The following is a 144,179-nucleotide window of genomic DNA, read 5'->3' as shown; positions in this document are numbered from 1 at the left end:
AATTAATTTTAAAATTAATAATTTAAATTATTTTCTTGGATTTTAATTTTGAATATTGTAATTATAATAAATTTTATTTATTCTAATTATTTTACTAAAATTAAAATCATGAATTAATTTAAATACGACTGAAATTAAATTAAACTTTTGGATTCAATTATAAATTTATATGAGCTTTAAATTTTAATTAAATTTGAATGTTTCCGGTTAGACTAGAAATACATTTTTATGTTTAAAATTAGTAAAGCATATGAATTTATTGGTTTAAGTGGGAGCCCTTTTAGTCATAAACTCTTGATTAGGTCTACAAATCCTTAAGGTTAAAACAACTTGATTAGAATTAATAAGGACTGAATAATTGGTAGATTATTGGTGCCCTTGATTAATTGCTGCAAATGTTTACGTGATGCATAATGTGTTTTACTAACCAGCTATGTGGGCCATTCATGATAATGAATGGGTGAATGGTATATATTGTATATGTACTGTTTTGCAAGTTATGAAGTGACTAGTATGGTCCAAATAGGATAGAAAATATGGTCTGCGTACCATTAATTTGAATGTAATTGGTCTAAAGTACCAAAGTTGTTTTTCAATTCAAATATGGTCTGCGTACCATCAAATAGTTGTAATTAGTTTTAATTATAGCTTATCCTATTTGAAGAAAATGGTGCCTCCCACGGAGATTTTCAAGACGGACTTTGAAGTTAAAGCTTCAAGATGAAGTCGGGCCATACTAGATCACATTTATCTTATGCATGTTTTAAGTTATTTATTGCTTTTAAATATGTCTTAAAATGCATGAGATCAAAAGCTTGATTATGTTGCATGATTAAGGATTTTAGTTCACTTAAAATCTAACCAACATAGTAAGAGCCTTAAGTTCCAAACTTAAAAATTGAGTTAAAAGGTGCCATGCCAAAATATACACTTGCTTGGATATCCTTTACATCAATCTAGTAATAGTTTTCGCTCAGCGAGGTGTTACTTATTGGTCCTAAAGGGGCAAGGTACACAAATAATTGTGAGTACATGTTAGTTTTGGTGAAACTCAACGATATAAGTAAGGAGTCCTTTTATGTCGTGCAAAATCGATAGGTTTACCTAATAAGTTCTTAGACGTACCTATCAACCAAGAATAGTTTCTAGACTATTAGCAAAAGGCTTTTGCTTACCTAAGATGTTTTAGGATTAAGTCGACAAACTGTGCTTAGTTCCTCAATGATTTTAGGATCTTGGAATCATTTTATTCACACCTGCCGGAACAATAAATTCGAATAAAATGCTAATAACTTGTTGAAATTGCATGATTGCTTTAATTTTCAAGTTATTACTCATGATAAATGTTTAGACTTTGCATGCTTCAATGTATGTTTTAATTATTGTTTATAATTAAATATCTTGCACTGCTGTAAATCCTTTTAGAAAGGTAACAGTAAATTTCCTCGATTGGTAGTGAATCCAAGAACGATTCACGGAAATGAGAGAAAGTGAGCAATTTAAAATGTACGTTTCTTATAGCAACTTTTATGGTTGTTTTCGAACATCAAAGTCGAATGGCAAACCAATTGGTGCTTGTGAATTCAAAATACACTGTAGTTTTGAGATCATAAAGCATTGAGTTTAAACGCTCAGCTTTACCAATGGTTAACAACCTAAAATCCTTTTTCCATTTAATTCTCGAATGAGTCTAGTTCCTAGACATTCGAATAGATCGATGCTTAGAGAACTTTAGAAGCTTCTGGTAAGATCATCTAGTTGAAACAAAATATTCAACATAAAATGGTAAAGAACCTTGTTGGTGACATTGGACATGTCTAACAAAGTATAAAAGTCAACACTAAAGAATTCAATTCTTAAGACTATAAGAAAGGGTACAAGAAATAGGAAAACAAGGAACAAATGAAAGGAGTTTACGATTCCGTTTCTACCTATAAGTTTATGTTTAAAGAAAAGTGACCTAGCAATCAAACTTCCTTGGTATCATATACCGCTTGAGGTTCTTACTTCGGTAATAACTCAAACAATGGAAGCTAGGCTACACTAATGACCTACAAGTGGGAAATGAAGCATGGCAATGCTACATTAGTTGTAGGGTCATCTAGTTTGTTTTAAGTCCTTTCAAGGCTGGAACTAAATGGCTATTTTGTTCCATAATCAGCATACCTAAATTTCTGCTTCAAACACAGAAAGACTCACATTCAAGAAAAACAAAAACAATGTTTGTTTGTTTATTTGAATGAAATGGTCATTTACGGTTTGAGTCAATATGCTTGATTAAAACAAACAACTCTTTAAATAAAAACTTTACTAGGTTCAAATCAACCCCTTGATTTGAGTTCCACTAATCTTTGGCATTGTTGCTTAGACCATATCAACAAGTTAACATTCAAAAGCTCTATTTTGATGGACTTTTGAAAGTTGATTGATTTCTGGATCATTTTAAGACAACAAGTCTTACTTGTTGAAAGTAACAAAAGATATGAACTATTGTTAGAACGCCTAGACAATAGAGTTCAAAGCTAAAGAAAGATTTTATGACTTTATTATTTCACATGGATTTGAGTGAATATAGGTTTATTTACTCAAATGTGATATAAGTTAAATCTATTTGGCTAGTTCAAAGATTCAGAAGTATAAAATCCACTTGGCAAGAAATCATAAAGATCTAGGTTAGATCATGTTGATGATTACTTGATACCAAATATGATCATCAATGATTGTGTGTTGTAATTTCACAATCTAGGTCCATAAGATATGACATATCTTAGTTGGAATAATCGAAGTCAATTAGTACTTGATTCGATCAATGATGAATCATAAAGACTTTTCCTATAATTTCTAAAACAAAATGCTCAACTACCACCAAACTAAACCAAATTCGTCAAAGCTATTGAAAAGTAATTTCAGGATATCTTTTCAATTATATATATCTAAAGAGTTGCTAAACTCAGTGGGAGCTTAGTGTTTGTTACTCAACAAACTAAGGCCCAAGTCTAGATATATGTTTCATTGTGATTTATTCAAATGAGACACAAGGGTATTGTTTCTACCACGAATTTTTGAGAACATAATGTTTGTTTGCTCGAAATAATGTCCTTTTGGAGATTCGTTTCCAAAATGACAAGTGGGAGAAAATAGACCTCGAAAGTCTTCGAGGCGAACAACAAACATAAATGGACATTCCGAAGGCTTTTCGAAGTGCTTCAGAAAATCCGAACTTATTCTGTAAGGACTTTACAATTGGCTTTAAAGAATAGACATCTCTTAGAGGACTTTACAAGTGCTTCAAGGAGAACAGAATATTCAAAGGACTTTCAAGTGGCTATTGATATTCTATTGTTTGATGTTCTATACCCAAGTAGGCATAGAATTCAAGTCACTGAAACTATGAGATTCTTCTATTAGATAGTGAAGAAACATAGAGATCAGGTCAATGAAACTATGAGATTCTTCTATTAAATAATGAAGAAACCTACAACTTGCAGTCAAACTATTATCATATAAATTAATGAGTTTGTGACTTGTAAGAAAGCTATGACGAAATATAGATTCCCTAAAATGGTTAGAGGCCATATATAGACTCAAATGTTTTAGATGGTTAAAGGCCTTAAAACATAACCAATGTTTTGATGACAAAATTGAAATTTTGTTGATTTGCAAGAATAGTTTCACACCTATTGGTTGCAAGTTTGTTTTAAGGATAAAAACCATCAAACATGGAATTGTGTTCACACACAAAGCTAGATTAGTTGCTAAAGGTTACAAGCAAATTCATGGCATGGATTGTGTTGAAACCTCATGCATAATCGTAATGCTCAAGTCTATAACTCAAGCAATGATTGCATATTGGTACATATGACAATTGGATGACAGAACGTATTCCTCAATCAAATGTTGGAAGAAAACTATGTACATGGCATGTCATAGGATTTGTGGATCCAAATAAATGCTTAAAAACGAATGCTAACTTATGAAATCTAAGTACAGATTTAAGCAAGCAATTGGGAATTGGAACTGTATTTTAGTGAAGCTAATAAGCATTTTAGTTTCATAAAATATACATGATTCTTATAGATATATAAGAAGTTTAGTGGGAGTACGTAAAACTTAATTGGTCCTATGTGTATCACACACATATCTCTCTATTGTAAAATAACATTCAAATGCTAATGACTTAGATTTGAGATTATTCATCAATGATGGACCATGGCGAAACTTAGTACATACTGGGTATTAAGATCTATTTACAAAGATCTTATGATATTGTTTTGGATTAAGTAATGGCATTTACTAAATCAAAACGAAAGACTCCATTGGAGATATTCGACCCATATGAATAAATCTAAGTAAAGAATGTTTGAACTATGTATAAGCATTTACTAAGCTAAACATCAAAGAATCTAAGTAAGATTCTTAAACCTATATTATATGTCAAAGAATTTAGCTGGATTTAGTATCTACTGAAACTAGATGAGCTAAAGTTACATGAATAGAATTCAATTGGGAATTATTCTGCAAAAGAATTTATCATGTATGATATAATATGAGGATCGCCAAAAACGTATCGTATGACTTTAGCCATGACGAACATATACCAATCTCTATTGATCTAAGTAAAGATCAACTAGATTGAGATCAAGAATACTTATGGTACTTGAAAAGGTACATAGGAATTGTTCTTGATTCAAGGAAATAAAGATATGCTAAATATTGATGCTACACGCATAAACACTGGCAAAGGATCAAGCAAGACCCTTTGGAGTTAACCATTGATAAGGACGAGCTATAGAGCATCGTGTTTTGAAATGGCAACATGGATTGAAGACCATGAGTTGTTGCGTGGGAAATTAAAATAATAATTTCTATGTTCTAAGATATAGTTGGAGAGTCTTCCACATATTTGTGAACTGCTTGGATAAGTAGATCCAAACAAAGCATCACTAGCAACCTAAACAGTTGAAGTAAAAGTACTTATTGCCTAAGAAGCAATAAAACAAAGTTGTTTATATTAATGAGTTCTTCATTGAACTTGGGTGGATCACATGTCTGCTAACTTGATGGTTCTTCATTGCAAAATGCGTAGAACCACTATCGAAGTAAGAAAGACTAGATCACATAATAAACAAACTCAAAAGATCTTATCATCATATCTCGAAAAACATTCGATGAAAAGGATATTAAGATTGGCAAAGCATGATAACTAAACCTATGCAACAAGTGAGAAGCAACACTCACGTTGTAGCACTGGAAATCAAGCATAGCTTTGAATTCCATGAACTGTTTTAAAGATGGGTTTGAGGCCCATGGTTGTAAAACAATGGGGTTGAATATTTATCATATATGAAATGTATTTTCATATTCCATTTAATCTTGGTTTAGTATTAAATGATGAGTCCCTTCAATTTGACGATATATTCAAGATAGACTGTCAGGACCAGTCCTGTGACTAAGAAATTTCTATCAAGTGAACTTGAATGTCAAAGGTTGAAAATGGTCCCTAGTCGGAGTTTTCTATAAAATTGGACGCATAGAAAACGTTAGACGATTAGAATGCAAGATGACTAGTAGTTCTGTTTCTTGAACTATGTGGACATGGCAATGTCATAATCATTTGCATAGATACTTACTTTGGGAAGACTAGTATCGGACAAGACCTATGAAACTTTACTGTAAGAGATGAAAATCTGTCATAAGTAAATTTCATTAAAATTATTAGACACTAAATCCTCAATACCTGAGTGATTTGAGATTACTTGTTTGAGAACTGGTTGCTTTGACGTTGACCAACCGTCGCACCGTAAAAGGAGGCTATAAAGGCAACGCTCAGGTAATCACCTATCAAACGAAGTCTAATCTCAAGATCGCAAGATTGGGATTGTCCTCCCATAAATCGGGATGAGATGCTTAAAAGTTGTACAAGGCCACTCGGAGAGCTAGAAACTGTGAAATGCATGGCCGTGCTCGGATGAATCATAGGCTATGATTATCTGTTTATTTGATCAGTTGAACTCTGAAACCGATAAAGACCTCTGGACATAATAAGGATGACAACTCTTACCTTATGTTCAAGAGCAAGCATCGAGCGACAAAGGAATTAGGAAATGCACACTTGTCCCTAAAGACAAGTGGGAGACTGAAGGAAATAATGCCCTTGGTCCAAGTATGCATTCAATGTTAAGTCTAATAAATGCGGTTCAGTATTAATTAACAAGTTAATATTTCAGTGAGATCAAGTGAGCTGAATGCCTAGCTAGAGGCCGCTTCAGTTCAAGTGGAATTAATGATATTAATCCACAGCTTACTCTTGACTGAACCCGTAGGGTCACACAAATAGTACGTAAACGGATCAAGTATTTAATGGCATTAAATACTCCATCTATGGATATTCGGAATCGACGGATCTTGGTTTCAGTGGGAGCTGAGATCGTCACAGGCAAGAAATGAATACTCCGGAAACGATGATATTGCCGGAAACGGAAATATGGATCGTATCGGAAATATAAATATTATCCAAGTCGTAGATGTTGCCGGAAACGGAAACATGGTACGTATCGGAAAATATTATCGGAAATGGAAATATTGCCAGAATCGGAAATATTGCCGGAAACGGAAATATTGTCAGAATCGGAAATATTATCGGAATCGGAAAATAATTCCGGAAACGGAAATATTAAATATTTGTTCGAAACGGAAATTGATTCCGGAATCGGAAATATTGAATATTGTTCGTATCGGAAATGAATTCCGGAATCGGGAAATTAATCGGAAGCGTATCGTACGAATTAGCATCGGACGAGGCCTGCCAGACGAAGGCCCAGCACGAAGCCGGGCCATCGCCCAACAAGCCAGCGCGCCACAAACGCACCAGCCAAGGCTGCGCCAGGCCCACCGCAAGGCAGGCCCAGCGCGCCCAAGGCTACGGCAGCGTGTGGGCTTGCGGCAGTGGGCTGCGAGCTAGCGGGCTGCGCGCGCGCGCATGGCGCCCCTCGTGGGCTGCTGTGCGTGCGTGTGTGTTTGTGTGCTACTCGAATCCTAAAGCTACCGGGATTTGTCATATGATTAAATCTAATCCTAAAAGATTTAGTTTATTTAATTAGAGTCCTAGTAGGATTATAATTAAATAAATTAGTATCCTAATAGGATTCCAAATCCTTTTCCATAACTCTATAAATAGGTGCCTAGGGTCACATATTTACATAGATTATTCAAGTATTCAAAGTGAGTTTTTGAGAGCAAAATTCAGTCATACAATTGCCTATAAAGTGCCGAACATTCAGAGTACCTTAAGGGCGATTCTAGTTGGTCAATCTTAAGGCGGATCCGGACGTGCTGTGGACTATCTACGGAGGGACAACACTTGGAGTCCTAAAGACTTGTTCTTGTTCGGTTCGGGCGCAGCTAGGGAGGGCACGCAACAAAGAGTATGCATCTAAACTATGCTAAATGATTATGTGTAAATAATATGTTTTCCTGGCTTTATGGTTTTTCCGCATGATTTATGAATTGTCATATGTATCATAACCTAACACTATCAGCAGAATGGGAATTGAAATGCCAATGGAAATGCCAATGGAGGTGGCTATAACAAGGGAGTTTCCCAAGGAAAGCTGAATGTGATCACTAGGCAGGAAGCCGAAAACTCGTCTGACGTCATAGCTGGTACTTTTTCTATTAACTCCATTTTAGTTAAAGTACTATTTGATTCTGGTGTGACTTATTCGTTTATATCAAAGGGTATCTTAGAGAAGTTAGGATTGAAAGAACCTGAAGAGATTGAAGTACCCATAGTGATACCAACCGGTGAAATTGTGAAATGCACTAAGATCCATAGGAATGTACCGTTAGCCATAGCCAAGACCATATTCTTGTCTAGCCTAATTGAGTTTGAGTTAGGAGATTTAGATGTGATTTTGGGAATGGACTGGTTGTCCATGTTCAAAGCTAAGATCGACTGTGAGAAGCAGAAGATTCATTTGAAGTCTAGTCTAGGAAAGGTTGTATCATATCGACGTTTTGGGAAGCCTAGGGGTGTAGGAATCGTCACGGCAATGGAACTCGTGAAGTTAATACACAAAGGGAACCTTGTTTTCTTATGCAACGTAAGAGACCTAGACCATGTGATGAAAGAGCAACCAGGGGATATTGCAGTGGTGAGTGAATTCCTGGACGTGTTTCCGGAAGAGATCCCGGGAATGCCGCCCAATCGACCAGTCGATTTTACCATCGATTTAGCACCCGGAACTGCACCTATCTCAAAAGCCCCATACCGGATGGCTCCAGCAGAAATGAGTGAGTTAAAAGGTCAACTTGAGGAATTGCTAGAGAAAGGTTATATCAGACCCAGTGCATCGCCTTGGGGAGCACCAGTCTTGTTTGTGAAGAAGAAGGACGGAAGTATGAGACTCTGTATAGACTACAGGGAGCTCAATAAGGTCACAATCAAGAATAAGTATCCTTTGCCTAGGATAGATGATTTATTCGACCAATTTAAAGAAGAAGGAATTTTCTTGAAGATCGAATTATGATCAGGTTATCATCAATTGAGAATTGCGGATAACGATATACCAAAGACTGCATTTAGGACTAGATACGGTCATTATGAGTTCACAGTTATGCCTTTTGGGTTAACCAATGCACCTGCAATCTTTATGGACTTAATGAACCGAGTATTCCATGCATTCTTGGTCAAGTTTGTAGTGGTTTTCATAGATGATATTCTGGTCAACTCTAAGAATGAGGAGGATCATGCGGAACAATTAAGGTCAGTGTTGAGTACCCTGAGAGACAACCAGTTGTATGCCGAATTCTCGAAGTGTGAATTCAGGCTGGAAAGAGTTGCATTCTTAGGACATTTTGTATCCAAGGAAGGAGTTGCAGTGGATCCTACAAAGATAAAAGCCGTTAGTGAGTGGCCTACACCTAAGAGTGTCACCGATATTCGGAGTTTTCTTGGTTTAGCGGGTTATTATAGACGCTTTGTGCAAGACTTTTCTAGAATCGCCAAACCAATGACAACCTTGATGAAGAAAGAGGCAAAGTTTGAGTGGAATGACCAGTGTGAGGAGGTGTTCCAAGCCTTAAAGGCCCGATTGACAACCGCGCCGGTGTTAACTTTGCCAGATGAGAGCGGTACTTATGATGTATATAATGATGCCTCTAAGAATGGTTTAGGGTGTGTGTTGATACAGAACGGGAAAGTGATTGCGTATGCATCGAGGCAGTTGAAGCCATACGAATCCAATTACCCTACCCATGATTTAGAGTTAGCCGCCATAGTGTTTGCATTAAAGATATGGAGACACTATCTTTATGGTGTGAAATGTAGGATATTCACGGATCATAAGAGTTTGAAGTACATTTTCACACAGAAGGACTTAAATATGCGCCAACGAAGGTGGTTGGAGTTAATCAAGGACTATGATCTGGATATTCAATACCATGAGGGAAAAGCCAATGTAGTCACAGATGCCTTGAGTAGGAAATCAAGTCATGGTGTGAATGCGTTAGTAGTTGCTAGCGAGCTGTGTAAGGACATGCAGCGATTGAATCTAGAAATAGTGAGTGGAGAATGCCTTGAGGGTATGATGAGTGCCTTAACCATCCAGTCGTCGATATTTGATGAAATCAGGGAGAATCAGGCTGGTGATGTTAAGTTAGAGCGGATCAAGGAAAATATTTCGCAAGGAAAGGAGATTGATTTTAAGATCCACGAGGATGGAAGTTTGAGGTATAAAGGACGATGGTGCGTACCTCAAAAGTGTGGTGAACTAAAGGAGAAGTTGATGAGAGAAGGTCACAATACGCCATATTCTGTTCACCCGGGAGGTGACAAGCTGTATAAGGATTTGAAGAAGGTCTATTGGTGGCCAAGGATGAAAGTCGAAGTGGCTGAATTCGTGGCAAGGTGCTTGACTTGTCAGAAAGTTAAGATTGAGCATGGGAGACCTCAGGGAAAGGTCCAACCTTTAGAGATTCCGAGTTGGAAGTGGGACTGTATCTCAATGGACTTTGTCACTTGTTTACCCAAGTCGAAAAGTGGAAAGGACACCATTTGGGTGGTGGTGGATAGGTTGACTAAGTCGGCAATGTTCATACCAATGAAAGAAACCTGGAAAATGGAACAACTTGCCAAAGCTTACATCAAGCATGTAGTAAGATTACATGGAGTTCCTAAGGATATCGTATCAGATAGAGATTCTAGGTTCCTTTCGAATTTCTGGAAGAGTGTGCAGAAGAACTTTGGTACAACATTGAAAATGAGTACAGCGTTCCACCCAGCCACAGATGGACAAACCGAAAGAACTATTCAAACCTTAGAGGATATGCTAAGAGCTTGTGTGATTGATTTTCAAGGTGGATGGGAAGATAGCCTAGATCTAATTGAATTCTCATACAACAATAGCTATCATGCCAGTATTGGAATGGCACCATTCGAAGCCCTGTATGGACGAAAATGCAGAAGTCCACTATGTTGGAGTGACATTAGTGAAACCGTTGTATTAGGTCCCCAGTTGATAGAGGACACTCTGAATCAGGTTAGGACTATTCAATCCAAAATCCAAGCCGCGCAAGATCGCCAAAAGAGCTACGCAGATTTAAAGCGTAGGGATGAAGAGTTCCAAATAGGTGACAAAGTGTTGCTTAAGGTTTCACCAATGAAAGGTGTGATGAGATTTGGGAAGAAAGGAAAACTTAGCCCAAAGTATATAGGCCCATATGAGATCCTAGAACGGATAGGGAAGGTAGCATATAGATTAGCCTTGCCCATGGACTTGCATAGAGTGCATAATGTGTTTCATGTATCTCAATTGAGAAAGTATGTCCCGGATAAGTCTCATGTACTGCAACTGGAGACCATAGAGTTAGACCAAAGTTTGACATTTGAGGAAAGACCTGTCAAAATACTCGATAGCAAAGTGCGTAGTACACGAACTAAGGATGTTAAGATCGTTAAAGTGTTGTGGTCTAAGCAAGAGTCTGAGAAAGCTACATGGGAAGCGGAGGAGGAAATGAGAAAGAAATATCCCGAGCTTTTTCCCGAGGTTAGTTGAGTTACGGGGCCGTAACTCGTTTTCTTTAAGGGGGGTAGAGTGCGGTAGAATTTCGCGCTTTTTACCTTATTTACCCAATTTATCCTTTAAGATATGCTTGAATCGTTGTTTCCAGTGAAGTTTCATTGTTTATTGTCATGTTGAATTACTTAAAGAGTACATCAACTAAAATTTTTGCAAAGAAAACACACTAAAGTCTCAAAATAGTCTCAAGTCTAGTTTTAAAGTTGTGATTTCCGTGCCCAAGTTTCGGGACGAAACTTCTTTTAAGGAAGGTAGACTGTAATACCTCGTATTTTTCTATAATTATAAATATATTTTATTATATTTATAAAGCATTTCGTCGTATTTATAAAGTATTTTTATAAATTAATTTCATTTAATGAGAATTAAATGCTTTTATTTTTAATTAATTTAATTATTAATTAGTTATGAAAACCGAATTTTATTAAATAAATTCAACGAATTTATTTAATCGGGAATTGTTGGGTCGTATTTCAAAAACGAAATTAATATACTTAAAGCCCGGTTTTTTTGTCTTAATCAAACCCAACAAAGCTTGCAAGGAGTAAACTTAAATGAGCCTGGTAATAAGCCCAACTCAAACTACCATAACCTAGCCCACATGGGAGAGAAAAACTATAAGTAGACTCTCTCATTAAACCCTCACAAAATTTTCAGCACTCCCTCTCTCTCCTTTCTTTCTCTCTCCTTGCGGCACCCTCTCCTCTCCTCTCATCCAACCAGCCTTGCTTGCAGCCCAAGGCACTCGTGCCCAGCCCCGTGCACGCAAGCCCTCGCTGCCCCTCTCTCTTCGTGCCTCGCCCCGTAGCGCAACACTATAGCTGCTGCTTTGTGTCCCGTGCCCTCGTCCCTCCCCGTAGCCCCGCAGCGCTGAGCCTCGTGATCGCTGCTGCTCGTGTGTCGAGTGCCCCGCGCCAGCGCCCCTCCTCTCTCCCCCTTGTTGCGCGCTGCCGCGCTGCTTGCGTGCTGCGGTGCGTGCTGTTGTGTAGTTGCTCGACGCCCCACACACACAACACATCAATTGTTGTGTGTGGGTGTGTGTTGTTGATTGGTGATAATCAATTGTATACTTTTTAAACTTTAATTTCAGTTTTTAAATTGTTTTAATTATTATGATTGTTTAATAATTTGGGTTGTTTAAATTAATTAGAACGGTTATGAACACCGCATTGGGTTAGTATTGTGTTTTAATTAAAGAGATTGGTTTTGATGGTTGAAACTATAAATTTCAGATTTAATAAGTTTATAAAGTGTTGATTTTTGAAGTCAAAACATGTTTTTGGAATAAACTATTGTTAGGGTTTTGGTTTTAAATTAATTAAGCGATTGATTCACATAATTTAATGACAATTTAAATTATGGGAATCAACTTAAATTTTCAGATTGTTTATAAGCTTTAAAAAGTTGGTTTTTAAGGGTTTTAAAGCTAAAAAGTCAATGTTTTTATGCTAGGACTTGAGTTGACTATTTGAGACTATTAAATTTACGATTAACGATTGATTTCTAATTAAACTAAGAGTTTTAGAATCTTGAATAGTTGCTGGAAATTTAGTAAACATGGATAAAAATATAGTTATCTTATTTTGTTTATAGGAGTTGATTTCTAGTGAGTTGTGATTCGCACAGTGGCCCCCGTACTTAGGTATTACAGGTACGTACAAGACTAGGGTGGCCACCTGTAGACACCTACTTTTGTCCCCATTCCCGAAAGGGAAAGGTTCGATGATGAAAACATAAATCTCCACTTGACAACGCATCTCCTATAAAGTAAACGAATCTCGATTCCCCATTTCATTTCACCCGAAACCTGCTATTTATGGAAACCTGCTAAAAATAGTAACTGCCGTAAAAGGTAGCTTCTAAAAGTGGCAAATCATAAAGGATAGAAACCTGTCAGAATTAGGTGTTGCATTCCAACATAAATCCTAAATGAGATAGAAAACCGCGAGAATCCTATTCCTAATAGGATTCGGAAATAAGAGTTACGTATTAATTAAAATCCTAACGAGCCTAGAGTTAGTAACGGGCCCAGACGCATTCCGTCATAAAATTGATACGCGCTAAAAGACTCGATTAAATCTCAAACTCTACGGATTTCAGGAATCCGAATCTGACTAAAGAAAACAGCCCAGACCCTATTTTCAACGCCTGGCTCTGGGCGCCGAAATCTTCGGCGCCCAGGCCTGGGCGCTTAAAATACCTGGGTACGTGTTTTTTCCTAATTCATTGTGGATTAGAACTCTGCAATTCTATCTTTCCACGAACTCTTCCCTATAAATAGACCCCTAGATTCGACGTGAAAGGAACACACACACACACAACACATAATTATATTCTGAGTATTGACTCCAACCCTTAGCCTAAGCCTCTCGCTGCGAAATTGTTCACGCATTCTGTCGCAATCGATCCATAAATCGAACAGAACGTATCCTGTCCCATAATTGAGATTCGTTAAATAAAAAGGAGAAATAGCAAAGTCAAAGTGGTTAGTTTTCTGAGAACCGTGACGCACCTCTCAAGGGTGCGTCATAATGTGTCCCTTTTCGATGATTTAACTGCTTTCCTCGCCCTTTTTATGAACTGTTAAACTAACCTAATATGATTGTTCTATCACGCCTAACAAATATAATATTTTTGGGAAATCGGATTATCATGCTAGGTCCCTTAATGCTATTTAAATCAGATAATCATGATCGAATTAGTATTATATGTTGCATATTGCTAAAATCAATTCAGATTAGTTTAATAGTTAACGCATGTCCCTTCAATTATTTATGCTGAGCTAGTAAGGATATCCTGCCTCTGGAGTTATCGACGAGCGAATTACTCCTCTCGGTAGTTACAGTCCCCCGAACCCTCAATCTCTACCTTGCGGGTGTATGTCACCAGGGATCACAAGGGAACCTACGGCCGTCGTGGTCAAACATAATTACACTCCCTTTATGTCACGATAAATGGGTTTTGTCAGTTTTTCTCCTTGTCGTTAAAAACTGAATGGCGACTCCTATATTACTAGTCAATTGGGTGTAAACTCACAGGAAATCCAATTACACTTGATTGAATAAAAAGAATCGTCACACCCACAAGGGACGAGGTCACGCATTAGCCTCGTGCTTTTTCGACCCCCTCACAGTGGCGACTCCACTGGGGATAGTGAAGTAAATACTCGTGCTTGTAGGTAATCAAAATAGCCGAAGGGTGAAACGATCCTACCCCGCGTTTATTTCCCCATCAAGTTGGGACGACCTGAAAATCAGCATATTAATGTGAACGGGCAGAACCGCATAACGAATCTCGGCTCCCTCGGGAGTTGGGAATAAGGATACCTTTTTTTCGCCAATAGGGGGGTGCATACGCCGCGCATGTTTCCCACTCGGTACTTGTGCAGGTAGTACACCTATCCCGAACCCAATCGCTCGCTCATTAGGTCCCTCTCGCCTGCATGCCCCCTTGGCTTGCACTTGCGGGTTGTCCTCTTGAGCGAAATTCGTCTGTTGAAGACACTACCTCGATCGGGGCATGTGTTGGATGTACGATAGAAGCGGTACCAAGCCAGACGCAGATAAACTACCCATAGAAGCCTATCATAAACTACGTGGCATATTTAATTTTCAAATCCATGTTTGTATTGTAGTTATGTGTAGCGAAATATGTGATTGTGTGTGACAAACTATCCTAGAAAACCAACGACCTTAAAAATTGCCCAAACATTCATAGACTAATTTGCCAAAGTGTTATACCGAAACACGTGTTCCGCAAACCCGAATGATCGCCACAAAAATAAGCGATGCTCGGGATGGCCTGTAACGAATCCCACAAACGCTGCTACGCGTAAAGGAAGTTATTAGGCAAGCACGCAAGTCGAAGTCGCATAAACAGAAGACAGAAAACGAGAACCAGCCATTGACGCATTTTCAACGCCCCTGGCTGGGCGCCAGAATTTCTCACGCCCCTAGCTGGGCGCTGAAGTTGCTGCTTGGCCTTCTGGTCAGGCGCAGCAGCCTCGGTGCCCGAGCGAAAAGAAAATACGTAGCGCAAAAAAAATGTTCATCAAAAGAATTGCTACGAGGGCGTAAGAAAAGCACTCGATTTCAAAAAGCGACTCGTGAAAAAATTAATAACTCTTTGTGTCGTTGTTGGGCCTCCTACGACGGCAATGCTCGGCACCAAAACCGAACATGCTAACAACTATGAATGTCACACGGGCAAGTGTTTCGAAAATCCAAAGAATGGCCAAAAAAAAAAAAACCAAAAAGTGTACCGACAAAAGAAAGAGTGAAAAACCAATTTAGAGAGTCGAAGTCTAGACTAAGTAATGCTTGAAACTTTGGGAACCTAAACTTTAGCTTATCTTATGCCTAGGACTGGTCCTGCCACTTGGTGCCGATCAGGGAATCAACGGTTAGTGTGTCTCGAAGATACATCGCCAACATCAGGTTTAGTGACTCCAAGCTCCGTCCGTCATCCCTCATTTCAAGGATCTCCGCTTCCCCAACCTCGATTCACACCTTCAAACATGTCCATCGAAGATTTGCGAGACCAGATGGTCCAAATGACCCAACTTATGGGCCAATTGAAAATGGAAAATGAAGCTTTAGCGGCTGCACAAGCCAAAAATGACCTCGATAACGAGAAGAGGATTGAAAAAATGGTCCTACAGCAAACCATGGGGAGCAAATACTTCTCCCTCGATCCTGAACCTTTTCCTGGCAAACTACCAGAAAAGTTCAGTTCATCTGACTTACCAAAGTTCAAGACCACGGACAACCCCCGTGATCATCTACTGAGCTTTGTGAATACCATGAACTTGAAAGGCGTGGACAAGTCCATGTACTTACCTGCCTTTCCTTTGTCCTTGGAACCTGTGCCGCTCAAATGGTACTATCACCAGGATCCTAAGCTCTTCCCCACTTGGGAAGACTTTGTCAATGTCTTCATCAAGCAATACTCGTCGAACATGGATTTCCAAGTCACCATGCGCGAGCTGGAAGTTCTCTTCCAAAAGAAAAATGAGGGTTTCACAACCTACTTTGCTAGATGGAGGGACCAGGTGGCCCAGCTAATCAATAGGCCTCCCGAAACAGAACTGGTCCAAAAATTTATTGACAACCTGGACCCGGCTTACAGACAACACCTTAGGTACCTAGGACTTGACACTTTCAAAAGAGTTTATGATGTGGGAATAAAGATCGAGGACGACCTCGCCAAAACCATACAGAGCAAACCCACATATAAGACCAACACCTATAATCGGGGTAACACATCCCAAGCCCAAGAAGTCCATGCTGTAGAAAAGACTCCCGCCCGAAGAAACCCTGGAAGATGGGTCCGAGACCGAAAGTTTGCCCCACTCGGGTCGACTTTGGTACAAGCCTTTGAAAGACTAACCAATCAAGGAAAGTTGAGACCTATAGGCCCCACCCGTGACCCTCCTGTCAAAAGCAAATATTGGGTCGAAGGTACTTACTGCAAATTCCATCAAGGAAATGGGCATGACACTGAAAACTGCTGGAATCTAAAACATACGATCCAGGACATGATAGAGGATGAAGTGATACCTCTCCCTAACGTTGGAAAACCCAACAACAACAAGAGCCCACTCGGCTCTTGTCACATCTCTCTCGACCAACCAGAGAATTTCGACCCCACGGTGTATATTACACCTCAAGGTGCACCACTCGTTGTGGTCCCTATGGATCGAATCGAGAGGGAAGTGTGCGGTGTGTGGAATGATGATGCTGAAGATATTTACCTATCTCAAGTCTCGGGCCAGGACCTCTTCACTGAAACTTGGCCCGGGTATGCTCTCATTGACACCACCCCTCAGGAGCCCGAGGTCGACAACCTCACCCGATCCGGAAGGATATACCAACCGGATATTCACCCACCTCCTATGGACGACATCCCGGTTAGGCAAACTCCTGAGAATGGACGGCACGCCACCGTCGCGGAAGTCATTGAAAATCCTCTCCTGAAACAACTAAAAAGAACCAAGGCCGAGATTACCATCTGGGATCTTATGTGTACTTCAAAGGAACATCGCGAAAAGCTTATTCGCTCACTTGACCTCATCTCAGTACCTACAGATATCACACCTGACTCATTGGTTAGCCATGTCACGAGAGATGCCGGAGAAAAGGCCATAGTTTTCACTGATAAAGACTTACCCAAAGAGGGGGGTGCTCACAATAAAGCCCTTTACCTAGTGGTTGGATGCAAAGGACAAAACATCCCCCTAGCGTTGTAGATAATGGTTCGGCGGTTAATGTCTGCCCATTGCGAACCGCCCATTGCTTGGGGCTAGGAAACGATGACTTCCAAACCTCCACGCAAGGGATACGAGCTTATGATAACTCCCGAAGGCCTGTATTGGGAAAAATCAACCTTACCATACAAACCAGGCATGTGGCACGCACCACGGAGTTTCAAATAATCGACATCAAGCCCACTTTCAACCTCCTCTTGGGGCGACCTTGGCTCCATGACTTAGGAGGTATGGCTTCTACCTTGCACCAAATGGTTAAAATTAACCATAACGGGGTAATACTAGAAATCCGCGCCCCTCCTCTCGACGTCAGTTGTACTATGGTCGGAAAGGACGAAACTGCAGACGACCTTTATGGGTTTCAAATGGAAGAAACAATCCAGTTCATCGAAGATTATGATCCAGCATTCCCAGACCCGCATGCATCCCGAGTCATCCCTAGAATGTTGTTAGCTCAAGGTTATTTCCCATGAACCCCATTGGGCATAAGGAAGAAGGAATACACATTCCATCCTTTTCCCGACAAATCTACTCCCTTTGGCTTAGGTTATGAACCAACGGAGGAAGATATTGCTGACCGCCTATCTAGGCTACGCCTTAACAAAGCCAAACAAACCACCCTCCTTCCCCCATATCAAAGGACCCTTAACGGGATGTTCGTTCGGGAAGGAGAAGAACACCCATGCTGTGATTTCCCCGAACCCTTCGTTCAGGATGGCTTGCTAAAACCCGGATTTGAAATTTTCCATGACTGCCACACCTTGGATGAGGCACCCCACCTCACCAAGACTAAAACAGCTGAAATATTGGACAACCAGGCTCTATGGATATTGTTTAACGAATCGAGGCCTATGGAGAACGAGACTATGATGACTACCCTAGCTTTACAAGATGAAGGTTTCGATCCAACCCGGTTAATCTCTCCTGCATCAACAATAGAAGAGGTCGAGAACGGATGGGTGAAGACATATCAGTGGGTCAATGCAAAAGGAATGGAATTCAAGATGAGTACCGGTGAAGGACCGAATTTTTATGAGACTAAACCCCAGGCTTGAGCCACATAGAGCACCATTAGTAAAAAGCGCCTAGTAGTTCTTTAGATTGATAGAAAAAATAATAGAGACTTTAGATGGTCCTAAGGCCGCTTAGAATATAGGTCAGTTTTATTTCAGTGTGTTTTCCTTACTTTCCGAATCAATAAAGGCGTAATATTTCTCCTAAAAATTTTATTCTAACACTAAATAAACACCAAATGTACTTGCAAATATACAAAAATAATGAGGCGGCCCACTCTAGGCCCAACAAACAAAGCCCACTCGGTTTTGAAATAGTGCCATGGGAACCAATTCCCGAAACCCACAAAATAAATCACACTATCCCATTCATATCCCCAAAACCTAAAAAGCCAACCAGTGTCATCATAAGAGCCAATCCATGCAACCCAAAATCAAAGGAAATAAAAAATAATGCAAATGTTACCAAAAACCAGATTCATAAAACATAGACTCCATCATACCCTTCACTAACAACACCTCAAAAACCTACACAAAGATCTTCATAACTTCCGCACCCTAACCCCATTTTCAAAACTGTTTCGAATCACGAATAGAAAAAAATTGATTCAGACAAAAATGCATTTCATGCTAACAGTCAAAAAAGCCTCCAAAGTAGCCTCAAAATTAACTTTAAATACGAGCAAAATATCAAGGCACAAAAAAAAAAGAGAATAGAAATAAACGCAAGAACATGTGAAGCAAAGCGTCAAAAATTGACCGCCCAAGTCATTTTCAGCGCCCAGGGCTGGGCGCCGAAATTTCTGACGCCCCAGCCTGGGCGTTGAAACTCTCTGCCTGCCAAAAGTTTTTCGAAAGTGCTCGTCATTTTATCCGCACACAACGGAAAAATAACGAACACTTGGGGGGTACAGTACGTATCCAAATAGGTTTATCAAGAATATAACTATACAAATTAATCGAATTTTACGCGACCTATGGCAAAAAAAAAACGGCAGATGAAAATAAAGATAATACTTCACTCATTTGACCGATCAAGTAATATGTTTCCACCTCAGGGCATACCTATCAAAATCCGGCATACTAGAACTTATTCTAAAAGCTAGAACTACGCGCGACCTGATTCTGACAAGATTTGTAGGCAATCCTTACCAAGGATTCGGTCCAAATAAAAAAATATATATTCTTTGTGCAAAAAGTGTTAGACATATAAAATACATAAAAAAGAGGAGAAACAAAAATAAATGAAAATGAAAAATAAAAATACGCCTTTATTGAGAAATAATAAGAAGGAAAACAAAGTGCTAGGAATAAAAACAAACACAACTGAAATAAATAAAGGGCACCTACACCCTAGCAAGAACAACACTACTCTAGTTCTTCCGGATCATCAAATAAAGTCTTGTAGAGGGCAATGTTCGCAGGATCCACCCCCACAGTCTTCTGCGCTGCCCCAATATCAATCTCCATAAGAACCGGCTCCTGGACACTAACTTCCAAAGATGTCAAGGCTTCAGAAACATTCTCAGTTATAGCCCGCTCAGCCTCGAGGGCACAGGCAATGGTGGGAGAAGGATTATTATCATCAACTAGACTAGCCACTGTTTCTACAGGCGGCTGAGCCTTCCTAACCCATACATTGTTCCGGCGACGATCTCCGCGAGAGCTTGCATTTCTTTTAACAACAGCAGGCCCCTTCGTGTTAGGCATCTTTTTAGGCCTGAAACTGGAACGGGGAGGAACTTCCTTTCGCTTTCGGTCAGGACGAGCTTTCACAGTCTTAATACTATAGGTACGAGGTCTGGCAGAATCAGGACCCTCATACTTAACACGAATACGAGGTATCAAAAGCTCAGCCGGCTCCCCATTTCGAGCCTCGGTCCTCACATCTTTGTCATCGGAGCTCATCCACAACTTGTAGTTTTCAGAAAGACCCACAAAGCCATTTGTAGCTACGGCCCAACGCGGGAGACCATCATAATACTTAGCCCACGCTAAGACCCGTGTTTGTGAAAAGGCCGCTACCTTAGGTGGTACCGTATCAGAAAAGGGGATAGTTTGCCTTAAACCATATTGACGCATGACTCGGTAAGGGAAAATATAAATGGGACTAGATAGCCCCAACAAAGAAACATAAACCGATACATCAAAACCCCCCGTCATAGTGGTCAAACCCCACCATGGTACCACCCACTTAATAGAACAAATGCCATAAGTAAAAAAGGAGGTCCATTCGGCCTCGTCCTGGCCTTGGTGCAAGTATTTTCGGTTACCCAAAGCTATAGGGCGATAATGTTTAGGATCGGCAGGAGCTTCCAAAAGTCTAAGCCGTCCCGCAAACCAAATCTGCAAAAACAGGTACGATCGAATCAAAAGAATGAAAAGAAAGAAAAAACGGTTCCTGGGGCGCAGTTTCAACGCCCAGGACCAGGCGCCGAAAATTCCAGCGCCCAGCCCTGGGCGCTGAAACTCAGCCCCAGGCGAAAAGAAATATATGCAAAAGGGACGTGTACGCGCGCAAAGAAAAATCGATTACCTGCAGTAATAGGGGGCTTCCCTTAAAATGTTCAGATTCGGCATCCTTCTTCAGCTCATCCGCACTCAGCAAAGTCTCGGCAACAACCAACGACATAATAGAATAGCAACTTTCCATCTGGCTGATCAAGGGGATCAACCTTATGTCACCGAACTCACCATTGTTATTCGATAGCAAATAATGATTCAACAAGCAAAATACAAGGGCTCGAATATTCAATTTCTGTTCGGTCATATTCATACTAGGCCTAAAGTGATGTTTTACAAGTTTTGCCAAGTTAACCTTGTCATCTACAACAATTTCAGCAAACATGTTATCATCTAGCCCTAGGAAAACCCTTATGGTTGTTTTACCCTCTTCAATAGTGCCAGGAGTAACAGGAGTAGCATTAGTAGGATAACCAAGGATCGCAGCAAATTCATCGGGCAAAGGACATATTTCGTTGCCCCGAAAGGCAAAAACATGATGATCGGAGTCCCAAAAGCTTAGGGTAGCATGCAGAAAGTTATAATCAATATTAATTTGTTGTAAGCCTAAGAGTGCCTCTAAGTGGTATTCTTTTAACAAAGCTTTTTCTGTGGGAGTAAGGGCCCGTAGCCAACGCCTAACAGTCCGCTGGAGTGAGAAAGTAGGGATCGACATGGCAAAAGCAATGAATAATTAAAGCACAACAAAAAGAAAAGAAAGAATTTGAGAGTAGTAGAAAATAGGGACGTATCTAGCCCCTATATATAGCTGAACGCACCCAATGACATCCTGATCCCATTCGGAAACGTGTTAGGAAATCCGAAAGTCAAATATTACCAGGAAAGGACTTTCAGCGCCCACGGCTGGGCGCCGAAATGTTTAACGCCTGGCCTTGGGCGCTGAAAATGCAGCCCAAGGCCCAGATTTCACAAAACACGGAACAGGAAAGGACTTAAGACCGTGTTGCTAAACACGAGGCCCTATTGCAAGTAGGATCAAGCCCAAAGCACCTTTAGCTCCCAAATAAGCAAGAAAAAAATATAACATTAAAACTTGGTCGAAACTTAGACTCGTCTCAGAAAACGCTTATGTACACTTTTCAAAAAAAACACAAGTTAAATATCATAGTCATTCTTCGAAACACCAAAAAATTGTGTCGTCAAGTCATTGATTTTCCAAATAAAAAATGTTTGTCTGTCAAAGGGTTAATCCGGGTCAAGCTAAAACCGGATGTCGCCTGAAAACTAAAGTCGCACTCCACGGCTTCGCTAAAGTAGCACACTACTATAAAAGGTCGCTCGCACATACGAGCATAACCCCAAACATGATTACAAGATGCGAAAAACAACCAACAAGCCCCAGTGCTTGGGGGCTCGCAAAAAAATAGACTCCAACAAGAAGCGCGCGATCAAAATCACATTCCCGGACTACGCCATACACCATATCATGTTTGGATATCTCAAAAAAGAACAACAACAGGTTCGACCTCATCGAAAGGACGTCACTGACACTTGTGCACGGTCCTCTGATCAAAGACCAAGTCGAGCCGTAAAGACTAGCTCAAAATCACGAAAGCAGACGGTCGCAAGACAAAGATCCGTCTGAACACGTTGTCAGCCCACGTTCAGGTTACAACTAAATTCGAGCATCCCTCGAAAGAATTCGCTCTTGCAAGAATGAATAAAAAGAAATTCTCAAAAGAAATCACAAAGAAATAGGGACTTGCCCATCTTCAGTCGGCAAGATCGCGACACCAACCGCGCGAGTTCCCAAATCGAAAAAACGAATTCAGGGACGTCCACCCTTAGCGGACAGGGCTCGCCCACCCTCAGCGGGCGGGGTCTGCGTCACTAGCCGCGCAGGTCCTCAGTTTTCGAAAAAATAAATTCTTCAAAATTAAAACGGGCTCGCCATCTTCAGCCGGCGGGGTCTACGTCACAAACCGCGTAGGTCCTTATTTTCAAAAAAGCAAAACAAATTTCAAAATAGATTCGTCCACTTCTATCGGATGGGGTGTCCACCCTTAGCGGACAAGGTTCGCCATCTTTAGCCGGCGGGGTCTACGTCACAAACCGTGTAGGTCCTTATTTTCAAATTTCAAAAACAGATTCGTCCACTTCTATCGGACGGGGTGTCCACCCTTAGCGGACAGGCTCGCCATCTTTAGCCGGCGGGGTCTGCGCCATTAAACCGCGCAGGTCCTTAGTCGCTGCAGCGATAACTTTTGATGGATTTTCCTTCGTTTTACGTCCTATAAAAACAAGGGTGCTGGATTTTCCTTCGTTTTACGTCCTATAAAAACAAGGGTGCTGGATTTTCCTTCGTTTTACGTCCTATAAAAACAAGGGGGTTTTCTCGTTTAACTAGCCTTGAAAATGAGAATCTTTAAAAACACTTTTACCTCGTGATTGGGCTTGGCCAGGCCCAATTACACTTTATAGCTTTGATTTCGAAAACATCTGTAGCTACTCCCAATGACAAAGTGAGGGAGTTTCTACGCACCTTTAGATCCTTCCAATGACAAAGTGAGGAAGTTTCTATACTATCAGTTGACAAATCCCAATGACACGTGAGGGATATATCGACACTTCAAGTGATGACCCTTAAGTCAAATGTTATCACTCGGGGGCTCGTGAGACCCTCGCAAAACAGGTCACGTATACCATGGCTTGTGTGACGCACTCCGTCTAATACTTTGACCATCGTCTTACTCCAAGACTCAGTCAAAGTGGGGGCTAACGGTAGACACCTACTTTTGTCCCCATTCCCGAAAGGAAAAGGTTCGATGATGAAAACATAAATCTCCACTTGACAACGCATCTCCTATAAAATAAACGAATCTCGATTCCCCATTTCATTTCACCGAAACCTGCTATTTATGGAAACCTGCTAAAAATAGTAACTGCCGTAAAAGGTAGCTTCTAAAAGTGGCAAATCATAAAGGATAGAAACCTGTCAGAATTAGATGTTGCATTCCAACATAAATCCTAAATGAGATAGAAAACCGCGAGAATCCTATTCCTAATAGGATTCGGAAATAAGAGTTACGTATTAATTAAAATCCTAACGAGCCTAGAGTTCGTAACGGGCCCAGACGCATTCCGTCATAAAATTGATACGCGCTAAAAGACTCGATTAAATCTCAAACTCTACGGATTTCAGGAATCCGAATCTGACTAAAGAAAACCGCCCAGACCCTATTTTCAACGCCTGGCTCTGGGCGCCGAAATCTTCGGCGCCCAGGCCTGGGCGCTGAAAATACCTGGGTACGTGTTTTTTCCTAATTCTTTGTGGATTAGAACTCTGCAATTCTATCTTTCCACGAACTCTTCCCTATAAATAGACCCCTAGATTCGACGTGAAAGGAACACACACACACACAACACATAATGATATTCTGAGTATTGACTCCAACCCTTAGCCTAAGCCTCTCGCTGCGAAATTGTTCACGCGTTCTGTCGCAATCGATCCATAAATCGAACAGAACGTATCCTGTCCCATAATTGAGATTCGTTAAATAAAAAGGAGAAATAGCAAAGTCAAAGTGGTTAGTTTTCTGAGAACCGTGACGCACCTCTCAAGGGTGCGTCGTAATGTGTCCTTTTTCGATGATTTAACTACTTTCCTCGCCCTTTTTATGAACTGTTAAACTAACCTAATCTGATTGTTCTATCACGCCTAACAAATATAATATTTTTGGGAAATCGGATTATCATGCTAGGTCCCTTAATGCTATTTAAATCAGATAATCATGATCGAATTAGTATTATATGTTGCATATTGCTAAAATCAATTCAGATTAGTTTAATAGTTAACGCATGTCCCTTCAATTATTTATGCTGAGCTAGTAAGGATATCCTGCCTCTGGAGTTATCGACGAGCGAATTACTCCTCTCGGTAGTTACAGTCCCCCGAACCCTCAATCTCTACCTTGCAGGTGTATGTTGAGAGATCCCCACACCAGGGATCACAAGGGAACCTACGGCCGTCGTGGTCAAACATAATTGCACTCCCTTTATGTCACGATAACCGGGTTTTGTCAGTTTTTCTCATTGTCATTAAAAACTGAATGGCGACTCCTATATTACTAGTCAATTGGGTGTAAACTCACAGGAAATCCAATTACACTTGATTGAATAAAAAGAATCGTCACACCCACGAGGGACGAGGTCACGCATTAGCCTCGTGCTTTTTCGACCCCCTCACACCACCCATCCCTTGAGGACTTTATTAAGTGTATTGAATGCGAATCATGTGAACTTATATGTTATTATGAATTTATGTTTGATGATTGGGAATGATTATGTTATTATGAATTCATGTTTAATGTTGAGAACGAGCATGTTATTATTATTATTGAATCTATGTGAATGAGCATGTTATGAATTGAATTATGCTTTATAGATTCTGTTGAACTATCATGTTATGGACTTTTATAATCGTTGAATTATGTCAAGCATGTTGTTCAAGTTGGTTTGCATGTATGAGTATTGCGCATGCAAGTTGTTATTATTATTATTATGCTATAGTTAGGGATGTCAGTGGGGCGGGTGTTATGGGAGACCCGCCCCGCATCCGCCCCAAGTAGGCGGGGATGGAGGGAGGTTTGGCGGTTGATGGGGCGGGGATGGTTATAAAAATCATACCCTCCATGGGTGATGGGGCGGGTGTGGATTTTATGTTGGACCCGCCCCAATTGGTAAAAGGTACACCCGGTTGTACGTAGCTCTACATGCAACCGGGTAGTTTTGGTTTTTAACCCCTCAAAAAGCACAATTTTATAGTTTAAAGCACATTTTTACAGGTTAAAGTACATTTTTATAGCTTAAAAGCAGAAACATTTCAAAAGAACACATTGTTAGTACAAAAAAACATACGAGCGCGAAGAATTTGAGATGATATGTAAACTGATGTTGGTTGCTCACCTTTTAAGTTTAGGCCTTTTCCCAATTAGAAGAAGATATTCAATATCATAATATTTGAAAAACATATGTGCATTAAAATTTTAAAAATGTGCTTTTAAACTGAAAAATGTGCTTTTAAACTGAAAATGTGCTTTTAAACTGAAAAATGTGCTTTTTTTGAGGGATTAAAAAATACAAAACGATCCGGTTGCATGTAGATCTACGTACAACCGGGTGTACCTAATAATTTGTGGACCCGCCCCATCCCCGCCCCGCCCCATCCCCACCCGGCCCGCTTGATACTCGTAAAATCTATCCGAGTATCATTTCTTACATGAATTAAAAATTTAAAGAAGATAAAAAGTTGATTGTTTTTTATGCGTTTGTTTTTGTTTGTAATATGTGATAATATGAATTAAGGCGAGACTTTTAATTTTGTTTGTTTGATTATTTTTATGGAAGTTACTTTTTTCCATAATGTTTGCTAAAGAAAAACTAGGTGGGTATTGGCGCGTATTTGGGGTGGGGATGAGACGGGGATGGATCCCCAGGCGGGTGGTGGGGCGGGAATGAATTTTAGTTTGCACCCGTTGGGGCGGGGATGGGTATGCATTTTGTACCCGCCATGGGTGATGGGGCGGGGATGGGGATGAAAATTTTAGGTGGGGATGGGGATGGAGGGACCTACATCCGCATCCGCCCCGCCCCATTGACATCCCTAGCTATAGTACGGGATGTCTAGCATAATTATTGAGCCAGTCGAATATTGCCAGTGAGCAATATATATTCTACCAAAGGGGTAGAATATGTTAGAGAGTCTGTGTGAATTGAATTAAGGACAATTCGTGCTAAGGGCACACCCCGCTTGTTAATAGGCAATGTCGCGTTATCTCAAACAGTGTTTTTGAGAAGGAACATTTGGAGTAATTTCACTTGAGTCTACGTTTGATCACAAGTCCTAAAGAAGTAAAATAATGAAGAATCATTGTTGAATTGTTGAATTGTTTGTATGTTGTGTCTTGAGTAGAGTCTTGAGTCGGCTTGAACATAATATACTAATTAACGTAAAGTGTAACCCAAAGAGCTTCAAAACTCTTGGAACGTATATACCTTGAGTATGAACAATGGGGGGAGTCTTGCCGGAAAACTTGCACTCCTAGAATGATACAAGACGTTGTTTCATTCTCTTTTATGCCGTCGTGCAATGGAATTCCTGTCGGTATGGCCCGACTGTCGGTAGTAGCCCGACTTATTTTGGTGTATGGTTGGCTCCCATCACCCTTTCTTTCCTTTTGAGGATACTTTACTTTACCCGTTCGAAACTGCTTTTTATTAATCTGTGGGTCAAGAGTCGCGTCAAGTGTCGAGTCTTGTCTCCATGATTGTTTGTTTATTATATGGCTTTTGCATGTGGTTATTTAATTTGTCGAGTGAAGCATGTTAGGATAGAATGTTATTCTAGCTTGTTCGTACTCAGCTTTTGCTGACTTCGTGCTTCATGTCTTCTGGTCATGACCTTTGTCTTAATGACCCTATGATGATCCATCAATTGCATTTGCGTTGTTGGGGAGTAGATTTTTAATAAAGCAGGTTTGTAGAGATAACTTGCGGGAGAAGTTATCATGGGATTCGAGTTGAGAGTTTAATTCTTCCGTATTTTATAAACTCTATTTTTATTTAAAGTTATGACTACTATTTTCAGTTAATGGATTTCAAATGGTTTAATACTTTGGATTTGGGCCTCAACGGTTCCAACTTGTTTTAATGACCATTAACTATTTATTTAATGTGTTTTGAAAGTTAGTTAATTCCGCTGCGTAATTATGGTAAATAGCCTTAGCCGTTATCACGGTGGCGGTAATATCTTAGTAATTCCTGTGTTTTAAGTCGGAAAATGTTTTATGAAAAGCAAGGAATTATTAGGGTGTTATAGCTATAATATTGGATTAGAATTTGATTTTGGATATAATTTTATTTTTAGATCAATGTTTGATTTTGGATTAAATTTTATTTTCGATTTATTTTTTTAATTATTAATTAGAGTATTTGATTTTGGATAGAGTTGTACATATTATTAATTAATTATAATATCTACGTGGCACTTAATTATTTATCTATATGGCACTCGAATTTTTTAATTCAAAAATAAATTAGAAATCTTATTTTTCATTGGACGGAATCATTAGATTTCCTACATGGCACTCTAATAATTCAACAAATGTGCCTTATTAAGTGCAATATATATTAGATTAATAGAATTATATAAATATATAAATTGATAGATTAGTACTTCATACAAAGTAAGACTTTCAGCGAAGTATTGGTTTATCAGGCTTTTAATTAATGCGTACTATTTTTGCAACAAAAAGAAAATACTTCGTATATATATATATATCCTACTATTTTACTTGAAGTTGGATAAAACTTATAAATTTTTTTTTTGAACTTGTATATATTAATACAATTTATACAATAGTGTTTTAGACTATTTTAGAATGTAGATGTATCCAAATTTAATCTAATTTCCACCATATTCGCAAATATTAATTTATATTTGTATTATAGAAAAGTCAAAGATGCGTTAAATTTCATCGCTAATCACCTTATTCATCCGTGGATGATGGATGGATCGGATGTGGATGGTGGATGAAACGAGTACGTGATGGATGGGTCAGATGACGGATGGACCGTTTGCTGATGGAGGCGGATGAAGCTCCACCTGATCCATCCCCGATCCATTACCAACCCTAGCTTTTAGTTGCCACACCTTAGCTTGTAATTTTTAAAAATAAAAATAAAATGTTTAAATTTACATCACATATCCGTGACACACTATTAAGAGCAACTCTAATGGTGAGCTATAAGGTGGTGTGGCTAAGTTGGACACATCAAATTTCTAGCTACAAATTTCCACATTGGTGGGCTACAATACCTTGTAGCTCCATATAATATTCAATTTAACTAATTTATTGAGTTACCTTTTTTTGAGTTGCCTGCCCAAAATAGCTACAAGGTTTTAGCAGCGGTTATGTCATTGTTGTACCAATAGTGGGATACCTGCTCACATGTTCTTTTTTTTTTAGTGATCATGTCTCTTTTTTAACCATCGAAGTTGCTCTAATGGAGCTTTATTTTCTTTTAAACAACCAAGCATGTAGCGTGTTTCAGCTACAAAACCTTAAAGTCGCTTGTCCCCCCGTATATGTAGGCGTATAAAATAAATGGTTTTCTAGAGAGAAGGGAGAATCCCTTTTCTCTAGAAACCCTGGCCCCGATTAGAAATCCTCAGCCATCTTCCCAAAGAATTTAATCAGATATATTTCTTTGTTCTCCTTCTTCAATTCGTCCTTTCATCAAAATCTGAAATTCTATAATTTTGCTCAATCGAAGCGGTGGTGATTCGTCGCTTTCCTCACAAGGTAGGTTTAAAACTCTCTGGTGGGCAGCGTTGGGCATGGTCGGCCCCCTACGACACTACACATGCCCATGACATTCAAGAGATGACTATTCGACAGATTGAAAATTGTGGGGGATGACGGTGGTGGATCGGGCACCCGAGATATGGCCCGAGTCCCGACTTGACCCGGATTTTTTAAAAAAAAAATTCCCACAATGCATTGACGGATTTTGTTGGCTCTAAGAATTTGGGGGATGATGTGTTCGTCGTCGTCGCTTTCCCCAACCCTGTTCGTCGCCGTCGCTTAGCAACATGCCTCCGATCTTCTTCCTTGACCTTGTTCGACACCATCTCATTACAAAATTGTTGGATCTTCCTTGCCGAAGGTGGTTTTTTTCCACTGTCTCGCCGCCTCGTTTGTTTGACCGATCTCTCTTCATTGGTGGTTTGCCGTGAAGACTAGATCTTTGACCCAGTCGGTGGTTCATCGCCGCCGCTGCTGCCCCGTCTCCGACGGATTGTTCCGTTGGGTTGTCATTGTTTTCTGACACCTCTTCGTTTTAGCTTCCTTGGTAAGCTTTTTGGCTTGGCTTCCTTGAGAAGCTTGTACTCTTTTTGTTTGTTTTCTTTTCCTTTTATTTTATTGTATTTTCCTTTTATTTTATTTAGCTTATCTATTAATCTATTCTTGAGATAGAGTGACCATAAATCATGTGTACCTTTCTTTTCTAACAAATAAATAAATATGTAGGCTGGTAAAGTTGTAATTATATACTTGGTGTACATCTAAGTTTTAATAATGACATCCAAGCATGAAACATATCTCTAAGTGTTATTTTTGCAAAAGCTATATTAAAGCACTGTTTAACTAACAATAAAATAATCTCTCTTATTCCTATAATTTTGGCTCGATGAGCTAAACCTAACTTACCTGAACCTATACAAACTTATTGAAAACACGTTAAAACTTATTCGTCTCAAATTATGTCAAAACAAATTAAATAAAAGTTCCTCTAAAAACCATTTAGCAGTTAGTGATCTCTCATACAACATATCAACTCACTCACCTCCTACCCAACTAACAGACTATTGAATATGAGCTGACACTTAAGTGTCAAATAGTCTAATAGGAGACAAGTGGTAAATTAAAACAACAACCGGCCACCTTTAAGAAGAAGATATTATTACCTAACATGGCCGTATAGTGAGGAAATGCAACAATAATTAAGCACTTGTACCTTAATCCTTATCATAAGAATATACTAAAAAATATACCATATCGATGATTATGCCCTCCTTTTACAACTTTCATATGCATAGCCGCATATGAGATACGCATAATCTGGGAAACAGCCCAAATTTGCTAATCCCCAATTTTGATTCCATCCTTTATTTAGTTTACACCTTTTTATTTTTTTGTTGTTTTCTTAATTATTTTAATTAAGTACATAACTTTAATTTTATTGATTAGCATCACTATCTTTTCTAAGTGCAAGTACAAAGTATATTGTTTATCAGGAATGCCCATGTGTTAGTATTATCTTCAACATTAAGGATTAGGTGTACTTGTTCCTCTAACCTTTTAAAAAAAAATTAATGGAGAAATTAAATATTATAATTTTCAATTATATAAAGATATATATTTCGATATATGTGTAAGTGTCTTTAAATATATATGTGCTTTGTGTACGTGCATCTTAATTTGGAATAGGTGAGAAAATGATTTTAGTCATTTAGGTCTATCTAGTTAGGTACTTAATTAGGTGAAAGATGATGTATAAGTAATTGTTTTAGCAATGCTAAATTCAACAATAATAAGCTTATTTCAGTCTCATTTTTTAATTTGAGTTTCTAATTTGTTGTATTCAATTTGTCAAATTTATGTGATTGACTTTGTCATCTAAAGACGAATATCATGTATAATGTATTAACTAGTTTTTTTGCCCGTGTTACGCACGGTATATATTTTTTAATCAAATTAAAAAATAATGTTAGATATAAACATTGAAGGCCGGGCAATTAACTAAATAATAAAGTATTGATTAATTGGGAGTTTTAAGAATATTAAAAGTTTTTCTATTATATATTTAGAGAGAGTTGTACAAAATAAGTTAAAGTTTATAAAAATAAAAGAGATTTTAAGGTGGTGACAAGTGGGCACACAAATATTTCTGTTTTAAAATATTAAGATAGATTATGGAATATGAAAGAGGGAAGAAAGAAAATATGAGAGTTGTTAATTATCTTTTGCTTCATGAAATACATGAAATGACACTTTGAAAAATGTTAGTTACTAAGATTATTGAGGAGTTTTTTCAAAGAAAATAATATTAAATTAGAAAAAAATAAGGAGATGACAAGTGGCACTCCAAACTCCCTGCTATTAAAGAGTAGTATAGATGTGTACGTACTCTAATTCTTTTCTTTCTAAAGATGAATATGATGTATAATGTATTAATGTGTACTCTAATTCTTATTATGGCAATGCACTTGTACTCCGTATAATCTTTCTTTTATAGATTTTGTTTACTAGAAATGTATCAATTCAGATAAGTGAAAATCGGGTGTAATAGAACATAAACAATAAGAGGGCAAGCATTTAGGATCTGGCCTCTTTCTCTTTCAAAAGAAATTAGAGTTGTACTAGTTGGGGAAGTTTTTCCTGTGTAAACACATTTTTAAGGAAGTATTAGAAAATGTTGTTTGGTTGAATGTTGAATATAATTTATCTAGGAAACGAGCCTAATACAATAATCTTTCACTAACTCATAAGTTTTATTTCCTATTTATATATATATTCTTTTTATGTCAATCAGACAAATACTTAGAATATCTATGTATAACTAAGGAGTATCAATGACAAATATTGAATGGACGATTTGGATAGGACGCCACAAAAAAAACCTAGTATAGCGACCGATGATGAGTATTCCGTCTCTAAATTTATTTAGAGACGGATATTGTAAATCCGTCGTTACTTTACTTTTACTGAGGGATTTATAAATATGTCTTTAAGATAGGGACGGATTTCAAAATTCGTCTCTAAATTAGGGACAGAATTCAAAATCCGTCTCTAAATTAGGGACGGATTTTAGGGACGGATTATAAAATCCCTCTCTGATGTGTGTTTAGCAATTCTCCAATTTAGAAACGTAAAGTCCACGAGCAATTTCTCATAGACTCTTTGTAGAAAGTTAGATCTAAATTAGAGACGGGATTTTAAAATCTGTCCCTAATGTGTTTTTAATAATTTCTCTAATTTAGAGACGGAATTTAAAATCCGTCCCTATTTTAAATATGAATTTTCTAGATCCGTTTCTAATATTTCTTTTAATTATTATCAATTTCACACATAGAAGTATACAAGTTATACTTGGTGTAGTTGGTTGGAGTTTCTCCTTATGACTTTGAGGTCACAAGTTCGTCCCTAAATATTTGCTACGGATTTTATGGAATCAGTCCCTAACTTGAATTAGCGACAAGGTTTTTAATAATGGATGTAATCAGTTCCTAAATCCGTCTCTAAACACATATAGCGACAAATTTGATCAATTTAGAGACGGATTTAATCCGTGACTATATGAGTTTCTTTGTAGTGGTACTTTGGGATTAGGGAAAAAAATTATTTTCTCAAATGAATCTAAAGTATAAGATAATAAGAATATACTACACTACCACAATAAATTAAGAGATTTATGTCGTTCATTCATTATTACACTTGTATTTTGTATTGCCATACATGTTAGTCCATTAGGGTATAATGATTATCACTAAAGGAAATAGTAGTGGTATAATAGTGGTATTATTGTTTTTTTCACTTTCTTAAAAAGGGTATACTGCCACGTGGAAGTAGTAAGTGGTGGGTTTGGATCCGACGAGCTGAGGTTAAAAAAAAAAACAACTATTTTACTTAAGTGAAGACCAGGTAAATAGTACACGTACACTTAAGAAGGCAAGAAGTGTTTCCCAGGTATACACATTGTTAAGGAAGTAGAAGTGTTATATACTTATATGGTTGAACACGAGAAGTAAAATTTCCCATGAAAAGTATAACTTATTTAGGGACGGGCAACTTTTGTGTAAGACCGCCTTACTAAAAAGACCACTTTGATTGTTTAACTAATTGGTTTGATTGCTTAACTAATTCGTTCTAGTGCTTAACTAGTTAGTTCCATTGTTTAACTAATTGGTTATAATATTTAACTAATTAGTTTCAGTGCTTAACTAATTAGTTCCATTGCTAACTTATATGACCCAATGTGGTCTTTTACGTAAGACCGACTCATATAAAAGTTTGTATTTAGGGACAGACATTAAATAAGCAACTATCTACTTAATATAGGGAAATAAAAACTATAAAAAATATGGTTTTTCATGTTTTTTCCAACCAAATAATATCACAATCTTTTACTTTCTCAAAATTATTTCCTGTAATTTTGTTTTCGTGTCAATCAAATAGGCATTATAGAGTAGGTAGATAAGGTGTATCAATTACAATCGGAAATATCGAAATGAAAATTTGGATAGAACATTGGGATTGGTGAAAACATTTTTTTTCCACAAATGGATCTAAAGTGACATTACATAAGAGTATATACCACATTACCCCAATAATGTAGGAGATTTGTGTCTTCCATTCATTATTACACTTGTATTTTGTGTTGTGATACATGTTAATCCTTTAGGGTATAATGAATGCCACTAGAAGAAATAGTAATGGTATAATAGTGGTATTATTATTATTTCCATTTTCGTAAGGTATATTGCCACGTGTAATTCTGAAGTGGTGGGTTTGGATCCCAAGAGGTTAAAAAAATGGATTGACTCTATTTGACGAATAACTAGTGTGTAGCCCGGGCGATGCCCCGGTTGCTACTTTGAATAATTAAAATTAGAAATTCTTTTCCAACTCAATATTTGACTAAAATACATGTAGACCATAAAAGTGAAAAAGTTCATTAAGTTCATCAATTACACATGTACATTACCTTTATAATGCCAAGTAATTTTCTTAATGTTTTAATTGTTTAATTAATGGTTTTTCTAATATTTTAATTATTATTTTTATTCCAATATAGTCCATACGAAATAAGAGGTAACATAGAAATTTAGTTGTTTTAGAATTCATGTTAACATGTATTTATAAATTAACGTGCATTGATAAACAACAATTAGAGGTTGGTTAATATGGTAATGAGAGTTATTCTCCAAACTTGAGGTCTTGTGTTTGAACCTTATTGTATTGATTTTAAATTGTCAACAACATCCCATAACCTTGATGAGTGAATGATGTGGCATAAACAGGAGAGTTCTACGTGGCATATAAACATTTTTCACAACGCCTTTTAATATATTAGTATAGATTACCGCTACTCAAGAAGATAAGTGAAGATATTGTGAATAGAACGCACCTAATTCGAAAACAAGAAGTTTTTTTTTTCGTAAATACACATTAATTAGAAGTAGAAAATATTGTTGGTTGAACATAAGGAGTAAATTTTCTCATGAGAAGTAAAGCTTATCTAGAGGCGGGACTTAAATAAACAACTTCCTACATATTGTGGCAAATAAAAACCACAAGAAATGTGATTTTCCATAATTTTTTTGCTAACCATACAATACCTATTAAAGTCTTTCATGATCTCAAAAACTTTACTTGTTATAATTTCCTTTTTAATGTCAATTAAACAAGTATTTTAGACTTTAGAGTATATACTCCCTCCGTCCCGGAATACTCGACCCGGTTTGACCGGCACAGAGTTTAAGGAACTTAAATTGACTTATTTAATTTAATAGGTAGTAGTTGATAGTGGGGTATTATTTTAATGTAGTTAGTGGGAGGTGGGTTAAAAGGTTGGGTTGGGGGAGAGTAGGGTTGAATTTTTAATTATTTTTTGTATGGAGTAGGGGGTAGGTGGGTTAATAGGGGTGGAGTGAGAAATAATATAATATTGTTAGAATATTTCCATTTTTAGAAACAGGTCAAGTATTAAGGGACGGCCCGATAAGGAAAACAGGTCAAGTATTCCGGGACGGAGGGAGTATATAAGATGTATCAATCACAATCTCAAATATCGAAATGAACTATTTGGATAGGACATTGGGATTGGGGAAAATAATTTTTTCACAAATGGATCTAAATTAAGTAACATAATATAAGAGTATAGTTCGTATACTATATTCCACATTAGCACAATAATGTAGGAGATTTGTGTCTTTCATTCATAATTACACAAATGTATTTTGTATTGTGTTACATGTTAGACTGTTAGTCCACTAGGGTATAATGATTACCATTTAAAGGAAATAGTAATGGTACAATAGTGGTATTATTTATTTTTTCCATTTTCTAAAACATATATCGCCATGTGGCAAGTGTTAAGTGGTGGGTTCGAATCCGATTTTGGATTAAAAAAATGGGTTGACTCAATATGAAAGCTTAACATTATTTGACTCAAACAGGAATCAATGACTTTGATGTAGTGGAAAAAGGCGGCTGTTGGTTTGGATTTTTGGAAGCAAAGAACAAAACGAAGTTGAAATGGGAATGGTGGGGTGTAAAGGGTCAATCACGCGTCAAATTGAATAACAACTGTTCCGGTGTTGTAAAGATGGAAACAATGGGCTTCGAATGAAGGCCCTTTCGTATGTGTTGAAGATCTTGCTTGTTTGAATGAGTAGAGTCCGAATTCACCTGCACAAGAACAAAGTCACTAGCCTCGGGGGTGTTTCCGAGGAAAGCCCCTCCGATGCCTAAGTAAGAACGATGCTCGGATTCTAGAGAGAAGTTCTCTAGAAGAGTAGTCTTAAGGCGATAAATTGGACGTACCTTGAGGTGTGAGCCTTGGCGGCCTATTTATAGTGTTTGCATAATAAATGCCCATAGGTCATTTATTGCTTTTGGGCCTTGGGCCTTGATGGATGGCTGACTAGCCATTGGTAGGTTTGATGCTGTTTGTTTAGAGCCATTGGGCTTTGGACTTAGTGGCCCAATTGAGAATCAATTGGGAGCCCAAACAACATGCCCCCCCAGACCCGGTCCATTTAGAATTAAATGGGTGGGTTTCCAGTTGTCAGAAGTCCGAAAGTTCCCTCTCTTTTTTGAAAAGGGATGATTTGCATTGATGACAAGTGTTGGGAGTTGTATTGTGTCGTGGAGATCGTGGGTTGAGGAAGTTGATGCGCCCCTTTTCTTTTCTATAAATACTGGGTGCTTTGCTCTTTTCGAACTTTTTACTCCTTCTTTCAAACCCATTCTCTCTCTAAATTCCGGCGATCGCAGTGCAATTTGTTTCTTCAGATCTACGAAATTCGGCCAACTTTAGACTTCGGGAACTTGTGTTGTTCGTTTTATCGGCGAATTCCGCTTCGGAAAAAGGTAATTTGTTTCTGAGTTCTCCTTTTTTCTTCGTTCTTCCTTCTACCCCTCAATCTAAACCCTAGATCGAGATTTCGCGACCATGGCAAAGAATAGGGGCAAAAGCAAGTTCGTCGTTGGCTCCTCTAGTGAGAGGGAGAACGTGCCTTCGGGGAGGTTACCGAAAACTTCAAGGGGTCGGCCTTCGGCGAGGCCGTTGGAGAAGCGTTCGATTGGTTGGGATGCTTCCGAAGACGATGTAGTTGGTGGGTCTGGCGTGTCTGAACGCGCAACCTCTGGTGAGAGAGCTGGCTTTTCGGGTGCTCGTCGTCGTTACCCCGAGTTTCCAGTTCACTGGACGGAAGCTGATCCGAAGGGCAGGTATGCCTCAATTTTGCACGAGACCACCAAGATCGATGGTCCGTTGGAGAAATCGGTCAGCGGTGACTGGTTGGTGGAAGCGAAGTTGGGTAATTATCATCGGAAGGCCGAGGAGCTATACGGAATTCAGCATGCCTTGGGGTACTGGTGCGAGCTTCCTGAACAAGAGCGCCCTCGGGTGACTCATCCACCGAGGGGGTTCATTTCTGTGTACACTCATCATTTGGAGAATGGTCTCCGCTTTCCTTTGGATCCGTTCGTATCCGAGCTTTTGGTGTCGTACAACATTAGTTTGGCCCAGCTCACACCCAAATCTATGAGGCACATAATCGGATTTAGATGGGTGTGTGACTTCGTCAATTTCCCTTGCTCTGTCGCTATTTTTCGGGATCTTCACGATCTGGTTCTCAACCATGCTTCCAAGGGTGATGGGTATGGTTGGTGGACCATTGTCAACAAGAAGTCCCGAAAGAGGGGGGAGCCGAACTACATCACGGCGTACCCTTACCTTAGCTCTGACCACAATTGGAAGACGGAGTGGTTGCTCGCTCGTGTGCCGACGGATCCGAAGCATCCCAACTTTTATCGTCCTCCGAAGTGGTTCGTGGCTCCTGATCCTGATATGAGGGGTGTGGCAGCTCCAGATCGGAATCATCGCCACTATGTGGACCTCCTCCAGTGGTTCTTGGCTCAAGAGGATAACTATCGACTGCCGTCTAGCTGGCTCCCGAATCTCAATTACATTTTGCGGGAGGACATTCTTGCTGTTGCCGGTCTCAGCAGGATTTTTGACAGGGGTAGGTGTCTTTCGGCTGAGACCGTTTTTTCAGTGAGTTTGTCCTTCTCTTTCCTGCTTCGTTTTGCTGACATATTTTGTGCTTTGTTTTTGCAGAGTACGGCTTTAGCTGCATTGATCCTAAGAAGTTGGGCATTTCTTTGGATTTGAAGACTATTCACGACCCGGCTCCCGAGTACAAGTTCGGAAAAGATAACCCTCGTAATCCTCGCCTGAAGGATTACGTGTTGTCTCTTTCGGGGGTTGCTCGGATATCCGAAGTTCGAGCTGATCCGTGGGATTCTGCCTCCTCTGTTGAAGCTGTTCCTGTGAAGGTTGTGCTTCCTGTGTTGAAGACAACTTCGGACCCGGTGAGTGTTCATTTATAGGCTCGATTTTCTGTTTGTCTTCTTCTTTTCGGTTGGCCGTCGGCTAACGTCTTGGTCCTGGACCATCTTTTTAGGGTCCTGGGACTGACGCTGTGCCGCGTGCCGTTCCTTCGGTTTCATCTCCGGCTCGGATAGATATCTCTTTATCTAGGAACCGGGTACTTCACGCTTTTTTTCTCTGTTTCTTCCTTCTACTTCTTTTATATTTGTTGACCCTTGGTCTCCCCTTTTTAGGATCAACGCAAAAGGAAGGGTAACACTCTTTTGAGGCCTTCCACGCATCCGAAGAAAGCAAAGGCTTCTCAGCCCTCGGAGAAGGTATTTGTTCTGACTTGGAGTTTTTTTTTTTTGTAACCCGTTCTCCCTTTTTCCGAAACTGATCTTTGAACGCTTGCTGTGTAGGAAGCGGTTTCGGAAGTCATGCCTCCTCCTAAGAATCTTCTTCACTTCATGCCCTTGCCAGGGCAGAAGTTAAAGAGTGTGGTGGTTGCTGAACCGCCGCCCGTGGACCAGCCGCTGGTCGAGGAAGATATCATCCCCTCTCCTCTGAAGCCGTCTGCTGCTTTGGGGATCGAAATCCAGGATATCACCGAGGTGATGGAGGCGATTGAAGCCGATTTTGTTCCTGGTTCGGATGTCCCTGAGGTAGCTGAGGAGAAGAAGGAGTCTGCTGATCTTCCCTTCGAGAGAGAGAAGAGTCCAGACAAGGAGATGATAGATCTCTCGGGCCCCGAAGCTGCGGTTCCCGAGGTTCAGAAGGAGGTTCCCTCTGCTGGAGAGGAGGAGCAGCCCGAGCAAGGTCTGACGAGGAAGAGGCGCCACTCAACTTTGGGCTCTACTTCTACCTCGGCCCTGGATAGGCTGATCCATGCTGATCCCTGTTCGGATGTTCCACTAAAACGGATCCCCGAAGAAGTAAGGGAGGCGATGGCTCGGTATGCCAGGGCTCCGATTTTGGGAGAGGACCCCTTGGCTCACGTGGGATCCTTGGTGGGCCCCGAAGCTGCTCGGGAGAATCTGCTTCGGGCTAACCCGCAGTGGAGGGTTCCTGGGGCTGAAGAGAGGAATCCGGCTATGATGGCCCAGTATTATCTGAACGAGGTAATTGCTAGATTTTTCTCTTTGAGTTGTGTTTTTTGTTTTATGCTTTTCCTATTTTTGCTCATCTCTCTCTCGTTCCCAGGCTGTTTTCTGGTCCTCGTTCGCTTCCGAGTGTAGCTCGGTTGAGGAGAAACAATTGAGGAAATATCGTGAGGCTTATGCTCGCGATATTCCCATTTTGGACCAGAAGGCTGGGCAACTCCTCTCCGAGCTTACGGAAGTCAAGCAGCTATACCTTCAGTATAGTCGCGAGGCTAGAGAGTCTGCTGAGAAGATTGGGGCCGAGGTTGGCCAGCTCATCTTCCGCGTTGAAGAGGATGCTGAGAAGATCGCTTCCTTTGCTGAGGAAAAGAAGGATATGGCCGCTAAGTTCGCTAGCGAACTTGAGGAAAAAGATAGACTCTTCCAGGAGATGAAGTCTAAATTTGAAGCGGCCGATAAGGAGCATAAAGAGGCAGAGTTGAGGCTTTGCCATTTTGTCCAGCATCGGGAGCTGATCCAGCAGCAAGCTGATAAGGTGCCTGTCCTTCGGCTGAAGCTTCGGGAAAAGGATGACTATATTCGGAAGCTGGAGCAGGAGCGAGTCGACCTCTACACTGCTGATCAGTGTAGAGAGCAGTACTGGAACGGCATCCTGGGTGCTCGGCGCATGTTTGCGAAGCACATGCCTCACTTCCCTTGGAACGAGAAAGTTCCCCTATGGATGCAGGCCGAGGACCACTTGGTGGAATGCCAAGCTGATCGAGATGAAGCTGAAGCTGAACGCCAAGCTGCTCTTGCAGAGGCTCGGGCCCAGAAGGCAACTTCCGAGGGTGATACTACTGCTGGGGGTTCTTCGAAGGATGCTCCCCTAGGGGCCGCTCCTGAGACTCCCAAGAGTTAGGGATTCGGGCAGTCGTCTTCTTCAGAGTCGGTCGGTTCCAGTTGAGGACTTCCGAATATGTGCTTGCCGTTCCCCCTTTTGCCTCGGCGCTGCGTTGTACTCATTTCTTTTTGTTTTCTTAGTACTTCGGTAGGCCGGTATTGTCTGTTGATGGCTGCCGATTTTAACTGTTTTCATTTTGTTTTCAATTTTTGAGGTTTTCAATGTATTTGTACTTCCCCCGAATATTGAATGAAAAATGAATGTTTGTTACTTGGCTGCTTCTTTTCAATTTGTACTTTCGCAATTTTAAGTCTTTGAATCCGTAGACTCTCCGAGCTTTTCTTTCTGTAGACTTGCTGAAAACCTTTTGATCTTGCGAGCTCTTTAAATCCGTAGATTTGATAAGAGACTTTTTAACTTTGCGAGCTTTTCAAATCCGTAGATCTGCTAAGGGACTCTTTAGTTTTGCGAGTTCTTCAAATCCGTAGATCTGCTAAGAGACTCTTTAGTTTTGCGAGTTCTTCAAATCCGTAGATCTGCTAAGAGACTATTTTAGTTTTGCGAGTTCTTCAAATCCGTAGATCTGCTAAGAGACTCTTTAGTTTCCAGACTCTTCAAATCCGTCGATCTGCTCAGAGGTCTGGATTGTTCTTCCGATCTCTTGTGGTTCGGAAACCTGGGCAAGAGATCGCTAGTCTGCCTCTTAGTTATGTCTTTGGCGATCCGTGGATCTGAGCCGAAGTTTTATAACTTGATTCGAGCGACTGTTTGTTGCGAACAAGTTTTATCAGGGTATCGCGAATCCGAGGATTCTGGACGATTCCCTGAAGTGTATGATTTGGTCATTTCTTGTATTTTATCAAGGAATGGGCAAAGTCAACCTGTTTTTAGTCTCGGATTGATCAGATCCGAGGCTGCATATATATAAGGGGACAATAAATATAGAGATAAGTTTAATGAAACACATGGTGCCAATGGCTTTCCTCTTTTCATTAAACAACTTACTTGGTTTACAGACAGAGATCATACAAAATATTTCTTGAGAACATCGGTGTTCCAATGGTTCTTCAAAATTGTTCCATCTAACTGTTTTAGCATAAACGTGCCTGGCCTTTTTTCGGAATGGATGATGTATGGTCCTTCCCAAGTGGCTGAGAGTTTGCCATGGATCCGTCCTTTCTGAACCGAGGCGGCGTTTCTGAGCACTAGATCACCGACTTTTAGGGGTCTGGCGTTGACTCTTCGGTTATAATGCTTGTTGGCCCTCTGCAAGTAGGCTGCGTTGAGTGTCCTTGCATCGTTCCGAGCTTCGTCCAGTAGATCGAGAGCTTCAGACAGAAGTTGGTTGTTGCTTTCTCCTTGGAGCCCATCATACCTGTTGTATGCCTGGATCCTTAGGCTTTCTGTTCCGATTTCGACAGGGATTACAGCTTCGGATCCATATACAAGGTGGAACGGTGTTTGCCCGGTAGCTTCTTTCTCAGTGGTCCGAAGGGACCATAGCGTTCCGGGTAGCTCTTCTAACCACTTGTTTTTGTCATCCTCGACTCTTTTCTTGAGTGCATTGAGGATGAGTTTGTTAGCCGCTTCGGCTTGCCCGTTGCTTTGTGGGTGGCAGACTGCCGAGTAAGCTAGGTGTATGCCGAACTGTTTGCACCACTTTTGCAACAGGGTGTTGTCGAACTGTTTCCCGTGGTCGAAGACCATCAGTCTTGGTATGCCGAACCTTGTGAGGATGTTCTGCCATATGAACTTGCGGACCTGAGGTTCGGTGATGGAGGAGACAGCTTCGGCTTCGATCCATTTGCTAAAATAGTCGACTCCTACAATCAACCACATCTTCTGGTTCGTCGCTGAGGGGAAGGGACCAATGATGTCTAACCCCCACTGTGCGAATGGTAAGGGATACAGTGTTGATTGTAGGGTTTGAGCTGGTTGATGGATGGCTGGTGCGAACTTTTGGAATTTCTCGCATTTCCTTGCCATCTGCTTTGCCTCGGCAACCATAGTGGGCCACCAGTACCCAGCCCGAAGGGCTTTATGTGCCAATGTCCTGCCTCCGATGTGGTTTCCGCATATCCCGAGGTGGATTTCCCTTAGGATGTAGTCAGCGTCTGTTGGACCCACACATTTTAGCAGCGGAGCAGAGAATGATTTCCTCATGAGTTCTCCTTCGGCGCTGATGATGAACCATTTGTTGAATCTTTTCAGCTTTCTCGCCTGCAGCTTATCTTCGGGAAGTTCTCCCCTTTCTTTGTATGCAACTACTGCGTCCATCCAGCTGGATTCGGTACGTAAACTGCATACTGTGGTGGGTAGCAAGTCAATGCTTCTCTCTTGGTGAACTTCCACGTGGACCGACCTGTTTAGGTCGATGAGTGTTGAGCTTGCGAGCTTTGACAGCGCGTCTGCTTGCGTGTTTTGTCCTCGGGGGATGAGGATGACTTCAAAGGACCTTAACTTTGACGTTAGGGATTTAATTTTTGCCAAGTAGGCTGTCATGCTGGGCCATTTGGCCTCATACTCCCCTCGGATCTGGTTGGCTACAAGCTGGGAATCAGTTTTGAGGCAAACATGCTCGGCCTCCAGGGATAAACAAAGCTCTATCCCTGCGATTGCGGCCTCATATTCGGCCTCGTTGTTAGTTGCTTTGAAGCCGAACTTCAATGCATACTCTATGCTTTTCCCCGTCGGGGGGATTAGTACAACTCCTGCTCCTGAGCCGTTTATTGTGGAAGATCCGTCAGTGAAGACCTCCCAAGTGCTTTTCGTATCATCCAGCATTTCCTGGTATGAGCACTCGGCCAAGAAGTCTGCCAATGCTTGTGCTTTGATTGCTGTCCTCGGCTGATATTTGATGCCGAACTCTGATAGTTCGAAGGCCCAGGCAGCCAATCTTCCTGACCTCTCTATTTTGTCGAGTACTTTCTCGAGCGGTTGGTCAGTTAGTACTGTGATCTGGTGGGAGTCGAAGTATGGCCTTAGTTTTCGTGCAGCTACCACTACTGCATATGCGACTTTCTCGATGAGTGGGTACCGGGTTTCGGCCCCTGTGAGTGTTCGGCTGGTGAAGTAGATTGGCTGTTGCTTCTTTTCTTCTTCCCGAAGAAGCACTGCGCTGACGGTTCCAGGGCTAACTGCGACATATAGGTACAGGGTTTCCCCCTCCTTTGGTCTGGCCAGTGTCGGCAGTTGAGCTAGGTGGGCTCTGAGTTGCTGAAAAGCTTCTTTTTGCTCCTGTTCCCATATCAGTTCGGGATCCACTTTCCTCGGGACCCCCTTTTTCTTGACTGGCTCTGCTTCTCCTCCGGGGAGGTTCTTTGGTTTCAGTGCTTTGAAGAAGGGGGCTCCCTTGTCCGAGGCTTTTGATATGAACCTTGTTAGTGCGGCTAACCTGCCGGTTAGCCTCTGCACATCTCTCTTGGTCTTCGGCTCGGGTAAATCCAATGCCGCTTGGACTTTGTCTGGGTTCGCATCAATTCCTCTTTCGCTTACCATGAATCCGAGGAATTTCCCTGACTTCACCCCGAAGACGCATTTTTTTGGGTTCAGCTTCATGCTGTATTTCCTCAGATTTCCGAAGGTCTCTGCCAAGTCTTTGACATGGTCTTCCTCCTTGATGCTTTTTACGATGGAGTCATCCACATAGACCTCCACATTCCTCCCTTTCTGGTCGGCGAAGACGTGATCAACTAGCCTCTGGTAGGTGGCTCCGGCATTTTTCAAGCCGAAAGGCATCATTTTGTAGTTGAACACTCCTGCGCTTGTGATGAACGCTGTCTTTGCTCTGTCATCGGGGTGCATGAATACTTGGTGGTAGCCTGAAAAGGCATCCATGAAGCTGAGCAGTGCATGGCCGCTGGTGGAGTCAACCAATTGATCTATCCTTGGCAGGGGATAGCAGTCTTTGGGGCAGGCTCGGTTCAGGTCTGTGAAATCCACGCACATTCGCCAAGAGCCGTTCGCTTTTTTGACCATCACCACGTTGGCCAGCCATTTCGGATACATGCATGGTTCAATGAATCCGGCCTCCTGCAATTTTTTCACCTCCTCGGCGATGGCTTTGTTTTTCTCCGAGGAGTAGTTTCTCTTTTTTTGCTTGACTGGCCGAGCTTCAGCGTTGACGTCCAGCTTGTGACAAATCAGCTTCGGATTTATCCCTGGCATATCTGCTGCTGACCATGCAAAGATGTCTTTGTGATCCCTGAGTAATCGGATCAAATCGATTCGGAGCCCCGAGCTTAGGCCCTTGCCTATTCGGACGCTCCTGTCTGAATCCTCTTCGAGGAAGATATCCTCCATTTCTTGATCTGGTTCGGGAGATAGGGTTTCGGGGCGGGCATCAACTTCTGCGGGAGACAAGCTGCTCGTGCTTGCTCTTCTCCTTTTTGCCTCGCTTTCCTCTCCCGTAGCTCCTTTTTCTTCCTCGGGGCCGTCCCCTAGTTTGGGCTTTCGGACAGCAGTGTGGCAGGTTCTTCTCGCCACTTCTTGATCACCTCTGATTCGTTCGGCGAATCCTGCATCCGAGACGTATATCATCAGCTGATGGTATGTGGAGGGGACTGCTTGCATCTTGTGAATCATGGTTCTTCCCATGATTACGTTGTATACGGAGTCGCAGTCCATCACCAGAAATTCGTCCCGAAGGGTTTTTGCTGCTTGGCCTTCACCCACCGTGACTGGCAGGGTGATCTTTCCTCGAGGGATAGCTGCGGATCCGTTGAATCCGATCAGAGGATAACTGACTTTCGTCAGTGCTTCCTCTGGTTCTTCGAGGATCAGCTGCTCGAAGCAGTTTCTGAAGATGATATTGACGGCACTTCCTCCGTCGACTAATACTCGATGTACGTTGTGGTTATTGAGGTCCATGGAAATGACTAGTGGATCGTCATGTTTGTACTGGACTCCGAAGCAATCACCAGCAGTGAAGGTCATGTTCGGGGGATGTGGCTGGTTGTCTCCCACCGCGCTGAAGTTGACCCGATGGGAGAGGGCTCTTAGGTGTTTCTTGCTGGCCTGGCCAGACTTCTGTCCCCCGAACACCACTAGGATGTCGTTTTTCTTGTGTCCCGTTGCTTCGTAGACCCTCTTCTGGGGTTGCTCATGTTGTTTGCCACTGGCGGCCTTTTCTTTTTCCTCCCTTCGGTCTAACAAGTACTGTTTCAGGTAGCCTCGGCGAACGAGGTCCTCAATGTTGTCTTTCAGCGAGTTGCATTCTTCGGTGTGGTGACCGAAGTCATCATGAAACTCGCACCACTTGTTCTTGTTTCTCCGAGCTGGGTTGGACTTGAGCTTCCCCGGTAGTTTCCACTTTTCATCATTTCTGTTGAGGCTAAAGATCTCTTTTCGGGCCAGAGCTAGTGGAGTGTAGTTAGTGTATTTGGGTTGAAGTTCACCCCTTCTCCCGTCTTTCTTCGGGCTCATCTCTCTAGCTCCTACTTTCTCCTTCCCTTTCCTTGAGCCGCCCTCGGGCTTGCTCTGGGTATTCTTTGTGTCTCTCGGATCCGACGATCCCTTCAATCTTGCAGCGGCCTTGTTGAACTCTTCGGTTCTGATGAACGCATCAGCCATTTGGAGCACGTCAGCTATTCTGGAGGGGTTCTTCATTGAGAGTTCGTCACGGAACTTCCCTTCCTGGAGCGCGTGCTTCAAGGCGAAGATGGCCACGTCTGGCTGCAAGTTTGGTATGTTTGTTGATTCCTTCATGAATCTGGCCATGAATTCTCTCAGACTTTCGTCTCTTTCTTGTTGGATTGAGGTCAGTTCTGCTGTGGTTCGCTCGGGGCGATTGTTGCTCACGAACTGTGTGCAGAATCTCCTTTTCAGCTTTTTCCAGCTCTTGATCGATCCCTTCGGCAGCGATCTAAACCACTCTCCCGCCACTCCGGTTAGCGTGGTTGGGAAATATTTACACCAACATGCTTCGGAGTAGGGACTCAAGAACATTTGCTGCTCGTAGGAGATGACATGATCCCTCGGATCTGTGATTCCGCTGTAGGTTAGATGCGCTGGCAGTCTTACCTTCGGTATTTCTTCCATGATCAGCTCGTCCGAGAAAGGGGATGACGTGGGAGTCATGATTCTTTTCCCGAGTCTAGCCCTGATGCCTTCGTTTGCCGAGGTTCTGTGATTAGAACGTTCGGGCGTACGATGGGGGCTAGGGGTTCAATCATGCCTCCTGTCTCTTCTTCTCTCTCGGCTACTGACCTCGGGTCGTTCTCCAGATCTGCTTGGCTCGCCCACCCCGAGTCTCGTATGGATCGAGGGTCTTAACCTTGAGTGGACCGAGGGCCTCAACCTGCTGAGCACCGAGCTTCGGACCCGAGTGTTACGAGTAGTCGATTCGCTTTGGAGAGCTGTTGGAGTAGGCGATGGTCTCGCAAACCAATCTGGTTGCTGTTGTGCCCTTTTTTGGGTGTCCCACGTGCTTTCCATCCACCTCGACGTCAAGTGTGTACCTGTCAAGGGAAGGAGTTCTCGCTCGGGTCTGGACACTTCTGCACTGGGTGGCTCGTTCAGCCTTCGCCTGGTCCTCCTCTCTTCTCTGCGGTCATTTGCCAGTCCTTGCTGCTTCTCATTGAAGAGGAAGTTTTGCATGATGGTCATGGCCGCAGTGAGCTCTTCCCTAGTTGGAATCGGAGGTCCTGCATTTGTGGCGGTCGTAGCTCTGCTTGGCTGTGACCTCGCCATCGATTGAGGGTGCTCCTCTTGGTCAGATTCTGAATCTGACCGCACCATCATATCGTCATCATTGTTGTTAATAACATCATTTACCATTTTCGCGGAAAGAGGTGATTGATGTCTTTCAAAGGCTTTGAAGTGTTCTTCCCCACAGACGGCGCCAAATTGTTCCGGTGTTGTAAAGATGGAAACAATGGGCTTCGAATGAAGGCCCTTTCGTATGTGTTGAAGATCTTGCTTGTTTGAATGAGTAGAGTCCGAATTCACCTGCACAAGAACAAAGTCACTAGCCTCGGGGGTGTTTCCGAGGAAAGCCCCTCCGATGCCTAAGTAAGAACGATGCTCGGATTCTAGAGAGAAGTTCTCTAGAAGAGTAGTCTTAAGGCGATAAATTGGACGTACCTTGAGGTGTGAGCCTTGGCGGCCTATTTATAGTGTTTGCATAATAAATGCCCATAGGTCATTTATTGCTTTTGGGCCTTGGGCCTTGATGGATGGCTGACTAGCCATTGGTAGGTTTGATGCTGTTTGTTTAGAGCCATTGGGCTTTGGACTTAGTGGCCCAATTGAGAATCAATTGGGAGCCCAAACAACAACCATTAATTTTCACTATTTATTTCTATACAATTTTTTTTGGGTAAATATTAAATTTAATTTCTAAAGATTTTGTGGCATTGGTGTACTTCGTTGTTAAAGTTTTGTTGTGGGAGTAATTAGTGGCGTCCTGCGTACAAAAGTTCTATGAGGAAAATGGGTTAGGGATTTCCTTATTTAGAGGAACTTTTAGGATTGGATACATGAGGAAGTTTGTTGTCCGATTATCTAATTATACGTATCTATGTATATTGTATATACTGTTACTAACTCACTACGTACAGATTTGAAGGCTAATTATTACTCCCTCCGTTCCTAAATACGTGTTCACTTTGGATATTTACACGGTAATTAATAAAATTGAATGGTGTGTAAGAGGTAATAATTGTGAATGTTTTTTTTTTGGGAAAGGAAAAAGTAGATAATTGTTTATTAATAAAGTATATATTAAAGTGGATGTGGTGATTGAAAAGTGGTAAAAGTGTAGAATATGTAAGAAAAAGTAATAATGATTTGCAGAAAAGTGGGAAAATTGTGTGGAAAAGTGGGAAAATTGTATGGAAAAGTGGGAAAGGTGTATGTCCAAAAATGGAAACTGGACACTTATAAGGGAACGCTATTAATGGGAACTGGACACGTATTTAAGAACGGAGGGAGTACTAAGTTTTGAGCATGTTTTGCGGTCGGGTTTAAGATGTCAGATAACATTTTGACTACCTCAAAGTCTAAAACCGCTGGTATAGATTAATTTGGACGTATTTACCTATACAGTTTAAGGTAGTGGGTAACAAATACGAAGTAACAATTTGATTAGCTCAAAACTCTACTTCTAAAATCCGAGCTTGTTCGGCGATAGAGTTTAATGCATTGCTATTGAATATAACACAATTATCCTATATGATAAAATATTGTATGTAGTAGAGTTATGTTATAACTGAGCTATATGATATAAGATACAAAGAGTAAGATATATAGCTTGTATTATAAATAGAGGCGTATGCCCACGTATAACACACAACACAACATTATATTTTTCCAACAATAATATATTTTATCATGGTATCAAGAGCGGGTTAGATCATGGGATCGTTTACACAAAATTTACCCCTGCCGGCGGGTTAGAAAATTAAACTCGCCGGCGGGATTTATAAGTCTCTATCCAAAAACAAGAATTTTTTAAGTTATTATTCCGCTACGCATGTTTACATTATATTTTCCCAACAATAATATATTTTATCATATACGATAACTGCGTTATCCTCAATAATTGTATTGGATAGCTACTACCCCCTCTCCGCCGCCCCTGCTCTCTCTCTCCTCCAAACCCTAGCCTCCATTGGTAATTTTTGAGGGGCTTCAATCGGTTTTTACCGGTGGAAAGCCTCAATTGCTTTGTTTTCTTGTGTTCTTTCCTTTAGTTTTTGTTTTTGTAGGTCTAATAATGTGTCCTCCTCTAGAGAGGAACGATTCTCCCTTGAAAGACAGGGTTTTTTCTCCTTTCTTTTCGAAAGGTTTTCTGCTTTTGTGTAGGTATCGAGTCGAGGGGTGTTGTTTGTGTATTTCATGGTGGAAATTGTGTTGTTTCTATGATGTATTCACTTTGAAGATCAAGATCAATCCGGAATATGAAGCAGATTCAATTTTGAAGATGACTATAACGTTTATAACGAGGTCCTCCATACAACAAAAAGATGCTTTGACATCGAAGTTATTTCATGGCTACACATATACCATGATTCCGGAGCCGTTCTTCAGTATTTGCTCATTTAGTTATTTGGAAAAAAGAATTTGTTATTGTATTTTAGCTTTGTTCTTGTTCTTGTTTAGGGAAAATTTTGATTGTAGATGCCGTATGGCTTTATTTTGATGAAATTTTCCCTTACCCGTCAAAAAAAATAAAAAAATAAAATATTGGATAGCTACTATTTATATTGAATGTAAAAACAAATACTTCTACTATTTTATTGCTAATTGTTACCTAAACCGTTACCTAGCTTGTCAAGCAATCATAAAGTTAATTATGCTTTTTGGATACTTAAATTTAGGTTATTGGTTACTCCATATTTTATAACCGAAGCAAGTAATCCGGGGTAAATATGGAAGGGTCCTTGGGTAAGTGAGAAATTGATATAATATTAATAAAAGCTTCCATTTTTAGAAACGTTGCAAGTATTCCGGGGCGGCCTTATAAGGAAAACATTTCGAGTATTCCGGGACGGATGGAGAAATATCTAACAACAAAAGGTCTTGCGCGCATAGATGCACAATAAATTTATTGTACACCAAGATAACTTTTATGCAGTTTTTTGTAACTTTAACCTAGTTTTTTTATAACTTTTATATTATAAAAAAAAAAGTTGATAGATAAACATTTTAAAGGGTTAAATGATTAATTTTATACATTATTAGTGATTTTGAAGAAATATTTTTTATTGAAATAAAATAATTTATCACTAAAAAATAGATAACTTTTAAGCATTTTGAGTCAACTTTTACTCCGGTGTACAATATTTATTGTACAATGTAAACCACTTGTAGAATTTGTGACCTAACAATCCCTCCATATCTACCAAATACTTTTACACAAACAGCTAAATACAACCAACTAATCAAATCAATTAATGTAATCAGCTACTCTAATTAACTAGCTAATATAACCGGTTAACAACTCATAACCAAACTAGTGCGTCTCCTGTGTGACCGGTCACACCATCAACTTGATGGTGTGACGAGCGCGAAACCAACGTCGTCAAATCTGGTCCTTTTCTCGCATATGTTGGTCACCTTCTTCGAAACAACAACCTCATCTTTCTCCTTCCTCTCCTCAACCGCGACGCTCGACGACAATGACAACATGCTTAAGGACTTCTCGATGATGGCTGTGACGAAGCATAGATTCATGGCGTTGATTTCTGGAAACTTGCTTCACTGTTCATCATCTTCTCTACACAACAACCAAAGAAATGTTTCCAAAGAAGATAAACAAACAAATGATTGTTCATAATCTACGTACCCTGTTAATCACGTGTTTTGATTTCGATCACGTCTAAGCAACCTTTTCTTTAGAGATGATGAAGGAATGTATGAGTTGTTTAATGACAGGCCTAAACTATAAAAGTACTCCCCCTAAAACTATAAAAGTAACAGGCTTAAACTATAAAACTACTCCCTCTATAACTATAAAGTAACGTTTAAACTATAAGCGTACCTCCCCTAAAACTATATAAAAAAAAAGTAACCTTTTCTTTAGAGATGATGAAGGAATGTATGAGTTGTTTAATGACAGGCCTAAACTATAAAAGTACTCCCCCTAAAACTATAAAAGTAACAGGCTTAAACTATAAAAGTACTCCCTCTATAACTATAAAGTAACGTTTAAACTATAAGCGTACCTCCCCTAAAACTATATAAAAAAAAAGTAACATATCTAAACTATAGAAGTAACATACCTAAACCAAAAAATTACCTCCTCTAAAATTATAAAAAAAAGTAACATGTCTAAACTATAGAAGTAACACATACCTAAACTAAAAAAGTATCTCCTCTAAAATTATTAAAAAAAAAGTAACATGTCTAAACTGTAGAAGTAACACATACCCAAACTAAAAAAATACCTCCTCTAAATTATATAAAAAAAGTAACATGTCTAAACTATAGAAGTAACATACCTAAACTAAAAAGGTACCTCCCCTAAAACTACTCCGTATTAAAAAAGTAATATGTCTAAACTATAGAAGTAACATACCTAAACTAAAAAAGTATCTCTCCTAAAACCATAAAAATAACAAGCTTAAACTATAAAAATACAGTAGCTTTTCGGTAAGACCGCCTTACGGCGCGTGTAGGAAAGACCGGGTGAACAAACCACGCGCGCGTGGACTCACGCGCTATATAAAAAGAAAATATTTCTCTCTCCTCTCATTTTCTGCAAACACGGACTTATTCTTTGCTTCTCTCATCCTTCTCTCTGAAACCCTAATCTTTGGCTTCTCCTCAAAATCTCCTCCACCAAGAAGATCGAATCTCCAAACCACCTACACCATGGCCGTCAACTGGAGCAGCCGAAACGCCGTCGATCTCTCTCCTCTCTTCTCAGTGTTCTAAGCTTCCTTTCTCGACGGAGAAGACAACCATCACCACCATCATACTCGTCGTTGCCGCCTACCTTTCTCCCTCTTCGAATAGTCAAACTCACCGGTGATCTCCATCGTCCAAGTATCTGAATAAGTATTTTAATTTGGATTATGATTTTGTAATTTAGGTTTTTGATTTAGGTTATTTTAATAATTTGTATTTTGGATAGATCGTGTTCTTGGATCTACCAATTGTGCTGAATTTAGGTTTTTTATTTCCCTCTGATTCGTTGCGGTGGTTGTGGTTTTTAATTTAGTTGAATTTACTCTCGCCACCCATCACCGGTGGATTCGCTGATGGTGAATTAGGCGGCGGCAAGGAAGTCGGAGGGAGGAATGGAGTCACAAGCCTCTAGTAGATGTAGTTTAGAAATTTGAAATACTCTTGTAGTTTTTTTGTATAAATTTTTGTTTTAGTTATAAATTTTTTATATTCAGTTATGAAATTAAAGTGCTTTAGTTATCTTTTTGCATTTTATTTTTGGTTATAAGCAACAAATTATCAATGTCTTTTGATGTCAGATTTCTGAATATGTGAGATTTGATTTAATAGATGAAGTTATACATTTATATTCAAAAAATCTTAAATAAAACTTCGAAAATATTAACTAACTAAAACTCAAAACAATTTAACTAAAACGCAAAACAAAGAAACTAATACCGCTGAAACCTTGACTAAAGCTCAAAAAAATTTAACTAATACTTTTTTAAAAAAAAACTAAAAATATGTAACTAGAACTCTTTTTTTTTTTTTTTTTTTTGAAATCCTAACTAAAACGTCAAAAACCATAACTAAAACTTGAAAAATCCTAACTAAAAACTCAGAAAATCGTAATTGGTTTCATTGCTTTAACTAAATCGTTCCATTGCTTAATCAATTGGTTCTATTGCTTTAACTAAATCGTTTCATTATTTAACTAATTGAATTTCAAACTTAACTAATTGGTTCAATTGTTTAACTAATTGAATTTCAGGATTAACTAATTGGTTTCATTGCTTTAACTAAATCGTTTCATTGCTTAACTAATTGGTTTTATTGCTTAACTAATTGGTTTTATTGCTTAACTAATTGGTTCAATTGCTTAACTAATTGAATTTCAGGATTAACTAATTGGTTTCATTGCTTTAACTAAATCGTTTCGTTGCTTAACTAATTGGTTTTATTGCTTAATTAACTAATTGAATTTCAAACTTAACTAATTGGTTCGATTGCTTAACTAATTGAATTTCAGGCTTAACTATTTGGTTTCTTTGCTTTAACTAAATCGTTCCATTGCTTAACCAATTGGTTTCATTGCTTAACTATTATGTTACATTACTTGACTAATTGAATTTCATGTTTAACTAATTAGTTTCGTGCTTAACTGATTGATTTCATTGCTTCACTAATTAGTTTCATTGCATAACTAATTGATTCAATTGTGTAACTAATGGTTTCATTGATTAACTAATTGAATTTCAAACTTAACTAATTGGTCCAATTGGTTAACTAATTGAATTTCTTGCTTAACTAATTGGTTTCATTGCTTAACTAATAGGTTACATTGTTTGACTTATTGAATTTCAAGGTTCACTAATTAGTTACATTGCTTAACTAATTGGTTTCATTGCTTCACTAATTAGTTCCATTGCTTAACTAAGTGGTTCTGTTGCTTAACTAATTGAATTTCAAGCCCAACTAAATGGTTTCATTGCTTAACTAAATGGTTTCATTGCTTAACTAATTGGTTTTATTTCTTAACTAATTAAATTCCAGAGTTAACAAATATACTTATTGATTTCGTTGCTTAACTATGAGTGTCGTTGCCTAACTAATTGGTTTCAGTGCTTAACTAATTGGTTTCATTGCGTAACTAAATAATCATATTGCTTAACTTATTAATGCCATTGCTTAACTACTTGGTTTTATTGCTTAACTAATTGATTTTATTGTTTAACTAATTAATTTTATTGTTTAACTAATTATTTCAAGTGTTTAACTAATTCAATTTCAGGCTCTCTATTGGTTAACTAATTGGTTCTATTGCGTAATTAATTAATTCAATTATTTAACTAATTTCTTTGCATTTTGTAACTTAAATAAAGCCCTGAAATTGATTGTCTGAACCTCAAAAATACATAAATAAAACTCAAAAGTTATAACTAAAACCAAGAAAGTCATAACTAAAAGTACAAAAATCTTAACTAAAACTCAGAAAACCAACAAAATATTTATTAACTAAAATAAAATTATTCTAAACTAATTTTTTTTAAACTTTAACTAAAAGGAAATACAGCATGACTAAAACATAGTTATCTAAAACAATAAATAACTAAAACGATTTATTTCTTAACTAAATACAACAAAAAATATACCTAAAACAATAACCGAGATAACCGTAACTAAACCATTTAATTTATTAACTAAATACAACTAAAATATAACTAAAACAATAGAATTCTTGACTAAAACGAAAATAAATCTGACAACACCACCAACCAAAACTAAAACCTAGATCGCTGCCTCACTTAGCAGAGCTGCAATCGGAGATACGAGGAGCGACATTTTCGAAGTTGGCGTTGCCAGAGAGAATGTCATCGCGAACACATTGCAGATTCTAGGATGCAGGAAGCCTTTAACTTGCTGATTTGTAGACATTTTCTTAGATTTCTTGAGCTGCTATTGACGATGATGATTGCGCTTCTCTTTCTATCTGTTTCTATCTCCTCCGCCTTGATCGTCGTCGTTCGAACCAATTTCAGCTACATCAATCAAATTCAATTTCTAAGTAATTAACATTTTATCGGATAAATTGAGCAAGGAAAATCAAGAGAAGAGAGAAAATCCTTGAGAGAACAACAGACCTCTGGTCCTTTCTTTCACATCCCGTCGGCCATCGTCGCTTTCGAACACCTACGGCAGGAGCACCACCAAAACTTGTCGTTGCTCAACGCCGCTTGCCTTGCCGATTCACCGATCTAGCTCTTTTTCGCGTCCGCATCCACCACAACGACGAATAACATGCCACCATGCCACCACAAGCCACCACTACGCCATCGCCGAATCTTCAGCGCCGCCATACCAGGCATCGGAGGAGAGAGGAGGCGGCGGTTTGGAAGAGATCGGCGTAGCAAATCGTGACCTACCTATCCGTGGTTGTGCCTCACAGCCGGGAAATTAGGGTTTGAGGAGAGAGAAAGAAGAAGGTTGTTTAGGAGAGAGAGAGGGGGAGGCAGACACTCGTTGGGGAGAGAGAGAAACGAATGGGTTTTCAAATGTGGTGAAAAGCAGCTTCTTTATTAGATCCGAAAATTAAAACCCATGACCCGTACCCGCGTGTGTTAACCCGCGAAAATTTGAAACCCAATTCAATAATAAGGTGGTCTTTCCTGTAAGACCGTCTTTTATAAAAGTTTGTAATAAAAATAACAGGATTAAACTATAAGAATAACTCCCCTAAAACTTTTTTTTTTAATAGTAATTAGTTTTTTTTTTTTTTAATATTATTTTGAGTTGCTTATTATTCTGTATGTTATTATTGAAATACTTAACATTATATTGAGGATTGTTAATAATTGCAGAAATGGAAAAGAAAGAAACAAAAAAGCAATGAAAAAGTAAAAAATGTCTTGGCCAGTATTCAAACCCATGACCTATCTAGTTGAAAATAGCTATTCTATATGAAAGTCTAACCATTGAGCCAACAAGCTTGCTTTTGATCTATGTCTTCCTGTTAAATTATAAAAAAACTACTTTCCTGTTAAAAGCGCTCAAATATCAAGTGTAAACGCGTCACACGTACCATCAATTGATGGTGACTGGTCTCATGTGAGAATTTGGGTAACCGAACAGGGACGTATACTTCAAGAGTTCAAGAGAACAAAACTATTAAGATGGAGAGATCTTGTTTCCCCCAAGAAATTGCAAATAATCCAAAGCCAAGTTCTGAAAAATACAGAGCCTCCGCATTTGTTGTATTAATTGATTGCATCAATGCACATTATCTCTCATCTCTTCCCTGCCCTGGCAAGCTAGATATTTGATTCATTAACAGTATGCTTCTCCACGTTTGACTTTTCATATTGATGATGTCTTAGTCAACATTACTTTATAATGTTTTATGACACTTAGGTGAATACATCGATGCTTAAATAATAATGAAAGAAGTATTGGTGCTCCTTACGTCTCATTTTACTTTCATCATTATAACAAAGAAAGAAACTCTCTAAAATGTTGGCAGGACAATTAAAATGAGATAGATCTCTTCATATCTATATGGAAGTCTTTATTATTATGCTAAGTAAAGGTAGTGCTAGATCGAACACTTGTATTGGGTTCAAAATTGCGCCACAAACTCAAAAAATCCCTTGTCTTATGTTTGCAGATGATAGTCTACTGCTTTAGTCTACTGCTTTGTAAAGCTACTAACTCGGCATGCAATAACTTGCTAAATATTATCACAGATCGAATTTTGCAAAGGGAAGCTTGTAAATTTCCATAAATCGGCAATGATATTTTCTAAAACCACCATCTATCAGAAACGGTACATGCTAGCTAGCATTTTTAATATGCCTAAATCCTCATCTTTAGGCCGATACCTTGGAGCGCACTTCTCAAGGTTTGTCCCCAATAAGACTAACTATGCGCTCATAATGCAGAAAAACGAAAATCGTATCAATGCTTGGCATGCAAACTTCCTCTCCAAAGCAGGAATACCGACTCTTATTCAAAACAATCTCGAGGCCCTCCGATCCCTGCTTATATTTGCTCTTCCTTCCTCCTTCCCCGAAAAACTTGTGCCCAGTTAGATGGAGTTCATCGCCAATTCTTTTGGAACCAATCGAGACAAGGTAAGTCGATCCCCTTATTGCGTGGAACAAAATTTGTCAACCAAAAGATCAAGGTGGACTAGGGTTAAGACGCACTTACCCCATAAATAGAGCCTTCATTGCAAAGCTGGGCTAAAAAATCTTGACTGACAAAAATAATTTATGGGAAAAAATAATGAGAAAAAAGTATCTACAAAATAATGACACTTTCTTTGCTATCAAAGATAAACGTCGTGATTCCTTAATATGGAGACAAATCCTTAGCTAGAGAGAAATACTAAGGAAAGGTATTAGGTGTAAATTAGGAAATGATACTCTCATCAATTTTTGGCTAGATAATTGGGTAGGGCAAAACTCTAAAGTGTTCATATCCAACCTGTCTTCAGAGAAGTAAATAGAGCAGAAAATTGGGTAGCAAATGTTGATCATCTCATTATAAATCTTATGTATATCAATCCTAGTAACAACCCACATTTAGAGTCTATTTTAACAGTGACTACTTAGGTGTTTACCCTTGTGTGCAAGGGCTCCTAAGTTTTTCTCCTTACCTTTTTTTAAAAAAAATAAAATAAATTAAAATGAGATAGACGGAGTATCAGTTTCGATAAAATCAGAGTTAAGCAGAAAATATATAAACTAAATACGGATTACGGAGTGTACTTCTTAGAACATCTCTAATGGTTGTAGCTAGGGACTAGCTTAAAATTCATAAAAGTTTCAAGCTAATAGCTATACCATTAGAGTGAAAATAATAAATTAGGTTAGACAAGCTAATTTGCTTGACAATTAGCTAACCAAGTTGCCAAATAATAAATTGACAATTGGGACAAATTTAAATAACAAGCTAGTTGCTAGCCATTAGGGCACAAATTAATTAGACAATGAAATAGCTTGAAATCTTATGTTGCATAACAAGCTAATTGTTAAATTAACTTACCATTAGAGATGCTCTTAGACGGACAGAAAACAAAAACATCCTTTAAATTCAATAAAAACAAAAAAAACATTTAAACTTGACATACCTACATGCAACTTTGCATTACACGTTAGTCTGTCTAGTTAATTTGCTGTTCACTAACATATATAATTTGCAAACTCAAAAACATAAAAATAAAAATCAAACTTAGATCGAGATGCATTCTCGTAATTCCCAAGTTCTTACCCGGCCATTTCATGCATCTCCATGAAATGACCGGGTTAGTCGATTCAAAATCACACTCAAGTTCTTACCCGACCATCTCCGGCCTGAAGTGGCCGGGCGGGTAGCCGATTCAACATCAAACACCCTCATATGTCACGTACCGGTTCTTAAGTCGAATAGTCGATGTCGAACCATGTGTAGGAAGAAAAGCACCAAAATGTTTGGAATCATAAACAACCACTTTAGCTTCAGGAGATAATTTCCAAGAGTTGAGGAGCTCTATAAAATCATCAGAAACATGAGAAGACTTCTTTCTGGTAAAAATAGCAACGTCTTCCAAATTTATCGCCTTTTGGAGGAAGAACTTGAGCAATTCTACTTCAGTTATCTTGAACTCGCAGTTTGACAACTTCACCAGTTTCAGGAAACCAAGATGTTTATCATATTTCTCTATTGTTGCTCTATCATTTACACCCCATTTGTCCATGAAACTGAAGTCTTGCATCTGTTCAAAGGATCGAATTAATTATTTTTTACATTTTTGTTATTTTTATGTGTTATAAGAACAATTAATTATTAGAAATGATAAAGTTCGCAACATGCGGCCTTTAAGCTGTGTCACAATGGTGATATGGCACGCCTACGTGTCATAAATGTATATGGAAACCAAAATATTTAGATTATATAACCATTATACATGTTACAAAAAAAAGTAGGAAAATCTTAATATTACGGAGTATAATTTAAAAATTGAATACGGAGTAATATAACTTTTTATTTCAGAAAAATAATTCTAATTTGTATAGGAAATTAGAAAAAAAAAATACTTTTAATTATTTAAATGATATTGGAAATTAAATAAAAAATACCTTTACTAATTTATACTTAAAAAATAAAAAATACAGTACATTGGAAAAAAAAACTATTAGAAAAAGGTATTTCGTCTTCATTGGTTTATTGATTTATTAACTACGTGCACTCGTGTATGTTGCTGGAGAGATGAACGACACTAGCTTTTACGGAGTACTAGGGAAAAAAATCACCAAAACTAACCTAATCATTAAAATTAAAATAATATTTTAAAGTAATATATAATTATGAATTTTTATTTTCATAAAATATATTATTAGATTATAATTTTGCGTATTTTTTATATTAAATTCATGTATTTTTTTAATTACACAAAAATATATTACGGAGTGTTGGATTATTTTTATTTTTTTAATTTGTAATTTATAGATAAAATGAAAATATATTTACCATAGATATAATAAATATTTGTTTCCTTCTTTGTATCGCCTACCTTATTTATATATTTTCATAGTAAAAATATAGAATTGTTAGTAAAAGAATTTGATGACGCATAGCCTACGTGGCGCCTATATATATACTAATGAAACGCCGACACGTAAGATTGCGATAACATTTTTTTGTCGCAACTTGCGACCTATATCATCGTCCATTAATTATAACACTCGGCTCAATATCATTACTCAACCAGCCAGTAGACAGGGCTATCAGATATCCTATCCCGGTAGGGGTGTCCAAAATCCGGCCTGGACCGGAAAATACACAGAAACTGGACAGGTTGATTACGGTCCGTTCTTCAGTACTTTAAATTTTGGTTTCCAGATTTCTGGTCCGATCCGGTCTAAAGCCGGAATTTTTCAGTCCAGACCGGTTGACCTATTTAAATTAAATAAATCATTATTTTTCTTTAGTGCCCTAAAATCACGTGTTATTTTCTTTTGTTTTCCTACTCCTTAATTTTTTACTCCCTTAAAAATGGGAGAATTAAATTGTGAAAGATTCTCTAACTATACTTCATTTTTTGAAATAAATAACCTCAAAAATTAAATCGATGCATATTCAATAGTTAACCAACTGGGGTTGGTGTGAGTGGTTAAGAGCCTCTTGCTCCTTAACTAAGGTATCGGGTTCGAGTTTTAGGTATAGAAAAACCTCAGCTGGGAGGGATGTTGCCCATCGAGATACCCATGCAAACTCCCTCTGGGGATTAGTGAAGGAAATAATGCCCTTGGTCCAAGTATGCATTCTATGTTAAGTCTAATAAATGCGGTTCAGTATTAATTAACAAGTTAATAATTCAGTGAGATCAAGTGAGCTGAATGCCTAGCTAGAGGCCGCTTCAGTTCAAGTGGAATTAATGATATTAATCCACAGCTTACTCTTGACTGAACCCGTAGGGTCACACAAATAGTACGTAAACGGATCAAGTATTTAATGGCATTAAATACTCCATCTATGAATATTCGGAACCGACGGATCTTGGTTTCAGTGGGAGCTAAGATCGTCACAGGCAAGAAATGAATACTCCGGAAACGATGATATTGCCGGAAACGGAAATATGGATCGTATCGGAAATATGAATATTATCCAAGTCGTAGATGTTGCCGGAAACGGAAACATGGTACGTATCGGAAAATATTGTTGGAAATGGAAATATTACCAGAATCGGAAATATTGCCGGAAACGGAAATATTGTCAGAATCGGAAATATTACCGGAATCGGAAAATAATTCCGGAAACGGAAATATTAAATATTTGTTCGAAACGGAAATTAATTCCGGAATCGGAAATATTGAATATTGTTCGTATCGGAAATAGATTCCGGAAATGGAATTTTAATCGGAAGCGTATCGTACGAATTAGCATCGGACGAGGCCTGCCGGACGAAGGCCCAGCACGAAGCCAGGCCATCGCCCAGCAAGCACGCACGCCACAGCCCAGCGCGCACAAGGCCACGCATGCGTGGGCCGCGCTGCGTGGGCTGCTGCTCGCATGCGTGGGCAGCCCTTGTGGCTGCCGTGTGTGTGTGAGTTTGAGCTCATGCGAGATTCCTGAATCTGCAAGAGTCAGTGTATGATTAAATGTCTATTCCTATTGGATAAATTGATTAAGTAGAATTCATGTAGAATTCTAATTCCAATTAATTCGCATCCTACTAGGATTACGATTCCTTTTCCATAACTCTATAAATAAAGGCCTAGGGGTCATAATTTATACACAAGTTTCAAAGTATTCAAAAGTGAGTTTTTGAGAGAAAATTCAAACACCCATCTTGCCCCAAAAGTGCCGAATTTTCTGAGTACCTTAAGGGCGATTCTAGTTGGTCAATCTTAAGGCGGATCCGGACGTGCTGTGGAATTTCTACGGAGGGACGACACTTGGAGTCCTAAAAGACTTGTTCTTGTTCGGTTCGGGCGCAGCTAGGGAAGGCACGCAACAAAGAGTATGCATCTAAACTATGCTAAATGATTATGTGTAAATAATATGTTTCCTGGGTTAATGGTTGTTTCCGCATGATCTATGTAATGTCATATGTATCATAACCTAACAGTGGTATCACGAGCCCCTTATTATTTTCATAATCTAAATTGCATGAACATGGTTAAATATTACAAATTTGCAAGAATTAAAAGGGGTGATTAATTTTCGTAATTGTTAATTAGTTGCAAATTGCGTTTATTTAATTATACGTACGCAGTTTTTCGGCAGTTTCTTCATTACTCATCCGAATTGAGTGATTTTTGTGTCAATTCCGCATGTAAAAGGCATTCTAAAATTTTGACAAAAATTATTATTTTTCTGCCGAACCCAGAATTCTCAAATTCGAAGCCTAACTATGACTTTTCGAAGGTTTTAGTTTTTCGAATGCAAAATTTCGTAAATTTAAAATGTTAAATTAAATATTTGCGATTCTTGTTGATAAATCTTGAATTTTTGATTGACCTATTGCATATGTTTAACAAGTTTGAATGCCTAGTCTTGTTAATTATGCAATCTAATTTGTAATTATGATTAATTTGTTGAAAATTAGAATAATTTAGAATTAATTTGATTTTCATAATTAATTGTAATTTAATTAGAAACCTATGATTAAAAACCACCATAAAAATTGTAAATTTACGATAAATTTTAAATTTTTATGACCTAGACTTGAATCCATATCAATCGGAAATCAATTGGATAATAAATTTTCGATTTTTCGCCCTAAAATTATGAAATTAATATTATTTATTAATTTGTCATTAATTTTAAATATAAATTTTAAATTTTATGCGATTCGTTCAAATAACTTGCACGCACGAAGCAATGGACGCTTCGTGTTACCCTTAAGGGGTGTTGTATAATGCGGGCATGCGACGACGAGCAAGGGAGCTCGTCGCCCGTGCGGCACGAATGCAATGAGCAAGGGCGTAGTGCACGAGCACAAGGCAGCAGCCCTGCCTTGTGTCGTGTGCCACGAGCAATGAACGGATGGGCATGGGCGAGGGGCGAGCCAAGGCAGTCGCGTGTGGGCAGCAAGCGAGCTGCGCCACAGCGCGCGCTGCCTCGCACAACAGCGCGCAGCCTCGTGCGCAGCGAGCGCAAGCTCGCGTGCCACGAGCGCTGCGCCCAGCATCACTCGCGCGCACCAGCGAGCGATCTCGCGCGCCAGCGCGCGATCTCGCGCGCCAGCGAGCGATGCAGCGCCCCAGCGAGCGATGGCTCGCGCGCACCAGCGAGCGATCTCGCGCGCCAGCGCGCGATCTCGCGCGCCAGCGAGCGATGCAGCGCCCCAGCGAGCGATGGCTCGCGCGCACCAGCGAGCGATCTCGCGCACCAGCGAGCGCGGTAACGCGCGCGCGCTGCGAGCGATAGCTCGCGTGCGGTGGGCGCTGTGCGGAGGCTTGCGTATGGGACAGCAGCAGCTATGCAACGAGCGCATGGGCTGCGCGCACATGGCCAGCAATGGCTGTGTGCGTACAGCCCATGGGCGTGCAACGCGTAGGGTGTTTGCGTTACGATTAGATCGTTTTGAATGTTTAATTTGAAAATTTCAGTTCACGTAATTTTTAATTGATTTTAAAATTAATAATTTGAATTAATTTCTTGGATTTTAATTTTGAATATTATAATTATAATAAATGGCATTTATTCTAATTATTTTACTAAAATTAAAATCATGAATTAATTTAAATGCGACTGAAATTAAATTAAATTTTTGGATTCAATTATAAATTTATATGAGCTTTAAATTTTAATTAAATTTGTATGTTTCCGGTTAGACTAGAAATACAATTTTATGTTTAAAATTAGTAAAGCATATGAATTTATTGGTTTGAGTGGGAGCACTTTTTAGTCATAAACTCTTGATTAGGTCTACAAATCCTTAAGGTTAAAACAACTCGATTAGAATTAATAAGGACTGAATAATTGGTAGATTATTGGTGCCCTTGATTAATTGCTGCAAATGTTTACGTGATGCATAATGTGTTTAACTAACCAGCTATGTGGGCCATTCATGATAATGAATGGGTGAATGGTATATATTGTATATGTACTGTTTTGCAGGTCATGAAGTGACTAGTATGGCCCAAATAGGATAGAAAATATGGTCTGCGTACCATTAATTTGAATGTAATTGGTCTAAAGTACCAAAGTTGTTTTTCAATTCAAATATGGTCTGCGTACCATCAAATAGTTGTAATTAGTTATAACTTATCCTATTTGAAGAAAATGGTGCCTCCCACGGAGATTTTCAAGACGGACTTTGAAGTCAAAGCTTCAAGATGAAGTCGGGCCATACTAGATCACAAATATCTTATGCATGTTTTAAGTTATTTATTGCTTTAAATATGTCTTAAAATGCATGAGATCAAAAGCTTGATTATGTTGCATGATTAAGGATTTTAGTTCACTTAAAATCTAACCAACATAGTAAGAGCCTTAAGTTCCAAACTTAAAAATTGAGTTAAAAGGTGCCATGCCAAAATATACACTTGCTTGGATATCCTTTACATCAATCTAGTAATAGTTTTCGCTCAGCGAGGTGTTACTTATTGGTCCTAAAGGGGCAAGGTACACAAATAATTGTGAGTACATGTTAGTTTTGGTGAAACTCAACGATATAAGTAAGGAGTCCTTTTATGTCGTGGCAAATTCGATAGGTTTACCTAATAAGTTCTTAGACGTACCTATCAACCAAGAATAGTTTCTAGACTATTAGCAAAAGGCTTTTGCTTACCTAAGATGTTCTAGGATTAAGTCGACAAACTGTGCTTAGTTCTTCAATGATTTTAGGATCTTGGAATCATTTTATTCACACCTGCCGGAACACATAACTTGAATAAAATGCTTAATAAACATTGAATTATGCATGTATGCTAGAATTTAAGTTTATTAAGAGAAACTGTGAATGGTTATTTATTTGTTTATTCTTTTCAATTGTAGTTTTAATATGGCAAACAACAATCAAAACATCATCATGGGTTCTGAGCTTATGGTCAAGCTGAACCTGACAAATTTTCTTGAATGGGAAGCTAAGCTAGTTGAAATAGTCAAACTCAATGGACTTGAGTATGTACTATCACATCCCATGCCAAGCTACTATGCCAGAGACATGACCCCTGAGAGATTTTACGCCTGGGATGCGGATCTCAAAAAGGTTATGAGTCTCATGCTGAACAATATCCCTGATGATTGGGCTAGAAGGTTTGTAGCCTATGAACCTTTTACGCTCATCAAGAATCTGAGGGATATCTGTCGTGGAAGTACGGAGGACAGGGACCTGAACGTCCATGAGTTGATTGAATCAATGTCTGGGCTAAAGGTTAGTTCTCCCAACAGGTGTTATAGGATGGAGGTCCAAGAAACACATGTTCAGCTCCTTCGCACTAAACAGAGGGTAGGCGTCCCACTGAGGTTCCATGTGGATCTTATGTGTTCATATTTTGATCGCCTAAGTCTACTAGGAACACCAATAAGCGAAAGGATGGCAGTCTCTGTCTTGCTCAATTCACTACACAGTGGGTTTGGTCGCTTCAAGCAACAATACCTAAGTGAACCAAGAGAAGAAACAGTTGCAGAATTTATTCACCTTGTCAGAAAGGCTGAAATAGTACTGGACTGTGAAGCCAAAGATTTACTCAAGGCTAGAAAGAGACCATTCAAGAAAGGTGGAAAGTCCAAGGGCAATGCTAAATCAAAGCAGGACAAGTCCACATCAAGCTGTCTTTATTGTGATGGAATAGGCCATTACAAAAGAGAATGTCCAAAGCTAAAGGAAGATCAGAAGAACGGAACAGTCGTTCCATCTTCAGGTATTTTCGTTATAGACTGTATACTTGCTAATTCAACTTCTTGGGTATTAGATACAGGTTGTGGCTCACACTTATGTTCCAATCCACAGGGACTAAGAAGAAGTAGAAAGTTAAGCAAGGGTGAAGTCGACCTACGAGTGGGAAATGGAGCACGGATTGCTGCATTAGCTGTAGGAACTTACTATTTGTCGTTGCCCTCCGGGCTAGTTTTGGAACTGGAAGAATGTTTCCATGTTCCAAGTCTTACTAAAAACATCATTTCAGTTTCTTGCTTAGATGCTAAGGGATTTTCCTTTATAATAAAAGACAATAGTTGTTCGTTTTATTTTAAAGAGATGTTTTATGGATCTGCTAGATTAGTCAATGGACTTTATTTATTAGATCACGACAAACAAGTATATAACATAAATACCAAAAAGGCCAAAAAGGATGATTCAGATCTCACCTATCTGTGGCATTGTCGATTAGGCCATATAAACTTGAAACGCTTAGAAAGACTTCAAAGGGAAGGAATTCTAGAACCATTTGACTTAGAGGATTATGGTAAATGCGAATCATGTTTACTTGGCAAAATGACAAAGCAACCTTTCTCTAAAGTTGGAGAAAGAGCAAATGAACTATTGGGTTTAATCCATACAGATGTATGTGGACCAATGAGTACAAATGCTAGAGGTGGTTTCAGCTACTTTATCACTTTCACTGATGACTTCAGTAGGTATGGTTATGTCTACCTAATGAAGCATAAGTCTGAATCCTTTGACAAATTCAAGGAATTTCAGAGTGAAGTAGAGAATCAATTAGGCAAGAAGATCAAGGCACTGCGGTCTGATAGAGGCGGTGAATATCTGAGCTATGAATTTGATGACCATCTGAAAGAATGTGGAATTCTATCAGAATTGACTCCTCCTGGAACACCACAATGGAACGGTGTGTCAGAACGGAGGAACAGAACCTTGCTAGACATGGTCAGGTCAATGATGGGTCAGGCCGAACTTCCATTAGAATTTTGGGGACATGCACTAAATACAGCTGCACTCACTATAAATAGAGCTCCGTCTAAAGCTGTCGAAAAGACTCCATACGAATTATGGTTTGGAAAGCCTCCAAATGTGTCTTTTCTTAAGATTTGGGGATGTGAAGTCTACGTCAAACGATTAATTTCAGACAAACTTCATCCAAAATCTGACAAATGTATCCTTGTGGGCTATCCAAAGGAAACAAAGGGGTATTACTTCTACAATACATCTGAGAACAAAGTGTTTGTTGCTCGAGATGGTGTCTTTTTGGAGAAGGATCACATTTCCAAAATGACAAGTGGGAGAAAAGTAGACCTCGAAGAAATTCGAGTCGAACAACAAACTCTAGAGAATGCTCAAGATGACATTCAGGATGAAACTCAGAGACCTTTAGAAGAATCTGGTGAGAATCATGGTCAATCTAGAAATGTTACCCCGCGTAGATCGCAAAGATATAGATCTCAACCGGAAAGGTACTTAGGTATTTTGACGAACGAGAGCTATGACGTTCTATTACTTGAAAGTGATGAACCTGCGACTTACAAGCAAGCTATGACGAGCCCTAGCTCCAAGCAATGGCAAGAAGCCATGCAATCTGAATTAGACTCCATGTCTGAAAACCAAGTATGGGATTTGGTCGATTTGCCAGATGGCTACCAAGCCATTGGAAGCAAATGGGTTTTCAAACTGAAAAAGGACAAGGATGGGAAACTTGAAGTTTTCAAAGCTAGATTGGTTGCGAAAGGTTACAGGCAAGTCCACGGTGTGGATTACGATGAAACCTTTTCACCAGTTGCAATGCTAAAGTCTATTCGAATAATGTTAGCAATCGCTGCATATTACGATTACGAAATATGGCAGATGGATGTCAAAACTGCTTTCTTAAACGGCGTTTTAACAGAAACTGTGTTTATGACACAGCCTGAAGGTTTTGAGGATCCAAAGAATGCTAAAAAGGTATGCAAGCTAAAGAAGTCAATCTACGGATTGAAGCAGGCATCCAGGAGCTGGAATATACGTTTTGATGAAGCAGTCAGTGACTTTGGTTTCATCAAGAACGCGGACGAATCTTGTGTATACAAGAAGGTCAGTGGGAGCAAAATTGCTTTCCTAGTATTATATGTCGACGACATATTGCTTATCGGAAATGACATTCCTATGTTGAACTCTGTCAAGATTTGGCTTGGGAAATGTTTTTCGATGAAGGATCTAGGAGAAGCACAGTACATATTGGGCATCAAGATTTACAGAGATAGATCTAAAAAGATGATTGGACTTAGTCAAAGCACTTATATCAATAAGGTGCTTGATAGGTTCAAGATGGCGGACTCCAAGCGAGGCTACCTACCCATGTCTCATGGAATGACTCTAAGCAAGACTCAGTGCCCAAAAACACTTGATGAGCGTAGACGAATGAATGGGATTCCATATGCATCATTGATTGGTTCAATAATGTATGCTATGATATGTACACGCCCGGATGTTGCGTACGCACTCAGTGCTACGAGCAGATACCAGTCAGACCCAGGAGAGGCGCATTGGACTGCTGCCAAGAATATTCTGAAGTACCTGAAAAGGCACAAAGATGACTTCCTGGTCTATGGTGGAGATGATGAATTAATTGTTAAAGGCTATACGGACGCAAGTTTCCAAACCGACAAAGATGATTTCAGATCACAGTCTGGGTTTGTCTTCTGCCTCAACGGAGGAGCAGTAAGCTGGAAAAGTGCTAAGCAAAGCACCATTGCGGATTCTACAACTGAAGCGGAGTACATTGCTGCACATGAAGCAGCAAAGGAAGCTATATGGCTAAGGAAGTTCATAGGAGAACTTGGTGTAGTCCCCTCCATTAAAGGACCAATAGCCCTGTATTGTGATAATAACGGAGCTATTGCACAGGCAAAAGAGCCTAGACACCACCAGAGAGTCAAGCATGTACTTCGTAGATTTCACCTTCTACGAGAGTTCGTTGAAAGAAAAGAAGTCGAGATAAGCAAAATTGGAACTGATGACAACATATCAGATCCATTAACTAAACCTCTGCCGCAAGCGAAGCACAACTCGCACACTGCAGCTATGGGAATCAAGCATATTGGAGAATGGCTTTGATGTCTCTGTTTAATGTTTTAAAGTTTTAGAGTTTAAATCTTTGTAAAACATTATTGGTTAATCATTCACAATAAATGAAAGGAATTCATTTTTCCATTTAATTTGTGGTTTATTAAATGATGAGTCCCTTCAACTTGACGATATATTCAAGATAGACTGTCAGGACCAGTCCTGTGACTAAGAAATGTCTATCAAGTGAACTTGAATGTCAAAGGTTGAAAATGGTCCCTAGTCGGAGTTTTCTATAAAATTGGACGCATAGAAAACGTTAGACGATTAGAATGCAAGATGACTAGTAGTTCTGTTTCTTGAACTATGTGGACATGGCAATGTCATAATCATTTGCATAGATACTTACTTTGGGAAGACTAGTATCGGACAAGACCTATGAAACTTTACTGTAAGAGATGAAAGTCTGTCATAAGTAAATTTCATTAAATTATTAGACACTAAATCCTCAATACCTGAGTGATTTGAGATTACTTGTTTGAGAACTGGTTGCTTTGACGTTGACCAACCGTCGCACCGTAAAAGGAGGCTATAAAGGCAACGCTCAGGTAATCACCTATCAAACGAAGTCTAATCTCAAGATCGCAAGATTGGGATTGTCCTCCCATAAATCGGGATGAGATGCTTAAAAGTTGTACAAGGCCACTCGGAGAGCTAGAAACTGTGAAATGCATGGCCGTGCTCGGATGAATCATAGGCTATGATTATCTGTTTATTTGATCAGTTGAACTCTGAAACCGAGGAACACCTCTGGACATAATAAGGATGACAACTCTTACCTTATGTTCAAGAGCAAGCATCGAGCGACAAAGGAATTAGGAAATGCACACTTGTCCCTAAGGACAAGTGGGAGACTGAAGGAAATAATGCCCTTGGTCCAAGTATGCATTCTATGTTAAGTCTAATAAATGCGGTTCAGTATTAATTAACAAGTTAATAATTCAGTGAGATCAAGTGAGCTGAATGCCTAGCTAGAGGCCGCTTCAGTTCAAGTGGAATTAATGATATTAATCCACAGCTTACTCTTGACTGAACCCGTAGGGTCACACAAATAGTACGTAAACGGATCAAGTATTTAATGGCATTAAATACTCCATCTATGAATATTCGGAACCGACGGATCTTGGTTTCAGTGGGAGCTAAGATCGTCACAGGCAAGAAATGAATACTCCGGAAACGATGATATTGCCAGAAACGGAAATATGGATCGTATCGGAAATATGAATATTATCCAAGTCGTAGATGTTGCCGGAAACGGAAACATGGTACGTATCGGAAAATATTGTTGGAAATGGAAATATTACCAGAATCGGAAATATTGCCGGAAACGGAAATATTGTCAGAATCGGAAATATTACCGGAATCGGAAAATAATTCCGGAAACGGAAATATTAAATATTTGTTCGAAACGGAAATTAATTCCGGAATCGGAAATATTGAATATTGTTCGTATCGGAAATAGATTCCGGAAATGGAATTTTAATCGGAAGCGTATCGTACGAATTAGCATCGGACGAGGCCTGCCGGACGAAGGCCCAGCACGAAGCCAGGCCATCGCCCAGCAAGCACGCACGCCACAGCCCAGCGCGCACAAGGCCACGCATGCGTGGGCCGCGCTGCGTGGGCTGCTGCTCGCATGCGTGGGCAGCCCTTGTGGCTGCCGTGTGTGTGTGAGTTTGAGCTCATGCGAGATTCCTGAATCTGCAAGAGTCAGTGTATGATTAAATGTCTATTCCTATTGGATAAATTGATTAAGTAGAATTCATGTAGAATTCTAATTCCAATTAATTCGCATCCTACTAGGATTACGATTCCTTTTCCATAACTCTATAAATAAAGGCCTAGGGGTCATAATTTATACACAAGTTTCAAAGTATTCAAAAGTGAGTTTTTGAGAGAAAATTCAAACACCCATCTTGCCCCAAAAGTGCCGAATTTTCTGAGTACCTTAAGGGCGATTCTAGTTGGTCAATCTTAAGGCGGATCCGGACGTGCTGTGGACTTTCTACGGAGGGACGACACTTGGAGTCCTAAAAGACTTGTTCTTGTTCGGTTCGGGCGCAGCTAGGGAAGGCACGCAACAAAGAGTATGCATCTAAACTATGCTAAATGATTATGTGTAAATAATATGTTTCCTGGGTTAATGGTTGTTTCCGCATGATCTATGTAATGTCATATGTATCATAACCTAACAATTAGTCCATTCCCCGAATGCAGTGAGAACTCTTCCTAGTAGAACAAAAAATCATATTCAACAATTTCGGTCCAATCAGGTCTAAACAAGTACCAGACTGGAAAAAGTCGGTTCGGTCCAGTCCAATCCAGAATTTTTCCGGTCCAGTCTTCGGTCCACAAATTTTCTTGATTTCGATTCTGATCCGGTTTGCAGATCATCCTATATTCGAACTGATATCGGATTTGATATACGAAAATAACAATATTTAGTACTCCCATCGTGTTTTTAATGACTACACTTTGTTTTTCACGGTCTTCGGCGCACATACGTGAACATTAATATATCCAATTTATATGACTTTTTTTTTTTTTTTTTTATAAATTTTGATTTTGAAATTCATGTTGATATGATTTTGAAAATTATATTTTGGTATTTGTAATAGTGCTAATTTATGGTCAAATGTATAAAGTTTGACCATAAAAGTTAAAGTGTAACCATAAAAAAAAAAAAGATCCTATATATGGAATTCGACATCCTAGCTATTATGTATATTTTCAATTAAATTTCAAGAATAATCATATAATTTATATAATACAAATTAAAAAAAAAAGGGGGAAATAACATCTTTATAAGGCTTTTTAGTTAGTCTTATTTTTTTGTACTCTCCCTGTTCTCGGATTAGTCCCATTTGGAATCTTGACACTATTCACAATTGAAGAGAATTTTCTAATTTTTTTCCAATACGTACTTCAAAACATATTCTTTTGAGATCTTATTTTGCTCGTCTTAATGTGTAATTTAACAATATCAAATTTTTATATTTATTTAACATATGTATTTGGAGATATTCGCGTTTTAATATTGAGTTGAAACGAGTTGAAAAGTCAAAACATGACTATAATTAAGAACGAAGAGAGTAATTTACTTTTTAAAATATAAAAGATTTTATAAACTCCAAAACTTTGGAGGTTTGGATCGGATATTTGTTACCCGAAATATATTTTTGATATCAGATTTTCCAAAATCTAAAAACCTTTATCAAAATTTCGTATTTGATATAGAATCTTTCAGATCTTATCCGAAACAATCAATACGAAACTTGATATCCAAAATATCGGTTCATATTAATTCTCTGATAATTTTTCTAAACATACATTTATTCAGCAACTTTTGTGTAAAACCGCATTATCGGAAAGACCGCTCTGATTGGTTAATTAATTGGCTTCACTACGTAACTAATTTGTTCTATTGTTTAACTGATTGGTTTCAGTGTTTAACTTATTAGTTCCATTGTTTAACTATTTGTTTCAGTATTTAACTAATTAGTTTCAGTGATTAACTTATATGATACCAATGTCACCTTTTGTATAATACCGTCTTATATAAAAGTTTGTATTATTTCTTTTATGAACGATCCGACCAACCAAATATGAAGTATTCAACAAGTAAAGTAAAGTTGAAGAATACTCACATCAATGAAAATCCTCTCAAGAACCGGGCATTTATCAACGAAATTAGCAATATCAAACACATTGCAAAAGCTTAAGTTCACCATAATCACTTGAAGTTCCTTTAGATGCCAAAGGTACTTCGTTGGTTCTCCTTTTCCTATAATTATTTCACGATCAGTATTGTAAAGATCCTGCAAGCATCACCCAAAAAAAAAAAAAAACGCCATTAAAATATAAATGACAAAACGTGTCACTTAAAATGAGACAGAGGAAATATATTTTTGTTACTCCTTTCGTTTCTTTTTGTTTTTGAAGTTTTTCTGTTTTAATATTCTATCAAAATTTGTGTTAAATGATTATTTTAACCAATAAAATTCATTGGTTTATTAAATGATTTGGGACATTAAAATTTTCTATTGAGACATTAAGTTTTTCTCATTTTTTCAATATCAGAATTTTGATAAAAGTGAAAAAATTATAAATAAACGTAATTATCCTTGTTTAACTAAAAGAAATATAAGAATCTCAATTTACATTAATTAGTCGTTAATAAACGTGCAAAAGACCGAACATAAGGAAAATGCTACATGTACACCTGGTGTACAAGATTCTCTTGTACACCGCCATTAATTTATTGACACATCATCAAACCCTCTAAAAAATGAGAATGAAAGACAATAAATATGTCATTTCAACCAATAAAAAAGCATGGTGTACAAGATATTTTGTACATTAGACGTACATGTATTAAGATCCAACATAAAGAATAAAAAGAAACAGAGAGAGTAAAAGATATGTACCTCGAGCAATGTGCTTGTAATAGTGAGAACTCTAACATGTGACATATTTATCATTAAATTCTTTAGTTTATTCCTTGGAAGAGGATGTGGGGTCATGCCAAAATTGAGCATTACATCTCTCAATTCTGTCATCTTCCCTCCAAAATCAAAATTTCGAGGATTTCCAATAAAATGAAAAACGTTTAGAGTTGGAGCATCAACATAAGCTGATTGAAGTTGTACAACATTAACAATTTTCAATATCTTGAAAAAATTCAAGGCCATTGCTTCTACTTTCATATGACGTAAACCTACACATTTTACGATCTCTAAGGACTCTAAGAGACCACAATTATCAATTACCGTTTTGATAAAAGATGGTTCTAGTTTAATATATTTAAGAACCAAAAAACGTAAAAAATGAAGACCTTGAAATTTTGATGGTAAATTTATCTCACAATTTGTTAATTTTAGGGTTTCTATGGACTTGTTATCAAGCACATCAAAAGGAATTTCAATGGGGTTTGTAAAAGGCCTCCTTCCAACTAAAAAATCCAAGTCTATAATTATAGGATGTTTAAAGAAAAGTTTCCCTAGCCACAAATGAATCTTATTATGAGTAAGACTCTTTGCATTATTAAGACATAATCGAAATGTTTCAACTTTTTCGCAAGCTAGATTTTCAATGACACGATTAATAAAAGTTTCTACTTGTGTTATAGTAAATTTTCTTGCTAATTTTGGTGATGAAAAATCAAAACACAAATTCTTAGAAAATTGCCATGACATTTCAAACCTCTTAGAGAGGATTGATGTTTGGCTTGCTTCTTTGAGAGGAAGCAAAGAAATGATGTGTTCAATAACATCATCACTAAGGGTGACATTGTTTTGAGCTTCATCATCACCTAAAATTTGAAGTCTCTTTTTGGGTGGATGTCCCTTAATTCTACTTGATTTTCTCTTCATTGGTATTTGAAAAAAAAAAATTGTGGAAATGTATTTTATTTTTTTATTTTTTTTTATGATGAGATGTCAACCTTCTTCCACTATTTAATATTATTTTTTAGGAAGAGAATTAGTGTTGATTTGTTTCATCTTTTCTTTTGAGGAAACAAAGCTTTGTTTCACCTTTTCATTTGACCATTAGACAAAAATGTGTTAATTACAAATTATTTTCCCTACCATAAAGGTATATTTTTATTGGTATAAGATCGCCCCCGAAAGGGATGAAGATGAACAATAATTTATTTTTTATTGTTCCTTTTCATCCCTTTTCATGACGATCTTATACCGAAAAAGATATCCTTTATGTTAGAGAAATAATTGTAAAAGAAAGAATGATACGAAGTAATAAAATAAGGATTAATAATAATAATAATATAAAATAACTTTTTTGGACATTATACATGATTTTATAATTTTTATTGATTTTATTATTGGAAAATTTTATAATTGGCAAATGATACAAAGATATCCTTAGAGAACACTTAGTTATTAGAGATATTAACGATGCAAAATACGCATTGGTAATGTGCCAAAGTGAAATGGGAAAAACATTTAGATTTAGAGGGAATATGATTTATTTCCTTAAAGAACAACTGATTCACTTATTTGGCAAATACTCCATATGATTTATTTCCTTAAAGAACAACTGATTCACTTATTTGGCAAATACTCCATATGATTTATTTCCTTAAAGAAGAGGTTCATTTCCTTCACAAATATGATTTATTTCATTAAAGAAGAAGTGATTCATTTCCTTCACAAATAGGATTTATTTCCTTAAACAACAAAGGATATATTTCCTATACAATATGATTTAGTTTGTTAAAAAGATTCATTTCCTTCTCAAATATGATAGATTTCCTTAAAGAAAAAAAGGTTTATTTCTTTGAAACAAAATGATTTATTTCCTTAAAAACAAAAGCACTTGTTTCTTTGGAAAAAGGATTTATTTCCTTACAAAAATAAAGGATTCATTTCCTTCATAAAGGGATTTTTTTAAAGAGAAATATTAACTTTCTAAAAGTAGAAAGATTCCTTTTATGGTAAGGAAGTGAATAATCTGTCCAAGGAAAAAAAATCCATCTTCTTAAGGAAATAGAAAAGGTGAAAAGTCTTTAGCAGCTCACTTTTTTTTTAATCTCTATCCTTTCTTTCCTAGAACCGAAAGTTCACAACCGATCACTCTCTTTATTGTCTTGTTTTAATCATCTAAGAAAAAACAAAATTCCAAGTGTTTTTAGAACATATTATATGTAATTATGTATATTGGTACACCGTGCACCATCTCAAATTAATAATCACATTTATAATATACGGAGTATTTTGAACCATTAAAATGAGAATTAAAAGGTCACAGATTTAGTTTTTTTTGGACCGGACCATGCTGGGTATACAATGAGAAGTTTTTTTTTAGGTGTAGAGAGAGACACAGAGAGTAAATGATGTAGCAATGCTTCGATTTCTGATCTTGGGCACTATTTCCTCAAAAATTTATCAACTAAACTAGTTGACATCCAAATATATACAATGAGAAGTTATACCGCTATAAAGTACAATTATGAAATATAAATTACTCCCTCCGATTCTTTTTATTCATTACGTTTTCCTTTTTGGTTGTTTCAAAATGTTCTTTACATTTACTTTTATATTATCACATAAATGCTTTAATATTCTATCAAAATTTGTGTCCAATGATTATTTTAATCAATTAAATTTATTGGTTCATTTAATCTCTCACACTTTTCTATTGAGACATTAAATTTGTCTCATTTTCCCAATATCATAATTTTGATAAGTGTGAAAATATTATAATATAAACGTGATTATCTTTATTCGTTAGTAAACGTGCAAAATGTCAAACATAAAGAACAAAAAGAACAAAAAGAAACGACGGGAGTATAAATTATTATACGTACGGAGTAATCTCTATCAAAATTTTAAAACAGGCAACCACTTTTATTAATGGCCAAAATATTTTATCAATAATAGATTTTTTTTGTGGGGTCGTAGTAGGAATACTCTGTATTGGGCTGGATAGCAAAATGCAGGTTTTTGTTTATATGGATAATAAACGGGCTGAAAGTCATTCAATCCAAACCTAACCCATTTATTAAATAGGCTAAACCCCAATTCGAATCTAACCTATTTTTTTTAAAGTAAATGGGTTACATGCTCAATCCATTCATTATTATTATTATTACGAAGTATATTATATTAAAAATATTACTTCGTATTCTTTAACAAATTAAATAAAATTCACAAAAAAATACTTCGTACATGGTTATTTTTTTTTTTTTTAATTTTTTTTTTATATAAAATAATTTAGCATACCTTCAAGTATACAGTACTTATTATGTTCAAGTTGAAAATGCCAACCTTAACCCGTTGTTTTGAGTTAGGTACAAGTCGCATTATTAATTGGAACAACTTTTCAACATATATACACACACAAAATAAAATTTTGAAAAATATATGCAGAAAGCAAATTTTACGTGATAGACAAACAAATAAATAAATACAAATTTTTATGGAAAGCGGTCTTACACAAAAGATCACATTTGTGTTATACTCCTTTCGAATCTAAATGTTTTTCCCATTTTTCTTTGGCACACTACAAGAATTTGTATTTTTAACGACAACCTAATTACGACGGGTCAAAAATCCCGTCGCAAAAGCCTTTTGCGACGGAGCTAACAACCAAACAATGACGGGAATAACCGTCGCAAATGTCTTTTATGACGGGTTTAAACGGATTTACGACGGGATTTTCTATTAACGACGGCCCCCTTTTATGACGGGTTCGTGACAGGAAATCCCGTCGTTAATCAACGATTATTGGCCTTTCGCGACGGGATTTCCCGTCGTTAATAGTACAATTTCTTGTAGTGGCATACATGCCAATGCACATTTTAAATCGTTAATATCTCTAGTTACGTGTTATTAAAAATCATACTATTTCATATTGTCAAAGTACTCATTGAGACGAATCAAACAAAACCCCACATGACTATGTTTTTTCTTATATATTGAACGTAATTCATAAGATTCTCTTCCATTATGAATAGAGTTAAGATTCTAAATAAGAAAAACATTTAAATTCGGAGGGAGCATTAGTTAAGCACTGGAACTAATTAGTTAAGCATTATAACCAATTAGTTAAACAATAGAACCAATTAGTTACGCACTTAAATTAATTAGTAAATCAATGGAAACAATTAGTTAAACCATTAAAGTGGTATTTCTAGTAAGGCCGTCTTACACAAAAATTGCCGATAAATAAAATTGATAGATAAATGGACGAAAATAACTTATAAATTAATAAAATGTCCGCACAAGCTTTCCTTAAAAAAGATGAAAAGAACTTATCTAATTGCGCAGATCCAGTGAAACCACCTTTTCCAATGCACTTTGGCCACGAACAAATGCAAAAGAGATAACGAGCATGTTACTCAGTACGTGCTAAGTTAGACCATAGAAATGAAGATAAGGCTCGACCCCTAGAGGTCAAAACATTTTTAAGAATTGAGCCCAAAGCAAATTGATGAAAAAAGAGAGTTAATTTTCCAAAAAAATTAAAATGAGGACTAAAATAAATCTAAAGGAGTTTCATGAAATTCTAAGGTTTTGGTAATTAAACAAGAAAAGGAAAATGTGAGGTTTGATATGGTTTTATGTGAAAATGTAGCTTAAATAGAACTTGTGAAAGCGTTATAGGTGTTAGGAAGATCACACGTGATATCTGATCACGCAGTGAGTCAGTGACACACAATAAGGTTGACGTCATAAATTCCTAAAATTAATTACTATATACTACAATTGATCATGTGATTATGCTAAAATGATCGCGTATGACATAACTAAGATGTACACGCAATCAAATTGACGTCATAGAATCCTCTAAACTTGATTGAAATGTAGCTTAAATAGAAATTGTGAAAGCGTTATAGGTGTTAGGAAGATCACACGTGATATTTGATGACGCGTTGACACACAATAAGGTCGACGTCATAAATTCCTAAAATTAATTACTACTATAGCTACAATTGATCATGTGATTATGCTAACGTAACTAAGATGTATATGCAATTAAATTGACGTCATAGAATCCTCTGAACTTGATTGTTATGGCTATAGTTGTTGAAAAATGACCATGTAAAAAGATCACATGTAACGTAAGATATACATGAGCAATTAAGTTGACGTCGTCATAGGATCCTTTGAAAAATGATTTTAAAAGATATTGTTGAAAAATGATCATGCGATTGCTAAGACGGTGATATATCCACAAGATTAGTGACAAATTACAATAATAATCAAGCTTACCGACCTATTAGTGGGTAACTGTTTCAAATTTAGCTAGAAAAAACAATGGAGTAACAATTGGGATTTCATAAAAGGCATTTTATTTCATTACGTAGTAGCAGTATGTAATACTCCAAATTTATAAGAAGTTTTTGTGTCGCATTTCATACCCAAAAATTTCCATCTTTTTGTTTTTATTTTCTGCTCAACTTTTTCTCAAGTGTTGCATGAATTCCTTTTAATCTTTCATTAACTTTTTTTAAATTTCTCTATCACCCTCAACTTCCAAATTATTATTGTAATGTAAGATTTACATTAGTTGTGGTTTATAAAAGAATAATGCATACTTTTTAAATTTTAGTAAATTACAATTTGATAAAGAATGTTATTACATATGAATTCATGGATCATATACTATTGTCATAAAAGGTGTTGCTTTTTACACAACTTGAGAAAATGGATTACACAACTTGAGAAAATGGAGACTAAGGGAAATATATCAATAAAAGAAACTTCAATAAGATTTGTTCTCATGCCACATCATCTTTTTACAAACCTAATTGTAATGAATCTTCTACCAACAATAGATACACCTATACAAAGGTTTGTACGTAGGACGTATTGTCATTTATCTCATTTAAAGCAACAACAAAAAAAAAACAGAGTATGTTTTGCATACATGGCAAAGACGAGCGATTTCCGTCAATATTGCACAAAGATAAGTTAATTCCCAAAATACGTTACTTTTTTTGTTAATTCCCACCATACCGTCCACGTCAGCAAGGGAGAGAGAAAACTAATTTTTTTTTCCGGTTCAACACTAAACCGCTATCTGAGATAGCGGTTTGATTTAGAACTAAACCGCTATCTCAGAATGCGGTTTATACTACTTAACCGCATTCTGAGATAGCGGTTTAGTTCAAAACCAAACCGCTATCTCAGATAGCGGTTCATAATGCCCCCTGCATCCAAGCTTGCAGTTTCCAGTGTTCAGCCAGAAAATGGGCTAAGATCTTCTGCCAAATAGTCCAACTCCAACAACCTGTAAACAAATCCAAGATCTCCAACAACGTCTATAATCCAACTCCAACGTCTGTAATCCAACTCCAACAACCTCCACAAATCATACCAACCAACCAAACCATAACACTTATGCAACAAAATAGAAGAGTGCAAACAAAAAATTTCCAAAAGTTCAATCGTTCCAATAATGACACATGAGTTTCTAAAAGTTCTAAAAGTTCCAATACTAGCAAAAAGAACAAAAGATTACACAAAATTTCTAATGTAGCTCAAATCTAAGTTCTACGTTGTTTCTTTGAATGCTCGGACGATGAAAATGAGGACTCATCCTCCTCGGCAATTGGCTCGGGACGTTGACTAGGAGAGCAACCCTTTTGTCGCCGGTAAGTGAGAAGCTGCAAAGGAGGAGATGAAATAACTTGTGATGCTGGCGGAGATGCAGGAGGAGTAAGAGGTGGAGGGCGTGGAGAAGGTGGTGGTGGAGGGCGTGGAGAAGGTGGTGGTGGAGGGTGTGGAGAAGTAAGTGCTAGAGGGCGTAGAGGAGGAGTAAGTGGTGGAGGGCGTGCACATGGTGGTCGAAAACCACGCCCTCGAGAAACATGTGAGGTGGAGGTGTCGGGTGTACACTGAGACGAGGCTAAATCATATTGTTGGAGGATATGTTCTTGCCCCACTCTTGATAAGGTCTCAATGCAAGAGGAACTCAAATTGCGTAACGTATCAAGAGTAAGAGGAAGGGCCAAATTGGGAGGTAACTCTAACGCAGAATCCACAGCTCGAGTGCATCTTGAGGCAAGATCAGCCAATGCATGTGACTACAAAAAAGAATGTGAAACAATAATTAGAATTCAACATTAGTTATGAATATAAACATTATACATGAAAATGGAACAAGGATTAATTTACCAAAATAATATCAGAGGAAGACGGCTGATAATGAGTGGTGGGGGGTGTAATGAGGAGTCTCGTGATGCTACAATACCAATCCATATACTCCTTCATCCTCTCACGATGACCGGCAAAAGGAGTGCCTTGAACAATCCGACTCTCACGATCACGCCACTCCTCCACATATTTGCGATGCATCTCTTCAAACTTCTTGTTTTTATGCCGTCGATCCACATTATGAAGATCAACACTCGTGTCACACGCAACGGGAACTGACTGTTCCAATCCAAACTGACGCATCACTCGATTTGGGTAGTGGTACTCAATAATGTCAAAGCAAATCAACGGTACAACTGAGCGCCATATATCTCTATCACATCTACAAATCTCGGGTAGTAAACCAAGTACCGTCTCTGAATATGGCTGCCAAGTCATCTACAATAAGTAAAAAGTGAGTATTTAGGCAATTTTAGGTGAAATTAAGCAATTTTAGGCTATTTTGGACAATTCTAGGTAAATTTAAGCCTTTAGGTGTGATTTTAAGCTATTATAGACTATGTTAGGTGAACTTAAGCGTGTTTAGGTGTATTTAGGCTATTTTTGGTGGATTTAGGCTAATTAAGGTGAATTGAAGCTATTTAAGGCGATTTTAGGCCATTTTAGGCGAACTTAAGCCTTTTTAGGCAATCTTTGGTGAATTTAAGCTATTATATGCCATTTTAGGTGAATTTAAGCTATTTTAGCCTATTTTAGGTGAATCCAAGCTATTCTAGACTATGTTAGGTGAATTTAAGCTAGTTTAGGCCTTTTTATGCTATGTTTGGTGGATTTAGGCTAATTAAGGTGAATTGAAGCTATTTTATGCGATTTTAGCCTTTTTAGGCAATTTTTGGTGAATTAAGGGAATTTTTAGACAATTTTTGGTGAATGTAGGCTATTTAAGACAAAAATTGACAATTTAGACCAAAGTTGACTTAAATTGACAATTTAGACCAAAGTTGAACTAGTTGACTTTAATGCACCTACATTGACAAAAATTGACCAAAGTTGACCTAACTTGAAACAAAAGAAGCATTTGAGTAATTAGTAAGGTGAGATATTAAATACCTGTGTCTCCTTTTGATGGTCAAGTGCATCCCTAAAGAAAGAGAGTCCACTAGCTGTATGGCCACATGAAAAGTGAACCCTAAGCCAACTAACAAAACAAGTAAAGTAAAGTGTTAGTAAAGTAAAGTGTTAACAAATTACTTGATTTATCGAAGTAGTAATGAGTAGTTAAACAAATAAGTTACCTGCATGCTAAGGGGTCCACTCCACGCTGATGCTGAGTACCAAGAATAGATGGATCGTCGACCTCAATAGGATGCTCTGGGTCAGGAGGTGGAGCATCGCGAACTCTCGAAATCCTCGGACGACCAATGTGAATATGCTCCCATGACCATAACTGCAGAAGTATAAGTGGACCACCAATGTCACGGGATCGTCTACGAGCGGCTCGACACATCTGTCGATACAAATAAGCAAGGGTCGCACTCCCCCAGCTGTATGTCCCAGCTCTACGCAAGTCGCGAATCAATGGCAAGTAGACGAGCTGCACGGCATCACCGCTCTTATCAGCAAACAAAATGGACCCCATAAGTGCAAGAATATATGCTCGGCTAAACCTCTCATAAACAATATCAGCAGCGTCATCAGGGGGGCCCTGACTGAAGTGTCGCCTCAACCAAGTCATCCTCAATGATGAACCCTGGAGAACAGGTTTTCCATCATCACCAGGCTCTGGTCGTATCCCTAACAACTCCTCGACTAAAGCTGACCACACCCCAGTACCATCCCCTGTGACAGGAGCCCCATGAACTCTGAGCCCCAACAAAACAGCGACATCCTGCAGAGTAATAGTAGCCTCACCAACAGCCAAATGAAAAGTGTGCGTCTCCTGTCTCCATCTCTCAATCAATGCTGTGATCAAAGACCTATCTAAGGCTAATCCACCACCAACCAATCTATGTACACCATAGAACCCTGCTAATCTAACAAACTCCAAGACTCGATCATGTATCACCCACTCTCCTAAACCAAGCACGTGCTCCTGACACGTCAAAAGCCTGTCCATACCCCCTCCCCAAACATCCTCACTCCTATGCTCCGCCTGCAACGTCAAAACCGAAGTATCACGTGGGCCGGGATGGATCGTCGGCTCCATGAGACCTGAAAAAGAAGTTTATTAGAAATCGTAAAATCACACGTCAAAAGAAATATATGCACAAAAATTAAACTTAGAATCACACATCAAGAGAAACATAAACTGAGTTTATTACCCCGATGATCCAACACCACCCCTAGCTGCACAAGTTTTCTTATTATGCCCTTGACGTCGACAAATGCTACATGATTTTACATTGACACTGCGTCGAGCACTCGAATCCATCTCATTAGGGTATCGAGACGACTTTGGGCGTCCCACACCACGCCGTTTACTAGCATCAGCAACTATTCTCACTGTTAGGTTATGATACATATGACAATTCATAAATCATGCGGAAACAACCATTAAGCCAGGAATACATATTATTTACACATAATCATATAGCATAATTTAGATGCATACTCTTTGTTGCGTGCCTTCCCTAGCTGCGCCCGAACCGAACAAGAACAAGTCTTTAGGACTCCAAGTGTCGTCCCTCCGTAGATAGTCCACAGCACGTCCGGATCCGCCTTAAGATTGACCAACTAGAATCGCCCCTAAGGTACTATAAATTTTCGGCACTTTTGAGCAAGATGTGTGACTGAATTTTTCTCTCAAAACTCACTTTGAATACTTGAATTACTCTATGAAAATATGTGACCCTAGGCACCTATTTATAGAGTTATGGAAAGGGTTTTGGAATCCTATTAGGATACTAATTTATTTAATTATAACCCTACTAGGACTCTAATTAAATAATCATTATCTAATAGTTTTAGGATTTAATCACACTTCGAATCCCGATCGCTTCAGGATTCCCGCACAAGCATTGCACGAGCACCGTACACCCGCGCAAGCCATGCGGCCCACGCTAGGCGCACAGCGCTCGGCCCACTGCTGTGCTCTCGCGCGCGCGCCCAAGGCCTTGGCTGGGCCTGGCCTTGCGCTGGGCCTGGTCGAGGCTTGGCGTGCGATGGTGCGCGTTGGCTCGCTGGGCGACGACCTGGCTTCGTGCTGGGCCTTCGTCTAGCGGGCCTCGTCCGATGCTAATTCGTACGATACGCTTCCGATTAAATTCCCGATTCCGGAATTCATTTCCGATACGAACAATATTTAATATTTCCGATTCCGGAATCAATTTCCGTTTCGAACAAATATTTAATATTTCCGTTTCCGAAATTATTTTCCGATTCCGATAATATTTCCGATTCTGACAATATTTCCGTTTCCGGCAATATTTCCGATTCTGGCAATATTTCCATTTCCGATAATATTTTCCGACACGTACCATGTTTCCGTTTCCGGCAACATCTACGACTTGGATAATATTTATATTTCCGATACGATCCATATTTCCGTTTCCGGCAATATCATCGTTTCCGGAGTATTCATTTCTTGCCTGTGACGATCTCAGCTCCCACTGAAACCAAGATCCGTCGATTCCGAATATCCATAGATGGAGTATTTAATGCCATTAAATACTTGATCCGTTTACGTACTATTTGTGTGACCCTACGGGTTCAGTCAAGAGTAAGCTGTGGATTAATATCATTAATTCCACTTGAACTGAAGCGGCCTCTAGCTAGGCATTCAGCTCACTTGATCTCACTGAAATATTAACTTGTTAATTAATACTGAACCGCATTTATTAGACTTAACATTGAATGCATACTTGGACCAAGGGCATTATTTCCTTCAGTCTCCCACTTGTCTTTAGGGACAAGTGTGCATTTCCTAATTCCTTTGTCGCTCGATGCTTGCTCTTGAACATAAGGTAAGAGTTGTCATCCTTATTATGTCCTGAGGTGTTCCTCGGTTTCAGAGTTCAACTGATCAAATAAACAGATAATCATAGCCTATGATTCATCCGAGCACGGCCATGCATTTCACAGTTTCTAGCTCTCCGAGTGGCCTTGTACAACTTTTAAGCATCTCATCCCGATTTATGGGAGGACAATCCCAATCTTGCGATCTTGAGATTAGACTTCGTTTGATAGGTGATTACCTGAGCGTTGCCTTTATAGCCTCCTTTTACGGTGCGACGGTTGGTCAACGTCAAAGCAACCAGTTCTCAAACAAGTAATCTCAAATCACTCAGGTATTGAGGATTTAGTGTCTAATAATTTTAATGAAATTTACTTATGACATATTTTCATCTCTTACAGTAAAGTTTCATAGGTCTTGTCCGATACTAGTCTTCCCAAAGTAAGTATCTATGCAAATGATTATGACATTGCCATGTCCACATAGTTCAAGAAACAGAACTACTAGTCATCTTGCATTCTAATCGTCTAACGTTTTCTATGCGTCCAATTTTATAGAAAACTCCGACTAGGGACCATTTTCAACCTTTGACATTCAAGTTCACTTGATAGAAATTTCTTAGTCACAGGACTGGTCCTGACAGTCTATCTTGAATATATCGTCAAATTGAAGGGACTCATCATTTAATACTAAACCAAGATTAAATGGAATATGAAAATACATTTCATATATGATAAATATTCAACCCCATTGTTTTACAACCATGGGCCTCAAACCCATCTTTAAAACAGTTCATGGAATTCAAAGCTATGCTTGATTTCCAGTGCTACAACGTGAGTGTTGCTTCTCACTTGTTGCATAGGTTTAGTTATCATGCTTTGCCAATCTTAATATCCTTTTCATCGAATGTTTTTCGAGATATGATGATAAGATCTTTTGAGTTTGTTTATTATGTGATCTAGTCTTTCTTACTTCGATAGTGGTTCTACGCATTTTGCAATGAAGAACCATCAAGTTAGCAGACGTTTTTCTTGCTTCAAGAGTGGTTCTACGCATTTTTCAATGAAGAACCATCAAGCCAGCAGATAGGTGATCTACCCAAGTTCAGTGAAGAACTTTAAACAACCCTGTTTTATTGCTTCTTAGGCAATAAATTACTTTTACTTCAACTGTATAGGTTGCTAGTGATGCTTTGTTTGGATTTACCTATCCAAGCAGTTCATAGATATGTGGAAGACTCTCCAACTATATCTTAGAACATAGAAATTATTATTTTAATTTCCCACGCAACAACTCATGGTCTCCAACCCATGTTGCCATTTTCAAAACACGATGCTCTATAGCTCGTCCTTATCAATGGTTAACTCCAAAGGGTCTTGCTTGATCCTTTGCCAGTGTTTATGCTTGTAGCATCAATATTTAGCATATCTTTATTTCCTTGAATCAAGAACTATTCCTATGTACCTTTTCAAGTACCATAAGTATTCTTGATCTCAATCTAGTTGATCTTTACTTAGATCAATAGAGATTGGTATATGTTCGTCATGGCTAAAGTCATACGATACGTTTTTGGCGATCCTCATATTATATCATACATGATAAATTCTTTTGCAGAATAATTCCCAATTGAATTCTATTCATGTAACTTTAGCTTATCTAGTTTCAGTAGATACTAAATTCAGCTAAATTCTTTGACATATAATATAGGTTAAGAATCTTATTTAGATCCTTTGATGTTTAACTTAGTAAATGCTTATACATAGTTCAAACATCTTTTACTTAGATTTATTCACATGGGTCGAATATCTCCAATGGAGACTTTCGTGTTTGACTTAGTAAATGCCATTACTTAATCCAAAACAATATCATAAGATCTTTGTAAATAGATCTTAATACCCAGTATGTACTAAGTTTCGCCATGGTCCATCATTGATGAATAATTTCAAATCTAAGTCATTAGCATTTGAATGTTATTTCACAATAGAGAGATATGTGTGTAATACACATAGGACCAATTAAGTTTTAAGTACTCCCACTAAACTTCTTATATATCTATAAGAATCATGTATATTTTATGAAACTAAAATGCTTATTAGCTTCACTTAAAATACAGTTCCAATTCCCAATTGCTTGCTTAAATCTGTACTTAGATTTTATAAGCTAGCTTTCCTTTTCAAGCATTTATTTGGATCCACAAATTCTATGACATACCATGTACATATTATATTCCAACATTTGATTGAGGAATACGTTTTGTCATCCAATTGCCATATGTACCAATATGCAATCATTGCTTGAATTATAGACTTAAGCATTACGATTTTGCATGAGGTTTCAACACAATCCATGCCATGAATTTGCTTGTAACCTTTAGCAACTAATCTAGCTTTGTGTGTGAACACAATTCCATGTTTGATGGTTTTTATCCTTAAAACAAACTTGAAACCAATAGGTGTGAAACTATTCTTGCAAATCAACAAAATTTCAATTTTGTCATCAAAACATTGAGTATGTTTTATGGCCTTTAACCAATTAAACATATAGTCTATATGTGGCCTCTAACCATTTTAGGGAATCTGGGTTTCGTCATAGCTTTCTTACAAGTCACTTCTTTTAGTTTGACTGCAAGTTGTAGGTTTCTTTACTATCTAATAGAAGAATTGCATAGTTTCAGTGACCTGAACTCCATGTTTCTTCACTATCTAATAGAAGAATCTCATAGTTCCAGTGACTTGAACTCTATGCCTACTAGGGTATAGAACATCAAACAATAGAATATCAATAGCCACTTGAAAGTCCTTTGAATATTCTGTTCTCCTTGAAGCACTTGTAAAGTCTTCTAAGAGATGTCTATTCTTTAAAGCCACTTCTAAAATCCTTAAAGAATAAGTTCGGATTTTCTGAAGCACTTCGAAAAGCCTCCGGAATGTCCGTTTATGTTTGTTGTTCGCCTCGAAGACTTTCGAGGTCTATTTTCTCCCACTTGTCATTTTGGAAACGAATCTCCAAAAGGACATTATTTCGAGCTTTTGAATGTTAACTTGTTGATATGGTCTAAGCAACAATGCCAAAGATTAGTGGAACTCAAATCAAGGGGTTGATTTGAACCTAGTAAATTTTTTATTGTTAAAGAGTTGTTTGTTTTAATCAAGCATATTGACTCAACCCGTAATTGACCATTTCACTCAAATAAACAAACAAACATTGTTTTTGTTTTTCTTGAATGTGAGTCTTTCTGTGTTTGAAAAACAGAAATTTAGGTATGCTGATTATGGAACAAAATAGCCATTAAGTTCCAGCCTTTAAAACAAACTAGATGACCCTACAACTAATGTAGCATTGCCATGCTTCATTTCCCACTTGTAGGCCATTAGTGTAGCCTAGCTTCCATTATTTGAGTTATTACCGAAGTAAGAACCTCAAGCGGTATATGATACCAAGGAAGTTTGATTGCTAGGTCACTTCTCTTTAAACATGAACTTACAGGTAGAAACGGAATCGTAAATTCCTTTCATTTGTTCCTCGTTTTCCTATTTCTTGTACCCTTTCTTATAGTCTTAAGAATTGAATTCTTTAGTGTTGACTTTTATACTTTGTTAGACATGTCCAATGTCACCCCAACAAGGTTCTTACCATTTAATTTATGTTGAGTATTAAGTTTCAACTAGATGATCTTACCAGAAGCTTCTAAAGTTCTCTAATCATCGATCTATTCGAATGTCTAGGGACTAGACTCATTCGAGAATTAAATGGACAAAGATATTAGGTTGTTAACCATTGGTAAAGCTGAGCGCATTAAACTCAATGCTTTATGATCTCAAAACTACAGTGTATTTTGAATTCACAAGCACCAATTGGTTTGCCATTCGACTTTGATGTTCGAAAACAACCATAAAAGTCGCTAAAAGAAACGTACATTTTAAATTGCTCATTTTCTCTCATTTCCGTGAATCGTTCTTGGATTCACTACCAATCGAGGAAATCTACTGTTACCTTTCTAAAAGGATTTATTGCAGTGCAAGATATTTAATTATAAACAATAATTAAAACATACATTGAAGCATGCAAAGTCTAAACATTTATCATGAATAATAACTTGAAAATGAAAGCAATCATGCAATTTAAACAAGTCATTAGCATTTTATTCGAATTATGTGTTCCGGCAGGTGTGAATAAAATGATTCCAAGATCCTAAAATCATTGAAGAACTAAGCACAGTTTGTCGACTTAATCCTAAAACATCTTAGGTAAGCAAAAGCCTTTTGCTAATAGTCTAGAAACTATTCTTGGTTGATAGGTACGTCTAAGAACTTATTAGGTAAACCTATCGTTTTGCCACGACATAAAAGGACTCCTTACTTATATCGTTGAGTTTCACCAAAACTAACATGTACTCACAATTATTTGTGTACCTTGCCCCTTTAGGACCAATAAGTAACACCTCGCTGAGCGAAAACTATTACTAGATTGATGTAAAGGATATCCAAGCAAGTGTATATTTTGGCATGGCACCTTTTAACTCAATTTTTAAGTTTGGAACTTAAGGCTCTTACTATGTTGGTTAGATTTTAAGTGAACTAAAATCCTTAATCATGCAACATAATCAAGCTTATGATCTCATGCATTTTAAGACATATTTAAAAGCAATAAATAACTTAAAACATGCATAAGATAAATGTGATCTAGTATGGCCCGACTTCATCTTGAAGCTTTGACTTCAAAGTCCGTCTTGAAAATCTCCGTGGGAGGCACCATTTTCTTCAAATAGGATAAGCTATAACTAATTACAGCTATTTGATGGTACGCAGACCATATTTGAATTGAAAAATAACTTTGGTACTTTAGACCAATTACATTCAAATTAATAGTGCGCAGACCATATTTTCTATCCTATTTGGGCCATACTAGTCACTTCATAACCTGCAAAACAGTACATATACAATATATACCATTCACCCATTCATTATCTTGAATGGCCCACATAGCTGGTTAGTAAAACACATTATGCATCACGTAAACATTTGCAGCAATTAATCAAGGGCACCAATAATCTACCAATTATTCAGTCCTTATTAATTCTAATCAAGTTGTTTTAAACTTAAGGATTTGTAGACCTAATCAAGAGTTTATGACTAAAAAGCGCTCCCACTAAACCAATAAATTCATATGCTTTACTAATTTTAAACATAAAAATGTATTTCAAGTCTAACCGGAAACATACAAATTTAATTAAAATTTAAAGCCCATATAAATTTATAATTGAATCCAAAAATTTTAATTTGATTTCAGTCGTGTTTAAATTAATTCATGATTTTAATTTTAGTAAAATAATTAGAATAAATAAAATTTATTATAATTACAATATTCAAAATTAAAATCCAAGAAAATAATTTAAATTATTAATTTTAAAATTAATTAAAATTACGTAAACTGAAAATTTCAAATTAAACATTCAAAACGATCTAATCGTAATGCAAACACCCTACGCATCGAACGCCCATGGGCCACACGCACACAGCCATCGCTGGCCATGTGCGCGCAGCCCATGCGCTCGTCGCATAGCTGCTGCATCTTCCCATCGCAAGCCATCGCACAAGTGGTGCTCGCTGCGCGCGCGCCAGCGCTCGATGCACGCGAGCCATCGCTCGCTGTGCGCGCTCGCCAGCGCTTGCTGCGCGCGCTCCAGCGCTCGATGCACGCGAGCCATCGCTCGCTGTGCGCGAGCCATCGCTCGCAGTGCGCGAGCAATTGCTCGCTGCGCGCGATCGACGCTGGGCGCACCGCTCGTGGCACGCGAGCTTGCGCTCGCTGCGTGCGAGGCTGCGCGCGCTTGCGCGAGGCAATGCGCGTTGTGGCGCAGCTCGCTTGCTGCCCACACGCGACTGCCTTGCCTTGCCTTCGCCCATGCCCATTCGTCCATAGCTCGTGGCCCACGACACAAGGCAGGGCTGCTGCCTTGTGCTCGTGCACCATGCCCTCGTTCATTGCATTCGTGCCGCACGGGCGACGAGCTCCCTTGCTCGTCGTCGCATGCCCGCACTATACAACACCCCTTAAGGGTAACACGTAGCGTCCATTGCTTTGTGCGTGCAAGTTATATGAACGAATCGCATAAAATTTAAAATTTATATTTAAAATTAATGACAAATTAATAAATTAATATTAATAATAAGAGGCTCGTGATACCACTGTTAGGTTATGATACATATGACAATTCATAAATCATGCGAAAACAACCATTAAGCCAGGAATACATATTATTTACACATAATCATATAGCATAATTTAGATGCATACTCTTTGTTGCGTGCCTTCCCTAGCTGCGCCCGAACCGAACAAGAACAAGTCTTTAGGACTCCAAGTGTCGTCCCTCCGTAGATAGTCCACAGCACGTCCGGATCCGCCTTAAGATTGACCAACTAGAATCGCCCCTAAGGTACTATAAATTTTCGGCACTTTTGAGCAAGATGTGTGACTGAATTTTTCTCTCAAAACTCACTTTGAATACTTGAATTACTCTATGAAAATATGTGACCCTAGGCACCTATTTATAGAGTTATGGAAAGGGTTTTGGAATCCTATTAGGATACTAATTTATTTAATTATAACCCTACTAGGACTCTAATTAAATAATCATTATCTAATAGTTTTAGGATTTAATCACACTTCGAATCCCGATCGCTTCAGGATTCCCGCACAAGCATTGCACGAGCACCGTACACCCGCGCAAGCCATGCGGCCCACGCTAGGCGCACAGCGCTCGGCCCACTGCTGTGCTCTCGCGCGCGCGCCCAAGGCCTTGGCTGGGCCATGCCTTGCGCTGGGCCTGGTCGAGGCTTGGCGTGCGATGGTGCGCGTTGGCTCGCTGGGCGACGGCCTGGCTTCGTGCTGGGCCTTCGTCTAGCGGGCCTCGTCCGATGCTAATTCGTACGATACGCTTCCGATTAAATTCCCGATTCCGGAATTCATTTCCGATACGAACAATATTTAATATTTCCGATTCCGGAATCAATTTCCGTTTCGAACAAATATTTAATATTTCCGTTTCCGGAATTATTTTCCGATTCCGATAATATTTCCGATTCTGACAATATTTCCGTTTCCGGCAATATTTCCGATTCTGGCAATATTTCCATTTCCGATAATATTTTCCGACACGTACCATGTTTCCGTTTCCGGCAACATCTACGACTTGGATAATATTTATATTTCCGATACGATCCATATTTCCGTTTCCGGCAATATCATCGTTTCCGGAGTATTCATTTCTTGCCTGTGACGATCTCAGCTCCCACTGAAACCAAGATCCGTCGATTCCGAATATCCATAGTTGGAGTATTTAATGCCATTAAATACTTGATCCGTTTACGTACTATTTGTGTGACCCTACGGGTTCAGTCAAGAGTAAGCTGTGGATTAATATCATTAATTCCACTTGAACTGAAGCGGCCTCTAGCTAGGCATTCAGCTCACTTGATCTCACTGAATTATTAACTTGTTAATTAATACTGAACCGCATTTATTAGATTTAACATTGAATGCATACTTGGACCAAGGGCATTATTTCCTTCACTCACCCCAGTATAATGAGGCCAATAGGGAACATCAGGAAGTGGATGAAAGCTCTTCAAGTATGTTTGCCTATACTCGACAGTGGTAAAGAAAGGATCAACGAAAGCAGCATAAGATAAGCTGCGTGAACGACAAACCGCAAGCACATGGGAGCATGGCAACTTGTAGATTTTTAATTTCTCACAAGTGCAAGTTTTGGCTACAAGGTTAACAGTGTGTACGTTACCACCTTTACCTGAAGCCCTGCCTCCTCGTCCAGTTGTAACCTCAAATAGCCCCATCTCATGATCAAAGGCTTGGACCTCGTGAGCACCAGATTTTGCCATGTTCATTTCAATTGTTGTTGTGGCCTTCTCAACGAAATCGTGGCCTTCTTCAATTCTCCTTTTACCCCAACCTCGTCTTGTAACAAAGTAGGAGTTCACTCGGTAAAACGTCATCCGAACAAGGGCGGTTATCGGCAAACAACGAGCACCTTTCATCACCCCATTAAAAGCTTCGGACATGTTTGTGGTTTTCACGCCATATCTAAAACCACCATCATGGTGGATCGACCACCGATGAGGAGAAATATCCATCAAGTACTTATGAGCTTCAACATTCAATTCACCAATTCTTCCCAAGTAGTAATCAAACTTCTTTCTTTGACGAGCATCTGCGGCTTTTCCGAAAAGGTTCTTCACATAAGCATTCTTGAACTGAGTGTTGACATTAGAGGCAAGGTGACGATTACAAAATCGATGGTGGGCACGCGGCTCCTCCCACCCACTATTGACCTCATTCATTGTTTGCAAAATCCCTGCATGTCTATCAGAAATGACACATAAACCTTCCCTCTGAGTAACTAAATGCCGAATGCATTTCATGAACCATTTCCAACTCTCACCATTTTCATTTTCAACAATAGCAAAAGCAAGAGGGAACAATTGAGAATTCGCATCTGTACCCATGGCTATGAGTAACGTGCCCTTGTACTTACCATACAAATGAGTTCCATCTATGGTGATTAGGGGTCGACAGTGCTTAAAACCATCGATGGAAGGCTTGAATGCCCAAAACACTCTAAAAAAAATGTGAACAGAAGGATCTTCATTAGACGCCAAGGTACACCATTCCACGACGGTTCCTGGATTAGATTCTTTCAATGCTTGCATGTACCTAGGCAACTCTTCGTAAGATTGCTCCCAATCACCAAAAATGCTTGCAATAGCCTTTTGTTTCGCTGACCAAGCTCTCTTGTAAGTGATGGTATACTTAAACTTGACTTTCACCGCTTGCACAATAACACGGATTTTCAAAGAAGGATCGGCACGAATAAGATCTTTTATCTCATTGCATACAAAATCAGAGGAGAGAAGAGGATGATCGATTGAGTTTATGTCACCCAAACAATTACTTGCATGGGGGCCATTATACCTCACAATTCTGAATGAAGCAAGACAAGGATCCTTGATTGCACGTAACCTCCATGAGCATTTGCATGAACTCTTTCTTTTACACTCAACTACGTATTTTGTGGGCTCACTCTCCAACACCTTAAATGAATGATTTTTAGCTATGGAATAACCTTTGACTATGTCTTTCAATTGCGCCAAAGAATCAAACTCTTGCCCAATAGCAAATTCACCATCGAAAGAGTGGTTGTTGGACCAAGTCCTCCAAGAATCAAGCAAAATCGGATCCAACTCTGCAACATTGTTGAAAATTTGAGATGGAGCGCTTTCTCTTATAGCTTTGTCATTAGCATCTTGTGTATCTTCATCTTCATCAACATCACTATCCACCCCAACCGCTTCATCTCCAAAAAAATCAACACATATTTGATCTAGAGAATCGAAAAGTATCATAGATGGATCACCATTTGTAGCTTCTACATGTGGTGTTTGAGTTGGAGAAGTGAGCTCTGAAATGTGTTCACTAGCATATTGTTCATCCGTAAGCATTCTTGTGAATGAACCCGTTAACCCACTTTGATTTGTCAAGGGCAAGTAGGGAAATGGACTCGCCCATGAATCCATTTCATGAAAGGATTCCAAGTGGGATTGAGTTTCGGGTTGCTTTGGAAGTTGCTCGATGAACAATTGCATTGTGGTTGATTGTGTTTGAGACATAGCAATCAACATTGCTTTTAAAGAATTGTCATCATCCAACGGAATGGCTTCATATGAACCGGACATCATTGGATACCTCATTAGTAGCTTCAACTCCACATATCTCGAGTCACATCTCATAAGATCATAAACCTTACTCAAAACCTCATCATAACTCATTTGACAATTGACAAACCCAAATTTTCGCTCTCCTCCTTTATATGTAACATCACCGCTACTTTGCAAAATTTCCCCTCCCCAATGACAATAAATAGGATAGTCTGGCAACTCCATATTCTAAACAAAAAATAATATGATTAATAATATGAAATCCCCAATTTGGGCCATCATAATCTGATTTCAATTCAATTGAACTTGAAAAATTGAAGACTAAATTTCCAAATTGAAAAACTCAAGAGCTTAAAACGAATCAAAGATCAGAAATAATTCAAAAAAATAAAAATCACAGCATAATCACTTTAAAATAATATAATTCATAACATCGCTATCTCAAATAGCGGTTAGATATACGTTAACAATAAAAAAAAATACAATTAATTCAGGGTAATCATATCATAAACTCATCAATCAAACATAAGCATGATCTTCCTAATAACATCATCAAACAAACCTAAACATAGCAACGATTATTACTGAATTAATAATTAGCTTCAAATATATTAATTCAAAAAAAAATTAGGGCTTACCTGATTTCGAACCACCGACGACCGGTGGTGGGTGAGAAAGAAGCTCGACGGCTTTGGTGGCTGATGAGGAGGCTCGACGGCTAGTGGTGGTGAGGAAGAGGTCCGACAGCCGGCAAGGGCTGAGGAACAATTTCGAAACGGAGGAACGATGGAGAAGGGTGAGAAAGAGACTCGAGAATCCGTTGTGGGTGAGGAGGCTCGACGCGACGGCCGGAGGTAGGGCGAGGAATGAGGTCGGCTAACGGCGAGCCGGCCGGTGGAGAGAGAAACAGGGACGACGACGGGTTAACCGCAGGACGACGGAGACAGAGAGAGAGACGCAGAACAAAGCGGGGTTTTTTTTGTGCTTTTGATTTTTTGAATTTGCTTCCTGGAGGTAAGTGATAAGTGGTAAACCGCTATCTGAGATGGCGGTTCATTAAACAGGAACCGCTATCTGAGATGGCGGTTCATTAAACAGGAACCGCTATCTCAGATAGCGGTTAACCCCCATGAACCGCTATCTCAGATAGCTGTTTTGCGCTGCTTATTTAAAAAAAAAAAAAGACCGGTTCACTATGCTGACGTGGACGGTATGGTGGGAATTAACAAAAAAAGTAACGTATTTTGGGAATTAACTTATCTTTGTGCATTATTGACGGAAATCGCTCGGCAAAGACAAACAATAATAAGGTTTGTCTACAAACCTCTAAAATACAAATATCTTATTGCTATTGCGCTAATACTCGATGCCGGAACCACCGTGAGACAAGGGTGGTCGGCCAACCACCCAATTTTATTTTATTTTAAAAATGTTTATACCTTTGTATTATTATAAAAAGTAAATTAACACGGATTCGATAATTATTTTATTTAGCAATGCTAATACTACATCACCAAGACAAACTATCAGAAAGGTTGGTAAAATTTGATTCAACAAAATGTACTTCAAAGTTCAAAATTGCGAGCCGATCCTCAATGAGGCTCATTTCCGACCATGATTAAAAGGGGTAGCTATCTAGCAAACAAGAAATGGTACTTGTACAGTCTCTACACATGCTCTACATATTCACAAACTACAATAGGCTAATGAAAAATGTTAATCATACATGAAACCGATATCTAGCTAGTTCAGGTTTCGTGAAAATTGAACAACCCTAAATAGTTTTCATGCCTCTCAGAAAATGGCAAGTGTAGAGTCACCTGCTCGCCTCTACGCAACTGAATCTGCATCGTTGATGCTCATCACGTTTTCTGCAGCAGAATTGTATGAGAAGCCCCAAACAGAAGCACAGTTCTCATTACCTACATGAACAGGAGAAGGAGATATAGCTATCATATAAGCTACCTCGACATCGATTTGTTAATTATAAAAACAAAAACTTTTGCAAGCCTTTGTTTATAATATTTATTAAAAGATGCCCACTAAATGATTCAGTGAATGAAAGGTAAACTACACCCATAAAAGTAGCTCTTCAGCTATATGCTTCACAAGACAAACTCTTCATCATTATTTTATAATCTGAAACATTAAAGGACTCAGAAATCTGAACTTCAATTCTCCCTATAGAAGTTCCTTTTGTTGAATTTATTTTTTGGGTTTTTTAACGCATGTACTTACTCAAACAGATAAATAAGATTTCTAGATGAGTTCTTATAGTAGCTACATAGGAATTCAAGGGCGATGGCCTAGTATGTCTTATACGGAGTACTACGCAATTCTTTAGAACGATATCAGCATGGAGAGTCCAGATGTAATATAAAAGGGAACAGGTTGTTTAGACAGAAGCGAAAAAAGCACAAGGAAAAAGAAAACGGAAACTAAGTGCTTCAATAGTACTGTGACAGGGTTTGAAGAGATACTGTTTATGGTGACAACTTCCTCATCATCGGCATCATCAGGAAACCCGAACCTTCGATGTCCTGATGAAGAGACAGCCATTGGAAGGAACGGATGGAAGGAAAAGCCATTCACGGTATCTGTAAAAGAGTGGAAAAAAGGTATTTAGTCTAACAAGAATATAAACAACATATATCTAATGCTTTTTATCTTGCAATACCTGATGCAGCTGCAAAACTGGAAGTCCACTGCCCAGTCTGCAGGTCATAAATGTGCACCAGACCATCCTAGCAAAAGGAATGTGATGGGATTGAGATATAATAGACCTTATGAAATATGAACTAGTGCTGGCTATCCAAAGATTGATGAAGACATAACAACATACCTCTCCACCTGTTGCCAGATGTCGACCAAAGGGCTCAATGTCAAATGATATTCGCTGATTGGTTTTTTCTGTTGATCTATATAACCTATATGGAATGAAAAGCAACCTTGTGGCTTAGTCCATTGTACACGTAACACGAATGATTATTTAACCAAGCATGTACAGAAGAACACCAAAGTAGGCACCTCAAAGCCAAAATAATATCCATCCAAGACATTCAGAAAAAGATAAACCTACTCGCATTTTGACACCCAAGAGAGTTTTATTTTAGAAAAGACACATACTCTCTCCGTCCCTAAAATATAGCCCCATAGCCAAAAAACACTTTATTAAGAAACGGGTGTAAAAAATGCACATGATTTGGTAATGTGGGCCCATGAGGAGAGAGATAGAGAGAAAACAAGTGGAAAAATTTACCATTTAGGTATGGGGCAAACTTAAAGAGACATCCAAAAAAGGAATATGGGGCAATGTTTTAGGGACGTAGGGAGTATTATGTTGTCTGGCATGCTTTTACCTACCACACATTTCTTATACGAATAGTCAAACCAAAAAAATTTGGGAAAAGTTTGGGTCACATCATATACTTTCCGCAGAGGATCAGGCCTTACGCACTAATATAAAGAAGTAATAGCAGCAAACTGTGAGCCTAACACGTCTGACAAAATAGTGTAGTGCAATACCAATTACGGAATACATAGAAAAGAATGCAATTCAATTAAAAAGTAATAACCGCAGCCCATAGCCTTATTTGTAACAGAATTTCAACCAAGGAGAGAAGAGTACTGCTTACTTGTACACAACTTCTACAGTATTGCGCACATCCCAGCACATTATGTAGGGGTCCTTCAAACAATATAAAACCGTTTGCTTCAGTAATCTTAGTGGTATAAGAAAGTTTCAGCAAAATCTTTGTATTAGATGCAATGCACTCAGAAACATCAACATATAACTACCATATGCAGCTTTCAATTTTCAGGTACCAATACTTCAACCGAGCAAGAATTGTATATCATGAGAGATAAACTAACTTAAAGGTAATCTGAACCTAATATATACAAGAGACCTTTTATCAATAATATCACAAGCGACATAGTTGCAAAACACAATATATGCAAACTAAAAAAAAAGTTATAATCAAAACCATTTCTCATTAAAGTATATTTCCAAATCAAAATTCCTTCACTGTCTTCCCTGCCCTCTTCCCTTGCCACAAATTAGTGTGCTTCAAGGATACAATAGATTTTGTACTTCGAGAATAATTTGTAAGAGCAGAAGGGTAAAGACTGTATATCTAGAATTCTAGATCTTTAAAGCCCTCACCAGCAGAAGCATCCTCACCGGATGGTTGTGTGTGTGTGTGTTTTGTTGTTGTAATAAAGGTATTGCGGTCATGAGACTTGCATGGTAACTAGAACTTCTGGTAGTTTTTCCACAGAAAAATAATTAACACTAAAGTCAATATGAAAATTTTAAAAAACATTCAGACAGCAATAACTTTATGACCAAAAACAGCCCCTTTTTTTATCCCATGTTCCAAGAAAGTATGTTACAGTGGACACAAAATTATATAAGCTTTGAAATCTTCTAGGTAATTTGAGTGTCTTGCCTCGCATTCACTTTCTCAAGGAAAAAGGCAATGTGAGAATCACATTCATTACTCCTAAACCGCACAATCAACCCAGTAGAAGTACTTTTCCATATTACTACAAACCTACATGAAAACACATTGTTTTTATTATAACTACTCTTATTTGTTATATTCATCTTCTAATACTAGAAACCTATCATTTGAGAACATCTGTCTTACAAGCACGATTTCAAGTATCTATTTGCACTAACAGTTACACCTAGCAAATTTCCAGCAGACATTTGAAAATCTGAAGGAGTCAAGGGTTAAGGACCCATAAGATTTATCCAGCTTCTGACAAAAGGACTAAGATCTCGTTGAAGATGGTTTCACACAAAGACCCATCAAGGAGATGTATATATTTCTTAAAGAACCTCCCAAGGGTTACTGATGATCACTATTTTTTGTATGCACATAATCACATAAATCAACGGACTACAAGCCTACAAGGAAAACCCTCACCTTTCGAGCACCTGTATACAAATAGTTGCCATCCTTTGAGAACTGTACCTGCATAATATAAAAAAAAAATGGCAAATGAAAAATCAACAATCAGAACAAGAGTCAACCTTAAACACTGAGCAGTTGGGGAAACTTACATGTGTAACCCCACCTTCTTGGCCATGCAAAACATACAAGAGTTCCATATTGTCTTCCCTGTATATGGCAGTAGTCTGGTCATAAGAACCAGTAGCAAGCATGCCAGAATTAGCTGGAGAAAATGCAATTGCGGAGATGATACCTGCACTTGGAAAACAACAGAAGGTAACCAAATGAAATTGGGTGAATGAACAAAAGAATTATGGAGTACTATCAATCAAAGAAAGAAAAAGAACTTAATGGTCTATTCTTTACATGCTACTCCCTCCATCCGCTGTTAGTTGTTAAATTCTTCTATTGTAGATGTCATAAAATATTCGCAAGGTTTATAATTATAAACTGAAGTAGTTGAAAATGGATATAGGTTAAAACTTAAAAGTGAAAAGTGTTGGATATGTTAGGATATTGTGCTAATTGTGCATAAATAATATATAATAAACGAATATATTATTCTTTTATACGAAGTATAATTTTTGATATGATTTATTTCTTATATTTACAATGCTTATATAACTGTTTTAATTATATAAACACTGTAAATAGCTAAATTAAAATTGAATAATATTAAAACTAAATCAACAGTAATTTAGTAATATCTAAAAATAAATTTAGTTTAGAGAGAATGAAGGATGCTCTTTTATTTTTAACACTCCTCCTTGAAGAGCTTCCTTTGAACGCCAAGTTTTTCTCTTAACCGGTCAAAGCTTGCTTTCGGAAGTGCTTTTGTAAATATGTCGGCAATTTGTTCTTCAGAAGTACAATGAACAAGGTTGATCTTTCCTTCACTTTCAACTTCTCGGACAAAGTGATATTTTATTTTGATATGTTTTGTTTTTTGGTGTACAACTGGATTCTTAGCTATAGCAATAGCAGATTTACTACCGCAAAATATTTTCGTGGGTTGTTTTTTAACTTCACCCATTTCTGCTAAAATTCTTCATAGCCATATTGTCTGATTTGCGGCTGCACATACTGCAATATATTCAGCTACTGCCGTAGATTGAGCCACAATATTTTGCTTTTGGCTAAGCCAAGAAATACGCCATTTCCAAGTGAAAACACGTATCTCGATGTACTTTTCATATCATCGATAGATCACTGTCCGAATATCCAATTAGCTCCGAATTTTTATTTGACATATACTCCCTCCGCATTTATTTAAGAGATACACTTGGTCGGGCACGGGTATTAAGAAAAAGAATTGAATGAAATAAAGTAATAAACCAAGTGGGGTGGAGTAGATATTTTAATAAGAAAAACAAGTGGGGACCATGTCATTTTAGGGAGTGGGGGGTGGGGATGGGGTGTAGATAGATTATTTAATTAGATGGTGGGGTTGATAAGTTACTAAAAATGGCAAGTGTATCTCTTAAAAAAATACGGCCGGAAAAGGCAAGTGTATCTCTTAAATAAATACAGAGGGAGTACCATATTCCATAATCCGAGGTTCCTTTAGATAGCGAAGAACACTCTTAATTGCTTGCAAATGTATTTGGCTTGGTGTCTGCATAAACCTTGCTAACATGCTTACAGCGTATATCATATTTGGTCTTGATTTCTGTATTGTTTTGTTTAAGATCAGCATCTTCTGAATCATCTTCTTTGCTTAACTTATCATCTTAAACTTTCTTAAGATGTTTTGTGCATATTTCTTTTGACTTATGAACATTCCTTCTTCTATTTGCTTAATCTCCATACCCAGAAAATAGTTCATTAAGCCAAGATCAGTCATTTCAAATTGACTCATCATATCTCGCTTAAACGCTTGTATCATAGATAAATCATTCCCAGTAATGAGTAATGATTAGGTCATCCACATAAAGAGATAAGTTAATAATGTGTGACCCATCTTTTTTGACGTATAAGGTTGCTTCATTAGGACTCCTCTTGAAACCTTGTTAAGTAAAGTAACCATCAATTCTACTATACCAAGCTCGTGGAGCTTGCTTGAGCCCATAAAGTCAAAACCAAGAGGTTGTTCAATATAGATCTCTTCTTGAAGAAATCCATTTAGAAAGACAGATTTAACATCTAACTGATAAATTTTCCATTTTCGTTGTGAAGCTAAGCCAAGAATTACTCTAACTGTATCTTGTCTTGATACTGAAGCAAATTTTTCATTATAATCAAAGCCAAATAGTTGTGAATATCCTTTCGCTACCGGTTTGTTTTTGTGCTTTTGAATTGAATCATCTGGATTGAGTTTTGTTTTATATATCCATTTTACACCAATGACATCTTTGTTAGGTGGCTTATCTTGCAATTCCCATGTTTGGTTTTTCTCAATCATGCGAATCTCTTCTTTCACGGCAGCTCTCCATTGTTGAAATTGAGAGGCGTTAACTGGTTCATGTGTAACGTGACAACAAAACTCACATTGTTCTAGACCAAGATCTGAAATTCTTTCATTAGTGTCATATATATCTGAAATCCCCCGAGTCCTTCTAGAAGGTGATTCTGTAAAATATTATACTCATTTATGTGAGAGTCGGGTTCATTTGAATTATTACCAGTCTCTTCCTGCGAATGTTGACCAATCTGGTCATTCGGGGTTGGTATTGGTGGTGTAGGACGATCTTGTTGGAACGTTGGTGTTGTAACATACCTTCTTCCAATGTCATTTTGCTCATAATTCCATGTAGCATTTCCATCAAAGACTACGTCTCTACTAACTTGAACTTTATGGGTATAAGAATTACATACCCTATATCCTTTAGACTGAGAGCTATAGCCGAGGGAAATACCTTTTTTGGCTCTATCATCAAGTTTACGACGTTTTTGCTCAGGTATATGAGTGTAACTTACGCATCCAAACACTTTTAAATGACTTACTGATGGTTGATATCTAGTCCATGCTTCAATTTGGTGTTCAACCTTCTATTGCTTTTGTTAAAAGTCAATTTTGAAGATACACGGATGTGTAGACTGCCTCAACCCAAAACTTGTTAGGCATTTCCTTATCCTTGAGCATTGATCTTGCCATCTCCATTACAATTTTATTCTTTCTTTTAGTTACACCATTTTGTTGCGGTGTATACGGAACAATTGGTTGATGATGTATACCTTCCTCATCACAAAATTTGTTGAACTCCAATGAGGTATATTCCTTTCCGTTGTCGCTTCTAACTTCTAAAATTCATTATTTGTAAAGAACTTTCTTTCTCGACATAGTTCTTGAATTTATGAAATATTTTAAAAACTTCATAACGATCTTTCATGAAGTATACCCATGTCATCCGAGAAAAATCATCAATGAACAAGATGAAATATTTGATATCATCCAGAGAAAGAGTTCTCATTGGACCACATACATCGGTATGTATGAGCTCCAATTTCTTTATTTCTCTTCGTGAAGTCCCTTTGAAAACGGTGGCCTTGTCATTTTTCCTAATTGACAACCATTGCAGACAATATTTATATTTTAGATAATTGGTATACCTTTAACCATATTTTTCTGTGAAAGAAGTTTTAGATTTTGGAAATTACTATGACCAAAACACTTGTGCCATAGCCATGTAACTTCATCTCCACTTGTTTTTCGTTCCCAGCACATTGCCAATTCAAAGGAAAACATTTTTGTTGCATTTTGACATTTGCAACTTGATTTCTTTGCGGATCCAATATTACACAGGATTCATTCTTAAAATGGACGAAATATCCATTCTGAATCATCTGAGGAACACTAAGCAAATTTTGATTTAAACTACGGACATAAAGAACATCTTCTATCAATTTTGTTCCTAGCTTTGCCTGAACTGCCATTATACCATTGCTTTCAGATTTCACCATTGCTCCGTTACCCATTTTGATAGGGATTTTAACGGATGTGTCAATGTTGGCGAAAATGTCAGATCGCTTGGTCACATGATTTGTGCATCCACTATCTATAAGCCAATCATCTCTTTTATTACTATCGTTTTGATTAGCATAAAATAGATATCCTTCTTCATCAATTGTCCCTGAAACACTCGCTTGTTTTTAATCCTGCATTCGTTTTTTGTATGACCAAATTTCTTGCAATAATTGCATTGAGGTTTTCCCTTGTGCCAACAATTTTTATTCTTCATGATTTGTACCAATCTTCATCTTTCATTCCCGAGAGACGTTCATAAAGTTTTTTCGGGTATAGGTAATCTTCGATCTGCATCTTCCAAAACCCGAAATCTGCACCTTCGAATTTCATTCGCAGCCAGTTCTCCCACTCAAATCTAACTTCTTTGGATCGTATTTGACGATTGAACAGAATTTACCAACACGACCCTGATACTAGTTAGGAAATTATGCAACTTTCCTTGTGAATCAGATCAGCAGGAATAACAACAATATTTAAAATAACACGCACAAATAAATTGATTAACCGACAAGTGTTATTATCTCTAAATACGCTGCAAAAATTTTATTGAAAAGATAAATAATAACAAGTGTTCACAACACTTATTGTAACTCACAACCCATAAGCACCCCAATTACACCCAAGATTTTATCTCTAAAAATTCTCTTAAAGCTTTTCTCTCTCTCTCTGCTTTGTGTTTTCTTTTGTTTTGGGATGATCATTTCAAATAATAACTACGTTATATTTTGCTAAAGATGGGTTGTTAAATTTATAGCAAACTATTCCCTTCCTAGCAAATTTTAGACAATGCATGCGTGCATTCTAAAAATTTCCTAAGGATTACATTGCTTCCTATTTATTTTTTATTGTTTTTTAACTAAAATAATAAGTGGTTGTTAATTATCCAACAATCTCCCACTTGAAGACTGACTTTAATCTGTCTTCACAGCTTACTCCATGCAGTTCAACTTTCTCCGTGCTTTATAGGCGGTGACTATTGACAAACTAAAGTTGTGTTCCACTTTAGTTGGCATGCACGAGTAACATACGAGAAAGTTGTTCAACATGGAGTAAGGTGTGAAGACAGATTAAAATCAGTCTTCAAGTGGGAGATTGTTGGATAATTAACAACCACTTATTATTTTAGTTAAAAAAACAATAAAAAATAAATAGAAGCAATGTAATCCTCAAGAAAGTTTTAGAATGCACACATGTATTGTCTAAAATTTGCTAGGAAGGAAATAGTTTGCTATAAATTTAACAACCCATCTTTAGCAAAATAAAAACTATATAAACGTAGGTTATTATTTGTAATGATCATCCCAAAACAAAAGAAAACACAAAGCATAGAGAGAGAAAAGCTTTAAGAGAATTTTTAGAGAAAAATTCTTGGATGTAATTGGGGTGCCTATGGGTTGTAAGTTACAATAAGTGTTAACACTTGTGTATTATTCATCTTTTCAGTAAAAGTTTTGCAGGGTATTTAGAGATAATAACACTTGTCGGTTAACCAATTTATTTGTGCGTGTTATTTTAAATATTATTGTTATTCCTACTAATCTGTTTCACAAGGAAAGTTGCATAATTTCCTAACAAAATGAAAAAAGTTCAAAGTAAAATCTAATACTCTTGTCACAATTTAGTTGCTCCACTTTCCTTGCATAATTTCCTAACAAAATGAAAAAAGTTCAAAGTAAAATCTAATACTCTTGTCACAATTTAGTTGCTCCACTTTCCTTTCCAGTTCATGTCATTATATTTGCACCATAGTCTTTGGTAAACCTTTTCCCTCTAATTTTTCTCTACAATTGGGCCACAAATCCACCCACATAATTTTCTCTCGACTTTTCATCTCCTTAGAAAGTGCACACAACAACAATGGTGCAAATAAAATAGGATAGTGGGAGCAATATTTAATCTCAAACATATAAAAACACGCATCACAATCTTAGTTCTCAAGAAGCTTGGATAAGGTTTTCTTTACTCCTAGAACCAAGAGGTTTATAATTATTACTATCACTCCACAAAAATTTATAAAAAATATTGTTGTCAGTCCTCTTCCACAACCGCCCCTCCCCCACCTTTAGTTACGCTTTCTGAGACAAGCAATGGTTCAAAGTTTTAAAAAGTTAATTTCCTAGTGATAATTATTTCCTAGTGAGTTAACAGCAGAACATGTCCAATGAACCTACGATACTTGGATTCTTCAATCTACCTCAACTCCTCAAGTGTCCATGTCAAATCCTAGACACCTTGACATGGGTATGGACACTTGATATTTCATTTTGGACCTAAACTCATGAAAATTTTCATTGAATACCCGAGTCTGAAACTTGGACATGTACACTACTGAACCAAACCAGAGTCTGACACATATGCCCATGTAACAGTAAAATAGCAATGAACTATTTAACCAAATGATATTTCTTTTCCTTCGGTCTTTTTTTTCCAGTATGTGTGTGTTGGGGAAGGGGGGAAGGTCTAAAGACAAGTGATTCCTACACAGTACCAGAAACTGTCCCCAGCTTTCAAACTTCTTAGCCACTCACTCTTAAAGTAATACAGAGAAAGGTCGAAACATCTTAATTTCGTTAACTTCACTTTACATCAGGATAAGTTCACGTGAGTTTACGAACTTGGAATCTTTTTCTTATCAACCACCAAGACTCTTCTTTTAAGCTCTAAACTAAAATTTAGCTTGAACGGACTTCTAAAACAATCAAAATCCTGCGCAAAAGTTGTGCAATTATGTAAAAAGGCAGAATGCTGTACCAGACTGCCCTTCTTTGGATCCTTGAAGAGTTGAATGTTGTTTAAAATCTCTGCCAGGGCGATGTACATCAAACACCCTCAGTGTTTTGTTGTACCCAGCAAATATCCTGCGAAGGAATTGAGTAACATGAGAAACGATGAGAATAAGACAAACCGCTCAATCATTTCTGCCAAATCATGTAAACATTGCACACAATTCAGGTATAGTCCTCGAATTAGATGGTGTTCAACGCTTGAATTTGACAAGATACGCATACATGAAAGTAATAACCAGAAAAGCAAGAAACAAAGAATTCTCCAAGAATATGATGGTATATACTTGGTTCCAGTAGGGTTGAAAGCAATCGAAAAGGCTGCAGTAATCTCATCCATAGCATCAAAAGCTCGATATGTACATCGTAGCTGAAAAACAAATCCAAAGAAGAAAACTAGTTATGTGCTAACCAGAGGAAGGCAGAAACCAGAAATTCTAAGGTTTGAAATATGGTGAATATAAGAATAACGAGAGGAAAATTTTGGTGGTATTCATCATGCACTTCTGGGTCCGGAGACTCTTGAAGAATCTTTTCCATTCTTCGGTTATGTGTGGAAAGGTAGAAATAAAAATTGACCAAAATTTTGGGCATTCACTTATTTCTGTTCGGTATACTCACATTTGATATCTACAGCAGATTCTCATTATTAAGAACCAGAAAGAGAGACAGACAGACAGATTTACAAAAAGGTACAGCACCTCACCAGTAGTTGAATCCCAAAGATGAACAGGATGGTCACGAGTTGTTGTTGCAAAAACACAGCTAGTCGTATCTGAAAAGAAAAACACAAGGGCGATGATATTATTTATCAAAAATGGAAGGGTGTAATGGAATAGATCTTTGCAATCATGCCAATCACAAGGTTATTTACATGTTATTGCTTTAAGCAGGCACCTCATGAGAGGAACTGCGATAAGACCAAGATACAGCACAGATTCAATCCCAACATCATCCATGTTAAATCTTCCATTTTGGAGTATCATCGATTAATGAAATACCTCACCTCCCCCTCCACCTCCCCCAAACCAAAAATAAAATAAAATTCTTGTATCATTCAAGCATTGAAGGCTGAAGTACAGAGAAGGAGAAATCTAAACAGTTACATATATGTGAACACAAAAGAAGGTTTAAGGCCTGTAGTCACATACCTGAAGCAGACATGTAAGGGTACCAACAATAGTCATACACAGACTCTCCCTCATTTATTACAAGGTTGGCGGTATATGAATCTGCAGGCAAATAATAAGCTTCAGAAATCTATGCCCCATATCAAAGAGGGAAAAAGTGTACTATGTTTAGGATGATAGCAGAATAATTCCCCTCAAAAATGTTGAAACCATGTAAAGAAAATATTTTCGGTATTTTTCGAAGTTCTATGATTCCAATAGATCTGTTAGGTATAGCCCCACATTACAAAGAGAAAAAATAAGAAGCTTGGTCACTTTTAGATGCAACGAAGCATAAATTTCATATTTGTATAATACACGAAACACGATAGCAGAAAATTCATACTCTGTATATGACATGCAGGTCAATGTCATCAGCAAATTAAAGTTGGCACAGATCATATATACATACAACATTCTGTTCAAGAAAATTACTCAAAGATAGTTATATTTAGCACTGATGGTACTCGTCATGTTCTCTTGTTTTTGGCACAAGAGATGTCAGCAAGAAAAGGGGATTCCAAATCATCAATTTCTTTGCAAACTGAATTCTCACCTTCATCAGGACCTGAAGGAAGAGATCCAGCAGGAAAATCGCTTTCATTATCAGGCCTGCATGAGAAGAAACAAGTTAACACTTAACAGCAATTAAATGTCTCTCAGTATTCATTCATTATCATTACCCCATTGCCTCAAAGAGGCTCCCGCAAGAAGCGGGGTAAGGGGGGATCGGGTGTATGCAACCTTACCCCTGCAATTGCAGAGAGGTTGTTTCCAATTAACCCAAAAGCGATAACGGAACGACAACGAGACGACCATCTTCTACTTCATGGAATAGAAGCGAATAGGTTTTAAGAGCCATTTTGATTTAGTCCATTCCATCCCACAACCAAAAGAACAAATGAATCTCTCAGTATTCCCTCAAAAAAAAAAAAGTCTCTCACTAATGCATACAATGAGTGAAAGGAGGGTATAAAAAACATCAAATCATAATGGCCTACTTCTAGGTGAAAGCTACTAAACACTATCTCCCAGCCTTAAAGAAGAAAACAGAGGTAAACTTGGAACTATGTTACTTGGGCAGCGATATCTATGTAAACACTATCTCTCAGCTTTAAGCCTATAAATAAGAAACTAGAGGCAAACTCGGAACTATATTACTTGGACAGCGACATCTATGTCAAATGTGTTGATTTGTGCACTGTGTTATCCAACAATGTAAACTATTTATAGGTTTTAGCCTGATTTGACCAAGTACCAGAGCAATGCACAAATATCTTTACTTGATTCGAGGTGAATTGATGAGTTGTAGCATAGAATAGCATCAACAACATCAAGATCAGAAGAGAGAAAAATTTGGTTCCCCATTTCAGATTTTCAGTTCAATACATTTCTTCCTTAAGAGTTCAGCTATTCAACGGACTGTTAGGTGGCTAAAATCAAACAAAAATAACAAAAAAGTTCCCTTCAACTCTCTTCATCTCTCTGCATTTTTCCCACTTAAGTTTAATCTTAATTCACACTACAAGAATTAATTTTCCTTACAAGTTAGATGGATAACTATCGGCCATTTACAGTTTTTTACCAGTCAGAAACCTATAAGTAGTTACCTTACTTGGAAGTTACCCCAGTTGGCACAATGTGCTTCGGAAAATCAAATACTACAAGTAAACTATACTCGAATTTGTATAAAAGAACTGTCTCCATGTGAAAGAACCACAACATAAAATTTCTAAAAAACAACAATGCGTGTTTGATAGGTGGTAAAGAATTACATTTTCAAAGTGACGTCTCATACTAATGTCCATGGTAATGCTTATCTACCCTCCATATGTATTCTCTTCCTAATGCATAAAACGAGTGAAGGAGAGTATGTGGACATCAATTAAATGTCTCTGACTAATGCATACACATGAGTGAAAGGAGAGTATGCGGAGATAAAAGCATCATAGCCAACTGCTAGGGGCAAGCTACAAAAGTAAAAAACACTCTCCGTTAGCCTCCTTACATAAGAAACCAGAGGTGTACTCTAAACTATGTCGACTATGCCAACTTGTGCACTGTGCATTTTCGCAACCATGTAAATTTTTGGTAGGTTTTTAGCCTTTTGTCCAAGTGCCAGAACTATGTATAATTGCCGTTACTTGATTTTGAGGTGAATTATAAGTTTATAACATAGAATAACATTAACAATGTCAAGGTCAGAAGAGAATATTACTGTGATACAAATTCTAGTTCCCAATTTCGGTTCCATACATTTCTTCCTTAAATAGTCTAGCTGACTGTTAGCTAAAATAAAAAAATTAACAAAATGTTCCCTTTACCTTTCTCTATCTCTGCATTTCACCCACTTTAGTTAAATCTTAACTCACACTATAAGGGCTTAATTTTAAATAAAAGTTATCAGGCTAACTATCGGCCATTTACGATTTTTCATAAGACAACTAGAAACCAATAAGTAGCTATCCTACTTGACGGTTGGCACAATATGCTTCGGAAAATCAAACAGTACAAGTGAACAATACCAAAAAGTTTGTACAAAGGAACTGTCTTTGTGTGAAAGAACCACAACATAAATACTTTAAAAGAACAAACGGCATGTTTGATTGGTGGTAAAGAATTTACATTTTGAAAGCAACATCTCATACTAATGTCCATGGTAATGCTTGTACACCTCCATATATATTTTTTCTTCATAAATTTCCATTACAACTCAATACCACTCTTAAAACATTGATTGAAAGGGTGTTCTCATGCACATTGGCATGGAACTTTGCTACAAAATCACAAACAATTTCATTACCATTGGATCCATAACCTATCTTTCATTACCGCCTAACAAACAGGGTGTAAAGCTCGAAAATACCAAAAAGAAAGCATACAAAAGTTCACAGATTGAGCAGACATTCTAATTTCAACAAACCTAGAAAATCAACTAACAATTTTCACAGTGAATAAACAAAATTCCACTCTACAATTAAAAATTCAAAGAAGATAGAGAGAAATATACTGACAATGAGAAGAGGCGAAGAGCATTATCATCAGAACTGGTAAGGAAGCAAGAACCATCCGGCGACCTACAAATAATCAACATGAAATCAAATTCTAAAACATGCAAATAAATAAAAAAAATAAAAATCAAACAAAAAGTAACAAAAAAATGAAGAAAGATTACCATTTGACGGATTTGAGGAAGTTGTTAGGGTTAAAAGGGGAGCGAAATTGGCGATGAAAATGGTAGCTTCGGTAAGGTAGAACATCGAACCTAATTTCCGGCCATGAATATTCTTGACCTTGATTATCAACGGCTTCTCCGTTCTGTGGTTGCGCCTCGATTTCTGCGAAAGATTGAGATTGTTCATCTTCTTGTTGCTGCTGCCGCTGTTCTTCCGCCATTAGAGTATAGTGTAGTAGAGCTGCAAACTGGACAGTCTAAACTTTTAACAGTCGGGATTCTTTTATCTCTCCTCTGGACTTTGTGGGATGAAGTTTGTGTTAAAATAGACATAATTTTCCTCTCTCTTTTTTCTTCCCATCTTTTAGGGTTTTAACTAGTGTGTAGCTCGGGCGACGCCCCGATCGCTACATTGAATAGTTAAAATTTTAGATCTTTTTCGAGCTCAATATTTGACGAAATGCATGTATACCATAAAGTGAAAAACACCAATTAAGTTTTTCAACTAAACAGACATACCGCGTCATTTATCATGCCAAATAATTTTTCTATTAGATCATCTTACAATTTGTATAATTTGTTTTCTAATGAAACTAAGTGCTTCAAATTAATAACACCAAATTAGATATAAGCAGCCATGCAAGGTATTTCTGTAGTTGATGCTTATGAGATTCATGACATCATGTTTCTTCATAGTTGTCATAATTCTTTATTTTTATTTTTTAAATATACCATACAAAATAAAACATCAAATAAAAATTTAGTTGGTTTAGACTTCATGTTAACATTTATTTATAAATTAATGTGAAGAAAATCAGAAATAAACCACAAGTGGTGGTTGGTTAAGATGGTAATGAGAATTATCATTCATACATGAGGTCTAGAGTTCAAACCTCATCTATACTAATATATTAAAAGGCGTTGAGATAAATATTTATCTGGCACGTAGTACTCTTCCCTTTGCGCCACATCATCCACTCACCAAATGATATGTCATATCATGGACAACCAAAAATCAATACTTACAATGAGGTTTGAACTCTAGACCTCAAGTGTGGATGATAACTCTCATTACCATCTTAACCAACAACCATTTGTGGTTTATCTCTTCACATTAATTTATAAATGAATGTTAACATGAAGTTTACAACAACTAACTTTTATGTGACTTTTTATTTTCTATTGACTATTTTGGAAAAAAAATTATAATTAAAGAATTAGGACAACCATTGTAATACCCCGCATTTTTAAAACTCGATTAATTATGCTTAATTATTTTTATTTAATTTAAAAACGTTTTAAATTCTAATTTCGAACTTTATTTAATTAACGAAGTTTTATTTCGCTTGAATTTTTAATATTGTTACACGAATTACTATTTCTAGATTTTTTTTAAAATTTTTAAATTAAATTTTGTAATATGTAAAAGATTTTTAATAATTTCAAAAACGTTCTTATCAACGACTAATTTTATTCGAAAACTAAATTTATTTTATTAGTACTTTATAAAAGAATTATTCTAGAAATTAATTTTATGATTCTATTTTCATCCGAAAATAGCAATAAAATTCTGAAATTTGTCCCACAATGGTAGATTTACCAAAATGCCCTTTTGACCAATTGAAACCAAGTCAACCAATTCTTTTTCTCCTCTTCTTTGTCGTGTAACTTGGCAACTGGCAGCCATGGTGTTTGCCATCTAATCTATCTAATTTCTCTAGCCTTGCTGATTCACTCCCCTAAATTCCTAGATTCCATTACTCATCACCTTACTTTCTTACATTTGTCATCTTCAACCTTTGCAAATTGAGATCATCACTTACGTAGATGAACAAACCCATTGCTATAAATAGCTGTTATGTTAGACTGAAATTTCAAGCAAAAACAACCATCAACAAACAATAAACATCTCAAATTCAATTTCAATTTCAATTTTAAATTTCAATTTCAATTCTTGCACTCACCACCACCACCGACTGCCTCGCCGGAAAACCACCACCAACGCGACCACCAAGCATCACCCTAACCTCCCAACACCACCTTGACCACCCAGAACCACCGTGCCCAACCTTCCCTTCACCGCCTCCCCTTTCGCGGCCATTCCCCCCTGTCTCCCTCTCCCTCCACGGCTCCGCGCTTCACCTCCCTCTCCTCCACCACAGCTGTAGCCACCTCCACCACCCACCTCCGACGCGCAGAACCGCCCAGCGCATTGTGCCGCCCCGACCTAGCCGTCACCCTTCCTCCTTCCCCTGTTCCGTCGTTCCTCTTCCTGCCCTCCTCTCTGTTTTTTTTCTTGCGTGAGTTTTAGGAACTGTGTTCCTATAAACAAGCTTTGGGTTTTATTCTACAATTCAAAATTCGGACTCGGAGCTCAGGACGAACGAATCAAGGAAAAAGACTTAGCAAATTGCGGAATTGAGGTAACGGTTATTGCTAGTACCCGCAATCCCTTCAAAATGTATTTATGTACAAATGATGTTATGAATGATTGATGTTTTATAATGATGTTTTATGATTTGCGGGATTACAAGTATGTTTTGATTGAATTGATTTACGATAATGCAGCTTTATGCAAAGTATTGATTTAATGACTTATTATTCCCGAAAGTAATGATTTTATGAAATAACGAGATTTAATGGTTTTATTGAACTATCCTGATTGGATGAGATTTTCCTGATTAATGTTCAACTAAAAGAAATGTAAACATGTTAAATGAAAGTGTAAGAACTGGTCAAGTTCCCCTGATATGGAGCCCAGGTTCCCCCTGATAAGAAGCACTGGCTTCCCCTGATATGGAACCAAGGTTCCCCCTGATATGAAGCACTGGCTTCCCCTGATATGGAACCAAGGTTCCCCCTGATATGAAGCACTGGCTTCCCCTGATATGGAACCAAGGTTCCCCCTGATAAGAAGCACTGGCTTCCCCTGTTATGGAGCACTGACTCCCCCTGTTATGAAGCACTGGCTTCCCCTGTTCGTAGGAGACGTCCTACCATGTTTTCCTGTAAAGTCCTGACGACCAGAATAATACTGTTAAAAGGAAAAAGGTTAATGAAATAATGTTCCTGAAATGATGTTCCTGAAATGATGTTCCTGAAATAATATTCCTGAAATAATGTTCCTGAAATGATGTTTCTGAAATGACGTTTCTAAAATTATGTTTCTGAAATGATGTTTTCGAAATGATGCTTCTGAAATGATGATTTATTAAATGTTTTACTATATTCTATTCTCCCTGTGTTATTAATAAAATGAATTGAAATGATGTTACGATGCTAGGGTAACTTGTTACTGAGTCTTCGGCTCACCGTTTTGTTTTCCGTTTTAGGTACTGCTGGGGACCACGGAAACGAGTAGTGGCGAGGATTTCACTATGTTCACCTAAGTTACTGTTAAGTTGTAACAAGTTTAAGTGAAGATTCTTGATTAAGTTACGTACTTTGATTAAGGAATTAAAAAGGATTATTATGTTAATTTTGGAGTTTAATAGCTTATGATTGATGGTTGCCTTGTAATTCCCAAGAGGGAGTTACGGCAGTAATGTCCCGACCGAATTAGGATGTTTCCGCTGCTAAGTATTCCTTAATAAGTGAATTAGAGGTCGGGGCGTTACAGTTTGGTATTCAGAGCAAAGGTTCTGGACCATAAGTGCTAAACCTTACGGGTTTTGCGCATAGTAGAATTCAATAGGCTTTAAGCAAAGACTTTTTAAGGAATAAGTTAAAAAGAATATGTTAAAATCATGTTAAGTTAAAATAAAATGAGTGTGAGTGTAGGAACGGGCTGAATAGGGGATTATTTTCCTATTATGTATGTTTTCCTGATTGAGCATGTTATGCAGAATGTCGACTATCGTGGTGACTAACGATATTAACGACGGAGCGCACAACGAGCACAACGTCCATGTCAACGATGACACTATCTATGAGGATGTTGCCCACGATGATCCCTATGACGATCAACCTATCGAAGATCACAAAGAAAGGATGGAACGATTAGAAACCGTTAGCACGATGTTAGCTGAATTAATCAAAGATTCTCAGAAAAAGAAATCGACGAATGCGAACGAAAATGCGTCAATGTTCAAGAAGTTTTCATCCCTGAACCCACCATCTTATGATGGCAAGCCCGACCCTGTAGAATTCGAGGATTGGATTAACCGCATAGATCAGTTGTTTGAAACCTTGCAATGTCCTAAGGAATGGAGAGTCGATTTCGCCGTGTTTTACTTAATGGGTCAAGCAAGTTTATGGTGGAAAGTTAATAAGGAAAGGAAGAATGAGCCTAGATTTGGTTGGACCGAACTGCAAAAGGTACTGAGAGATAAGTTTTATCCACCATCTTTGAGGAAACAAAAGGAAGACGAGTTTCTACACTTGCAACAAGGAACAATGAGTGTTATGGTATATGCAAACAAGTTCATGGAGTTGTCAAGATTCGCACCGGAGCTGGTATCGAAAGAGCAATCCAGGATGAACCGTTTTGAGCGAGGTCTTCACTTGAAGTACCAGGATAGGCTGGCAACTCAAAGGTTTACTTCCTATCAAGATATGGTTGATATCGCAGTTAATGTTGAACGAGTTGTACTACTCCGAGAAGCACAAAATGTTGGTGACAAAAGGAAGAATGATAATCAAAATCATGGAGGAGCTAAAAGGCCAAACCAAGGAAACCATAATTATAGACGGAACGATAATAGAGACCAAGGTTATAACGATAGAGCAACTCGTAACGTATGGTGTGCCAAGTGTGGGAAGAGAAACCACACTGAAAACGAATGTCGTGCAGGAACGAAAACGTGTTATCGATGTGGAGGGAAAGATCATTTCGTCAGAGACTGTCCTAAACCACCTCCCACGAATACTGGAAGAGAAACCTCGACCAATCATGAACGAAACAACAACAATGCTAGGGTTAATCATGACCCACCACGACCACCAATATCTGGAAAGGCTTACATGATGAGAGCTGACGAAGAAGATGACGCCAACGCTGATACTATTTCAATTTAGTTCTTATGTACGTTTGAACCTAAGTTCTTTTGTCAAGGACATGTTATGTTTAAGGATCATTAATGTCCTCAAGGAAGTTTATGAAAGAATTAATAAAAGCATGATTTTGTGGATATGAATTATTTTAAGGAACTTTTATGTTTATGAATTATTTAAGGTTGATTTTTAGAGTACCGAAAGAGCATGAGTTTGTATTTAAGGATGAATGATAGAGTACAAGAAGAGTGTGAGTTTGTAAAAGATGAATCATCACTTAATATTCAGGGTTCAAAGCGTTTAAGTTATGGTTAAGGTTGATTTTATGGGTTATTTTCCCCGCACCTTTCATAATGATTGTTTTGTGGTTATAAGCACCTAAGTATATTTCCAGATATGTTAAGGAAGCTAAGCTAGAAATCTTAAAAAAGTTATGCAAAAATATTATGTGATCGAAACCAAAATATGATTTATGGTGAAAGCATGAGATTGAGTTTGCATATAAGCTTTAAAGATCTTACCAAAATAAGTTATCGAGAATTAGTCTATCTATCAGATTGATGATATCAATGAATGTTATGAAATTCGAAAAGTATTATGAATGATTGAGGAATACGATGGAGTTGAGAATAGAAATCGACAAAATGACATGTCTGTAAAACCAGGTAGTCTGAACTAAGTTTCTGGAAGCTAGATAAAGGCATGCTTGATGTCTTAGAGTTTTGGCCAAATCCAAGGTTTGTCGACTTAAAATACTAAGGATGAGTAACAAAGTCTTATGTCTAGTGATGTAGTTCCTGTCACGTGATTGGACTCGAACCCCCACAACAAACGTAGTCAACAAAGTTGTTTGACGCATAAGGAAATATCGAAGATCGAAATCAAAACAAATCGAATAACGAAAGTCAACGACAAGAATTCCTGTAGCAAAGAAGGCAAGAGCAAACGAAACCGCGATATCTCCAAATAGTCGCCTGAGAATGATATAATGTATGAATCATGATGTTTTTGTAAACGTGTTATGAATCAACCATGCTCATGTGTTAGATCAAATGTTATGCTTATGTTGAATATGGAATTTTGAATTTATGAACTATGTCTATATGATATAGATTATGCTTATGCTGACATGATTATATTGGTAATCTAATTGTTATACATGGAAGCCATCTCTGATGGAAGTTCTCCTGAGCTCAGAGTACGAGAATGATATAATAAATGACTTTTACAAATTATTCGAGTATTGAAATTGGTTGATAAATATTTATTTTCACTACATATACATATATTTTCAGAATTGTAATTTAATTTGCATTAAAAGTTACTGTTTTCGGTAGAAAATACAAAGTAAAATGGAGCCTAGTCTATGCTAACAAGTTTGCCCCTTTAAGTTCTTTGCTCCTCGATCCTATTTTATGAAGTAAAGTAGAGATACGAAAGCCGATGGCGGAATGTAATTGACCTTGATGACGATTAAGGATTAATATATAATTTTGCCGCTTTTGTATTCTTTACTCTTCGATTCTAGGTCTCGAGTTGAAGCGGAGTCCTAAAAGATGATGGCGGAATGAAGGCTAGACATTGTCAGAATTGAAATTGTGAAATCTTGGTTTTAAAATAAAACATCATACTTCCATTCGAGTGTTTTCAATTTCATCAATCATTTTCATAAATCTAACTTTAAGTTTCGAGGACGAAACTTTTTCTAAGGGGGTAAGAATGTAATACCCCGCATTTTTAAAACTCGATTAATTATGCTTAATTATTTTTATTTAATTTAAAAACGTTTTAAATTCTAATTTCGAACTTTATTTAATTAACGAAGTTTTATTTCGCTTGAATTTTTAATATTGTTACACGAATTACTATTTCTAGATTTTTTTTAAAATTTTTAAATTAAATTTTGTAATATGTAAAAGATTTTTAATAATTTCAAAAACGTTCTTATCAACGACTAATTTTATTCGAAAACTAAATTTATTTTATTAGTACTTTATAAAAGAATTATTCTAGAAATTAATTTTATGATTCTATTTTCATCCGAAAATAGCAATAAAATTCTGAAATTTGTCCCACAATGGTAGATTTACCAAAATGCCCTTTTGACCAATTGAAACCAAGTCAACCAATTCTTTTTCTCCTCTTCTTTGTCGTGTAACTTGGCAACTGGCAGCCATGGTGTTTGCCATCTAATCTATCTAATTTCTCTAGCCTTGCTGATTCACTCCCCTAAATTCCTAGATTCCATTACTCATCACCTTACTTTCTTACATTTGTCATCTTCAACCTTTGCAAATTGAGATCATCACTTACGTAGATGAACAAACCCATTGCTATAAATAGCTGTTATGTTAGACTGAAATTTCAAGCAAAAACAACCATCAACAAACAATAAACATCTCAAATTCAATTTCAATTTCAATTTTAAATTTCAATTTCAATTCTTGCACTCACCACCACCACCGACTGCCTCGCCGGAAAACCACCACCAACGCGACCACCAAGCATCACCCTAACCTCCCAACACCACCTTGACCACCCAGAACCACCGTGCCCAACCTTCCCTTCACCGCCTCCCCTTTCGCGGCCATTCCCCCCTGTCTCCCTCTCCCTCCGCGGCTCCGCGCTTCACCTCCCTCTCCTCCACCACAGCTGTAGCCACCTCCACCACCCACCTCCGACGCGCAGAACCGCCCAGCGCATTGTGCCGCCCCGACCTAGCCGTCACCCTTCCTCCTTCCCCTGTTCCGTCGTTCCTCTTCCTGCCCTCCTCTCTGTTTTTTTTCTTGCGTGAGTTTTAGGAACTGTGTTCCTATAAACAAGCTTTGGGTTTTATTCTACAATTCAAAATTCGGACTCGGAGCTCAGGACGAACGAATCAAGGAAAAAGACTTAGCAAATTGCGGAATTGAGGTAACGGTTATTGCTAGTACCCGCAATCCCTTCAAAATGTATTTATGTACAAATGATGTTATGAATGATTGATGTTTTATAATGATGTTTTATGATTTGCGGGATTACAAGTATGTTTTGATTGAATTGATTTACGATAATGCAGCTTTATGCAAAGTATTGATTTAATGACTTATTATTCCCGAAAGTAATGATTTTATGAAATAACGAGATTTAATGATTTTATTGAACTATCCTGATTGGATGAGATTTTCCTGATTAATGTTCAACTAAAAGAAATGTAAACATGATAAATGAAAGTGTAAGAACTGGTCAAGTTCCCCTGATATGGAGCCCAGGTTCCCCCTGATAAGAAGCACTGGCTTCCCCTGATATGGAACCAAGGTTCCCCCTGATATGAAGCACTGGCTTCCCCTGATATGGAACCAAGGTTCCCCCTGATATGAAGCACTGGCTTCCCCTGATATGGAACCAAGGTTCCCCCTGATAAGAAGCACTGGCTTCCCCTGTTATGGAGCACTGACTCCCCCTGTTATGAAGCACTGGCTTCCCCTGTTCGTAGGAGACGTCCTACCATGTTTTCCTGTAAAGTCCTGACGACCAGAATAATACTGTTAAAAGGAAAAAGGTTAATGAAATAATGTTCCTGAAATGATGTTCCTGAAATGATGTTCCTGAAATAATATTCCTGAAATAATGTTCCTGAAATGATGTTTCTGAAATGACGTTTCTAAAATTATGTTTCTGAAATGATGTTTTCGAAATGATGCTTCTGAAATGATGATTTATTAAATGTTTTACTATATTCTATTCTCCCTGTGTTATTAATAAAATGAATTGAAATGATGTTACGATGCTAGGGTAACTTGTTACTGAGTCTTCGGCTCACCGTTTTGTTTTCCGTTTTAGGTACTGCTGGGGACCACGGAAACGAGTAGTGGCGAGGATTTCACTATGTTCACCTAAGTTACTGTTAAGTTGTAACAAGTTTAAGTGAAGATTCTTGATTAAGTTACGTACTTTGATTAAGGAATTAAAAAGGATTATTATGTTAATTTTGGAGTTTAATAGCTTATGATTGATGGTTGCCTTGTAATTCCCAAGAGGGAGTTACGGCAGTAATGTCCCGACCGAATTAGGATGTTTCCGCTGCTAAGTATTCCTTAATAAGTGAATTAGAGGTCGGGGCGTTACAGTACTGTAACGCCCCGACATTTCGATTCTTTAAATATCGGTAATAAACCGTACTTAGCTGATCATTAGCAGCGGAATTAGGCTTAATTAATCCTGGGACCTGTGGGTATGGGCCCACAAATAAAATAATCCTTAAAAACATTCCATAAATAATACAACTTTCCCATAAAATAAATATAAATCAATATTCTTATAACAACCTCAATAACAGGATTTCCATAGGAAATAATTCCTCGTCTCGATATCTCCATAATAAATAACCAACTCCAGTAATATCTATCGTTTGCGCAACTTGAGCTCCTTAATGGAACCTGTGCATCATCATAAAAATAGAAAACAGGAAAAACACAGAAAATACAAAAATGAGTGGAAAACTCAGTAATATTACTCCAGCCCGTCAAAACGGTTTTATTTTGAAAATCATTTGGCACATATCAATCATTAGCATTTATTGTTCGGAAATAACTAACTCAATCTCGTTATCTTGAAAACATGTGTCGGCAAGGAATCATTTCCTTTACAGTTCATTGGCAAGTACAGGCTTTGGCGGGACTTTTCTTACATCTTTTCAGGGGGGAACTGTTTCCCAAACTTTAACTTGCCTCTACCTGTAACTTGCCCATTTACTAGTTCAGTTCACTTTTCCATGCCGACAAAAGCAACATCGTCTTTCTTTAAAATAACTTTATAAATATCATAATTATTTCCGAACAACGTCTTTAACATCATAAAATAATAAAATACTTTAACATATCGTCATGATCATAATCATAAACATATATCATCATTTATCACATAAAACACATAATAAACATATAATCACATAATAGTCACACATGTTATATACGGGCATATAAAGCTTAAATGCTGGACATAAAAATTACATAACATATACGGGCATATAAGATAAAATGCTAGACATAATAATTACCTCGGTCGTAAAAATCCGAATGCTTAACTTAATGTCGAATTCTTGCTTTCAAACCCATAATCCCGAATCATCGTAGTTGAACTCCAACAACTGGAAAATCTCAAAACCATGCTGCATTTTTCCTTGAAGCTTGCGGCCCACTCACCAAAACCCATAATAATTGCTCCATAATTACCCAATCATAACCCACTAAATAACAATCCCCTTTAATCTTTTTGGGCTTTGGACAAAAAAAAGAAACATAAGGAGTAGAAAGGAAATATCGAAGCAACAACAACAAAGAACAGGGGGAGCAAGCACGGTGCAGCAGGGTTGCGGTGGACGCCGACGACGGGCAGTGACGCCGGGTCTTGGTTCTGGGCAACGAAGGAAGGAGTTGCTGGAATATGGTGGTGGCAGCGGCGGCGGTCAAGGGGTGGTGCCGCGGTGGTCAACGGAGGAGAGAGAAAAATGGTGGTCAAAATTAATGGGGTAAAAAGTTCCAACCTTTAACAATGGTGTTTTTAATTTGATTACTCAAATTTGAGTTGGATTTGTAAGCTTGAAGATGACAGAAACTTTAATGGCTATTTATAAGCTTTCTTGACATGGTGAGTCATGAAATTGATAAATAAATTGGACATTTGGCATTTCAAATTAACAAGGTTTTGCCACGCATAAAGGAGAAAGAATGAGAAATGAGTTTTGCTTTGTTCTTGGACTGAAGAATGAAAAGTCAAGAAGCTTGATGAGAAAGTTCTCATACGTGTAAAGGAGGAAGAAGAATAATATTGTAAGTTTTGAGTTTTTAACCGCTATTTGGGTTGATAGATGTTAAGTTATGAGAATAAGAATTTTAAGAGAACTGGATTACCTTTTTGGGTTTTTGAAAGAATATGTCGTAATATGATTATCTGAGTTTAGACTACCCTTAAGTTTTGAGATATCAAGTTTCGAGGACGAAACTTTTTCTAAGGGGGTAAGGATGTAACACCCCGTATTTTTAACCCTCTTTTATTATTCTGTAATTTCGATTATTAACGTAATTACGTTCTATATTTTTCCGATATTATTTTTATTTATCGTATTATGTCTACCTTTTTATTGTGACATAATACCATTTAATTGAGCCCAATTTATTTTTGTACAAGCCCATTTCATTACTCCAAAATCTGATTTTATTCTTTGATATGAAAATTACACTTTTGCCCTTAAAATGTCAAAATTCCAATTGTGTTCTTTTTCCCCATCTTCTTTATACGTGTAATGGCCATAGAAGAGCTTGGTGAGCAAGCAATTTGACTTCTCTTCTTTTCTACAGCTGTCCAAATACATGGCAAATTTTCATTTCTCTACTCCTTCTATGCGTGGCATTTTGCTGCCAATTGTCTAAATTCTATTCCTATTTTCATGACTCATCCATGGCAATCAATTGTATAAATAGCACCCACATTACCGGTTGTCTTCAAGCTCAAAACCCCAACTGAATTTGATAATTTAATCCAAAAACCCCATTGATACAATTTGGAGTTTTCTCCTCTGTCTTACTTTCTGTTTCGGCCACCCCTGTGGACCACCACTACTACCATCTCCGGCTGAAAAATTCCAGTCAACCACCCGATTTCATAACTCCGACCCGGCGCCACCATCTCTTACTCGCCGGAGTCCACCATCCCTTGCTACTATGGCGCATTGTTGCGTGAGCTACTGCTCTGTTCTCGTTGTTGTCTGCTACTGCATCTTGTTTTCATCTCATATCAATATAACCTAAAGTATTATGTTATGGGCCTCCCATCATTTAAAGTGGGTCATGGGTTTTAATTGAGGGAGCAAACACCACTTGGGATTCTTCCAGCAAGTCACGTATAAGTTGTCAACATAACTAATTTTGAGGATTACTAATTAGTACGGAGCTCATGGGGGATTAAGGTTAAGCATCGAGGTAATTATTATGTCTAGCATTTTATCTTACATGTCCGTATATGTTATGTAACTATTATGTCCAGCATTTAAGCTTATATGCCCGTATGTGTGTTATGTATGATTATATGACTATTATGTGACTTAAGTGCTAAATGATATGATGTATGATTTAAAATATTATGAGTATTTTTATAATGATATGTTAACGTAACGTACTTTATTATTTTATGATGATATATGTTTATGATTATGATCATGATGTTAAAGACGTTGTTCGGGAATAATTACGATATTTATAACGTTATTTTAAAGAAAGACGATGTTGCTTTTGTCGGCCTGGAAAAGTGAACTGAACTAGTAAATGGGCAAGTTACAGGTGGAGGTAAGTTAAAGTCAAAGTTAAAGTTAAAGGGAAACAGTTCCCCCCTGAAAAGATGTAAGAAAAGTCCCGCCAAAGCCTGTACTTGCCAATGAGCTGTAAAGGAAATGATTCCTTGCCGACACAGTTTTCAAGATAACGAGATTGAGTTAGTTATTTCCGAACAATAAATGTTAATGATTGATATGTGCCAAAAGATTTTCAAAAATAAAACCGTTTTGACGGGCTGGAGTAATATTACTGAGTTTTCCACTCATTTTTTTGTATTTTCTGTGTTTTTCCTGTTTTTTATTTTTACGATGATGTACAGGTTCGATTAAAGAGCTCAAGTTGCTCAAATGAGAGTTATTTCTGGAGTTGGTTATTTATTATGGAGATATCGAGATGAGAAATTATTTATTATGGAAATCCTGTTATATGTATTTTGGCAAAGTTGTATTATTTATGGAATGTTATTAAGAATTATTTTATTTGTGGGTCCATACCCACAGGTCCCAGGATTAATTAGGCCTAATTCCGCTGCTAATGATCAATTAAGTGCGGTTTATTACCGCTAATTAAGGAGCCGAAAAGTCGGGGCGTTGCTCTGATACCAAACTGTAACACCCCGACTTCTAAACACCATTAATTAGGTTAATTATCTTTAATTAGCAGCGGAAAATCCTAGCTTAGTCGGAGCGTCACATGTCGTATCTCCCTCGTGGAAAATATAAGGCGACATAACCTTTTTAAATTACTAAATAATCTTTAATAATAAACACTTCTAGCATTGATTAAATATTAATATTCAATTCTTGAAATTAAACTTAGAGTTTAAATAATACATCCATTATTACTAGTGAGACATAGTTATCTTTACTGAACATCGATCGTGAATTTGGTGGTTGCATCCTCACTCTAAGGCATCCTATGATTTTCTTTGTACCTAAAATAAAAGCAACATCGTGAGCCGAGGCCCAGTAACATACTACCCTAACAACGTAAATTCATTTCAATTCATTTTATTTACTTTGCAATCAGGGAGAATAGAATATAGTAAATCACTTTCATAAACTCATTATAATAAAACATCATTTATAACTTGAAACTTTAATAGTTCCCATTATCTTTCATAAAACATCCATTTTACTTGGTAACTGACAAGTTAGCCTTGCGGGACGTCTCCCACCTTGCGATAGTCCTCAAGGAGCACTCTCCCTTGTTGGACATACGCCCGTACCTAAATAATTTCTCTTTTAGCTTGCGGTAACCCTCAAGGAGCACTCTCCCTTGTTAGGTGTCCCGCGGTACGGCGGTACGTGCACGACCTAGAAATAATAACCCCACTAACTGCCAGAACCTGTTACACTTTTATTTATCATGTTTCGTATCTTATTCGTAACTCATAAACATCATTCTTATAAAATCATTTATCAATACATTTGAATATCATCATGCATAAAACAAACTTCATAAATACATTTCATATCCCACAATCCAATACAACATATCATTATAAACACATTTTATAATCTAAACACATTTCATAAGGGGATTGTGGGTGTTAGCAATAGATGTTACCTCAACCGTAGTTTATACTTCCTGTTTGATGGATCTTCATCCTGAGCTTCGAGGACCAATTAATTACTCCTTTCTTAATAAAAGAGTATGAAGAAGAGGAGGGAGATGGAGTTGCGTGAGCGGACGACGACCAAACAAGGGTGGCGTCCATGGTGGCTGGAAAACTCACCAGATTTTATGGGCGGTGGTATGGGTGGTTGTTGTGGTGGTTGTTCGCATCGGTTATGAGAGAGAGAAAGAGGTAATACCCGAGTTCGGGTGCGGTTTCAGCAACAGAATATACAACTTAGACACGACATTTGTGGGTATTGGTTGTTACTCGTTTGTGCTTTCTGTAAGGAGTGTCATGTTGATGACGGTAGCAGAAATAGTTTGCAGTGGTGGAGGAGCCATGGTGGCTATAGTGGTGGTCAAGAACAAGTATGAAACAAGGGAGTTTCTAAGGGCTTTAGAAAGTAGCTTTCTTTGGATTAATTTGCTATGAATTGTTGTTTGTTGTCTGAGTTTTATGGCCAGATTAACTGGGTATTTATATAGGAATGAAGGGGGGAAAATAACGTAATCCATGATATCATGTTAATGGTATTACAAAACCATCTAATTTCAATACCGTGGGATTTTTGTGAGAGAAAGAATGAAACCAGGGATTTTACAATTGATGAGTAAGCTAGAATGAGAAGAATGAGTGACAACTGGAAAGTAATGTTTCTTGGTTTAACACGTATGGAAGAGTATAGAGAAAGAAGAAGATAGTTTGTCTTCTTGGAGTCATAAGGGTGAAAAGGTAATTTGCATCAATTAGGCAAATTTCTGAAATTCCATTGTTATAATTAGGAATTCACAAAAATAGAAATCCTTAACTAAAACGAGTTTTGAAATAATTCTTTATAACATATCGATAACATAAATTTAGTTTTCGAATAAATTAAGAATGTTCAGAAATTATTAAAAATTCGAAAAAAAAGAAAAAAAATGTTTAAGCTCGGAAAATTAAATTATAAAATCTTAAAATTAAAGCGTGTAACGATATTAAAATTAATTTAGCATAATTACTCAAGTTTTAAAAATTCGGGGTATTACATTCTTACCCCCTTAGAAAAAGTTTCGTCCTCGAAACTTGAAAATTTAGTTGTATAAAATGATTGTTGAAAATCGAAAACATTCGAAATAAAAGTATGATATTTTATTTTAAAACCAAGATCTCACAATTTCATTCCAATTCCGACAATGTCTAGCTTTCATTCCGCCATCTTCTTTGATGACTCCGCTTCAACTCGAGACCTAGAATTGAAGAGTAAAAAAAAGGGCAAAATTATATATCGACCCTTAATCGTCATTAAGGTCAATTACATTCTGCCAGCATCTTTCTTATCTCCACTTTACTTCATAAAATAGGATCGAGGAGCAAAGAACATAAAAGGGGCAAACTTGTTAGCTTAGACTAGGCTCCCATTTTACTTTGTGATATCTTGTTTGAAAATATTTTTCTTACCAAAAATAGTAATATTTAATGCAAAATTATGATTTTGAAAATGAAAATAAATATTTATCTAACAATTGCAATACTCAAACAATTTGTAAAAATCATTTATTATAACAATCTCGTACTCTGAGCTCAGGAGAACTTCCATCGAAGACGGCTTCCTTGTATGACGATTATATTACCAATACAATCATATCAGCATAAATATTTTCCACAAAGCATATCATAAAGACATAATTGAAAATTTCACATTCAACATAAGAATAACATTCCTATCATAATCATTTGATCTAACACACGAGCATGGTTGATTCATAACGCGTTTACATAAAACATTGCGATTCGTACATTATATCATTCTTGGGCGACTAATTGGAGATATTGCGTTTTCGTTTGCTATATATATATATATATATATATATATTTTCCTTAATTAACTTTGATACCAAACTGTAACGCCCCGACCTCTAATTCACTTATTAAGGAATACTTAGCAGCGGAAACATCCTAATTCGGTCGGGACATTACTGCCGTAACTCCCTCTTGGGAATTACAAGGCAACCATCAATCATAAGCTATTAAACTCCAAAATTAACATAATAATCCTTTTTAATTCCTTAATCAAAGTACGTAACTTAATCAAGAATCTTCACTTAAACTTGTTACAACTTAACAGTAACTTAGGTGAACATAGTGAAATCCTCGCCACTACTCATTTCCGTGGTCCCCAGCAGTACCTAAAACGGAAAACAAAACGGTGAGCCGAAGACTCAGTAACAAGTTACCCTAGCATCGTAACATCATTTCAATTCATTTTATTAATAACACAGGGAGAATAGAATATAGTAAAACATTTAATAAATCATCATTTCAGAAGCATCATTTCGAAAACATCATTTCAGAAACATAATTTTAGAAACGTCATTTCAGAAACATCATTTCAGGAACATTATTTCAGGAATATTATTTCAGGAACATCATTTCAGGAACATCATTTCAGGAACATTATTTCATTAACCTTTTTCCTTTTAACAGTATTATTCTGGTCGTCAGGACTTTACAGGAAAACATGGTAGGACGTCTCCTACGAACAGGGGAAGCCAGTGCTTCATAACAGGGGGAGTCAGTGCTCCATAACAGGGGAAGCCAGTGCTTCTTATCAGGGGGAACCTTGGTTCCATATCAGGGGAAGCCAGTGCTTCATATCAGGGGGAACCTTGGTTCCATATCAGGGGAAGCCAGTGCTTCATATCAGGGGGAACCTTGGTTCCATATCAGGGGAAGCCAGTGCTTCTTATCAGGGGGAACCTGGGCTCCATATCAGGGGAACTTGACCAGTTCTTACACTTTCATTTATCATGTTTACATTTCTTTTAGTTGAACATTAATCAGGAAAATCTCATTCAATCAGGATAGTTCAATAAAACCATTAAATCTCGTTATTTCATAAAATCATTACTTTCGGGAATAATAAGTCATTAAATCAATACTTTGCATAAAGCTGCATTATCGTAAATCAATTCAATCAAAACATACTTGTAATCCCGCAAATCATAAAACATCATTATAAAACATCAATCATTCATAACATCATTTGTACATAAATACATTTTGAAGGGATTGCGGGTACTAGCAATAACCGTTACCTCAATTCCGCAATTTGCTAAATCTTTTTCCTTGATTCGTTCGTCCTGAGCTCCGAGTCCGAATTCTTTTAAAAGATTAAATTATTGAATTAATGTTAAAACGACAAATACTATAAAGTTAATATTTTCTAAATAATATTGTTAGTTTATAGTCATAAATCAATTAAATATGAAATAATTAAATAAAATGTATAGTTAAATTCAAGTTTTAGGTAAAATTTAAATCTAGAATAATTACCAATTTTATCTGTATAAAATAACAGTATTAGAATAAATAAGTAAAACATATTAATTTTATTTGAATAATACATATTAAGTAAAACATATTAACAATTTTAGAATAAATAAGTAAAAGATACCAACAATATTAGAATGAGTAAAACAACTTAGTAAAGAGAGTTGGGCCAAGATAGGAGTTGGGCTTACTTGAATTGTAGAATAAAACCCAAAGCTTGTTTATAGGAACACAGTTCCTAAAACTCACGCAAGAAAAAAAACAGAGAGGAGGGCAGGAAGAGGAACGACGGAACAGGGGAAGGAGGAAGGGTGACGGCTAGGTCGGGGCGGCACAATGCGCTGGGCGGTTCTGTGCGTCGGAGGTGGGTGGTGGAGGTGGCTACAGCTGTGGTGGAGGAGAGGGAGGTGAAGCGCGGAGCCGCGGAGGGAGAGGGAGACAGGGGGGAATGGCCGCGAAAGGGGAGGCGGTGAAGGGAAGGTTGGGCACGGTGGTTCTGGGTGGTCAAGGTGGTGTTGGGAGGTTAGGGTGATGCTTGGTGGTCGCGTTGGTGGTGGTTTTCCGGCGAGGCAGTCGGTGGTGGTGGTGAGTGCAAGAATTGAAATTGAAATTTAAAATTGAAATTGAAATTGAATTTGAGATGTTTATTGTTTGTTGATGGTTGTTTTTGCTTGAAATTTCAGTCTAACATAACAGCTATGTATAGCAATGGGTTTGTTCATCTACGTAAGTGATGATCTCAATTTGCAAAGGTTGAAGATGACAAATGTAAGAAAGTAAGGTGATGAGTAATGGAATCTAGGAATTTAGGGGAGTGAATCAGCAAGGCTAGAGAAATTAGATAGATTAGATGGAAAACACCATGGCTGCCAGTTGCCAAGTTACACGACAAAGAAGAGGAGAAAAAGAATTGGTTGACTTGGTTTCAATTGGTCAAAAGGGCATTTTGGTAAATCTACCATTGTGGGACAAATTTCAGAATTTTATTGCTATTTTCGGATGAAAATAGAATCATAAAATTAATTTCTAGAATAATTCTTTTATAAAGTACTAATAAAATAAATTTAGTTTTCGAATAAAATTAGTCGTTGATAAGAACGTTTTTGAAATTATTAAAAATCTTTTACATATTACAAAATTTAATTTAAAATTTTTAAAAAAAATCTAGAAATAGTAATTCGTGTAACAATATTAAAAATTCAAGCGAAATAAAACTTCGTTAATTAAATAAAGTTCGAAATTAGAATTTAAAACGTTTTTAAATTAAATAAAAATAATTAAGCATAATTAATCGAGTTTTAAAAATGCGGGGTATTACATTCTTACCCCCTTAGAAAAAGTTTCGTCCTCGAAACTTAAAGTTAGATTTATGAAAATGATTGATGAAATTGAAAACACTCGAATGGAAGTATGATGTTTTATTTTAAAACCAAGATTTCACAATTTCAATTCTGACAATGTCTAGCCTTCATTCCGCCATCATCTTTTAGGACTCCGCTTCAACTCGAGACCTAGAATCGAAGAGTAAAGAATACAAAAGGGGCAAAATTATATATTAATCCTTAATCGTCATTAAGGTCAATTACATTCCGCCATCGGCTTTCGTATCTCTACTTTACTTCATAAAATAGGATCGAGGAGCAAAGAACTTAAAGGGGCAAACTTGTTAGCATAGACTAGGCTCCATTTTACTTTGTATTTTCTACCGAAAACAGTAACTTTTAATGCAAATTAAATTACAATTCTGAAAATATATGTATATGTAGTGAAAATAAATATTTATCAACCAATTTCAATACTCGAATAATTTGTAAAAGTCATTTATTATATCATTCTCGTACTCTGAGCTCAGGAGAACTTCCATCAGAGATGGCTTCCATGTATAACAATTAGATTACCAATATAATCATGTCAGCATAAGCATAATCCATATCATATAGACATAGTTCATAAATTCAAAATTCCATATTCAACATAAGCATAACATTTGATCTAACACATGAGCATGGTTGATTCATAACACGTTTACAAAAACATCATGATTCATACATTATATCATTCTCAGGCGACTATTTGGAGATATCGCGGTTTCGTTTGCTCTTGCCTTCTTTGCTACAGGAATTCTTGTCATTGACTTTCGTTATTCGATTTGTTTTGATTTCGATCTTCGATATTTCCTTATGCGTCAAACAACTTTGTTGACTACGTTTGTTGTGGGGGTTCGAGTCCAATCACGTGACAGGAACTACATCACTAGACATAAGACTTTGTTACTCATCCTTAGTATTTTAAGTCGACAAACCTTGGATTTGGCCGAAACTCTAAGACATCAAGCATGCCTTTATCTAGCTTCCAGAAACTTAGTTCAGACTACCTGGTTTTACAGACATGTCATTTTGTCGATTTCTATTCTCAACTCCATCGTATTCCTCAATCATTCATAATACTTTTCGAATTTCATAACATTCATTGATATCATCAATCTGATAGATAGACTAATTCTCGATAACTTATTTTGGTAAGATCTTTAAAGCTTATATGCAAACTCAAACTCATGCTTTCACCATAAATCATATTTTGGTTTCGATCACATAATATTTTTGCATAACTTTTTTAAGATTTCTAGCTTAGCTTCCTTAACATATCTGGAAATATACTTAGGTGCTTATAACCACAAAACAATCATTATGAAAGGTGCGGGGAAAATAACCCATAAAATCAACCTTAACCATAACTTAAACGCTTTGAACCCTGAATATTAAGTGATGATTCATCTTTTACAAACTCACACTCTTCTTGTACTCTATCATTCATCCTTAAATACAAACTCATGCTCTTTCGGTACTCTAAAAATCAACCTTAAATAATTCATAAACATAAAAGTTCCTTAAAATAATTCATATCCACAAAATCATGCTTTTATTAATTATTTCATAAACTTCCTTGAGGACATTAATGATCCTTAAACATAACATGTCCTTGACAAAAGATCTATAACATGATTCAAATCTAAAACAGGAAACTTAGGTTCAAACGTACATAAGAACTAAATTGAAATAGTATCAGCGTTGGCGTCATCTTCTTCGTCAGCTCTCATCATGTAAGCCTTTCCAGATATTGGTGGTCGTGGTGGGTCATGATTAACCCTAGCATTGTTGTTGTTTCGTTCATGATTGGTCGAGGTTTCTCTTCCAGTATTCGTGGGAGGTGGTTTAGGACAGTCTCTGACGAAATGATCTTTCCCTCCACATCGATAACACGTTTTCGTTCCTGCACGACATTCGTTTTCAGTGTGGTTTCTCTTCCCACACTTGGCACACCATACGTTACGAGTTGCTCTATCGTTATAACCTTGGTCTCTATTATCGTTCCGTCTATAATTATGGTTTCCTTGGTTTGGCCTTTTAGCTCCTCCATGATTTTGATTATCATTCTTCCTTTTGTCACCAACATTTTGTGCTTCTCGGAGTAGTACAACTCGTTCAACATTAACTGCGATATCAACCATATCTTGATAGGAAGTAAACCTTTGAGTTGCCAGCCTATCCTGGTACTTCAAGTGAAGACCTCGCTCAAAACGGTTCATCCTGGATTGCTCTTTCGATACCAGCTCCGGTGCGAATCTTGACAACTCCATGAACTTGTTTGCATATTCCATAACACTCATTGTTCCTTGTTGCAAGTGTAGAAACTCGTCTTCCTTTTGTTTCCTCAAAGATGGTGGATAAAACTTATCTCTCAGTAACTTTTGCAGTTCGGTCCAACCAAATCTAGGCTCATTCTTCCTTTCCTTATTAACTTTCCACCATAAACTTGCTTGACCCGTTAAGTAAAACACGGCGAAATCGACTCTCCATTCCTTAGGACATTGCAAGGTTTCAAACAACTGATCTATGCGGTTAATCCAATCCTCGAATTCTACAGGGTCGGGCTTGCCATCATAAGATGGTGGGTTCAGGGATGAAAACTTCTTGAACATTGACGCATTTTCGTTCGCATTCGTCGATTTCTTTTTCTGAGAATCTTTGATTAATTCAGCTAACATCGTGCTAACGGTTTCTAATCGTTCCATCCTTTCTTTGTGATCTTCGATAGGTTGATCGTCATAGGGATCATCGTGGGCAACATCCTCGTAGATAGTGTCATCGTTGACATGGACGTTGTGCTCGTTGTGCGCTCCGTCGTTAATATCGTTAGTCACCACGATAGTCGACATTCTGCATAACATGCTCAATCAGGAAAACATACATAATAGGAAAATAATCCCCTATTCAGCCCGTTCCTACACTCACACTCATTTTATTTTAACTTAACATGATTTTAACATATTCTTTTTAACTTATTCCTTAAAAAGTCTTTGCTTAAAGCCTATTGAATTCTACTATGCGCAAAACCCGTAAGGTTTAGCACTTATGGTCGCAGAACCTTGGCTCTGAATACCAAACTGTAACACCCCGACTTCTAAACACCATTAATTAGGTTAATTATCTTTAATTAGCAGCGGAAAATCCTAGCTTAGTCGGAGCGTCACATGTCGTATCTCCCTCGTGGAAAATATAAGGCGACATAACCTTTTTAAATTACTAAATAATCTTTAATAATAAACACTTCTAGCATTGATTAAATATTAATATTCAATTCTTGAAATTAAACTTAGAGTTTAAATAATACATCCATTATTACTAGTGAGACATAGTTATCTTTACTGAACATCGATCGTGAATTTGGTGGTTGCATCCTCACTCTAAGGCATCCTATGATTTTCTTTGTACCTAAAATAAAAGCAACATCGTGAGCCGAGGCCCAGTAACATACTACCCTAACAACGTAAATTCATTTCAATTCATTTTATTTACTTTGCAATCAGGGAGAATAGAATATAGTAAATCACTTTCATAAACTCATTATAATAAAACATCATTTATAACTTGAAACTTTAATAGTTCCCATTATCTTTCATAAAACATCCATTTTACTTGGTAACTGACAAGTTAGCCTTGCGGGACGTCTCCCACCTTGCGATAGTCCTCAAGGAGCACTCTCCCTTGTTGGACATACGCCCGTACCTAAATAATTTCTCTTTTAGCTTGCGGTAACCCTTAAGGAGCACTCTCCCTTGTTGGGTGTCCCGCGGTACGGCGGTACGTGCACGACCTAGAAATAGTAACCCCACTAACTGCCAGAACCTGTTACACTTTTATTTATCATGTTTCGTATCTTATTCGTAACTCATAAACATCATTCTTATAAAATCATTTATCAATACATTTGAATATCATCATGCATAAAACAAACTTCATAAATACATTTCATATCCCACAATCCAATACAACATATCATTATAAACACATTTTATAATCTAAACACATTTCATAAGGGGATTGTGGGTGTTAGCAATAGATGTTACCTCAACCGTAGTTTATACTTCCTGTTTGATGGATCTTCATCCTGAGCTTCGAGGACCAATTAATTACTCCTTTCGTATATGAAATATCAAATTAGTAAATATACAAACAATATAATAACGTGATCCTTTTAAATATATTTTTGGGTTTATTATGAAATCATCACTTTATTATTCATAAAACGATCTTACTCTATTTTGAAAACAATGTGATAAAAACCATACGGCAATCAGCATATATATTGTTTTTATAATAGTACAAAATTGTGGGTTGACTTTTAGAAGAATATAATTGCCAAGTCTTAGGAAGTTTTAAAGACTAACCTTTCTTAATAAAAGAGTATGAAGAAGAGGAGGGAGATGGAGTTGCGTGAGCGGACGACGACCAAACAAGGGTGGCGTCCATGGTGGCTGGAAAACTCACCAGATTTTATGGGCGGTGGTATGGGTGGTTGTTGTGGTGGTTGTTCGCATCGGTTATGAGAGAGAGAAAGAGGTAATACCCGAGTTCGGGTGCGGTTTCAGCAACAGAATATACAACTTAGACACGACATTTGTGGGTATTGGTTGTTACTCGTTTGTGCTTTCTGTAAGGAGTGTCATGTTGATGACGGTAGCAGAAATAGTTTGCAGTGGTGGAGGAGCCATGGTGGCTATAGTGGTGGTCAAGAACAAGTATGAAACAAGGGAGTTTCTAAGGGCAGAAATAGTTTGCAGTGGTGGAGGAGCCATGGTGGCTATAGTGGTGGCTAGAGTACGAGATTGTTATAATAAATGATTTTTGTAAAATCCCTGGTTTCATTCTTTCTCTCACAAAAATCCCACGGTATTGAAATTAGATGGTTTTGTAATACCATTAACATGATATCATGGATTACGTTATTTTCCCCCCTTCATTCCTATATAAATACCCAGTTAATCTGGCCATAAAACTCAGACAACAAACAACAATTCATAGCAAATTAATCCAAAGAAAGCTACTTTCTAAAGCCCTTAGAAACTCCCTTGTTTCATACTTGTTCTTGACCACCACTATAGCCACCATGGCTCCTCCACCACTGCAAACTATTTCTGCTACCGTCATCAACATGACACTCCTTACAGAAAGCACAAACGAGTAACAACCAATACCCACAAATGTCGTGCCTAAGTTGTATATTCTGTTGCTGAAACCGCACCCGAACTCGGGTACTACCTCTTTCTCTCTCTCATAACCGATGCGAACAACCACCACAACAACCACCCATACCACCGCCCATAAAATCTGGTGAGTTTTCCAGCCACCATGGACGCCACCCTTGTTTGGTCGTCGTCCGCTCACGCAACTCCATCTCCCTCCTCTTCTTCATACTCTTTTCTTAAGAAAGGTTAGTCTTTAAAACTTCCTAAAACTTGGCAATTATATTCTTCTAAAAGTCACAATTTTGTACTATTATAAAAACAATATATATGCTGGTTGCCGTATGGTTTTTATTACATTGTTTTCAAAATAGAGTAAGATCGTTTTATGAATAATAAAGTGATGATTTCATAATAAACCCAAAAATATATTTAAAAGGATCACGTTATTATATTGTTTGTATATTTACTAATTTGATATTTCATATACGAAAGGAGTAATTAATTGGTCCTCGAAGCTCAGGATGAAGATCCATCAAACAGGAAGTATAAACTACGGTTGAGGTAACATCTATTGCTAACACCCACAATCCCCTTATGAAATGTGTTTAGATTATAAAATGTGTTTATAATGATATGTTGTATTGGATTGTGGGATATGAAATGTATTTATGAAGTTTGTTTTATGCATGATGATATTCAAATGTATTGATAAATGATTTTATAAGAATGATGTTTATGAGTTACGAATAAGATACGAAACATGATAAATAAAAGTGTAACAGGTTCTGGCAGTTAGTGGGGTTACTATTTCTAGGTCGTGCACGTACCGCCGTACCGCGGGACACCCAACAAGGGAGAGTGCTCCTTAAGGGTTACCGCAAGCTAAAAGAGAAATTATTTAGGTACGGGCGTATGTCCAACAAGGGAGAGTGCTCCTTGAGGACTATCGCAAGGTGGGAGACGTCCCGCAAGGCTAACTTGTCAGTTACCAAGTAAAATGGATGTTTTATGAAAGATAATGGGAACTATTAAAGTTTCAAGTTATAAATGATGTTTTATTATAATGAGTTTATGAAAGTGATTTACTATATTCTATTCTCCCTGATTGCAAAGTAAATAAAATGAATTGAAATGAATTTACGTTGTTAGGGTAGTATGTTACTGGGCCTCGGCTCACGATGTTGCTTTTATTTTAGGTACAAAGAAAATCATAGGATGCCTTAGAGTGAGGATGCAACCACCAAATTCACGATCGATGTTCAGTAAAGATAACTATGTCTCACTAGTAATAATGGATGTATTATTTAAACTCTAAGTTTAATTTCAAGAATTGAATATTAATATTTAATCAATGCTAGAAGTGTTTATTATTAAAGATTATTTAGTAATTTAAAAAGGTTATGTCGCCTTATATTTTCCACGAGGGAGATACGACATGTGACGCTCCGACTAAGCTAGGATTTTCCGCTGCTAATTAAAGATAATTAACCTAATTAATGGTGTTTAGAAGTCGGGGTGTTACAGTTGGGTATTCAGAGCCAAGGTTCTGCGACCATAAGTGCTAAACCTTACGGGTTTTGCACGAAATAAAAATTCAATAGGCGTTAAGCAAGAATTTTAAGGAATAAGTTAAAAAATAATATGTTAAAATCAAGTCAAGTTAAAATGGAATGAGTTTGAGTGTAGGAACGGGATAAAAGGGATTTATTTCTTCTGTTATTTATGTTTTCTTGATTGAATATGTTATGCAAAATATCGACTATCGAGGTTACTAACGATGCCACGAACGAAGCTTACAAGCGCAACATTCACGATGACGTCGTCCACAATGATGTTTTCCATGTTGATATTTATGACGACCAACCTATAGAAGACCACAAGAGATGATGGAACGATTAGGAACGACAAGTACGATGTTAACTGAATTAGTCAAAGATTCTCGACAAACGAAAGACACTAAAGCGAACGAAAATGCTTCACCATACGAAAAAAAATTCACACTCAAATCCACCAATCTATGACGACAAGCCCGATTCGATGGAACATGAAAAATGGATCAACCAGATAGATCAACTATTCAAAACTTTGCAATGCCCGACGAATAGGAAGCAAGTGTCGTGCAGAAACGAATACATGTTATCGATGTGGAGGAAAGATCATTTCACGAGAGACTGTCCTAAACCACCTTTCACGAATACAGGAGGAGAAACCTCGACCGATCACGGACGGAGCAACGATGCTAAGGTTAATCATAATCCATCACGACCACCAATATACGTAAGAGCTTACATGATGAAAGACGAAGATGACGCCAATGCTGATATTATTTTAATTTATCTCTCTCACTCTGGAACCGAACTTCCCTTGATTTTATGTTTATCGAGTTTCTTACCCTGGACAGACTACGCAAAGTTTAAGCATTACTATTTTCTTGGAAGAAGTTAAGTTAAGCACGATGCAAACTCAAAGAATTTGTGGATATGAACTTTTATGGTTATGAAATCTTTAAGGATAGTAGAAATGTTTAAGTACCAAACGAGAATAAGGTTGTATTTCACGAGTGGTGGATCATTAATTAAGTAAAGGTTATTCTAGGATTAAAGTGTTCAAGTTAAGAATGAAATTGATTTTAGGGTTATCTTCCTGTGTTATTCACCATGAATATTTTGGTGGTTATAAGTACAAAAGTCTACTATCTAAATGATGATTGATATGCCTCTGTTAGGGAAGCTAAGCTAGAAATTTTAAAGGTTATGCAAGAATATTATGCGAAATCGAGCATGATTTATGGTGAAAATATGAAAGTGGGTTTGCATATAAAGTTTTGAGGACCTTACCAAAATAAGTTATTGAGAATTAGTTTGTCTATTAGGTTGATGATATCAATGAATGTTATGGAATCGAAGAGAATTATGAATGATTGAGGAATGCAATGAAATTGGGAATAGAAAGTCGAAAAAATGACATGTCTATGGAACCAGGTAGTCTGAACTAAGTTCTCTAGGAGCTAGGCACGCTTGATGGCTTAGTATTATCTGCAAAATACGAGATTTACTAACTTAAAATATCAAGGATAAGTAACGAAGTCATATGTCTAACGATATATTTCTAGTCACGTGATTGGACTCGAACCCCTGCAACGAACGTAGTCAACGAAGTTATCCAACGTAGAAGAAAAGATCTGAGATCAAAATCAAAACAAATCAACTAGAGAAAGTCAACGACAAGATTCCTGCAGCAAAGAAGCGCAAGAGCAAACGAAAACGCAATATCTCCAATTAGTCGCCCAAGAATGATATAATGTACGAATCGCAATGTTTTATGTAAACGTGTTATGAATCAACCATGCTCGTGTGTTAGATCAAATGATTATGATAGGAATGTTATTCTTATGTTGAATGTGAAATTTTCAATTATGTCTTTATGATATGCTTTGTGGAAAATGTTTATGCTGATATGATTGTATTGGTAATATAATCGTCATACAAGGAAGCCGTCTTCGATGGAAGTTCTCCTGAGCTCAGAGTACGAGATTGTTATAATAAATGATTTTTACAAATTGTTTGAGTATTGCAATTGTTAGATAAATATTTATTTTCATTTTCAAAATCATAATTTTGCATTAAATATTACTATTTTTGGTAAGAAAAATATTTTCAAACAAGATATCACAAAGTAAAATGGGAGCCTAGTCTAAGCTAACAAGTTTGCCCCTTTTATGTTCTTTGCTCCTCGATCCTATTTTATGAAGTAAAGTGGAGATAAGAAAGATGCTGGCAGAATGTAATTGACCTTAATGACGATTAAGGGTCGATATATAATTTTGCCCTTTTTTTTACTCTTCAATTCTAGGTCTCGAGTTGAAGCGGAGTCATCAAAGAAGATGGCGGAATGAAAGCTAGACATTGTCGGAATTGGAATGAAATTGTGAGATCTTGGTTTTAAAATAAAATATCATACTTTTATTTCGAATGTTTTCGATTTTCAACAATCATTTTATACAACTAAATTTTCAAGTTTCGAGGACGAAACTTTTTCTAAGGGGGTAAGAATGTAATACCCCGAATTTTTAAAACTTGAGTAATTATGCTAAATTAATTTTAATATCGTTACACGCTTTAATTTTAAGATTTTATAATTTAATTTTCCGAGCTTAAACATTTTTTTTCTTTTTTTTCGAATTTTTAATAATTTCTGAACATTCTTAATTTATTCGAAAACTAAATTTATGTTATCGATATGTTATAAAGAATTATTTCAAAACTCGTTTTAGTTAAGGATTTCTATTTTTGTGAATTCCTAATTATAACAATGGAATTTCAGAAATTTGCCTAATTGATGCAAATTACCTTTTCACCCTTATGACTCCAAGAAGACAAACTATCTTCTTCTTTCTCTATACTCTTCCATACGTGTTAAACCAAGAAACATTACTTTCCAGTTGTCACTCATTCTTCTCATTCTAGCTTACTCATCAATTGTAAAATCCCTGGTTTCATTCTTTCTCTCACAAAAATCCCACGGTATTGAAATTAGATGGTTTTGTAATACCATTAACATGATATCATGGATTACGTTATTTTCCCCCCTTCATTCCTATATAAATACCCAGTTAATCTGGCCATAAAACTCAGACAACAAACAACAATTCATAGCAAATTAATCCAAAGAAAGCTACTTTCTAAAGCCCTTAGAAACTCCCTTGTTTCATACTTGTTCTTGACCACCACTATAGCCACCATGGCTCCTCCACCACTGCAAACTATTTCTGCTACCGTCATCAACATGACACTCCTTACAGAAAGCACAAACGAGTAACAACCAATACCCACAAATGTCGTGCCTAAGTTGTATATTCTGTTGCTGAAACCGCACCCGAACTCGGGTACTACCTCTTTCTCTCTCTCATAACCGATGCGAACAACCACCACAACAACCACCCATACCACCGCCCATAAAATCTGGTGAGTTTTCCAGCCACCATGGACGCCACCCTTGTTTGGTCGTCGTCCGCTCACGCAACTCCATCTCCCTCCTCTTCTTCATACTCTTTTCTTAAGAAAGGTTAGTCTTTAAAACTTCCTAAAACTTGGCAATTATATTCTTCTAAAAGTCACAATTTTGTACTATTATAAAAACAATATATATGCTGGTTGCCGTATGGTTTTTATTACATTGTTTTCAAAATAGAGTAAGATCGTTTTATGAATAATAAAGTGATGATTTCATAATAAACCCAAAAATATATTTAAAAGGATCACGTTATTATATTGTTTGTATATTTACTAATTTGATATTTCATATACGAAAGGAGTAATTAATTGGTCCTCGAAGCTCAGGATGAAGATCCATCAAACAGGAAGTATAAACTACGGTTGAGGTAACATCTATTGCTAACACCCACAATCCCCTTATGAAATGTGTTTAGATTATAAAATGTGTTTATAATGATATGTTGTATTGGATTGTGGGATATGAAATGTATTTATGAAGTTTATTTTATGCATGATGATATTCAAATGTATTGATAAATGATTTTATAAGAATGATGTTTATGAGTTACGAATAAGATACGAAACATGATAAATAAAAGTGTAACAGGTTCTGGCAGTTAGTGGGGTTACTATTTCTAGGTCGTGCACGTACCGCCGTACCGCGGGACACCCAACAAGGGAGAGTGCTCCTTGAGGGTTACCGCAAGCTAAAAGAGAAATTATTTAGGTACGGGCGTATGTCCAACAAGGGAGAGTGCTCCTTGAGGACTATCGCAAGGTGGGAGACGTCCCGCAAGGCTAACTTGTCAGTTACCAAGTAAAATGGATGTTTTATGAAAGATAATGGGAACTATTAAAGTTTCAAGTTATAAATGATGTTTTATTATAATGAGTTTATGAAAGTGATTTACTATATTCTATTCTCCCTGATTGCAAAGTAAATAAAATGAATTGAAATGAATTTACGTTGTTAGGATAGTATGTTACTGGGCCTCGGCTCACGATGTTGCTTTTATTTTAGGTACAAAGAAAATCATAGGATGCCTTAGAGTGAGGATGCAACCACCAAATTCACGATCGATGTTCAGTAAAGATAACTATGTCTCACTAGTAATAATGGATGTATTATTTAAACTCTAAGTTTAATTTCAAGAATTGAATATTAATATTTAATCAATGCTAGAAGTGTTTATTATTAAAGATTATTTAGTAATTTAAAAAGGTTATGTCGCCTTATATTTTCCACGAGGGAGATACGACATGTGACGCTCCGACTAAGCTAGGATTTTCCGCTGCTAATTAAAGATAATTAACCTAATTAATGGTGTTTAGAAGTCGGGGTGTTACAGTTTGGTATCCTAAACCACCTTTCACGACTTTTCGGCTCCTTAATACTCGTGAAAGGTGGTAACGCCCCGACTTTTCGGCTCCTTAATTATCGGTAATAAACCGTACATAACTGATCATTGCCAGCGCAATTAGGCTTAATTAACCCTGGGACCTGTGGCTATGGGCCCACAAATAAAATAATCCTCAAATAACATTTCTTAAATAATACAAATTTTCCCAAAAATAAATATAAACAGTATTCTCATAATTAAATCTCAATAACAGGATTTCCATTATAAATAACTTCTCATCTAGATATCTCCATAATAAATACCAACTCCAGTAATAACTCTCATATGAGCAGCTTGAGCTCCTTAATCGAACCTGTACATCATCATAAAAATAGAAAACAGGAAAAACACAGGAAAAATCCAAAAATGAGTGGAAAACTCTGTAATATTACTCCAGCACGTCAAAACGGTTTTATTTTGAAAATCATTTGGCACATATCAATCATTAGCATTTATTGTTCGAAAACAACTAACTTAATCTCGTTATCTTGAAAACTGTGTCGGCAAGAAATCATTTCCTTTACAGCTCATTGGCAAGTACAGGCTTTGGCGGGACTTTTCTTACATCTTTTCAGGGGGGAAACTGTTTCCCTTTAACTTTAACTTTGACTTTAACTTGCCTCCACCTGTAACTTGCCCATTTACTAGTTCAGTTCACTTTTCCATGCCGACAAAAGCAACATCGTATTTCTTTAAAATAACTTTATAAATATCATCATTATTTCCGAACAACGTCTTTAACATCATGATCATAAATATATATCATAATTTATCACATAAAACACATAATAAACATATAATCGCATAATAGTCACACATTTCATATACGGTCATATAAACTTAAATGCTGGACATAAACATTACAATAACATAATATAATACTTTTATATATGGGCATATAAACATAAACGCTGGACATAATTATTACCTCATCAGAAATCCGTATGCTTAATTTAATACTCAACTCAACTCTTGAGTATCATAATCCTTGTTCATCTCCATCAATTTCCTCAATTGAACTCCAACAACCTCAAATATCATATTAAATATTAACCATTAATTATTAATCATTTGCTAATAAGAAATTATGAATCTCCAATTAAATGTCTTATTACTAAGAATCATAATACTTCCTCCACATCGATAACATGTATTCGTTTCTGCACGACACTTGCTTCCTATTCGTCGGGCATTGCAAAGTTTTGAATAGTTGATCTATCTGGTTGATCCATTTTTCATGTTCCATCGAATCGGGCTTGTCGTCATAGATTGGTGGATTTGAGTGTGAATTTTTTTTCGTATGGTGAAGCATTTTCGTTCGCTTTAGTGTCTTTCGTTTGTCGAGAATCTTTGACTAATTCAGTTAACATCGTACTTGTCGTTCCTAATCGTTCCATCATCTCTTGTGGTCTTCTATAGGTTGGTCGTCATAAATATCAACATGGAAAACATCATTGTGGACGACGTCATCGTGAATGTTGCGCTTGTAAGCTTCGTTCGTGGCATCGTTAGTAACCTCGATAGTCGATATTTTGCATAACATATTCAATCAAGAAAACATAAATAACAGAAGAAATAAATGAAGGAAATAATGCCCTTGGTCCAAGTATGCATTCTATGTTAAGTCTAATAAATGCGGTTCAGTATTAATTAACAAGTTAATAATTCAGTGAGATCAAGTGAGCTGAATGCCTAGCTAGAGGCCGCTTCAGTTCAAGTGGAATTAATGATATTAATCCACAGCTTACTCTTGACTGAACCCGTAGGGTCACACAAATAGTACGTAAACGGATCAAGTATTTAATGGCATTAAATACTCCATCTATGAATATTCGGAACCGACGGATCTTGGTTTCAGTGGGAGCTAAGATCGTCACAAGCAAGAAATGAATACTCCGGAAACGATGATATTGCCGGAAACGGAAATATGGATCGTATCGGAAATATAAATATTATCCAAGTCGTAGATGTTGCCGGAAACGGAAACATGGTACGTATCGGAAAATATTATTGGAAATGGAAATATTACCAGAATCGGAAATATTGCCGGAAACGGAAATATTGTCAGAATCGGAAATATTACCGGAATCGGAAAATAATTCCGGAAACGGAAATATTAAATATTTGTTCGAAACGGAAATTAATTCCGGAATCGGAAATATTAAATATTGTTCGTATCGGAAATGAATTCCGAAATCGGAAAATTTAATCGGAAGCGCATCGTACGAATAAGCATCGGACGAGGCCTGACGGACGAGGCCCAGCACGAAGCCAGGCCATCGCCCAGCAAGCCAAGCGCGCCGCACAAACAGCCACGCCAGGCCCAGCGCAAGGCCAGGCCCAGCAGGCTGCGCAGCGCGCACAGCGCGCACAGCACGCGCAGCGCGCAGCGCGCGCGGGCGCTGCGTGGGCTGCTGCTCGCGCGCACGCATGGGGCCCATCGTGGCAGCCGTGCGTGTGTGTGCGAGTGTTTGTGTTCGTGCACGTTTCCTAAAACATGCAGAGTTCGGTTAATGATTAAATTCCTAATTCTATTTGATAAATTAATTAAATTAGAGTTCTTGTAGGATTCTAGGTTTAATTAATTTGTATCTGAATAGGATTTCGATTCCCTTTCCATACCCCTATAAATATGAGGCTAGGGCTCACAATTTATAATGAGTTTCAAAGTATTCAAAAAGTGAGTTTTTTTTTGAGAGAAAATTAAAACACACATCTTGCTCATAAAAGTGCCGAAATTTTCTAGTACCTTAAGGGCGATTCTAGTTGGTCAATCTTAAGGCGGATCCGGACGTGCTGTGGACTATCTACGGAGGGACGACACTTGGAGTCCTAAAGACTTGTTCTTGTTCGGTTCGGGCGCAGCTAGGGAGGGCACGCAACAAAGAGTATGCATCTAAATTATGCTATATGATTATGTGTAAATAATATGTTGTCCTGGGTTAATGGTTGTTTCCGCATGATCTATGTAATGTCATATGTATCATAACCTAACAGTGGTATCACGAGCCCCTTATTATTTTCATAATCTAAATTGCATGAACATGGTTAAATATTACAAATTTGCAAGAATTAAAAGGGGTGATTAATTTTCGTAATTGTTAATTAATTGCAAATTGCGTTTATTTAATTATACGTACGCAGTTTTTCGGCAGTTTCTTCGTTACTCATCCGAATTGAGTGATTTTTGTGTCAATTCCGCATGTAAAAGGCATTCTAAAATTTTGACAAAAAGAGTATTTTTCTGCCGAACCCAGAATTCTCAAATTCGAAGCCTAACTATGACTTTTCGAAGGTTTTAGTTTTTCGAATGCAAAATTTCGTAAATTTAAGATGTTAAATTAAATATTTGCGATTCTTGTTGATAAATCTTGAATTTTTGATTGACCTACTGCATATGTTTAACAAGTTTGAATGCCTAGTCTTGTTAATTATGCAATCTAATTTGTAATTATGATTAATTTGTTGAAAACTAGAATAATTTAGAATTAATTTGATTTTCATAATTAATTGTAATTTAATTAGAAACCTATGATTAAAAACCACCATAAAAATTGTAAATTTATGATAAATTTTAAATTTTTATGACCTAGACTTGAATCCATAACAATCGGAAATCAATTGGATAATAAATTTTCGATTTTTTCGCCCTAAAATTATGAAATTAATATTATTTATTAATTTGTCATTAATTTTAAATATAAATTTTAAATTTTTATGCGATTCGTTCATAAAACTTGCACGCACGAAGCAATGGACGCTTCGTGTTACCCTTAAGGGGTGTTGTATAATGCGGGCATGCGACGACGAGCAAGGGAGCTCGTCGCCCGTGCGGCACGAATGCAATGAGCAAGGGCGTAGTGCACGAGCACAAGGCAGCAGCCCTGCCTTGTGTCGTGTGCCACGAGCAATGGACGAATGGGCATGGGCGAAGGGCGAGCCAAGGCAGTCACGTGTGGGCAGCAAGCGAGCTGCGCCACAACGCGCGCTGCCTCGCACAAGAGCGCGCAGCCTCGCGCGCAGCGAGCGCAAGCTCGCGTGCCACGAGCGCTGCGCCCAGCATTGCTCGCGCGCACAGCGAGCGATGTCGCCCGCCCAGCGAGCGATGTCGCCCGCCCAGCGAATGATGTCGCCCGCCCAGCGAGCGATGTCGCGCGCCCAGCGAGCGATGGCTCGCGTGCCCAGCGAGCGATGTCGCGCGTCCAGCGAGCGATGTCGCGCGCGCGCTGCGAGCGATAGCTCGCGTGCGATGAGCGCTGGCGCGCGCAGCGAGCACCAATGCGTGCGGAGGCTTGCGATGGGGATGCAGCAGCTATGTGACGAGCGCATGGGCTGCGCGCACATGGCCAGCAATGGTTGTGTGCGTGCGGCCCATGGGCGTGCAACGCGTAGGGTGTTTGCGTTACGATTAAAGATCGTTTTGAATGTTTAATTTGAAAATTTCAGTTCACGTAATTTTAATTAATTTTAAAATTAATAATTTAAATTATTTTCTTGGATTTTAATTTTGAATATTGTAATTATAATAAATTTTATTTATTCTAATTATTTTACTAAAATTAAAATCATGAATTAATTTAAATACGACTGAAATTAAATTAAACTTTTGGATTCAATTATTAATTGATATGAGCTTTAAATTTTAATTAAATTTGTATGTTTCCGGTTGGACTAGAAATACATTTTTATGTTTAAAATTAGTAAAGCATATAAATTTATTGGTTTAAGTGGGAGCGCTTTTTAGTCATAAACTCTTGATTAGGTCTACAAATCCTTAAGGTTAAAACAACTTGATTAGAATTAATAAGGACTGAATAATTGGTAGATTATTGGTGCCCTTGATTAATTGCTGCAAATGTTTACGTGATGCATAATGTGTTTTACTAACCAGCTATGTGGGCCATTCATGATAATGAATGGGTGAATGGTATATATTGTATATGTACTGTTTTGCAGGTTATGAAGTGACTAGTATGGCCCAAATAGGATAGAAAATATGGTCTGCGTACCATTAATTTGAATGTAATTGGTCTAAAGTACCA

General features: G+C 37.5%; 5 protein-coding genes across 5 annotated transcripts; all 5 read right to left on the bottom strand.

The window, feature by feature from the left end:
* Positions 1-57,132: 57,132 nt before the first annotated feature.
* LOC110776585 (putative FBD-associated F-box protein At1g61330) lies at positions 57,133-76,681 on the bottom strand. Its single transcript, XM_056833488.1, has 3 exons — positions 76,431-76,681; positions 71,274-71,444; positions 57,133-57,891 (listed from the first exon to the last, which is right to left on the bottom strand). The coding sequence occupies exons 1-3, from the start codon at positions 76,479-76,481 to the stop codon at positions 57,523-57,525; spliced, it is 591 nt and encodes a 196-aa protein (XP_056689466.1). The 5' UTR covers positions 76,482-76,681; the 3' UTR covers positions 57,133-57,522.
* Positions 71,386-73,355, bottom strand: LOC130464088 (putative FBD-associated F-box protein At1g61330). Its single transcript, XM_056833487.1, has one exon. The coding sequence runs from the start codon at positions 72,996-72,998 to the stop codon at positions 71,940-71,942; it is 1,059 nt and encodes a 352-aa protein (XP_056689465.1). The 5' UTR covers positions 72,999-73,355; the 3' UTR covers positions 71,386-71,939.
* Positions 76,682-78,329: 1,648 nt separating the features above from the next.
* LOC130463183 (serine/threonine-protein phosphatase 7 long form homolog) lies at positions 78,330-81,735 on the bottom strand. The gene is made up of 6 exons (XM_056832235.1): positions 81,569-81,735; positions 80,543-81,458; positions 80,358-80,445; positions 79,269-79,685; positions 78,687-79,177; positions 78,330-78,588 (listed from the first exon to the last, which is right to left on the bottom strand). The coding sequence occupies exons 2-6, from the start codon at positions 81,451-81,453 to the stop codon at positions 78,330-78,332; spliced, it is 2,166 nt and encodes a 721-aa protein (XP_056688213.1). The 5' UTR covers positions 81,454-81,458; positions 81,569-81,735.
* Positions 81,565-93,155, bottom strand: LOC110776584 (uncharacterized). Its single transcript, XM_021981140.2, has 2 exons — positions 90,752-93,155; positions 81,565-81,749 (listed from the first exon to the last, which is right to left on the bottom strand). Exons 1-2 carry the CDS (start codon positions 93,153-93,155, stop codon positions 81,565-81,567), a joined length of 2,589 nt encoding a protein of 862 aa, XP_021836832.2.
* Positions 93,156-94,440: 1,285 nt separating this feature from the next.
* LOC110776583 (uncharacterized) lies at positions 94,441-109,320 on the bottom strand. Its single transcript, XM_021981139.2, has 14 exons — positions 108,983-109,320; positions 108,822-108,884; positions 106,364-106,419; positions 105,790-105,870; positions 105,340-105,413; positions 104,926-105,008; positions 104,607-104,713; positions 98,002-98,144; positions 97,865-97,912; positions 96,566-96,618; positions 95,773-95,857; positions 95,608-95,674; positions 95,411-95,527; positions 94,441-94,852 (listed from the first exon to the last, which is right to left on the bottom strand). Exons 1-14 carry the CDS (start codon positions 109,201-109,203, stop codon positions 94,761-94,763), a joined length of 1,290 nt encoding a protein of 429 aa, XP_021836831.1. The 5' UTR covers positions 109,204-109,320; the 3' UTR covers positions 94,441-94,760.
* Positions 109,321-144,179: the final 34,859 nt, after the last annotated feature.

Source organism: Spinacia oleracea, chromosome 6, assembly GCF_020520425.1.
Source record: "Spinacia oleracea cultivar Varoflay chromosome 6, BTI_SOV_V1, whole genome shotgun sequence".
NCBI lineage: Eukaryota > Viridiplantae > Streptophyta > Magnoliopsida > Caryophyllales > Amaranthaceae > Spinacia > Spinacia oleracea.
Note: the sequence above shows the minus strand (reverse complement) of the source record. Positions and strands in the feature narration are given on the sequence as shown.

Excerpts from the sequence above, each read along its gene's own strand:
- LOC110776583 (XM_021981139.2), bottom strand. The coding sequence starts at position 109,203 with ATGGCGGAAGAACAGCGGCAGCAGCAACAAGAAGATGAACAATCTCAA. Across the intron at positions 105,871-106,363 it reads TCCTTCAGGTCCTGATGAAG|ATTCATATACCGCCAACCTT; the intron begins GTGAGAATTCAG and ends ATTTGCCTGCAG. Across the intron at positions 95,528-95,607 it reads CAGTTTTGCAGCTGCATCAG|ATACCGTGAATGGCTTTTCC; the intron begins GTATTGCAAGAT and ends ACTCTTTTACAG.
- LOC110776585 (XM_056833488.1), bottom strand. The coding sequence starts at position 76,481 with ATGCTCGTTATCTCTTTTGCATTTGTTCGTGGCCAAAGTGCATTGGAA. Across the intron at positions 71,445-76,430 it reads GCCAAAGTGCATTGGAAAAG|GATCTTTACAATACTGATCG; the intron begins GTGGTTTCACTG and ends TGATGCTTGCAG. Across the intron at positions 57,892-71,273 it reads TTGAGAGGATTTTCATTGAT|ATGCAAGACTTCAGTTTCAT; the intron begins GTGAGTATTCTT and ends TCCTTTGAACAG.
- LOC130463183 (XM_056832235.1), bottom strand. The coding sequence starts at position 81,453 with ATGGAGCCGACGATCCATCCCGGCCCACGTGATACTTCGGTTTTGACG. Across the intron at positions 79,178-79,268 it reads CTTCCTCTGATATTATTTTG|TCACATGCATTGGCTGATCT; the intron begins GTAAATTAATCC and ends TCTTTTTTGTAG. Across the intron at positions 78,589-78,686 it reads CCAATTGCCGAGGAGGATGA|TATTGGAACTTTTAGAACTT; the intron begins GTCCTCATTTTC and ends TCTTTTTGCTAG.
- LOC110776584 (XM_021981140.2), bottom strand. The coding sequence starts at position 93,155 with ATGGAGTTGCCAGACTATCCTATTTATTGTCATTGGGGAGGGGAAATT. Across the intron at positions 81,750-90,751 it reads TGAAGGAAATAATGCCCTTG|TGAGAATAGTTGCTGATGCT; the intron begins GTCCAAGTATGC and ends ATAACCTAACAG.
- LOC130464088 (XM_056833487.1), bottom strand. The coding sequence starts at position 72,998 with ATGAAGAGAAAATCAAGTAGAATTAAGGGACATCCACCCAAAAAGAGA.